At 38.5% G+C, this 144179-nt stretch overlaps 9 protein-coding genes across 11 annotated transcripts in view; 5 read left to right on the top strand and 4 right to left on the bottom strand.

The window, feature by feature from the left end:
- camk2g2 (calcium/calmodulin-dependent protein kinase (CaM kinase) II gamma 2) overlaps positions 1-5994 on the bottom strand; it is a 73237-nt gene extending 67243 nt beyond the window's left edge. For all 3 annotated transcript variants that reach the window (XM_053332740.1, XM_053332738.1, XM_053332739.1), the window contains exons 1-2: positions 5840-5994; positions 4370-4464 (exon numbers count right to left, since the gene is read on the bottom strand). In XM_053332740.1, the coding sequence (XP_053188715.1) occupies positions 4370-4464; positions 5840-5904 (160 nt within the window). In that variant the 5' untranslated portion in view covers positions 5905-5994. The remainder of the gene's footprint in view (positions 1-4369; positions 4465-5839) is intronic.
- A 14238-nt stretch (positions 5995-20232) lies between these two features.
- si:dkey-174i8.1 (arylsulfatase I) lies at positions 20233-22593 on the bottom strand. Its single transcript, XM_053333039.1, has 3 exons — positions 22289-22593; positions 21417-21749; positions 20233-21319 (listed from the first exon to the last, which is right to left on the bottom strand). The coding sequence occupies exons 1-3, from the start codon at positions 22591-22593 to the stop codon at positions 20233-20235; spliced, it is 1725 nt and encodes a 574-aa protein (XP_053189014.1).
- A 12103-nt stretch (positions 22594-34696) lies between these two features.
- synpo2la (synaptopodin 2-like a) lies at positions 34697-45617 on the top strand. The gene is made up of 4 exons (XM_053332880.1): positions 34697-34971; positions 38688-38839; positions 39143-39864; positions 42085-45617. The coding sequence occupies exons 1-4, from the start codon at positions 34870-34872 to the stop codon at positions 44946-44948; spliced, it is 3840 nt and encodes a 1279-aa protein (XP_053188855.1). The 5' UTR covers positions 34697-34869; the 3' UTR covers positions 44949-45617.
- A 5551-nt stretch (positions 45618-51168) lies between these two features.
- myoz1a (myozenin 1a) lies at positions 51169-55354 on the top strand. Its single transcript, XM_053333003.1, has 6 exons — positions 51169-51244; positions 52660-52746; positions 53380-53567; positions 53682-53937; positions 54233-54398; positions 54479-55354. The coding sequence occupies exons 2-6, from the start codon at positions 52662-52664 to the stop codon at positions 54705-54707; spliced, it is 924 nt and encodes a 307-aa protein (XP_053188978.1). The 5' UTR covers positions 51169-51244; positions 52660-52661; the 3' UTR covers positions 54708-55354.
- A 1605-nt stretch (positions 55355-56959) lies between these two features.
- hhat (hedgehog acyltransferase) lies at positions 56960-70148 on the top strand. The gene is made up of 11 exons (XM_053333042.1): positions 56960-57083; positions 57182-57246; positions 57445-57558; positions 57652-57846; positions 58910-59122; positions 59547-59724; positions 60452-60602; positions 62370-62405; positions 65057-65258; positions 65738-65882; positions 70063-70148. Exons 1-11 carry the CDS (start codon positions 56963-56965, stop codon positions 70146-70148), a joined length of 1506 nt encoding a protein of 501 aa, XP_053189017.1. The 5' UTR covers positions 56960-56962.
- A 13365-nt stretch (positions 70149-83513) lies between these two features.
- kcnh1a (potassium voltage-gated channel, subfamily H (eag-related), member 1a) lies at positions 83514-123457 on the bottom strand. The gene is made up of 12 exons (XM_053332577.1): positions 123385-123457; positions 116168-116291; positions 112584-112690; positions 112087-112215; positions 110687-110805; positions 109940-110332; positions 101931-102088; positions 99821-100092; positions 94535-94734; positions 92749-93001; positions 88563-88759; positions 83514-84383 (listed from the first exon to the last, which is right to left on the bottom strand). Exons 1-12 carry the CDS (start codon positions 123455-123457, stop codon positions 83514-83516), a joined length of 2895 nt encoding a protein of 964 aa, XP_053188552.1.
- Positions 123458-126473: 3016 nt separating this feature from the next.
- Positions 126474-133744, bottom strand: mrpl57 (mitochondrial ribosomal protein L57). The gene is made up of 2 exons (XM_053332962.1): positions 133601-133744; positions 126474-126974 (listed from the first exon to the last, which is right to left on the bottom strand). The coding sequence occupies exon 2, from the start codon at positions 126957-126959 to the stop codon at positions 126648-126650; it is 312 nt and encodes a 103-aa protein (XP_053188937.1). The 5' UTR covers positions 126960-126974; positions 133601-133744; the 3' UTR covers positions 126474-126647.
- On the top strand, positions 129254-134468 carry LOC128373332 (E3 SUMO-protein ligase ZBED1-like). Its single transcript, XM_053333622.1, has 5 exons — positions 129254-130144; positions 130227-130715; positions 130908-130992; positions 131275-131514; positions 134377-134468. Exons 1-5 carry the CDS (start codon positions 129254-129256, stop codon positions 134466-134468), a joined length of 1797 nt encoding a protein of 598 aa, XP_053189597.1.
- A 431-nt stretch (positions 134469-134899) lies between these two features.
- LOC128373364 (cytochrome P450 3A56-like) lies at positions 134900-143746 on the top strand. The gene is made up of 13 exons (XM_053333663.1): positions 134900-135025; positions 135163-135256; positions 136253-136305; positions 137284-137383; positions 138536-138652; positions 138760-138845; positions 138963-139105; positions 139215-139339; positions 139873-139957; positions 141887-142047; positions 142627-142853; positions 143095-143257; positions 143351-143746. Exons 1-13 carry the CDS (start codon positions 134955-134957, stop codon positions 143438-143440), a joined length of 1515 nt encoding a protein of 504 aa, XP_053189638.1. The 5' UTR covers positions 134900-134954; the 3' UTR covers positions 143441-143746.
- The last annotated feature ends 433 nt before the right edge of the window (positions 143747-144179 follow it).

Here is a 144179-nt window from a genome sequence, read left to right as displayed (position 1 = left end):
ACAGTAACAAGCACCACGGAGGCAGAGATCAGACTAAACATGTACCATACATGTGGATTTGTTAACTCACTCACATGCTGTGTAATAGCTGTACAAAGTGACAGCGAGGGTCCGGACCTCCTGCTGCTGCAGTGCTGCAAGTGGCAGGTTTTTCCCCCATTCGGTCGTCATTTCAGCTTTTTCTTCTTCTAACTCTAACCCTAACCACTCGGGCCATTCCTAAATAATGTAAAGATCCTATGTGTTTATATGACCACCATTTTCAATTATTTCTTTGTTTCTGAAAGATCACGTTATGTCTGTGATGTTGGCATGGCGAATGGCTAAAAGTACTGCAATACCCATGAGCCTTGATCACTGTTGCTATGGAAAAAAAGCCAGACCCCGAAATTAGAACTGAACTGATTTATTCTGTAGATCAGTAAATAAATCTCAACAGTGTAATCTTTAGATTCAGCTCACCGTTCATGTTGCACGTGACCAATTTTATGCTCAGTAATTGGCTGTTTCATACGGAAATGCACCTTGGGGAGTTGACCCTGACATTTTTATATACGGTCTTGTACCTTCGACTTTTTAAATCAAAGAACCAGATACATCATACATCATTATGACTGAACTAAGAGAGTTTGCATGTCAATCCAAGATGTAGAAGAGTAATGTAATGTTGTCTATGGGAAAAATTAAAGGGATCTCTACAGAAACAGGGGCACCAGCTAAATCACTCATCGCTGCACTGCTGGTCAGACAGTGGGCTGACGTTAATACTTCTATGGTATGCTTCACCCTGTGACACAAATGTAATGAAAGCAAATACTGCAGACTAAGAAAAACTGTCAACACAATTTCATTCATTTACAAGGTCAAAGAAAATCTGTGTGCAGAATTTTCATATATTGTTCAACCCTGTGTGAACTCTGGCAAGCTTTTTACATCATTGACCAACCACCTTGACAGTATGTGAGAGAGCAATCGATACTGATGTCTCTTGAATAAACCGTCTTAACTTATTGTGCACATGGCAACTGAGATAACGAGCAGTCAGCAGGTAGTCACCAAGCTTCCAGCTGTCACATCAAGAAGCATAAATGAATTAGCCATGATGGTGCATTACCAGGCCTTGGCAGTTTACATAGCAAGTACAGAACGATTGTAACCAGTATAAATGATGGCCATAAAATAATTAAAATAAGACCTAAGCCATAAGACACTGGATTTATCCTTCAACACAAGGGTGTCTTAGTCGCTTTTCTCTCTGCCTTTTAGCTTTGTGGGCATGGTGTGTGTGTGTGTGTATGTTGAGGGAGGGAGGGAGAACATGCTTCTCGGTTTGTGAGGAACACATTGGCAGTGCCAGCACATTTCAGCTCTAGTTGTGGGCACTGCGCACTAGAGGAGAGACGAATGTGTGTGTGTGTGTGTGTGTGTGTGTGTGTGTGTGTGTGTGTGTGTGTGTGTGTGTACTTGAATCTCACAATGTGAAACTGTAAACAGACAATTTTGTCTTGTCTTGTACGTATGTAGTTAAGTGTGAGAACCGTTGAGTAGGTGAGAGAAAAATGTGTGCAAATGTGTTTGTGCTACAAGTGAGAAAAGAGCATTCGTGTGTGTGTGTGTGTGTGTGTGTGTGTGTGTGTGTGTGTGTGTGTGTGTGTATATGCGTGTGATAAATGTGACCACAACCCAGAGACACGCACGTCTCTCTGTCAGACAGCCTATTGGAAGAAGAGTTTCACCCCTGCTGTTGCCGGGTTACTGGCTCCGGACCACTGGCAGCAAAGCCCTTCACACAATACACACACACACACACACACACACGTGTATATATGTATATATGTGTGTGTGTGTATATATATATATATATATATATATATAAATATATATATACACACACACACACACACACACACACACACACACACACATATATATGTGTATACACACAAACACACAAGAAATCAAATCGCCTTGTGGGAACGTTTTTTAAGATTTTTCCTCAAATCAATCTTTTGTTTAGAGAGAAAGGGAGGGAGGGGACAGGAGAAGGGAGAAAACAACATTAAAAAAGGAAGAGAAAATGAAATGGGTGGGTGTGTTTGAGAGGGGGAGAGGCAGACAGAGCAATTCAGCCAGCATCTCCTGGGAGAAGAGCAGCCCAATCAGTCCAGAACTGGCCCTGATCTGCAGATCACATCATCAGTCAACCTTCGGTGGCCCGGTCTGACGCTTACTCACACAAACATGCAAGCACACACAGATTTAACACACCAACACGCTCACACACCAAGACAGGAAGGCTTACAGCAATGGATCGATGGGATACGTTTGCAAATATGAACACATGTGACAAACAAAACCATCAACAGACCAAAACACGCTCAGATTGGGCGATATAATGCCATGACACACACACAGTATAACAGGCTGACGAGCTACAACGACAACAAATCTGCCACAAATATGGAAGCATTTCAACAAGTGTGACAATAATGAGGACAAACACATTCAGGCTGACAATAACTGGCAACTTCATGAATCTGAATAGACCATGCCGACTTAAAGGGGAAAACCCTTGTTTTAGTGGCAACGTCTGAAGCCCAACATCTGGCTGAAAATGAATTCTGAGCAGAACATCGGACTAGTCAAAGTCAAATTAACTACCACTTTTGGACATAAAATGCATGCTAAATGATATGCTGACATTAAGCAGGTATGATATGTATAGGGACCAACAGATATATCACTGAATAATCTTATTAATCCTTGTTTAGATATATAAATGCTTATTTTTCACAATGATCCTTAAAACACCTGTGACACAAACGTTAAGCTCATTGTGGCACTAGAGGAGTCATTAGGATTAATCATCTGGGGACCATGAAAAAACAAAACATTTATGGCAAATCTTCCAATAGATGTTGATCAATGTCAATCTGGTGGAACGATCAGCGGGTCAACAAAAAGAAAAAAATAGATGCCTCGCTCCGTGACTGGAATGTAATGATACACCATCCATACACACAACTACGGCAGGTCTGGTACGAGGAAGTCGATCTGTAAACTGTGATGGACATTTACAACATACAGCTCAGGTAATGATTTTACTGTTGACCTTTGTTTGCTCTAGCCTGGCAGTTTGTTGTTTGTTTTGTCTGATAGATTGCTTGTGATTTTTTCAGCGATATTGAAACATTCCTAGATCTCAGTAATCACTATGTTATCATGACCAAAAGAAATAATAGATCAAAGTTGTTGTAAAGCCAGAATTCTTTTCAGTCTCACAGAGTTAAGAGTTGAAGATATTTTCGGTAAAGGGTCAAGCTGGTGCACATATGGCATTTAACAGAGTCCCACAGTAACCATAACAAACCAAAAATGGTCGCAGACAACATCCAAAGCTCGCTGAACCTCACTGTGCAACTTAAACCGCAGCGGTGTAGCCGTGCCAAGTCCAGCTTTTCAGGAATCTCCACTGACAAGGAGAGGACAGAGCGCTCTGCTCACTGATCTTAAGGAAATAAACTAACAAGCCTGTAGCTGAAAGGACTTCTCACAGCAGCTACTGTCAGCTTTCAGTTTGCATAAATTCATGATGCTCCTTGACTGTAACGCTGAGCCACTCAATCAATATCCACTGGGGGGGGGGGGCAAGAATTTCAATTCTTATCTACTGTGATTCTGAATTGATTCACGAATATCAAAAATTGATTTTCTAAATATCAGTTAATATTGTGACAGAACGAAAAAGGCAGAACTCAACTGCGAGTGCAGTGCAGTGCCGGGAATGTCTACAGTGCACACACTAAAGTTCACAAAAGGCAGTTCATGTTTTGATTTAATGACTTTGTGAGATGAACATGAGGTATATTGTGAATGTTAGCAGAGCGGAGCAGTAACAAACGAGACCGACTTACCAACACACAATGCAGCATTAAACCACTTGAATCAACTCTGGGGTGAAGTAAATAACTCGGTGCTCAGTCTGTCTCACCTCAGAAATCCTGCACCTGCTCAGCATGTTATACAATGATGTCTTTCCTCAGAGCTAACAGTGCAGCAGAGAGGCCGCTTTGCACTACTGGAGACATGACGTTAATAACACAGCAGAGCACACTGCCTCCCCCTCACTTTGTTGTTCTCATACAGTCAGGAGACTGTAAAATGCTTTCAAATTAAATAATTAAAGCTACCTAGCCAGTTATGTTTCTTTTTTTTTGTCAGATATGATTTGGCAAACAGTACACTGGAGGCAAAAGACAGAAAATAGTGCCTGCTTTTCTATTCATTCAATCAATAACCAAAAACCAAGAATCTGAATCAACTCGTGACATTCCCGAAGATTCATAGCTTTAATATCCGCTGCACTTACCTCTTGCTGAGAGCTTTTTTGTGTTGATGATTTTAGCAGCATATTCCTGGCCGGTGGACTTCTTGACGCATCGCCGAACGATGGAGAAGGCACCCCTAGATCAGAAAAAAGAAAAGTCTGTGAAACTCCCCAAACAAAACTCACCATTAAATATGTGTGTCACAGCTAGAGATGCAATGATTAATCAATAAGTCGAACGACAAAAAATTAATTGGCGATAAATTGAGATATTTGAGATATCTTTGGTTCCAGCTTCTTAAATGTGATTATCTTCTGGTTTCTTTATTCTTCTACAGTATGATAGTAAACTGAACATCTCTGGATTGTTGTTTGTTTGTTTGTTTGTTTGTTCAGTTGATGACTGTCAGTCAGGACAAAACAAGACATTTAGGTTGCATTATGGGGACACTTTGTGAGACTGTAATTGACATTTTTCAACTAATCAACAGAGAGGGGGAAAGTGCATAGCTGCTTGCTGAACCCTTCACATGCTCAGGGCATGTAAGAATCACATACACCTAAAGAAAGAACAGAAAGGAAGTCACATGCATAATTGAAACTGTCTGATATTCTTGTGTGTGAGATGTGAGAAGAGGTCCTGGCTACTAGTGCGTGACAGGGGAGGAAGAGGGCTTGCTCCATTGTGAAAGGACCCAGTCATTAGCGTACAGGAAGAAATGTGAGGAGAGCTACAGGGGGGAAACGAAGCCACTGAGGAGGTAGAATTAATTTCTTTCTTTTTTTTTCTTTTTTTTTTGCACAGACGCCTCCTTTAAACTCTCTGGAAGGTGGAGCAGCTCTATTAGAGCACGCAGCGCAGAGATTAGATATTACACAGTGGCTTTGTAGCCAGGATATTCACTGCAAAACCGAGGTGTCCTTTCATGTTTAAACCCTGTATGCAGCAGCATGTGTGAAAATGTGCAACCGCCACAGTGTTGTTTGCAGCAGCCCTCTTCTCTCCCTCTCTCTCTCTCTCTCTCTCTCTCCCTCTGTCTTGGTTTGACATATAAGGTACAGTAGCCCTGCAGTCTGCTTACAAATGCACACAACAAAAAACAGACACACAGCTGGATGTTTGATGCCACCTGCAGATAAATTGACAAACAAGTTGCCCCTCTACACGGATGTTTCACACCTTATGGGTTACAATGTGGTCACGGTGCGATACACCTTTAAATACGCGCGAAGAGGATTAAATACAAGCCGTAGCGCTAACATGAACCTGCCCACAGCTTACTGTTGCTTAGGGAGCCTGTCTACCCTTCCCTGTTTTTTGACAGCCCCTCTCTCTCCCTCTCTCCTGCCTTGTCAACACTGGAAGTAAACGCGCACAATGGCAACAACAGCAGCAGCAGAGGAGAGAAAAGCGTGCAAACACTCACACATAAACGCGCGCGCACGCACATATACACACACACACACTGAATGCAACAAGACAACAGCAGTGGTGCTCTGGCGGTCGCTTACTTTCCGAGTTCCTCGTACAGCTGATACTCGTCTGTGAATCTGGTCGAGGTTACAACTGTAGCCATGTTGACTGAAGTGACCGGGGAGAGAGAGAAAGAGGGGGGAATATGCCTCGCGCAGGTTTTTGGGAGGAGAACTAGTGAAGGCAGAGAGAGAGGGAGAGAGAGAGAGATACAGGGGGAAGACAGGCTGAGAGGCTCAGAGAGAGGAGCAGAGAGTGGGAGGGGAGAGGGGAGCGAGCTGTAGTAGCGAAGATCCTCTATTATGAAGATGAGCCACTCTGTGTTTTTTTGTTTGTTTTTTTTTCAATTGAAAGGAAAATTAAAACTGGTTTGCAAAATGTGGGCGTTAACCATCCTTTATATTCAGGAAGGCTTTTTCATCAAACCTCTTATTTTCTCTATGTTGTGTGTTTTGTGTATTTAATACTGTATACTTTTCTCAAATCCTAAATCTTTCTTTTTTTCTTTTTCTTTTTTTTTAATACACAGTACCAGTCAAAAGAGAAAGTGTGTCCAAACTTTTGACTAATACTGTATGTTGAAGTCACTTTTTCGGTACAGTGACTTTAACCAGCTCCTGACTGAATCTGAGCGAGTTTATATCAATTTAAGAGTGCCTTACTTATTATTTTATTTATATGTGCATTCTTTCCGGAAAAATAGTTAATAAGGACCAATATAAATTACTACTAATGTTTGCAGTAGTCATACAATGCAGTAAAATTGAATGCTTCATTTGCAAAGTTACAGGTACTTCCTCTTTGTGATGGCGTCAGATTATTTGAGCACATCCACAAACAGCTGTCAGTTGTCTAGCCTTTGTTGATAAGGAGCGTTCACATTGTCCACACACGAGAAAAATAAGTGAAACCCAACTATTGCCTGTTCACGTAGCCTCTGGAACCACAGGAAGTCTTAAAGAGACAGGAACTAAAGTGGCCAGTTTCAGACAGAGGCTGAACCAAGCAGCAACTATACTTAAGCTTGAGGCTGGAGTCATTGAACATATGTCTGTTTAACGTTATGTTTTAGTTGTACAAATGTACATATGGACACATTTTCAACCAATGATAAAGAACAGCATACAGCTGCAACTTGGTCATTGTGTCAATTTTTTATTTTTTAGATTTCTACCACAAACTCAACAGCATATTTTGTTAGACTGTGCCTGGTTAATATCCACCTCTTTAAGATTCAACACTTCCAAGTTTTCAATGTGACATTGCTGTAGGATCATCAACCTCTACACATCTTAAGGGTTGCAGCTGGTTGTTATCTTCCCCCTCCTGGGGGACAGAAATAATATAGGAGTGAGACCTCTGTCATCTATTTCCTCTTTGGCAATAGTGGTAGAGGTGGGTTGTTAGCAACGCGAGATCTTTTCTGGTATATTTGAAGCTACAGATCCAGGTTCAGTTTCAGCATCTCTCCTTTTCCATTTCTGATTCATGTGCACAAAAGTAGAGCTGACTCCAGAACAGCTGACGAAGGCAGCATCCTCTGAAGTCATGAAGTGAGATGTGATGCCGCAATATTTTAATATTGGCACGAAGCAATGAGCTGCATGGCCACTATATTATGATTTTGAGTCACAATACAAGGCTGATAAAAAGAAGGAATGGGGGATGGGGTGGGGGCTCAGCTCAGACGCCCCCTCAAAATGTAGCACTGGGAGACAGTAATAATCCACTGTTAAGATTTAGTTTCAGCTCTCTGCTGTTTCTACACCATTTTAGACATCATATGCAACAATTAAAATGAATACTTAACAAACACATGACTCAACAGATTCCCTCTTTTAAGTATCAAGCTTTTGCAATCATTGATGTTAACTTTGCCTCACAGCTTTCTCTTGACAATGACATTGTGTCCCAAATACAGAACATTTAAAGATATATTCACTGAATTGTCACATTATTCTAGTTTAAATGGCCTGCTGCTGTCCTCATTTATTTCTTTACTATATACCTATAATGTCCAGTCACTGTAACGTCACACTGTGTTAGCGTTACCCTTAAGCCTGTTCCCCTGTGACAGTGTGTTTGCATAAAGGCTATCACCTTCACAGCCAAATGCACATGCTGTCTTTCTCTGTCTTGTAATGTTGCTTTTACCTATCTATGTTTTTATTTTTTAAATTTTTTTATTATTTACTCTTCCCACAATCATAATTGTCACCCTAATTTTATCATGGTCATCACAACACCCCCGCAGTTATTTAACAAAACGCAATTTCACCAAGGATTTTGTTTAAAAAATGCCTAAAATAAATACAAATAGAGACAAAATGTGCTCAGGGAGCTGAGGCTTCGATGCAGATCGTGCACAGTTTTGGGGATTTTTAACAGTAAGCTGGAGCCTCATTGTATAAGAGACAGGGAATTATACTGTATGTGTTATGTAATGGCCTGCTGCACTGTAAAGGTTTATCTGCGCTTTCATGAATATCTCATGAGGGGTATTAATATATTCTCTTGGCACTGTGTTTAAGTATGTATGTGTGTGTGTGTGTGTGTGTGTGTGTGTGTGTGTGTCATTACAGCAGCACACACACTTCAGTAGGGTAAGGTAAAGTATTAATGATCATATAAAATTCATTTTTGATTAAGACGATGCATTGATTAATCCACATATGGTTTTATATTACTATCTCAAAGATGGTTCTCTAGTATCATATGATGCATAAAAGCCCTCATCCACCCAGAAATGTGTTTTGATTGTTACATTATTGTCACATGAATGAGCAGAGTTTAAACACTAGAAGGCTGTTTTCATGTTCATGAGCTGTTTCTCTGTGCTCACATTAAAGATGAGATTAAGATGTGTACTTATAAGCAGGCTTTTATGACAACTAGTTTGGAGCCAGCTCCGGTTTAATATGCAGTTTGCACAACTGTGATGTGGAAACTTGAAGCATCCAGTGCATCTACAGTGAATCATTTTTTATTTTTTATTAGGTCATTTAAGTTTTTTGTGGACAAATTATATCAAATGAAAATTATTCGGAGCCACTCAAGTTAGCCGTAGCGAGTAACGCACTTCCGGTCATTTTCACAAAATAAAACACCCGTTGCATTTTATTATTAAGAAAACCATAACGATAGAGTTGGTGCTTTTATTTTGAAAACAGGAAGCGAACATACCCTCGCTGTAACTGACTTGAAACCACCGAGGTACATTACATTGTAACACGCCAGTGGGAGTAGCCAAAGTCCTTATGTCTCTGGAGTAGCAGCAATGTCTCTGCATGTACTGCCTAATCCTAAACACCGATTGGCTTGTGTGTGGTGTCGTCAGAAGCAGAAGAGGCTCACGGTCGTAAACATCTAGTCACGTGTAGTCTGAGATGGACGCGCAGGTCAGAAAATGACGTAAACGGACCGTATATGGTTTGTTATTTGTGTTATTACATTACGTGTTGGACTAAATACATGGACATATTGAGGAAAATATTCCGGTTTTATGAAAACGGATTTCATATTTCACAAGAATGGATACTTGGCGAGCTGTACAGAAAGTCCTGAGTCATAAGATGATCGTTGTGGATAAAGGGAAGACTTTGAAGGTATGTAGGCATTATAGCTTTTCTCACTTAGCTGAGTGGCTAGCCAAGCTAATCGCTAATACTATTACGGCTGTGAGCAACCATATAAGTCGTGAGTGGTCTTGAATGAATCAGAACAATCTAAGCTTTCCAACAATGTACGGCATGAGTATATATGTTTAAGGGTTGGTGTTTAAAACATTCAGAAGACCGTGTCGCTACCTCCTAACATCCGTCCCGTGAACGGAACAGCGTGCGTTAAGAGGTTAATGATCAAATATCAAAATCCGAATAGCGCCAGAAAGTCAACCCACTCTCCACATTTCCATTGCTACCGTTTTGATACTTCATGGTACACAAACAAATAGCATCTCATATGAAAGCTAAGACCCTGGCGAGTTCAACAGTACCACTATTATTGCGCTAAAAACTCAGTGAACCAGCAGCATACAAAGGTAAACAACCACTTATTTACAGTGACTAACAGATATTCTGTCTTACCTTCGAAGTTTTGTGATGAAAAGTTGTACTTGAGAGCAAAAAACGCTGGTTTTAGTAAGTCCAACACGGCCGTGTTTGTTTACAACTCCATTTCACCCAGTGCCAGCCTACAGAACAACAGACAACCCTGGCAACCCGCAATTCCGGCCGTTAATTGGCTGGTACAATGTACACAGAACGTGTCAGAACGTCATTGTCGAACCCGTCAAAAAATTTTAAAAATATTAATTCAGACTAAATTTTTTTTTTTTATGGAAAAGCAAATACTTTCATTCTGTACCCCTCAAAACGCCCCGTGGCTGTATTATTTTAAAAAATATATAGCTTTTAATAAATATTCTACATATTCAACCTTTAATAGGACACTATAAATATTTGTTCTGGGCAAATTGGTCTGGAAGGAGGATGTGTGAACGTCTTTACAATTCAATATCATCTCATCATAGTGCTGCAACTAACCATTATTTTCATTATTGATTAATTAATCAGCTTCCCAGAGACAAAGATGACATCTGTAAATGTGTTGTTTTGCCTGAAGAACAGTCTAAAACTTAAACATATTCAGTTTATAATGATATAAAGGAGAAAAGCAGCAAACCCTCACATTTTTGGTGATTTATGCATGAACAATCACTAAAACTATTAATTGATTACTGCCTGATCCATTAATGGACTTACAGTTTGATCTCTCCATTTATACTGAAGATCAGAACCGTTAATTAGCACAATACTGAACCAGTAGACCATCATGTTGACTCAGGACTCTGTCATTCCTCACCTGTCCACTAGTCGCTCCTGATTTGTTTTTCCCAGCATTGCCAGTCACCTGATGATAAGCCACCTCCCTGCTCAGCTGTTCTCACTTCAGTCATTAGCTCCCGTCCATTAATAGACGGCTATTCACCCCTTTTGTTTGCCAAATCATTAATGTTGCTATGTGATGATTGTGCTCCATTCATCTCTCTGTGCTTGTCTGTTCAAGCACGTAACCTTGCCACCCTCTCTCAATAAACTGCCCATAAAGCTTTCCTCCTCTGCCTTTTAGTCCTGCCTCGAAGGACATGGACAATAGCACTAAAAGACCAACAAGCAGTTTCTTATTATAGTGTGCTTTGATACACACTTCAGAATGTTATTTAATCCCAGCATTATGTTTCTAACCTTGTGTTAATAAAAAAGAATTTAATGCATTTCACATTTTCATTATGATTAAATGCATCTTTCTGCCTGTGAACTGTGAGTGTATATCTGGAAGTGTGTTTAGGGAACACTGTTGGCGATTAAATAGTGCTTGAAATGAGCAGAGGAGCAGTGCGACCAGTTTCTGCCATAATTACAGGGAGCCACACTGATTTGAAAGCCTAATTAACGAGGGTGCAGAGGTACCGGCGTATTAATTGTTGAATTGCTGTATTTCTCTGCGATGAGCCTGTCAGATGAGACTTGGACAGGCTGTGCGGTGGCAGGTTGAAGGGTGGGCGGTAACAGTGGTACACAGCAGCAAACCAACCTTTCAAGCTTGTTACTCTTTAAGATGAAGCAGTTTCTACTTGCAAACCGTTCCCAAGTTGCATGTTCCTATGAGTTCCTAGCAAAGGGAAACTATTCAGTGTTACATCAGAAATATTATCTTTCAAAGTCTCCTTATTATCTTGTAACACCTTGGTAGTTGTGGTGGAATCTGAGGATGAGCAAATAGGTTAGGGAGAGACAGATAAGTGATGTCCTCTCTATTTTCTCCATGAACTTGGGGATTTTGGCAACATTAGTGTATGTGTTTTTATTACAGTGAGAACAATGTGGGGCTTATTTCCAGTAGTTTTAGACTAAATTTGACTACTCTAAGTACAGGTATGAGTTTGTGGATTGAGTCTTATTTTAACTGAATTCAATGTATGTGTACAAAAGATTATGAAACATTTAGACATTGCTGTTGTTGTGAAATGGGAACACATGATGTAAGATTCTTTAGTTTTATTAAGACATTTCTAAGATAGTGTCTGGGGAAAAGTGTTCTGTGGAAGTTTAATTAGCTATGATGAGTTACAAGTTGAATTCCTGTGAAAACACGCGGAAAATTCATCTGAACAGCGAACCGAATGAATCAAACATGAAACATCCAAATGATAAAAACATGTAGTCACAAGGGTGTCAGCGGGACTTATGACCTTAGTATTTCAAAACTGAGGCTGGGAGAGAGAGAGAAGGAAAGTCAGCAAAGAGTAAGACTACTGATAAGATTTTGTATCTTCCTCTTCTGTAACTAAATAACACACACTGGTCTTAAATTAGGAATAATACACAGTCTTGTCTTTTTGTTTGGATACCTCCCACCTCATCATATGGCATTGCATTTTTTACCCTCATTTACTCCTTCAGCGTCCCCTGGTTGTCCCGCTCTCCCTTCTTGTTGTAATGACGATGTGTTTACAAAAAATTGAGGTCTCCAAATGTTCTTTTTGGGAATCTGTCTGGACCTTTCCGTGACAAAAACTGTGAGATTGTCATACTTTGAGCTGTCTTCTTCGAATGTGAGGCAGGCATTCAGTGGTATTTAGTTTACAGCCCTCGACCTTTACAGACAAAGACACAGGCAGTTATTAAGACTGAAAAGACATTTTTATTTTTGACTTCAAAGACCTTATGCTCTGTGTCTGAATCACCTCAACTGTTTCTGATACTTTCACAAGAAACTTTGGTATGAGGTTTCTGGTAAAACCTTATTTATAGATAGTCACTGTGGTTCAAGAGCCACAGACATTTTATTTTTTACTTCAGAATAGAAGTCGAATGAAACATTAACACCCAACAATCATGAGGACAGAATATGGTATTTAAAGTAGTAGTATTTAAAGTATATATTCTGAAAGCAGTGGTGGAAAGTAACTAAGTTAATTTACTCAAGTATTGTACTGAAGTACAATTTTTAAGTACTTGAGATACTTAACCTGAGTATTACCCTTTTAATGCTACTTTATATTTCTTCTCCTCTACATTTGAGAGGAAAATATTGTACTTTCTACTCCACTACATTTATTTAACAGCTTTAGTTACTTTTCAGATTAAGATTTGACACAATGAATAATACAACAAGCTTTTAAAATACAACACATTGTAGTTTCCAACCTTTTTGGCTTTTAGTCACTTATAAAAAGCAGTGTGTAGTCAGAGTCACATTTCATGTCTATGAGATATTAACAGCTCCATTAAATACTGATTTTTCTCTTTAAACTTCTTACATGGTTTCATTTCAGCATTGAAATAATCCAATATTAGAATTAAAATTAGCTATGAGGAAAAAAGGCCAAAGGCTGAAAACAGATTTGTGTATCACAACTTTGTTTTTTTTCCTTCTTTTCTCTCCCATTAATCATCTCACAATAAAATAACTGTCACAGGGACAAAATGAGTACTTCACTTCAATACTTTAAATCAGTGTTGTTGCTAATTCTACTAAAGCTAATGTACTTAAGTCAGAATTTTTACATTTAATGACTTTTACTTGTGATGGAGTATTTTTACATTGCTTTACTGAACTCAAGGATCTAAATACTTCTTCCAACACTTCCACCACCAAAAGCTACACTTCCTTGCATTGATGGTAACAGCAGTGTTGTGGAGTCTTTGAGGCCAAAGGGGAGTGACTCATTCAGCAAGAATGTTTTCAGCTTGGCTCACGGCTGCTCTGCGTATCTTTGGAGAGCCTCTCCTCCCTTACGCTGACCGGTGACATCACACGACTTTTATGGTTTTGAGGTGTGTACGTGCGTGTGTGCTCGAGGGAGTGACCACTGTCATCCACAAGTCAAACCTTTCCATTTGCTCCTGAACTAAACTGCACTTTTTCTTCTTATACTTCCACTGCAGCTCAACAGGGAAACACAGTCAGAGGAAACACAAAGAGAGAATTTGATGCTAAAAGAACTGTAAATCTTGATATGATTAACTTAGACTGTTGATGCCTCATATAAGCTTCAGATTAACTTTAAAATGCATTTTTTCCCACAAAACAACTGTGTGGACACACTGTGGATTTTGGCCTCCATCACTTATATTTGAAGAGGATCTTTTAACAGTCTATATGAACAGGAGGAAGGAAAACAGCGATTTGAAAAACTGTGAACCTGTCCTTTAATTATAAAACCTGAATATGCTATTGATTCAAGATGACTTCTGACCATGAATCTTTTGCACAGAGTCAGGCTGGATCATCAAGTACATATTTCTACACAGATGTGGACAACAAGTACACTCTTGTACAGTGTTTTGACTTGGACACTAGGAATCGATAAAGTCTGATCAATACTGTTGGCTTCTCTGGCTTCACACACACCAGCTGCCTTTCAGTGGTAAAGATTAAAGCTTCACAAAAAACTATCAAAAAGCTTTAGGCTTTGACTGCCAAGTGTTAGCAAGCCTATTTTGAAGTCCTATCTGAGCACCCACTTCTGTTTCTTGTTACTTATTGTTTGCCTGTTTATTTTTTAAATTTAATTTTTTTTAATTATTTGCTCTGTGTTTAATCGCTTTAATCGACTATATGCTTTCCGTCACTGTGTAAGCCTTTCACAGCTACTGCCCAGTGCTGCATCCATCAAAGAAGTCAGGCACCACAGCCAATTGATTCCCTAATCGAATATCATTATTACCAGCGATTAGCTTGCACTATGACTTTAGTTATAATGGGTACTTCACAAATGTTAACATGTCAGATATGTCTCTGTGGCAAGTGATCTCCAGCCGTCTCTGGTCAGGGCGATCTTTTTTCCACTTTTTCTGATATTGTCTAGTGGTATCATAGCATTTCACAATTCAGTCGGTGTAGTTGTGCAGGTAGGAACATTGCAGATAAACGGTGTCAATTAATGGCCTCTTGGCAGCCAGCTGGTAAGTGTCGTGATGAGGAGGAGGCAGGAGGCAGGAGGCAAAAGTAATTCTTGCCTGCTTTAGCTGCATTTCCTTGGACTCCAGTTCGCATAGTTGTCCAGAGCGTAGTGTTATCAGGTTTTCCCCTCAGACTGCTCATTGTCAAGTGATATTTTAGTCATAACTTGCATATTCTGCAGATAACTATGTTTTCATTTATTATTTTTCTGTTTGTTGTTGGAAATCCAAAACACTTCCACACAGATGATCTCATTGTATGTAGGCATATAGATTAATTAATCATTTCTGTAATTCAACATGCATTTATTCATAATCATGAACATGTAAAATTCTGTAAGATATTACTTCACATTTCAAGTAAAATTAGAAATTATTATTATACAAATATAATAAATTGCCTTTTAAAAATCTTAAATTATGGTTAATTACCTGTAATTTTAAGGGGTAAATTACTGCAAATATCTGTAAATTCACATGCATGTCATTGTATTATGGAAAAAATGGAAAAGTCTGTCAAATAATGCATAACATTTCCTGTAAAATTACCATTTCTTTTATATAGTGGAAATAAGTATTTAATCGTACATCAGTGCTACAGTACTTCATTGCTTAATGGGCTTCAATTTATGGTGCAAGGGATAGTGAATGTGTCCCAATCGAGTCATTGATTTCACTTTGGCTCACTGAATGAGTGTGTAGAGATTGCTCCATTTATTTTCAAAGTTGGAAATGTGGAACAAATGGCAACATCTAGAACATCATGTCCATCAGAAGGACAGAAAATGTTGTATTTAAAACAACATCATGAGCTTGTTGTGTTTAACAAACCAAAGAATCTTAAGATCGTAAGTCAGCCTTACTTTTACCTGATTATCCAACAATGGGTATGACAGCTCCCTCCCACGAATAGCACTGTGCTCTTGTGTGTGTGTGTGTACGTGTGTGTTTGTGTGACACCTCCTCTGTGATTTATATCATTTGACGGCACCTTATTTCTGCAGGCCATCACAGTATACTGGGATGTGTGGGCATCTAACGATTGTACGTGCCTCTGAAGAACTCTGAGCAACGTTCATACTGTTAACCCAAAGCAGTCTCATCAGATTTCATCACTGGAGCCCAGTTGTGATGGTGTTAGATTTTCTGTGTGTGTTTGTCACATGCACTTATACAGGAGGTTACCAAAGTGTCTACAGCTTCAGTGCTGCTTGGAGTGATGTTATACAAGTCATGAACTGTGTTTCGAAGGATATTCTTTGAGAGGAAGTCTCCAGTAGTTTGATTTCCAATAGTTTCTCATGCAAACAGATGACACAGAAATTGTCTCTGTAGCACTTATGCACATTTTATGGTCAACATTTTTATTTCAGGGCTCCACTGGTATATCTTTGCATGATTTTACCCCCAAAGAACGGTAGTTGTCTTTTTCTTGTTCTTTAACCGAAATGTCAACTTCTCAATAACGTCCATTCGTGTTCATACCCAAATCCAATCCCAAATTTGAAAATCAACAACACAAACAACAACAACAATCTCAGCAACCAAGGCTGTGAAATGGATGGCTGTTTGTGGGCATGCACGACAAGCTGACATCAGCTTGGTGGCAAAGTAGAAAAAAATTGTTGCAAACGCAGCATTCAGGGCAGGCTAAAGCCCTGGCTGTTATGTTCACCACAAGTTTTGTTTTTTTCATCATCCCGAAGAATAAATCAACATTTGAGCCAAATTCCCTGCTAGCTGTTGAGACATGTTACTAAACAAAAAATGTCAACCTCATGGTGGCACTGCAGCAAAAGTCAGCCAGGGGCCAAAGTCATGAGGATTCATTGTATAGGAACCATGAATGATTTTACCAAATTTTGTGCCATTGCATCCATATTTCTCAGTTGGTGTTGCTAAAAGAAAAGAAAAGTGAGTATTGTTCATCCTATTGGGATCATAAATTGTTTGTTCAAAAATGAAAGGAAATAGGTGTTAAGATAATTAATTCGGGATCAAACTGGTGGTCTGACCAACAGATTAACCAAATAAAGTACAAGTTACCAGCCCACGTGGACTCTAAGACACCAAAAACACCCTTGCAATGATGAAATGTATTTCAGAAGTTATAATCATTGTGTGGTTTAGATGCCATTAGTGTCATTGGTATACCACATATCACACTACCGATCATACTACATTTAGTGTTATTGTGGTGGAAGCAGAAATATGAAATGTCTACAAATACATGTACAATGTAAGAAAAGCTTTCCTTAAAGGCATACTATGCAGGATTTGTCAGTTGCTATTTGTAAACAAAACATTTAAAGTTGGCTCCCCTCTCTCCAGCACAACAACATCAGAGCAAGCTGAGAGCAGGAGAGAGAGAGAGAGAGCAGGAGAGAGAGGGAGCAGCATGGTGGAGTGAACTAGAGATTGAATGAAGAAAGGGAGCGACAGTAGCAAGAACAAAGCAGAGAATCAGATAAATAAAACATTAATTTATGATTGTTTCATAGTGGTTACGTTCTAAAGCACAAATGAACACGCCCACAGTTCCGCACTACCCTGTGGGAAGGTGCTGCATTGCCGGATGAAGCACATACTGCATCCTATCCACTCTGGCCTCTTTGCTCTGTATGTGTGTGTGTGTGTGTGTGTGTGTGTGTGTGTGTGTGTGCGTGCTATATAACATGGTCGCTGGGGCCTACACACCCACCCAACACACCCACACTCAACAAAGCACAATAATAAGAAAATACAGGCATGATGGTTGATGCCCATTACTTTTGAACGAGTCAAAACGTTGTTTTTAGGACAATCCTGTATAGTATTGCTTTTATATATGATGTATCTACATGGTAAATTAATACAAATGTATTTTCTCACTTTCATTATGTTGTTATTGTACATTTGTGTGTGATATAAATGCAGTGTGGGTTTTCAATCTGATCTACAAGCACTGCAGACATGACAGCCCCTTGCAGCCCCTGGGGAACCCTCTTCCCTCCTCCACTCTTTTTATTTAACAGTATGCCACAGAGCTCTGAGCAAAACACTGCTAATACTTCTGACTCGATGTTCCAAATGAGCATGAACAAGTGAGTAGGATGAGGAGCAAAATGAGAAAGAAAGACAAGGGGGTGGTTAGCTGAGGGAATGAGCAAAAACAGCTGAGGGATAAAATGAAGGGAGGTATGGTGAGGGTGAAGCGAGGAGGAGGGAAGGGTGAGAGTTGACCAGAGGGGGAAGAAATGGCGAAGGACAGTTGAATATTCATTATCAGGCCACTGGGGATACATCTACAGCCCTGTTGCTACTGTGTGTGGGATTGCTACTGACACTAACACTCAGAAACATTTCCACTGTACATTCAACACACACACACACACACACACACACACAGATTCAGATACACACCTAAGGGCCAGGCTCAAGGGATAAGCTGTGCACACAGTTCCTAAGAAAGTTGTTCCCGATGTCTCTAGGAATTACGTCATATTCGATGATGACAGAGTTCAAACCTCAGTTTGGACTTTGTACTACATTGTACATTTAACAAATATCTTTTATACAAAGTCAAGAGGTACAAAAGCTAAAAAGCTGGGTAACTAGTACTGCATTCTTATGTAGTGGTGTCTGCTGTAAATGAAATGACTCAAACCAAAAATGTGATTGCGGTTATTAGACTTTGAAGGTGTTTCTAAACAAACTATTATGACTGTAATCTTCATTGCAAAGTCACACATGGTGCAATGGTGTGACTCATTAACATGTTTTTATTCGTTTTTTTCAGGAGAAAGATATATCAGGCTTTGTATACTCACACAATACTTGTCGGTGAGATCAAGTCATTTGTAATTTGATTCTGCACCCAAGTCAATCTTAATTAATATTTCACTTATTATGGGAAATATTATTCCCCATATATGTTGAATATTGTATGCTTGACTGTAGATTCATTTCTCATTTTTGTGAGTTCAAGTCTGTGTTTTGCACAGATCAAAATACTCTCACTGAAGGTTACACTAGCCATTCATGTGATTTTATTATGTGAAAGGGTACCAATTTAACTGCTTTCCCTGCAATTAGTTCTAAATTAAATAAACTTCTTTGACATTTTTAGGAGATAATAATAAAAATTACATACCACTACAATAAAAAGGGTACACATTCAAAGGTCACACAAGGATTTCCTAATGATACTGTGACTACTGTGTTTATAGACACACTTGATTACTTGGAGTGCAATAATTGTCCTTTGGGAGGTGCACAATTAGGGGTACAAAAATTGACTTTCAATAAAGTGCAATGTAATGTACTTGTCTAATGTACAACCCCAGCAACAAAGCTTTAGTGATCTAATTCTATTCGAACCAGCGGTTCTAGTTCATAGCTTTCTGCAAAGATCATTTGTAGTCATGACATGATAAGAATGATTTTTGGCATTCATGATTTTATTCAGATAATTTCAAACTGTTTCCCAACAATTTATAACACAGTAGATGAATTTAGAAACATTTAAAAATCCACAAATAACTGATAATATCAGCTACTGAGCCTTTGTTAGTTAGCCATTGCAACAGGGATTTGACATTGAGTGGTGGTCAGAGGTCTTTCAAAGGCAGATGAGTTCAGTATGAACAGAAGTGAATCTGTATAACCCCTAAGAACAAAAGAACAAGGTGACATTTGACAAAAACAGTCCCTATGGGTCCCTTCGTGTCATACTTAAAAGGTCTGTTTGGATGATTAGGAGATGAGACATCGAGAGGTCACCCTCCGTGCCTTTCCTCTTCTCCTCCCATCTCTTCAGGCTTCACTTCAACATGCATGCACTCTATCTCTCTGTATTAATCAGAACATGCTCGTGAATACAGGCATACACGCACAGTGACACACACATTGCTCCCTACACAGTCCAACGACAGACCAAAGTCACCCTGCTGCAGTTTGGCCGCAGGACAGTGAGTGAGTCAGCTTGCTCAGCCAGCCACACAGCCCTGTCTGCTTTGTCTATCAGGCTGCCTGTTTATCTGCCGAGCTCCAGTATTTGATTGTGGGTCTATCTCGTCTATCTCGACCCGCCTGCTTGTCTGCCAGATTGTATTTGGGTTCATTTATCTCCATATCTACTTCCCTCACAATTCCTCCTGCTAAAGGAATCAGTATGCTTTGAATGAAATGTTTGTCATTGAACATCGTCTGAAACCCCCCTCCCTCCCCCTCCCTCCCCCTCCCTCCCTCAAGAAATTTCTGCGGGACTTTTGTACCTTTCCAAAATCAATAACACTGGGGCACCCCAGAGTCCTCCAGCAAGCCAACTACTTTATGCAGCAGTTGGCCAGGTACACTGAGTAAAGCAAACACCATGAACACCTTTGAAGAGAGAGTATATAAACACTTTTGCCTTCATATGATCTAGTTCATTTGAAGCACACTGAAGCCTTTTGTCCGATTATTGTGGCTTGATGAGACATTTAGATGAACAAGGTGTTCCTATGCAGGTGTGACCCAACCTTCTTAAAGAGGGCTTTTAATTTACATACTTTGCAGTGCTTAATCTTTGTCATCCTTTCTTTCCTGCTATCCTCTTCTCCGCTATCCCCTTCTTGCCCCTCCAGGCCCAACCAGGGGCTCCATACCCCACCATGAAGCTCAGGGTCAGCCATAGGATCATCTGGTGGATTTCTAGCCATCACAGCTGTCTGGTTGTACTCTGCCAGCCTGATCAGCAGATGTTTCACTACCTCTGGACGTGCGTCTGCGAGGTCGAACCTTTCATAGGGGTCAGAGATGACATTAAATAGCCAAACTGACTTCCCCAGCTTATTGCGTCGCTTTTCGAGACGCTTCCAACGTTCTGGACCACTTGGATAGGCTTGTGGTGGTATCCAGTCTCCGTCACCCACATTTCCTGTCAACAGCTTCCAGTCGCCAGCCCTTATCGCTGCCCTTACTGCTGTGTCCCAGATCCCAAAGCCATTGAGCTCCAATGCATAGTAATATGGCTCCCCAGGCCTCCTGGACACTGGGTCTATGTTGAAAAGGATTTCAGTGCGAGGGCAGGGTAGATCCTCACTGATGGTCCCCCATACATTGTGACCATCAAGGCCATGCTGGGACTGCAGATTTCCAGCCAGCCCTAGTAATGTAGGATACCAGTCAGAAACATGGATCAGTGCCTTGCTGACTACACCCTTCCTCTTCAGGAGGGGACTGTGGACAAAGCCCACAGCCCGGATGCCCCCTTCCCAATAGGTTCCTTTGCCACCTCTCAGTGGCCAGTTGCTCCCACCAGAGAGAGGCTGCCCACCGTTATCAGATGAATAGATCAACACTGAGTTTTGATAGAGCCCACTAGTCTTCAGTTCCTGAACCATTTGTCCGATCCCGTTATCCAGGCAGCTTAGCATGGCTGCGTAGTGGCGCCTGAGACGATTGCCCTGAGAATCATAAGGGTGCAGAAAACGGTCAGGTACCTGTAAAGGTGTATGGGCGGCCTGAAGGGACAGATAGAGGAAGAGTGGTGTATGGTGGTCGTGGTTCCTCAGGATCTGCTTCACTCTGGTTGAACATAGGAAATATTGGAAGATTTTTAAATATATTTGCCTGTCTGTATGCGTGAATGTATTTTTAATGTAATGTATACTTTGATGCCCACCTGTCTATGTAGAGCAGAGTGGAATAGTTGCCAGTCATCTCCCATGCAGGTCTGTCTCCGTCATGCAGGTCAAATCCACAAGCTTCAGCCCCATCACAGCTCTGATAGGAGAAGTGATCCCCACTGCCGGTAAGTGTGCCCAGGAAACTCTGAAAGCCGCGTCCTGTGGGTAAACAGCTTGGTCTGCAGAAGCCCAGGTGCCATTTACCCACCATGTGCGTGGCGTATCCAGCTTCAACCAGGCGCTCCGGTAGGGTGGGAATGTCTGGGGGCAGACAGAGGGGTTGACGTGGCCGGATGATTGAATGCTGAAGGCCAGTGTGAATTTGGTAGCTGGTTCCCAAAATCATAGTGTGAGAGAAGAAAACAAAGTGTCTAGTTGAGATGACTGCAGTAATATAATAATGGGAAACTTTAAAGATGGTTAAAAGAAATATTGCACTCTTGGATACCCTTGCACTGCTTTGTATCATCAAGCCAGTGCTTTTAAGGAATAATTATGTGATTAGAACCTATAATTTTACTTTTTTGTTGCAGTATTTCTGCCAAAAAGCTGCTTTTAATCTGCACTGAAAATATGTCTAGGTTAGGCTGCTTTATCTACATTTGGCCAGTCATCCACTGAGATCATAAAGATTCAGGATCAAACAATAGATCAAATCCAGAAATGCAGGGTGGTTTGCCAGTAGCAAATTAAACACTACAGGTGGTGCTATAATTGTATTCCTTTTCTGGCCTGAATAGACTGTTAAATATATTAGGAAAAGACAAAAAGCCTATAAAGCCTTTGCATAATTACATCATATGAGAACAGATGCAGTAACTCAATTATCCCATCATAATAATAATGCAGTGATAAGGAAATTACTCACTGGCCTGTCATGAGTTGACTGCGAGAAGGCGAGCAGATTGGCTGGACATAATAATTTTCAAGTTTGACCCCCTCTGCTGCCAGCTGGTCTAGCACAGGAGTGTGGATATCAGAGCCATGGTAGCCAATATCTCCATAACCCTGGTCATCTACCATGATAAAGATAAGGTGTGGGGGCCTGGGCTGTTGCTCCTTCCCTGTCCTGACATTGTCATCTGTAGACTCGGGTTCACCCAGGCAGCTGAGGCCACTGAGGAAGATCACTCCAGTCACCAGGAAAAGCACAGAGCGGATGCCTCCTTTCATCTCTGTAGCTAATATCTGCTAGAGTCTGATTCTGGATATTTTCTGTTCTGCTTAGTCTGCAGTCGATAAATCAAAAGCCGGATCGCTTCTACAGAAAAATTGGGAGATCTGTGTGTCCGAGGAGATAGTCCAAAAGCCTTATCTGTCTATTAAGAATGAGCCTTGGTCTTTTTCTAAGGCTTAGGCTCAGCCCGTGCCAGCTGCTATGGTGGGAAGAGGATAACTGCTGTCTCTGTGATGGGCAGCAAAAAATTGGTAGATGTGTGTGTTTGTGCATGAGACAGACAGAAAAAGACTCACCTTTTGCAGCACCTTGCTACATTCCTTGGTACTTTCAGGCGCCTCATAAGGCCTGGTCAGCTGAAATACACACACGCGCACACACACACACACACACACACACACATATATACACACACACACACACACACACACACAGAAATATATAGTGTCTATACTCACAATACAGACAGACACTACGTACTAAACTCCCCCATCCCACCCTTCTGTAAATCTTGAACACCTCAGCACCAAAAAACCAAGCCAAAAACTGTCAACAGTTGGTCATGAGGAGTAAAAAATAAACTCAATACATACTGTTGTTTGTCTTCATTGTCTACACCACTAATATCTGTCCATTAAATAGTTTTAAGATAATAAAAAAAACCTCTAAAGTTCCTGAATAATTGTTTTTTTAATTGGTACATTCCCCAGAAAACCTTTCTTTTTTGCATGAATACTGAGTCTGACAATAAGATTTCAGGTCCTGTAAAAGGGTGGGTCAACCAAAGTAAGAAAAACATATTTTGTTACTTACCCTTAGGGTTGTATAGCTGTGCAGTAGCATCGCACATGACCAGAGGCAAATAGTAGAGTGACATTTTGACTTGTCAAACACAGATGTAACTAATACCTGCTGTACTGCATTACAGCAACAATCATTCATGTGAACATTTCCTTTTCTTGCTCCTTAAAGTCAAAAAGCTTTGAAATAGGTCCATGAACATGTTTGTTATCGGGAGATGAGGCCTAGATCATCCACAGGCTCCACTGTAACTTTTTTCATAGGGACTACTGTATTGGGGTGTTTATTGGCAAAGGAAAATCTCTCAAAACAAGGACAAATTGAATAGACTTTTTAAACTTAGAGGAACTAATCATTTATAGCTGGTTCACGATAAAGTATTCTGTATAACTAATGTTACTGCTACTACCACTGTTACCAGAATTACTGTCATGACTGACATTCCCATTAAATCCCCATTATAAATTCTACAACCAATACTTCTACTGTGACTTCCCGTACAGCATATTTCAAACTATACTGTAAATCCCTAATGAAATTCAAATAATCCCTGTCATTTTTCTTTTGTTGACTGATATTGCTCAATTAATAGAGTCACTGAGTGAGAATTACTGCCTGTGCTGGGGTACTGAAACCAATCCGACTACGGAGGAACATCCGGTGGTGATGAGAATGTGTATCGACCGCGTGGCTCTTAGCCTTCACCTCACTGCCATCTCCTTCCCATAATGCTGAGAGGAAATCAATGCCTCAGATACAAGTCAATTTCCTACAGAGCGTTTTAGAAGCAAACTCATGTTGCTTCACCCTTTGGGAAATTTGACAGGCTTTTTTGCCCACAGTGAGAATAAGGCGGATGCAAGATAGATTGAGATCTATGGCAGAAGAGGGAAGGATGACAACAAGGTAAAAGTGAGGCTGACAGAGCGGGGGAGGTGTGGGGGGTGGGGGGTGGTAAATAGAAGAAGCTTGGATGAAGTGGGAACATATAGAAAGAAATATATATATAACATAAAATAGAAAATATGAGCAATAAGCAAAGGAAACCAGAGGGATGTTGAGGGGGAAAAAAGAGGGATAACTGACAGAAAGCAATAATGTGCATGCGATAATAAAAGAAAGCTTCACTGTCTAAGATGAGAGTACAACATAAACAAATTGGCATAAAAGGAGCAGTCACTTTGCCTTGCTGTGTATGTACGTCTGCGTCTCTGGGTGTAGCCATCAGTTTGCCTTAGGGAAATGCAGGAAGACATGAACTCCGTTTTACTGCTAAGAGGGGGAGGAGGAGGATGGGGGGGGGGGGGGGGGTTGTAAAAATGGAAAGTGACAAATGTCTTCTTGAGGAGAGGGCAAGGGATTGTGTTCTTTCCTTTTCTTTGGTGTACTATATTTTCAGAGTTTGCAGACAGATACTTTAAAGGCACACCATAATAAAAACTTGGTTTTGAAAGAGGGAGAAAAAAGGAAGATTTTAATTATGTTACTACTACCACCACCACTACTACTAATACTACTACTACTAATAACCATAAGATATATAATGGGACCCATTTTAAAGTTTTAATTAAGAATTTCTTGCAACACTTACAATAAATGCTGTATACCATGTTTGTGTGTGTGTACTGTATATAGTTTACAGTGTGTTTACGAGTGTGTGTGTGTGTGCATGCGGGTGTGTTTTGTAAAAGGAAGTGGTGCAGAGTAGAAGAAAGTAGCAGTGGGTGTGATTTATTCATGACGATGAATAAGTGACTCACTCGTTCTGGAGCCACTCTGTTGAACTAAAGTGGAGGAGTTTGTGTGTCAAACTGCGACTTTCATTTTCATCAACCAACCAACATAAAAAGGAAGCCCTATTTTTATATTAAAAAAAAGTCCCCATCTGAGATTTGTTTATGGTATTTCAAATATGCTCTGATATATTCATGGAACAGTAGATGGGGGTCAACAATGACTCATGGGAAATGATCTCAATGATACAGTACTTATGAATTCCAGCATAACTCAAACTGCAGGGCTGGCTTCCTAATATAATGCTAAAAATATGCTGAAAAAATACATTGAAACCTGGCAGCTTTGCATGATGATGGCTCTGAATGACACCTTGTGATGTTTTTTTGAAAAAGTTAAATTAAAAAATGTGAAGTAGCATAATGGAGGGAACCAAAGTACCATCACCTATTATGCTAGTTGAAAAAGGGCCACAACTTCGTAACACTATGGAAGAAGTGCTGTACTATACTACTTTAAGATGTATGAGTCACTTAAGACACTCTGAAGTCACGGACTGGTCATTATAAGAGCATTTACTGTAGGTGATAAAAAAATCGGAGTTAGGGGTGACCAAAACAGAGTTAAAAGGGAAGTAAATAAAGGTGGCCAGAAAAAATGCTAATGTTTATTTGTAACTGCTGGTTGTACAAAGAGACAACCGTCTATTGCTAAAACAGTTATATCAACAAAAAATTAATTTTGTGTTCACAGTTTTTTTCTGTTGTCCCCTAAGTGGCTAAATATCAGATAATGCTGGTTTAGCTGTAACTTAGCTAGCAAACTCTCTCTATACAGTAGTACTACATGCACTATGTTTTCTATGTAAATGTGCAGCTCCTTAGTTAATATTAGTTGAGAATTTTGAAATAATAAACATTAAAAACAACTGTCATTAAAATATAAACAGGCCATTGCTCATATTGATTGCCCACCACAATTGTCTTGTAACATGATGTAACATCTGTTGCATGAGTGATGAGGCAACTGCCTACAGTAGCAGTGATGGATAATATCATCAAAATCAATATCATGATGATGATGACCTCCACTTGTAACTTGTTTTTGTTTCCTCCAGATGCTTGCTTTATATCCAGCCTGTATCTGAATATATTGATATTCACTGTAGAGTAATACACCGTATCTCTTAATATAAATAATTCATCTTTTCAATGACTTTTAATGACATTTAATGATGTTCAAAAAAGTGAAAGACTAACAGATGTTGAAAAGATGACTATACTTGTTGTTATTTTATTTTTTAACAGAAGCTCAAAGTAAGAAAATTGAAGACACTAACCAGCACAGGTATCACAGGAGACACCAGCCCATCCACATTGGTGGTGTTGAGGTCAAAAGGGTGAAGTATCAAGTTCCTCGGTGTGCACTGTGAACCTCTCCTGGTCACACGGACACCACTGTCATGACAGCTCACCAGCGTCTCTATTTCCTGAAGAGACTGAGGAAGTTTGGCCTGAACTTCAGCATCCCCACAAACTTCTAAAGGTGCAGTACGGTCTGGTATGGGAACTGCTCTGCCCACAGCCTCAAATCACTGCAGAGAGTTGTGGAGGTGGCACAGCACATAGCAACTGACTCCTGGCCATTCAGGATATCTCCCACCAGCGGTGCCTGTGGACGACACACAGCATTATCAAGCCACAGCCAAACTGGTCGCGTTGTTACCATCTGGCATACAGAAGCATGGCTGCATGTACCACCAAAATTAAGAACAGTTTTTACCACAAGGCCTCTCACTTCAATCATCTAAATATTCCACACCACATATTTGCTTGTACCTGCTTGTACCTAATGTGCAATATTGTTTTTATATAGGCTACTCATCACTTTTACTTTTATACATAAATCCTCATTTTCATATATGTATATAGTGTTATATTTTATTCATATCTCATTCCATCTTTTTTAAATTTTTTATCTTATATTCTATATTTTATGACTAGTGCTCTTATTGCTGAGCTGACCTGTTTTTCCATCCAACACATTTCATTGTACCATTGACCTCGTGTAAACCTAGAGATGACTAATAAAAAACAAACTGAAAAAACAACAACAGATTAATGTCTATCTAAGATTTATTAACCATATTACTCACATGGCAAAACATAGCAATTTGCCTGTTGACGCATACAATCTCAGTGTAATTGAATTACTGTAATAATACCTAAAAACATACAAATATAGTACAATAACTTGTGAAATGCTGCACATTTATTTACAACCTAGGTGATGTCACCAAAGTGATGAAAAGGGCATGTATTCAAAGCACAGTTACAATCCAGCCTTATACATTTTGAAGGCTAAGTTTGACAGTCTTCATTACTGTGATGACCATACAGCAGCACAGTGTAGACAGACGGTGTAATCTGAGGCTGAATGGTCCAAAGTTACATTTGTCTCTCTTCAGTGGTCTTGGCAGACGTCGTCACTCCCACCAACCATAAAGGTGACACTGACAGAGACTTTGACTCCTGCTGCTCCTGAAATACTCGAGGATCATCTTCCAGCCAGCAGAAACTTAATCCACTCTCTATTCTTCTCACCTCAGTCAGTGATGGATTGACAAGGCTGAAGAGGGGGTGGGGTGGGGGATCCATTCAGTCTCATCACATCAAACAAACCACCCACACCAGGATGCTGGTGGCCTCGTGTCAAATTCACAAACTTTAGGTAAACTTTCCCTCCTCCCTCCTCCTCTGTCTGCGTCCTTACAGCATCCCCTTGGTCGAGCCGTTCCATCTTATCAGACATTTCCCCTGAGGAGGGTGAGTGCTGGGTTCGACTCATCAAAAATGAAAGGGATTACACAAGCTCAGTGTGTGCATGTGTGCATGTGTGCATGTTTGCATGTTTGCGTGTCTGGTGTGTGTGTGTCCAGTGGTCATACAGTCAGTGGAGAGTGCCACCCTGAGGACTAAAGGAATAATGCATGTATACTGATGGCAAATATAATAAAGGGGGGATAATAAAGGGGCCCTGATTCTCAAAAATATGGCATGGGGATCCATAAGCATGTCAGGTATTTTTCTGTTAATCCATACACATCAGATAATTCTACTTTTAAGTGCAATAACTCAGAGAAGTGTGTGTGAACTGTCGCCTCTGTGTCTAGATTGGCAGATAGATGCATATAGTTTATCACGTGTGTTCACAGAAGGCTCCATTTCAAAGGAAAAAACACTAAATAACTAAAAATATGTATATAATACAATAACATAATCATTATTTAACAGAATCACAAACTAAGTATGCTCTTTTCGGTATTATAAGCAAAAAAGTTGTGTAGTGCGCACATCCAACCTCAGCTGGGTAAAGGCCAAAAGCGACATATAATGAAAAAAGAGAAGCAGACAGTCTACAAACATTTTTTACATCCATTGGTTGTTACAGGAAGCTAGCTTTGAAGATGTTGATAGGCTCTATTTTCTTGTCAGTAATCTAGTCTTATTATTTATTCTCAAATTTTAGTAAATGTAGTAGCCTGGATAAGAAGTAGAAGGGTGATTGTAATTATTAATATGCCCATAAATATAACAAAGAAAGACTGATGTTTTTATTAAATTTCCAGATTATACCATCAGAAATGAGAAGAGTCCAACTGCAGATCTCAGATGTGGGGACCCTAGATCCTAGATAGAGATAGAGCCTTTTCTGCCACTAAAGTATATCAGCAAATACTTTCATGTTAATTTAACTAAATGTTTGCTTTGAATGAGAAGGTAACAGTATATTCAATAAAAAAACATGCTATGTAAAACAAAAATTCAAGAAGGGTTAGGGTTCCAACTTTATGCTAACATTAAACGTTACTGCAGTGTTTCTTTCAACACCCAACAAAAATAAATATTTAGCTATTTTTTATTTGATCAAATATTACATTAACTCTCTTTAGCAGATGTACAGTATGTCAAACTTTTTTTTAAAGGCTGCTAACAGGTAACGTGCCTTATGTTTAGGTACCCTAATTTCTTCCCAGTGGCTCACAGATCCGAGGCCCCCTGGCTTAAGGTCCATAGTTGGATCCTCTTGCCTGAAATCCAATCTTCCAGAACTACAGTAACTACTTGAATATTAATTGTAGCTACGAGAAAAGCAGGAAAGATCATGCACGACATCTCATGACGCACAAACACACAAACAAAAAACAGCTTAACAACAAATGAGGTATAAATATCAGCCTGGTTTTGTCTTAGACCAATCAGAGCTTGGTTACAGTTACCTGTTGTATAACACATTTTTTGGACAGATGGTTTACCCAAAGTCTGTGAGTGTGTGTGTGTGTGTGTGTGTGTGTGTGTGTGTGTGTGTGTGTGTGTGTGTGTGTGTGTGTGTGTGTGTGTGTGTGTGTGTGCGTGCGTGCGTGTGCATGTGCGTGTGTGTGTGTGACTCATTGGTGACACACTGAGGTTATGAGGGGCCACCTGGCATGATGCCACCTCTGTGTCATGAAGCAAAAGACACAAGACGCATTTCTCCCGGGACAGTGGGAGTCCTGGGAGAGATGCAGCACAGTCTGTCACAGACTGAGGTCAGAAGTTCAGCGAATGAGGGGAAACAGGCGGGAGGCAAGAGGTAAAGAAAGACAGAGGCAGACAGACAGTATAAGATATCAACCAGAGCACAGTTTGTTGTTCAGCCTGTAAGTTAGTGTGAATGAAAAGTCCAGTAGCTGCATATAGGGCAGTGACTTTTTAACACACATCTCATACAGAAAAGAAAAAGACATGATATTAAGACTAAGAAATCTCCTCTAAGAGGAAGATCATATCACAGCTCCACATACATTATTAATGAATGAGTTACGATCACATTGTACATACAGTCTGAAAACACTGACATCTTAAAAAAATCGTTATATAGTTTCATCCAAAACTTAAAAAACAGACACACGTGTGTGTAATTCTTCTTCATACAATCCAACTAATCTAACCAGACTTAAAAGAAATGAAATGACACAGAGAAGGCAACTTAAAAAATATAAATACTGTTCATATTCTGACTTATAATTAGTCTCTACACCAATTCACGTTCATAAATTCGTTAGTTGGAAAAAAAGACATTCACAATCACTATTTTATGATCCAGGTGAACATTTTATAGAATATGATAAATACAACATGTTTTAATTTAATTAATTTAATAAAAACAGGCCAAACGAGTACATTTGCATATATGAAAATGTGTATCAGCTGCACAAAAAAATTTAAAGGTCTGGCTAAAAGACATATTTTATGGTGTTTTTACAGCTCTCAAATGTAAAACGGGGTAAAATTGAACTGTATGAGACTGTCATGTATGTATGTAAAAACAACCATAATGCAGTGATAAATACTGTCATAATTTATGACAATTTGCAAAAATGTGACATTGCTCTCACTTTCCTGGGGCTTTATTATTCATGTTGTCAAAGGTTATAGCGGTGGTGTAAAACCACAGTAAGCACTGTTTTTAAACAATTAACTGTACCACAGGGCACAAAGGGTACAGTGAGATGTAAAGTATAATATGTTCTTCCAAGCTTTGTCTGAGGGGAGGCCCACAGTCTCAGACTTACTGAACTTGAACTAATAAGTTAAACAGATGTTTTGAAGTCAATATCCTTTCTTTCTGTTTCCTTACTGTTATCAAACATAATACATTATTCTAAAAGCTCAGCTTGAATCATGTTGTTTATTAGTATGGCAGTCTCATTGTCACCTCATCCGAGCCCAGGGGCAACGCTGGCAGTGGCTGGTTGGCAGTGTCTGCCTTGCTGGCACTGATGCCTCAGTTAAAGGGCACTGGGCCTGTGCCTGCTGCTACTTGACAAATCTGTCTGTCAAAGTCTTCCTGGGAAGGCAAGTTGGCCAACAGAGAAGTCATAAAATAGAAAAGTTAGAGAGAGAGAAAAAGCAAAATGTGTAAAGCTGTCTAAAGAAAGGGGGGGGGGAAAGAAGACACAACATGAAACAGTGGAAGAGAAAATCTTGAAAGGGTAGATAGGCAGACACAAACTAATTAACAGGGGGAACATGAGAGGGACAAAACTGTCGCTTCACTTAACAGTTCTCCCATGTCCACGGGAAAAACACTCTGCTTCCTCTATTTCCTGAGTTAAAGTAACAATCAGCAAGTCCTTGCCACACCCTTATGCACCACTTTAAATTATTTTGTTGCCACAGCACAATATGAAGCATATGGAATAAAAAAAACATATGGAGCCACAGGGGAGAGTAAAATACTTTATACATGCTGCTGCATATGGATTTTGACCTTTTTACCTTCTTTGAAAGACAGCCAACTTCTGTCCTGGGCAGAGTCACTTAGCAGACCTCTCCCTGACTTGTTCAGGCCATGCTTACCTACCACTTTTTTTTCTTTTGTAATATTGTCAGTGAGCAAGCAGTGGTGTGACCTTCTTAAGTGCCTATGGTCACAGTGTTTTTCAAGTGTCATCTAACAGTGCTGCATTTGTGTTTAGTTATTGCATTATTGATATCAGTGGTAGCACAACTCAATGGTCTTGGAAAAAACATTTCTATAAAGCCCCATTAAGTCCAGTTACTTTTAAATTGTTTAGAAATTGCAAACATATTCTATCAGCTACATCTGATTTCTCACTATTACTGAGACGCTGCTGCAGATTGGTTGCTTCATATCCTTAAATATCTTAGGCCAGTATCTATACATGTAATGACATGCAGGTTAAATGAGGTACATCCTAAAAATGAGTTGTAATAATGTCTCATAAAACTTGATGCAAAGTTGAAGCAGATGCAATGTAACTATCTTCTACCATAAAAGAGATGGACAATAATCAATAAGATAATTAAAAGCTTCAGGAGGCCCACAACAACTTTGAACCACTAAAGTACATGGTTGGCACAGTTGATCTACAATACTGCGCATACTTGTTTAGATAGCTGTCTTATCTCTCACTTTCCCCCGTGTAACTGCAGATGTGATGTAATCTGGATCAGTAATATATGTGTAGGGAAACACTTGCTTTAACTTGTTAGATCTGATATTATCTCCAGGAAGAGAGGGTAACATTTTTTCAGAGTATCTGACCCAGGACTGATCTTGGTTACTATCCTGAGGTCTGGAGACAGCTGCAGAGCAAAGCTGCCAAAGACAGCAGCTATCATTGGTAACCTCCTGCAGCATTGATAATAGCAACGTTGCCTCTCTAGCCAGCCTCTATCAACAGGTTTATAAGCCTGTCAATGCCCCAAAGGAAAATACAACATAGTTAAAGCACGTTTTCATGCACCAGTGTTGCCTGGGAGACTCTGTGTGCTGTGGAGATTGTATTGTTCGTTTTATGTTTGCCAGATTTTTTTACAAAGCATCTTCTCTGGCGATTAATTACAGTTAGATCAGTAAGTTTATATTGACTTGTGAAACAGAAAGATAAAAACCTGGGGGGAGCAAGAGAAGAGAAAAATGGAAACAATGTGAAAGAGTCACACTGGGTCATTTTTTGATTCATAAATCACATGTTTCTCAGATATGGCTTTTAATCGAATTTGTCAGTTTCTTTCATGAACATGGATATCATTTGATTTAGTTCCAACTAAACTAAATCAAATGATCATACTAGGATGGATTTTGGAATTTGGATTTTTGTTGTTTCACCATTGTATGATTAAAATTGGTGAAACTAGAATGAGCTACTGTAGTATCAAAATCAACTAATCTCAAGAGGAAAAATGCAGGAAAAAGTAACAACTAAAGAATATGGATTTAAGTTTGTCTGGCACAAAGACTGTAAAAAATGGATGCAACCACCATGACGTCACCCAATGGTTTGCTTTTTGACCATTGTCAAGCCAGAAGTGACCACATTTGGACGAGAGGGTGGAGCTGATTCTAACGCTAGCTGCTAGCTTGGTTTGCATGAATACATTAGCATTTACAGTCTATGATTAAGTGTGATAATGCTAATGCTAAGTTTAGCTAGCGAAAAAATAAGCTTAAAACCACTAAAACAAAATTTACTTACCAGAAAAAACTGAACATGTGACTCTTTGGTCCTTGAGTATAGTGGAAAGCACTGTACTAATCACAGTTAGAGTGATCAACCACTTAAATGAGAATTATTCCTATACAAATATTGTTTAAATAATTCACTTACAGTAATCAAGTAGTTTGCTGAAGTATTCATTTTCAGATTTTACTATACTCAGCGTCTGTGGCACCATTATTGCCTTGCAGTAACTCATATGCTTCCAACTGGTTACCTGAGGCTGGTGTCAATGAGCAAAAGAAATTCATTTTCTCTCAATTAAAAATCTTGTGAAGCACATTGTAACATGGGGATCCATGGTGATTGATTTGCTTTTTGAGTCAGCCTCAAATGGCCATTCAGCAAACTGCAGTTTTTGGCACTTGTCAGCCCCAGAGGTTGCTACTCATTCCCATCAGCCTCATCTATCCTCTGTGTTTGATGCTAAATGACATGCTAAACTGAGATGGTGAATGTGGTAAACATTACACCTGATAAACATTAGCATTTTAGCACTGTCTTTGCCAATGATGTTAAAATGCCAATGTTAGAATTTAGATCAAAGTGCCACTGTGCATTTGTTTTGCTGCTCCCAGAGCGGCATGGCTATAGACTCTTAGTTTTGAATGTCTTTGTTCAGACTGTCTCTTCATAGCTACCACCACATCCAGCAGATTGGTGTAAGAATTTGGAGTCCGATTGAGACAGATACCTAAGTGTGAAAGTAAAAGACTGGTAGCATTGAGCCATATCTACCTATCTACAAACAGAGTTATTATCTGTCTCTGTCATGGATCCCTTCTGTCTTCCAAAGTATTTATCATTCAGTAACCACTGAGGTATTCTAACTTAGGACATGTTTCAAAGTAGCTATGCAGGCTGCTCAACCAGTATTTATCCTAAAGGCACTATGATGACAGCCCAGAATGTCTGCAGATCCTGAAGAGCTGGCGGGACACTGCAGCAGCCCCAAGAGTTAAATACTAACACAATAAACTAATATCAAATTCAATCCAGGTATACATTGAAAGCTGTTTGAATATGATTGATCAAGAGTGGTTTGTCCTTTCATGGCAAGTCTCAGCCCTGAGATTGGTGAGTCTAGCTGTGGCCCAGCTAAAGGTTACTGATGACCTCAATGTTGTAAAGCCAGATATGAAACAGTGCCATTTGGATGTTCTGAATGTTAACGTTCCCTTGCTCTGCAGAGGAGCAGGCAGAGCAGCAGAGGTGGTGGTAGTGTCCTATTTTTGGAGGGGCTATCAGCAACCCAGTGGCATAGGTCTGAGTGACAGGACAAGTGTTGCGTTGAACCCTCCCCTCACTCATTTCAGGCAGGAATTTCTCAGTGTAAGCAGACACAGACCCCCCTCCCATCATATTTCTCCCTCTTGCTCTCCCTTGGCTATGATGGTTGGCTCACGCTCGGTATGGGTGGGCGCACAGAAGTGTGTGTGCATGTGTATGTGTTCAGGTGTGAACGTCGGCCCTGGAGCTTGACTCAGAGAGAAGTCAGAGCCCGGACAGTGTGGCAGGCAAAGTGTAGTTCAGAGCTCTCTGAGGGGGCCCTGACGGCTGACCATGGGGCCTAAGCACTGAGGGCCCCCCAGACAAAACTAAAATACAAAGAAGAGCGGAAAATAACCAAAAAAAAGAAGAAATATTTAAAAGAGACATAGAAAGAAGCACAATGGTTGCGGAGGAAGTGATAATTACATTGTCCGGTGGAGCGCCATGGGGCTTTCGTCTCCAGGGAGGTGTGGAACATCAGAAACCACTCCAGGTGGCTAAGGTAAGGCACGTCTCTCAGTGGGTTGGACAGAGGAAAATGTTCAGCTGAAGCAGTTATTTCATGGTTTGCTGAGTGGAAAGTGGAAATTTGTGTTAGATTCAACAATCTCCCCAAAGAGAGGTGAAACATCAGCCGAGATATATTAATTTCAGATTTAAGGAGCCGTGAAAAGTTGAAATGGAATATTGGATGCCACACAGGTTGGTTTTGGGCCTGGATATGAGTCATCATCTTGTTTGAGAGCAGTCTTCCTGCAGTGCACTGATGATTGATTGGGTAACCTTTAAACTACAAGTTCAGCTAGGAATGTGGGGCAACCTGGTTGCATATCTTCTACTAAGTGTGGCTTCGCCAATTAAACAGCATAAAGCTCGAAGTTGTGGTAAAATTACAGTGATTCTGATCAAAAGTGGATGCATATCTGAACTTGTCTGCATTCGGTTTCTTGGTTTGCTTTTGATAAATAACTTGACATTGAAATGGTTACTCTGTAGTGCTTTGAGCAGTAATACCTATACATTGTAGCAAAGACCTTTCGGTACATTGAGGCATTTTATAGACTGTTACTTTGTCTTTACTGTGAAGAGCTTATGGACATAACACAGCATTCACACACATTCATGACCTAATTTACACTATTGAACTATGATGTTTCCACTACGTCATCACTTCAGAAAGAAACTCAAATCACTCCAGTCATGCTTAGTCATGTTTAAGTTGGCATGTCACCTGATATTTTTTTGGAAACCCAGTTTTAATAGAGGTGGGAAGTCTGGATTCAGTTCAAACTTGAGCCACTGTGATATAAAGTACTAAAATTGCTACAGACTAGTTTTATGTCTACATCTGCTTGTATGAACAAGTTCACTGAAAGGAAATATTAACTGAGTGAAGGAAACATTTAACTATATAGGTTTCACACTGAGCCTCTCAGCTCATTTTACTCCCCTAGAGCAAATTCTTCCTGGCCAAGAATTTGGTACGCACATTTGGCATCACCAAAGCAGTCCAGATTTGAATCTTGATTTTCAAGAGAGCAAAGATTGACTCAGTGGAATTAAACATGGTTGAAAGCATTGATTAGGCTAAAAAGCAGAGAAAGTCCCAAAGATGACAGTATCATCTCTGACAGATAAATGATGATATCAGGTGATATATAACAGGTGATATCATATATGTGGAATGTACTAAATATAATTGCATTTTCTGACTTCATATTGATCTTCACTGATCATTTTCAGTGTTATCAATGTTATCATTGTGTGTGACATGAGGTTTAAAAATAATTGATCCACAGATATTACTCCTCTCTGTGACAACCAAATTTGTCATTCCTGCTCAAACAAACCTATCTATGAAATGCTTGTAGATCTAATTTCTCGGTACCATTAAGATTTTATGCACCCATAAAACACACAAACAAACATCTCCACATGCACTGTTAATAATTGTTGACTGAGCAGAAGTACTTTTCCAGGCTATTTTTGGTTGAGAAGCAGCAGGTCGTGAGGTTAGCCAAGGTGTGTGTTTCAGCTTGGTACTCAAAAATTACCCTCATACACTATTTTTGTACATGCTCGCCTCGGTATCTAGCTGCTCAAACAGGAGCATATGACTCTTTCTTGTAGGTGTACACGCAAAGGAAATCCTGATTGTTGCACTCATGCTCTACTATACATTGCTCCTGTTCTGACACCACAAGAACTGTGGATAAATGCATAAATAAGTACTTCTTTCTACTGAGAAGACATATAACATATACTATCTATGTGTTACAAGAGATCATTGAAGGATTATGGTGCTAATGTTGATTAAAATGTTTTTTCTGGCTACATTCTGACTACATCATACATAGATGTCCTGTTCATCATTTTATTCACATTCCTCCCACATTTTGACACTTTTAGTATCTTTTTAAAATGTTGTTTTCTTTATAATGAGTACCTTACCTCATATGCCTCTGAGTCAATCATTACATTTCCTATTATAACAATTTCTATCATCCACAATGATCAAATATAGGTAATAACACTGGTACAAAAGTCCTTACTGGGTAAAGAAAATATTTCCATTTGCAGGCCTCTCTACTCACCTTACCTTGAAAAATGTGTTTACGGAGGAACTTCTCATGAAAATTCTAGTTTCACTAAGTTTCACTATCTAAGAGGCTAATTCTGGTTTGTTACCAGAACAGGAAGTGATATACATCCTACACTTCGACATTATACTTTTGAGAGACCATATTAATACACTAACCACTTCTTATGGACAGTATTTGACATATTTGTTTGTTTGCTAAAATGTTAATCCTACATGTAGTTGACTTATGCAGAAGGTGATAGTATGCACACAGAGCCACAGGACACCAAATCACCTTTACGGCAGTGGACAGCTGTTTCTGTCTTACCATCTAAAGCAGCATGCTCCTTCACCCCTGACAGCAGGAAGGCGTAGTCATGTCAGGTCTCATACTATCCCGTCCCTAACAGGTGGAGCAGTTTGGGGCTTCAGTGAAAGAGCCTGTGTGTCAGTGCTGGGTTTGTGTGTTTATTTATATTAGTTTACGTGTATTTTTGTAGCAGCCCATGTGGTGTATGTGTGAAAGCATGTAAGTGTATTATAACTGTTATACTTTGCAACCATAAGGTGACTGACTGAATGATTAACTGTACATCCATACCGCAAGCAGGCACAGGCCACTTTGAAAGGCTTAGCTAAATGGGGACGTGGGATTTCATTACAGGCAAACCAGAATAGCTGAAAAGAAAACTAATTAGGTCAACCAAAGCAACTCTTTATCTCTGAAATAAAGACAGTATGTCTTTATTTAACACATTATAGTGCCTTCATAGAATACAATCCACACTGCGGTCATTGTCTTTGTAAAAATTCAACATCTGCTTTGAATTTATTATGGGACGTGTTGACATGGTTTGAATAGACCTGAGGCAATTTAGGGTGGGCATAATGCCATGGTCCTGATGAGACCTTGGGCACAAATAGCAAAGCACCAAATGAAGATGGCTGCTGGCTGGCATTTCCCTGTTAAAGTGTGCATGAGTGCCCCACTCGAGCTGCAATATGTGGCATATGTCTGCAGCAAGATCGAGCTGTCGGGACTAAATCTGCTCTCTGTCAGTCAGTATCGTAAGCCAAGACAAGACAGCAACATAGCTATACCAGGTTTTCATTTTATCTCCCTGCAATAAAATATCAGGTGAAATAAAGGGTTAGAAAGAGAAAAAGAGGGCTGATGATTGTGTAAATTGTTATAATATCCCTTTGATCACAGCCCTTTGTATCAGAGCAATAGACTTGGCCTTAAGTCAAAAGTAAAGACTTCTGTCATCTGATATGATAAAATCTTGGAGCAACAGAATATAAATATGACAGCATCAGACACATTTTGCATAGAAACACACCTTGAATACTTAATTGTTAGCCCTATGCATTAGCTTTATGGAAAATGATACTACATGTTGTCATGAAAATGGTCAACATTCAGACTGGAGAGACTTGGACTTTCCCCCCAAATCTTTTAAAACTTGACTTGAGACGTACCCTTTAGACATATGTAAAATAGACTTGACACAAAGTCTTAATAACAGATCTAGTAAAAATATTCTTTATATGAACAATTGAAATCAACATTTGAGTCACTTTTTTCATTTGTGTAACTATGTGTGTTTTTATTTTTTCTCCCTTTGTTCCTGCAGGTACGTAAACGCAGCAAGGCATGTAGGGCTGGACTGCGGGAGGCTGATGAGTTGGTGTCCATCAACGAACAGCCATGTGAAACGCTATCCCACGCCCAGGCGATGAACCTCATTGATAGCTCCCCAGGGATACTACACATTCGAGTCAAAAGGTCAGAAGAACAAAGGAATACTTATCATCAACTCACTGTAATGTACCAAATCAGAATCATATCCTGCACAAGTCACAGGCTAACTTTGGACTCTTAGAAAGATACCATTTAGGAGGCACACACATTTGATACTTTTAATGTATATAATCGTCCCAACATATATTAAAAATCATTAAGACAAATAATTGTTTCTGCTGCTTGTGTTAAGATCTTACTCACTTTAAGAACATATTCAATCTACATTTAGGATGCAATGGCCTCCATTTAGCCCCATCAATATGTAAAACCCTCTACTTCTTGCAGGGCGCCAGCTGGTTTTCAGTCCGTGGTGCTTGTGACCCGTGCCCCATCTCCCCGTATAGACAAAGAGTACCGTGCTGCCCTGCGTGCCAGCGTGTCACCTACCCACCCCCAACATGCACCTGTCCGTGAAGTCCACCGTAGCCGTTCCTCCATAACCAGTGGTTTGACATCTCCACCTGGTAGTGAGGCTTACTATGGCGAGACTGACAGTGATGCGGATGTGGCAGGCTACGAGAGGCAGCGGCGGCAGAAACGCCGCAGCCCGAGCAACTCCATTCCGGGGAAACCAACAGGAAGAACCTCCCCTGAAGGTGGGGAGACGTCAGAAATGAGTGGTTATGACAGTGCTCCAGATGCACACCTTTACCCAAGTCTGTTGGATGGACGTGGTGAAGGTGGAGATGGAGGTGTGGGGCTGCCAGGGGTGGCACGGCGGGAGGTGATTTACCAGCCTCGTACTCCGGGAATGTGGTCTTCTCAGACATCCACAGAGACTTCTTCCATCATCTCTTCAGCAGATGACCAGGGTCCACGGGATGGAGTACAGGAGGTAGACAGTGGTTTACTAGAGCCAGCCAACGTGCCACTGGTATCTCCTGAAAGGGCCAAGGAAGCACTGATGCTGGGCTCGCGCAGTCAGCTTGTGCCCATGGTGGGTCCTGTGAATAAACCCATTGATGACGAACTTACAACAACCTACATGGAAAAGGCCAAGCAAGCCAGTAAGTACAGCTGCTGAAGAACAATTATAGACCTGAGCCCAACATTGGTTCTCTTAACTTGCATCCATATTTATGTGTGTCATTGGTTGGTTCAAGAGTTAATAAACTTTTTCAAACTCTACAAACAGATATATATGTAATTATGCTATCATTATAATGTCTCCTCATAGCAAATACAATTTCTCATGTTGCTTCTTTCAAAAGGGTGCTCTTTGCTGTATCTATGCTCATTTAATTATGTTGTTATTTATATTATTTTCTATGTATTATTTCTATATGCCATCTGCTTTGCAGCACAGAATTAACATCAGTGAAGGGAAGATAAGCTGATCTCCTCTGTTGCCACACAAAGAAAGATAATTTGTCATATGCTAGAGTGATGTTTGCCTTTGTAGGCTGTAATTATGGTATATGGTACTTACCTTTGTTTTATGATCAAGACAAAAATGCCCCTGAAGTTCTGAGGAAAAAAAAGAAACACAACATATTTGCAGAAAGTTCAATTCTCGTGACTCCCAGAACAACTTTCACACTAAACAGTCAATACCACCACCTCTGAGTGAGTCATCTAGAGCATCAGTGCCTCATCTATTTTTTCTACATGACATGAGAAGCAACAAAACACCTGTTACTGTAGTTTAAATGTCCATATATGTACAATATGTGATAGACATAAAAAATCTAAAATACTTCCATTTCTGTATTTGTGTAAACTAAATGCAAATGAAATGTATAATGACATGATATGAAATATTGTATTATTGATGGACATTATGAAAGTCAAACTCAATGTAGAAAGATAGGACTGGCAGCAGCAGCTGTCTGTGTTTATGGACACTGCACGCATGTGAGCTGCAGAAGTTCCTCAACACACACCTGCTGCTCAGGTTGATGTAGGCTGTGTGATTAACCCTAACCCTTAATCAAGAAAACCACTGTTTCCCAGTCATGTGATCTGACAATCAACCATAACAAACCAAACAACCATACCTTTTCTTAAAGATCAGTAATCCAGTGTGAGTGGGTGGCAAAAATCAGTCAGTTTAACAGAGAACACCCAGTACAGTTTAACACCAGTTCTGCGTGTAAAAACCCCAGAAGGGATGTTCTCTTTTCAACTGCCCCTCTCTTTCTTTCTTTCTCTGTTTCTTTTGCTGTCCTTTTTTTAGCTAGTTTATAAACTCAAAAAGCCTAAGTGTAATATGCTTTACACTCAGTATGATATGGGTATGATCTCACCACAATGCAGTTGAAAATTGTTTTTTTATCTAACATGCCATGGCACAGTAACATGATGTTTCACAATGTTCCCATACAGAATAATGTAAGAACATTATTTCTAGTTGCTGAAGTCTGAAAAATGAACCTATTAATTTGAATATAATAGTATCAACAATCTTTAAAGAGGTAAGAAATTGTGACAATTGAGTAAGGCAACAACAAATGCAGAACACTGACCCTGAGCAAACAGTCTTTCCTACAACCTGCCATCCTATCCATCATCCATATTAAGTCAAAGCATAGGGCAGCGCTAGGCTATTTCAGGTCAATGGGCTGTTTTAAGAACTTGAATAAATGCACTCTTGTAAATCCCCCTTGCCTTCATCGAGTTCACATTTAACATTCTAATGTCCTATTTAGGAACCATGTCCTAGACAAATTAAGAAATCCCTTCACCTGGCAGAGCATATTAGGGTAACAGAATGAGGTTGCCTATGATAATCTGCTTAATACCATAACAAGTTAAAGGATATGTTGTGGCTACCCTTTGAAGTTCTCCTTCCAGTCACCTACAGCATGCAACTTTCCACAGGCTTGCAAATATTTCCGAAGTTAGATGTTAGAGTACATATGCCTAATAATGTGCAAATCTATCCTTCACACTAGTTAATGTGAAAAGTCAAAGGCTTGCATGGAATTTTTCCAGTAGTGCTCCGGTAGCATGTTAAGAGACCTGTTGAAGACATGGCGGTCAAGAGGGTTTAGATGGTGATGTTGGAGTCAGTTTTTGATGTAAAGATTATATCTGTTATGAAGACTTCTTTGTGCTGCAGTACTTACTCATGATATAGTTTGGTCAAAACATCATAACAAGAATGCACCAGCTTCTTATTTAGATGACTTACATACTTGCGTTGAGGTAATAGTTCCCATCTGTTTCTGCAAAATGAATGCTATTGTGCAATTATTCCTAATAGCTATGGTTTTTACACCCTGCAGAACTGAACAGAGGAGATACACAGCAAGACAAGCAAGTAAAGGAAGCCAGAAGCAAGTGTCGAACAATTGCATCCCTACTGACAGATGCTCCCAACCCTCACTCCAAGGGGGTGCTGATGTTCAAGAAGAGGCGGCAGCGGTCAAAGAAGTACACCCTCACCAGCTTTGGCAGTGTGGATGAGGATAGGTGTCCAGACTCACAAGAAGAAGAGGATGGGGTGTTCCCTGGTAGTGAGTCAGAGTTTGATGAAGATGGGTTTTCATCAGTTCCTGACCCAACTTGGGATAGTGACTACTTGGATATGCTGGAGAAGAGGGCTACTGCAGGCACTGAAGGTCGTGGGGATGGGGCAGAGGACGCTCCGAGTCCAGGGTTGAGTGAGACTGCAGGCAAGGGTGTCCAATTGTTTGAGCAGCAGAGAAAGAGGGCTGCTGAGCATGCCAAGAAGGTGGAGGCAATACAACCCCAGGCTCCTCCACAGTTTCAAGCACAGGAGCAGGCTCAGTTACATCCAGAGATACAACCACAGATCCAACAAGGTCTTAAGCCTCAGCAGATGCTACCACCTGGTTCTTCAGTCATACAGCAAGATCTATCCCAAGTTCCCAATCAAGTTGCTGTTGCAGCTCATGGTATTAGTAATGGGGAGCTACCCCATTCTGAAATTAGCACAACAAGCATAGTGATGTCACCTCCACCTGTGGCGCCAAAACCAGCCACTGCCTCTGTGACTATTCTGACTAGCCATACATCACCAGCGGAGACACCATTACCAGACCTACCTTCCAGTAATGTTCTCAATAGAACTGCACGTCCTTTCACACCTGGCTTCATCAGCATCCGAGCTGCGACTGTCCCTGTAACATTCAGACCACCTGTTACAAAGACAAGCCAGCGACCTGCCTCAGCAGCTGTTGTGCCAGCACCATTTTTCACTGCATCTGAGCAAGCCAATAATGCTTCATCAGTAATGACACAGCTACCCCCTGGTCCTCCGTCAGTGCTCTCCTCATCATCCTCTATACCTCAAGGTCCCTTGGCCCTGACACCAGAAGCTTTGGTTACCTATCACCCTCCGGCCATCTTTACCTCTGTAGAGACAATGCAGGCAGCACAACCAATAACTACTGCTAATCAGGTTTCATTTGCAACTGTGCCCCCAGCATCAATGCCTTCAATTCACCCAGCTCCACAAGAACCAATGGCTCCAGCCCCTCTCCCTTCTGTATCCCAAATTCCCAGTTCAGCTCACCCAGTTGCATCAAGGCCTCCAGTTCAAATACCAGTTTCTCAGCCACCTCCACCTCAGTTTTCCATGTCACCTGTAGCTCCAGTGTCAGTAGTCTCCCAGCCAGAAGCTATAACTCCAGTTGCATCAAGGCCTCCAGTTCAAGCGCCAGTTGTTCAGCCACTTCCACCTCAATTTTCCATGTCACCTGTAGCTCCAGTGTCAGTAGTCTCCCAGCCAGAAGCTATAACTCCAGTTGCATCAAGGCCTCCAGTTCAAGCGCCAGTTGTTCAGCCACTTCCACCTCAATTTTCCATGTCACCTGTAGCTCCAGTGTCAGTAGTCTCCCAGCCAGAAGCTGTAGCTCCAACCCCTGATCCTGGTTCAGCATTTCGTACAGGAATCTTATTAGAGGCTCGACGCCGTGGTGGTAAACCCAAACCTATGTTCAATGTGCCAGATGTCAAGAAGAACTCCCCCAATCCTGATCTGTTGAACATGGTGCAGAAACTTGATGACAGGTACACCCGCTACAAGGGCCCACCACAATCTGCTGAGGCTACTTATGATGGTGCAGTGGAAGAGAGCAGTGGTGAGGCTAGTATTGGGAGAATGCCTCCTCCAGTGGCACCCAAGCCTCGGGTTATCCACGAGGCCCCACAGATGCTTCAAGCAGGAGGTAAGGGGGCCCAGCTGTTTGCCCGCAGACAGAGCCGCATGGGTATGTATGTAGTCGACACACCACCTGAGACCCCTTACCAGCAGGAAATGGCCTCAGACAGTGCAGCCCAACCCTTTGACTCTTCCCCCAGCTCTTTTCCTTCTCAGTGGAAATACTCCCCAAATGTCCGAGCCCCTCCACCCATTGGGTACAACCCACTCCTGGGACCCTCTATTCCTATGGGGCCTCAGAGGGATACAGGAAAGCCAGACAGCAGGGGTAGAGGGGGCTCCCAAAGAGAAGGCATCAAAGCTCTGGATTTCATGAGAAGGCAACCTTACCAGCTCAACTCTGCCATGTTCAACTATGGAGGCAGTGCTGCTAATCTATCAGTCATGCCTTCTTACCAGGCTCAGAGACAGCAGCAAGGTGACTACACAACAATGGTGGGCAGCTCATTAACGTCGCCTAGACAGATCCCCTTGAGAACAGCCCGTGTCTACGAGATCAAGCGATTCTCCACACCCACTCCCATGTCAGCTCCCACTCTGGCTCCCAAAGTCATTGCACCCCGCTCAGCCACTACCCTTGGAGAACGTCTGTCTCATTCTTACATGACCTCCCCACCACCTGCTCCTTTCACTCAAACCCTGGCCCCTCCCCTGACACCAGCACTAGTCAGTGCTCCAACTCCAGCGTCACCTCCCTTCCAACCAGCTGGACTGCCTTGCCTCCCAAAATTCTCTGCCAACCCTATTCCAAACCCTGTCACAGCTGCAGTCCCTACACCTTACACTCCAGTCGCATACACCACTGGGCTCCAGGCAGCCAAGCAGTTCCAAAGTGCACCTGAGCTCAGTATTCTTGCCTCTTTGCCCCCACTCAAACCCAATCCAGTCCAGGCACCGAAACCAAATTTTATAGCCACCCGGGGAGGCGTCCAGGCCCGTGTCTGGAGGCCAGGGGCAATATAAGAAGCAGCAAATCAGCCACTTCCACACTTGGACATATTCATGTACTATTCATTTAGTGCTGTAGTTGTTTAAGTCAAGCACAAAAGCCAAATATCCATTGGTTCCAGTTTCTAAAATGTCACAATTGTCTGCTTTTTGTTATGTTTTTGTTGGGATTTGCATGGTTGGTCAGACAAAGGAAGCATTTTGAAGATATCACCTTAAGCCTTGGAAAATTATAATGGGCAATCCCAGTATTACCTGATATTTTACAGACAATTAATCAATCATGTGATAATGGTAATAGATTATAACATCTACTTGCTGCTCAAAATGCTGCTTATCATATTTATTTTGCTACCAACACATCTACTCACACCTGTATCTGAGTGACAATAATAATAGGGAATAGTAGCACATATTGTATGCTGTATAGTCCACCATATGCCTGTCCTGGGGGAGGTTTGTGTAAGGCTTCTGGAGATCTCTTTCTTCTAATTTAGCAGAAATACCATCTAAACAGAGCCTGTACTGAATTATTCTTTGAAACTTGAAATGTCTGACAGATGTTTAAAATGAACAAGTTATGGTTCTGACAAATAGAATTACATCTCTGAAGGTTTGTGTTGTAGTATGGTGACAGGCGGAGGATCATAAGGCAAACAAGAGGGCTTTTATTTTTGAACATGTAATTTTTGAACACAAGTACTACTAACTAAAATGCAAAAAATATTTTTTTACCCTCTGTAGCATTATTGAGAAGGAACCCACGATGACCTGTCTTCTCATCGAGAGGTTTAATGATGCATGACCAGTTTAAAACTGTAAAATGTATTCAGCACCAACACCTCAGCACACTGTGAAACTATGTGAGGACAAGGTTCGCTCTTCCAAAGTGTTCGTGGCTTGTGATAAATTCATCTGCTCACTATAGCCAGAGAGAAATGCAATCTTTTGAATGGGTCAGATTCAGCAAGTGCCTGGCTGTCACTCATTGTACACTTGTCACTGGATATCATGGCTTCCACTTGCCACTTAGAGCCTTTTTAGTATCAGTGTGGTCTTTGCAGATATATGTAACTTTTATTAAATAAATAACACAGATGAAGGAATGTGTATTTTGTTTTGTTTAATTGTGATTCAGTCTAAAGTGGTGCAAGGAAAATATAACTGATGCACCAGCATTTGTATAAAGGGTTCAAGGTATGAGGGTGGCTGTGGAGAAGGGATAAATGCAGTGCAAAGATGGGCCAAATAACTCAATGGGGTCATAGCCCAACATTTCAAATAAAGGGTCATGATCAGTTATAGTTCTTTGGCAGAAAATTGAGACTTGTAGGTGAATTGCACAGTGTAATGAAATCCCACAGCCTGTAGAGGTTCAAGGATGATGACAAGAAGGTATGGGACCTGAGATTAATTGATAAAGCTGAAGAATCTGAAGGAAAGAAGCACAAAAGTTTAGCTGGTACCTTTTCATTAACAATGGTTGCTAGAAAAAATAAGGATTACATGTATTTGATGGCTATAGTATATCTGGAGAGGCTGATGATATTAATTGTAACAAGTAAAAAACAAATCAATACATTATATTCAGTTGTGGTATTCTTAGGTAGAGACTTTATATTTTTTACCACTTAAGTGATTATATCTCTGAAAGTTCTTTCTTGTATTAATAATACTGCCTGCCAAAAATCTAGTTTGTGGATATAGTTATAATGAGGTGTAAAATATGATAAATACATGTTTCTGGATGTAGTTGGATTAAAGAATAAGTGTGAAAATGTTTGTTATTAATGCTGAGTAGAGAAATTTATACTGATAAGGAGACATTTTTAGAGGAATAAAATTAGATTTGAAAGTGCTCCAGTTGTCTGACATGTCTGATTTTACACTGCCCCCTGTTGTTGATTGTGTGGTCCTGCTAATTTATTTTAATGAACAGTACATACATGCATGTGATGATAATGTCAAGTTGAGCAGTGTTTTTCATAAAAAAAAATGTTGTTATATATCAACATTCAATGGGGAAAGATACAAGTCTGCTAGAAGAGAAACACACACACACTCAAGTCCATCTGCACATGAATAATGAATACACGCACATCACTTTGTACATTACTTTAGCAGATACATAAGATCAATTACAATATTATTGAAAACTTCCAGGACATATCCTGAATTTATCAGTTCTGAGGGTTGTTTCATAAAGCAAGATTGCTATTCCCAGTTAAACTGAATTTACCTCAGCTGACTGTCCCAGCTCCACAAAGTAACTTTAGAAACACGTGACCTAATAAAAAATAAAAAAAATTCTTCCATACTAACCTGCTCAGCCTAGTGGTCATGCTTGGTTTGCGTACTTTATTCAACACAAGACAATTTATTTAACTGACACAAAATACAGAGACTGGGGAATAATTAACAGTATTTCATCACATGAAGGCTACAATGTTTGATAGCAAATCACAGAATTCCACATATTTAAATTATAATTGTAATAAGCTGATTTAACTTTATCAAGCATCTCTCTGTGAAAAGTAGATACAACAGTAGGGAAACCCATATGAAAACGCATGTCTATGATTTGCCACTAGAGGGTGCTATGTTCAAATGTGTAGAGAACTAGAGAGAGGAGAGAGAGAGAGAGAAAGAGAGAGAGAGAGAGAGAGAATTTAGAAAAGATTCTTAACTCATTGCATATAAGTGGGTTTGATGTAATCTAGCAGATTGCGCTATTGCCACTAACTCTGGTTCATTTTAAAATCGTTGCATTTAATATCAATACATTTTATATTTCAGTCTTGATCATTTAAAGCTTGAAAATCTGAGTAACGGAAATGTCAACTCAATGTGTGAAGAATAACATGTCCGTTATCTCACATAGGTATGCATTTGAAACAACCTTGTTTTTCTGCTGGGAAATTAATAATCTCTCTCTCTTTTTTTTTTTTTCAAATTAATATTTGCCACTGAGTGGTGCTGGAGTCCGTTGGACTCCTCTCTGACTGAGCGTGCAGTCAGAAGGGAGATTTGTTGCCAACCTCCACACACATGGGGTGCCTATATATAGAGCTGCTAATATCCAAACAGAAGACTATTTATAGTGAAACCAGCTTTTTGCCAGGTCAATACTGTAATTAAGGATTTGTTCTTAATTTAACTACTTCAAAAAGATAAAATAAATCTTGCTTCTCATCTTCTACAAAGTTTCTGTTCCAAGATCTATTGAAACCCACACCACATACAGTAGTTTCCCTGGTGGCTTTCCCTCATATAATAATTATTACTAGTAGTGACAGAAAAATAATTACGGTAAAATAATTTGGGACTCTTCACTTTTCTAGATTTCATGTCAATCCTTAATGTCTGCCTGTTTCTCTTCATGGTCTGCACTTTATTTGCCGTGTTAAATCATGAGATCAGATTGAAACAATCACTTGACTTCGTTCGTTAATTACGTTTAACGTTTCTAGAGATTGCAGAGATCTTCTAAAGTGGGGACACACATATTTACAGGTCTTATGGATGGCAAGGAGGCTTTTGGAGGTGTGTCAAAGATGTGAAGAACACGAAGGAATTATAACCAATACAACAGTGTCAATTTTTGAAGATAATTGTAATTATAATAATGATAATTACTTAAAGGTACAAATTAGTTCACAAAAATATCACAGTGAAACCATACTAACATTGGAAGATTAAAACTGATTAAAAAAGATAGCAAAGAAGTTATTTGAAGGACTTTAACAGTGTAATTTCCAACAGGGACCGAGACAGGAAGCAACACACTGTTTTTATTCTTCACATAGAAGCCAAATAGAAAATGATTTACTTACTTATCTGACTGTAACAGCAGATGATACAAAACTTACTTTTGACTTTGGATAAAAAAGGAGTTTGAAGACAGGTCTAAAACTGACTGAGGGGTCAAGCCCTGATATTTTAAGAGGAGGTTGGATTAGAACACGCTTAAAAAAGATAGAACTGAGCCAAACATGTACCACTTTCCTATTTACAAAAATAAATAAAGAGTTATACAGATCCACAGAAATATTATGGATCAGCAAATTTGGTTTTTCATTTAGATACATTTAACTTGGTCAGGAAAACACCAAAACCTGCAAAGTCACATTAAGAAAAACTCTTCGCTTGTTCTTGGGAGTTAAAGTTTCTCTTTTTATTGTCTGGATACAAGACAAGCAAGGTCCGGACCAACCTTCAGAGAAAGCTCTTGTTATGTTGAGCTTCCGGAGTTCTAAATTTAAGCCAAGCACTCAAAAAAAACCCCAAAGCTTACTGAAGACCCCCAGGATTATGTTGCATGCCTGTTTAACTGACAACCATGCTCTCGTGAATATGAGAATACGATATCATCCACACACTATATGCAGTTCACAAAACTGCAATGAAATCTTACCCTACTATGAAGTGCCACAAAATACTTACAACAGCTTTAAAATGTAAGTCATTGCAGTGGATAGATGGCCAGTCTCTGATAACACTGTGATCATAATATGTTGTGTTTATAAATGTTTCTAAATCCCAAAGTCGTTAATAAATAAAAACTTGAACAGGTTTTTTTTCCTGAAAATTAAGATGTGATCAGTTTACACCAACATAGGGTAAGAACAAAAAGCAGAATTACCTCAATTGTGAATGATGCTACAGTATGAGATTTGAACAGTATAAGATAAATGACAACACTATTAAGCCCTAACAAAATAAGGGGTACACATACTTTTCTGGTCATTATTTACTTTTTAGACTTCAAATATACTGAATTTTGCATTAGCTTGTTAACTTAACTTGTATAAAATGTATCTAACTATGAGAGTACCAGGGACATGTCCTTTTTATTGTCTCTTAGATATCTAATGAGGACTTAAATTACAGATTCTGAAATTCAACAGTTTTTGAGGCAAAATAAATAAAACAGAAGGGATTTAGTATTTTAGTATATCCTGACAATTTGGAGAAGGCTTTGAAACAGCATTTGGACCATTGTTTAGGGAGATATATTAAATGTGAAAATTTGATTATGCTGATGTTTTTGGTGGCTAGTTAAAAGTTTGTGCTGACTTCTAAGTCACAAGTCCAAGTATTGATCAAGTATTGGCTATAACCCTGGATCTCAGACTTTTTATTTTATTAAAAAAGATTAAACTTAAAGACTGTTTTCTTCTTCTTTGAATGTTTTCAATGATCTAAATATTTTTTATTAGGGTCTTAAACATTTAAATATTGTACATTGTACAATATATCCCACCCACCCCACCATACTTTTAAACTGGCCAACACACCAACAGTGAAAAAAGAAGGTAATAATAATAATAACAATGAAATATTTGAGATTTTTTTTCAAATGTGCTAAAAATGAAATATTTAAATGCAATAGAGATTTTACAGCAATACTACAACGTTATTGTTAACAGTTATATAACCAGGAATGGTTGTTGAATTTCTGTCTTTGAATGCTCTCAAAATGAACAAAATTTACAAATGATACAAAAGGACCAAAACATGCATTGACTTTACTAACTGCTGGCCTTTAGATGCTCTCTAGTACTCTCTCTAGTTGCAGGTGCAGCTTTTACCAAGCTAACACTTGCTGCAGTTTCTAACAGCTCTGTCTCTGCATGTCCATTACGTGTAGTCACATCATGCGTCAAAGAAACTGAAAATGTGACAATCTAGTGTCAGGTTAGAGTAACGTAAGGAGCTAACTGACAAACAGACATGGCCTTAATATACACACATATGTTTAACCTCAGACCTGCCCTGTGCACTCACACATACTCTACTCTACTCTCCCTCCCTCCCTCTCCCTCTCACTGTGTACCCTAAACACAGCCCATAGCTCTTTGAGGTTATCTTATAACTGAGTTCTGTTCCCCACGTTCTTTGCAACTAAATATAGACTTCTGAACCATCTGTGAGAATGATTTTGTTCCTTTAATATCCCCATCAGCACTTTCAGCTGGCCAACAGAGACTTCTCCCTCCGCCTTAGTTGCCCCCCCCCCCCACCCCCTTTCCTATTCATACTCCTAACCCCAACCTCCTCCTCCACCACCTCCCCCCATCTTGACACCAACACTGCTGCTGCCCACACCCTCAACCCTCTGGAAGATCTGCCATCTGAGTGAAGGGTAGGTTTTGCACTTCCCAGGACCTCGGTCCAGCCATACTTAGGGTCAGAGGCACTTAGGGATTTGTAACTTGCGATCGAGATCACCAACATTGAGCCAGGGGTCTCTTCTTCTCTGTTTGGTATTTATAGGTCTGTCTCTCCTCCCAGGATTACAATAAAACTCGGTGAGTGAATCTGCATCCTATTGGTGTGCTTTGTGCTACTAATCAACCAAAAGCTTTGATTTAATTCTGGTTATTGCAAATCATGCAGAGGGAATTAAGATGTGCATCATACTTCTACTCATCATTTCTGGGACTAAAAATTGTGCAGTGGGAAGAAAAAATGGAGAAATACTTCAACAATTCAATAAACCAGATTATTCATTTGTTTTTGATAAGAATGCTTGTGATTTTAATCAACTCTTGCAGTAAAATGGCTCAGGGAATCACTTTGCTGATTTTAGATTTTGTGGCTATGTCTTAAAATGACCAAAGGAATGGGTGAATGTGCTGATCATCCTTCTCTGTGGGCGTTGCAGATATTTTATATGCTGTCACCAAACCCTGATAAGGGGGTGGTAGATCTGAGTGTGAGGGGCCCTAAGCTTGTAATTATTATAAGGGAATTAAAAATGTCCAAACCCACGCCCCCAAAAATCTTTGAGGTTCAAACATACTCTGAGAATTATTTATTGGAGGTGTGTATTGTGTTGTTAAGGGTTGTGTTAAGCCCATTTGATAGTTGAATGACGCCATTACTCGTCGCGAAAATGTCTTGGCTGGAAATGTCTTTTAAAAATAGACCCAGTGGGTTGAGTTACAGCCAGTAGATGGGATGTGATGTTTTGCTACTTGAGGGGCCTGAAAGAAACTGCTGAGAGCTAAAGGTGTTGATATGCATTTAGGAAAATGAAAAACGGTACGGCATTGTCAAAGAAGATGATGCAGGAAAAAGATAACTATAGGGAGGCACCGCAGGTTGTAATAGATGTGGTTGTTAATGTTAATGTGGTGCAACAGAGAGTGACATCTCAGTTGAAGCTGCCGCGACAGATGAGACAGAGGAAAGTATTAGTCCCACTTTCCACGCCCTCATGTTCCCATGCAGGCTGCAGATTTGGAAATATGATCAGATGATATGAATAATGCCAAATGCTATTTTATGATCTCGAGGCCTTCACTTGTACTGCAACAGAATTGCACCTGAATGAATTGATCACTGATTCCCGCCTGAACCATGGCGTGCTTCTGTTTACGTTGAGTGTCAGTGTGTATACAGATCTTGTATCCCTAAACAAAACTGAAATGCACATTGAGCTATATATTTCCTTCAGAGCAGACATCTGTTTGACGGTGGAATGTGGAGAATCTGGGGGCACTGACATCCCCCTTGAACTTGAAAAATGAGTAGGGTCCATGCTGTCTCTTTTCCTGATACACTAAGGTCCTGTGGATTCACTTTCAGGGGTTGTTGATGGCTGTAGGTGTTGAAGGTGAAGAGTGATCTTAAGATTTTGGTGCAATGGTTGAGATAATTGCAAAGCAGCATCTTTCACTTACAATTACTGCTAATGGCATATTCTTTCCTAACCCTCCAGTCATGCCTGTGGGAACACCTGTCCCCGTAAACAAGCGGAAAAAGCCCTCCAAGATCATAACTGACCTATCCCATGTCACTCAGGATGGTAAGGCTGACATGAAATGACGTGAACATGAACCCACATTTTCTATATGGTCACTATACCTTCTTGAGCAATTGCAACTCTTTCATATAAACACAGCACACATAAATAGATTGATGATAGGTGACAGGTAGTTGGGGTACTTATCTTACTGGATACCTTTTTTTTTTTTTTACTATCAACAGCCACTAAATGTCATGACAGGTGAACTTCAGTTGCATGATTTCAAGAGAAACCAACGCATATGCCGTAAATGCATGAATCAGATAGAGAAGATGAGGAAATATGTGGGTGTCTTGAGATATGCATATGATTAAACATGTGTTATCTTAGAGGTTGTAATTGCAGTTATATCAGTAACAACCAACCATCAAACAAGACCTCAGTAATTATTGTTTTGTGGATTTATTCAGTTTTAGTTCTTATTGCCATGTTAGTACAGGGAATCCCAATCCTAAGGTTAGGACAAGCAAAGCATCTTTGTTCATGAAGACAAACATATCAGTGAATGGTCATCGCCCTGGTCAATTTAACATCATAAAAGTTAACATTCATCAAAATTGAAAGATTTTTTACTTTGTTTCCACATTAAGATTTTACTAAATGTTTGTTTTTGTCTGGGTGTTCCTTACCTAGAGTATGAGTCAGAACCAGAGGCATCTGAGTTTGACCTGGGAACAAAGATCAGGACTCCCAAGGACATCATGCTGGAGGAGCTTTCCTTAATGAACAACCGAGGCTCTAAGATGTTCAGGATGAGGCAGCAGAGGGTCGAGAAGTTCATCCATGAGAACGACCCTGACATCTTCAGCAGTGAGTCGATGGTGAGAACCTAGTCCATGGAGAAAACAAAATCCAATTAAACGTAGTTAATCAGAAAATACGAATGAATGTGATGTATGGCATATGGTTGGTTATGTTGATTATATTTCTTTCAGGAAAACCTGCAGAAGTTTGTTGGAGGTGAGGTGGGAGGTCACATGATAAATGTCGGTGGGCATTTTGTCAGCAAAGAAGCTAGTCATGTGCATCATGTAGGAGTACATGTCGGAGGAGGGCCTCCCATTCCTCCTCCAAAGCCTGGAAGCAAAGGTGCAGGAGCAGGTGGGGCAGGTGGGGCAGGTGGAGCAGGAGGTGAAGGAACAGGTGGGGGTGACCATGGAAAAGGAGAAGGAGAGTGGACTCCACTAAAAGGTTGGTATCATTTTTAGAACAAAAAGTAAGTAATGTAATGTACATACATGAAGATAGAATTGTTTTTTTAAATTCTTTGAACAGGGTCAGGCCACTTGTTTCCTTGTTTCTTTGTGTTGTTCCAAGCTAACCTGCTCCTAGTCTTTTTTAAGTGTTCCTTTAACAACAACATTTTAAATGATCCACAAATATTAGTCAGTCCAGGCACTGTTGAATACAATTTTACATCTTAAATTGTGCTCTATTAACTCCTGTAGAGTGCCATATACTCTAGCTGTGGACATTATCTTCACAGGGGGTGGATCAGACGATGTGACTACGAGGCCTGTTTATGTAAAGACGTACATCTCACCATGGGAGAAGGCCATGAAGGGTGATGAGATTCTGATAGCCACTCTGAAAACTGGAATGCCTGGTCCACATGAGCACAAGGATTTTCCCAAGTACAAAAGCTTCAACAGGTACTTCCGTCAAGGTCTGACTTTATAGGTGCTTTGTGATAAGCAGGGGCTTTAATAATCATCTGACCTTGTTTTGCCAGGAGTGCCATCCCCTTCGGCGGCTTTGAAAAGGCCAACCTGTTATTGAAATTCCAGCTGCCAGCTGAGACACCCAAACAGGAGGCCGAACCAGCAGTGGTGTACAATCAGGACGTCGGTGGTCGACCTACCTTCAACCGCACTCCTATTGGCTGGGTGGGTAGCAGTGAGCCCAGTAGCATTCATTTGGAGATGGATGTGCCCTTTGATGGAGAGACCGATGAGCTGTAAAAAAATGAATAAATAAATACACATACTTTCATTACACTCACTGTGCACAGACACATACACAAATACAAGCATAAATGCATGTATACATGTTAGCATTCACACAAATGATAGAAGAGCTTACACTTAACTGTTATATTGATTGATTTGAATCTCTCAGTGTGAATAACTGATGGCATACATGACATTTGGTAATGTTGTTGCTCTTTGTTTGACTGTTAGGCAAAGAAATTAAATGTGTTTGTTAAATTCATAAACTGAGCCAGCGTACTCCTTTAATTTGTCAGAAAGAATGTTGCCAGTGAAATAATGCTGATTTTGTCAATAAGTAAAGAATGAAAGCTTTTTGAAGGATAGATTTATGCTGATGTTACTGTTGTGCATGTTGTCTGGATGTCAACTTATTATCAGATATGTTATTTCCCAGTGCCTTTTTTGTGGTTAAGATCCTCTGAACTTTTTTTGAGCTATGGACAACAAGAAATAATTCTGGATGCATGCATAGATTCAGTTGTTGATGCCATAATAACTTTACCCTCAACAGTGTCTCCACAAACTTTTTAAACTGTAACAATAATCTTGAAGAATGATTAAAATGTCAAGGGAAGTCCTTTTGTGTGTGCGGTAATCTGTATTGATTTTCATGGTTTGGTGGTTTTTAGTGATTTTATTTTATATTATATTTTATTATTAGTATCTAATTATTATTTCATATTAAATATAAAAGTTTATAAAAGTTTAAATATTAAAGATGTAAGCTAAAACCTGTGGGGGAAGAAGTAAGATATTTCCCTTTAATAGTAAAGAACACTACCACAGTATATATTACTTAATAAAAATACTCCACTTCAAGTATGTCCTGAATTATTTTTTTTGTAGGTAGATGTTCAAAAGCATTAGCAACAAAATGTACTTAGAGTATCAAAAGTAAAATAATTTAGGCTAATTGTTAATAGTGTTATATTTCAATATTTTTACATTTTAATTCTGGTTATATAATGTTTGTAGTGTCTTTTTTGTATCACATCTTAGAGGATGGTCATTTGTTTTATTTTTATCTTGACTTTCAAAGTAACTATAGCTGTCAAATAAACCCAGTAATACAATCAATGCAGTACTAGAGTAAACTGTACTTACCACCTGGCATGAAATGACTAGTCCCTCCCAAACAGCTGGGGGCGGTCAAGCCGTAAATAGTTGTTCGCCAGTCCTGAATGACAGAATGAAAGAGAAGAAGATTATTGTACCTTTGAGGTAAAATACCCGGCGTGTATTAACTTTGCTACCCTACGGTTCAAGCACTGTTGGACGGGACCGACTACAGCTTACACCGACGCAATGGACAACAGCGCAGCATTACTCGGTAAGGGCGGCGTTAGCTAATTGCCATTCAAATAGGACAACGTTAGCTTACGAGTTTTCAGGTAATCAAACTATATGGAAATAAAATGGCCCAGGCAGCACGAAAACTTGTCCACAAACTTGTCGAAATGTTTTTAATTGTCTCTCAATAATCTATAATGCAGAGACAGTGGCCAGTAATTTAGCTCACACTGGTCCGCTTGAGCCGGAGCTACTCTGTCGGTTGGCAACACTGGGCGCAGTGTTGCCTAGCAACGGCAGTGATTGCTGTTTGCCAACAGTTTGACGTTAAACGAAGTTAGAGTTTAACATTACTTTGGTCTTCACGATAGATAAGAAGTTGGCAGTTTCTTTTTACTATGTGTTACTTCTGTCAAATGCAGTGTGCCTTTTTAATAATTTATAGAGTGTAAAGTGAACTCTGAATAGGCCTATTTGGGAAATATCTTCAGATTAATACATTTACCGTTAATAAATCCTCTGAAAATTACCATATAACGTGGCCATAGTTACGCTTACACTAGTGATCGATGTTTTCCCAGTGTGCTATGGTCCTTCCTATAAATCAGATTGTAATACCAACAAATTTAGTGTAATGTAAGATTATTTTTTTAAATGGAAATGAGCATCCAAATTAACAGACTTTTATTTTACAAGTTATATGCTGGTGCTACAATGATTTCCTTGTTTATTTCATAAGGATATCCTTGATGTTCTTGTGTTGATGAGTCAATTACATTATCTGTCAGTTTCAAATATATTGTAAAGCTAAGTTGTTGATATTTAATTGTAGAGTTTATAAAAATCAGTAACTCAGAGTTAGTACCAATTGCTTTTGTGAGTGGGTATCTCTCTCATTGTGTTTTAGGTGCACTATAGCACAGTGATTTTGCCTGATGTCATCTACATTAAAGGCCCCGTTGGCACCCCTGCCATGGACAGAGATCCTTGTGTATTGGGTGCTGTCCTTCGGCTCTCATCTGTACTCTTTTTACGAACTTCACAGATTCTCCAAAGGTAAGGTCGATGGAGAAGTATCAGTAGGCCTATGGCGGTTAGGGTTATATGAAAAACTATAGAAAAAGGAAGCTGATATTTACGGTTTTGTTCCTCAGAACATGAAGCAGGATTAGAGAGAGGATTCCTGTTGGAAAAAGGCCTGCTCCAGGGTTTTAAAAGGGTAAGTTCAGTGTTGGAATTGCTGATTAAAACCTCAACTCTAAAACGACTTTATGACACACTTCATTTAAAACACAGATAATCCAAGTTCAAGCAAGTTAGTTAGAAGCACAAATGTATTTGGTTGATGCACATAAAAACATTTTTAGCATTTGTGCCTCAAGGTTTAGGTGATGATAAGGTTTACTTACTTTTTCAGGATCCTTCGGACTTTGAGTGGAGTTTCTGGACTGAATGGGCTAAGAAGTCTTTGCTCTGGACTCTGATTGGACATGGTGCAATATCCAGATTGAGCAGCATCTTTTACCCAAAGGTAGAAAACAGTAGCTATTGTTCTGTTAAGTGTGCAATTTCTATTAAGTGAGAGGTGTTTTAATCCGCCATATTTTTGATATTGTTCCAACAGTTTAGGATACCAGCCCTCACAGTATACGGTGTCATAGCAGCCAGCATTGCGTTGGGGATTAAAGGTGTAGGTGTGCTGTTGCTACATCTGGGCTTGTCCTTCTCAGTGGCCCAACTGAGAAAGCCTGCTGTGTCCTGGACCTGTAACCTGCTGCTCCTCTGCACCCTGCACATCCAACCACTTCAAGAGATCCAGGTGGGTTGTATCGCCTGGATTATGCTTGCCGCTGATTTTGGAGGGGCATCTTTATCATCCATTAAATAGATGAATTAGACAGAGAGATTAGATAGATTCATTGACAGTAATCAAACTTACTAAATGGGATCCTGGATTCTGGGTCAAATGTTTCTAAATGCTAATTGGTGTCTGGAAGTATGTGATGTTGTATTTCTGCAACAGAGCCATCCACTTAAAACCAATGAGAAGAGCAAAGACAAAAAACACAGATATAAACCAACTGTAATAACCAAAACTGTTTGATTTTGGACCTCTTTGCTCATTAGTAAATTGAATGAGAAAATAGGTTTTTGGGACCTTTTTTAAAAGACCACAAGAGGGCGCAAGAACCTAAGGGCACTTACAGCTACTCAGCGCCATCATTCTGTGTCCACACCACAGAGTAAAACTTGAATGAATTTATTGATAGCATACACATCAAGCATGCAATTTCTGGTCCCCTCCAAAGATTATTTTTCTACTACTCTCTCTCTCTCTCTCTCTCTCTCTCTCTCTCTCTCTCTCTCTCTCTCTCTCTCTCTCTCTCTCTCTCTCTCTCTCTCTCTCTCTCTCTCTCTCTCTCTCTCTCTCTCTCTCTCTCTCTCTCTCTCTCTCTCTCTCTCTATCAATGAAAGACAGCCTTTTTTTTGTAGTACCACAAAATGGAAAACAGAAAATGGCACTGCACAGTGGTTGAGGTTTCAGTCTTGGTTACAGCTGAGCAGCCATACAGTATATCCAGCTCTAATGCTTAGAAATGTGAAACTACTGTAAGTGCAATACAAGATACAGACCTGTGCATGCCTCTAAAAATCTGCCTCTTTCTGTCTTCTGCTCTTTCCCACCCACATGCAGTCATACAGTTGCATACAGTTGAGTCCAGTGTTCAAACAGTAGACCTGGAAAGCAGCAATATTCACAATGTTTGTTAAACAGACCTCATTAAAAGCTTTCTTAAGTCATTTTGGCAAAACCATCACTATTAATATAATGTTTCTATGTGTGCGTGATGTATGATTGGCTTTCCCACTGATTTACACAGAGAGGCTGGTATGAGACCGAAGAGGAGTACTACCTGCTACTCTTCAGTGTTGCAGTCTGTGGTCTCCGTTTCATCAGCTTCAGCCTGGAGCATTGCTGGTGCCCTTTCGGCCGTAGTGGCGTTGTGCAGCTCTATTGGCTGTTTTCATACACTTTCTATCATCCCTTTTTCTACAATGGACCCATTATCACATACAAAGACTACATTGAGCAGGTAAGAGTAAAGCCTACTCCTGACGTAAAATTTATTTAGTCTATAATAGTCTCTTTTGGTTTTCTCTGGAGGAGGCTGATTCTGATTGTTGCTCTCATAAAATAAGGTGATCTCAGGTCAACTTCTTATAAATGTAAAACATAGTAAATCAGTGGCAGGATATTAACAATAAGATCTTGGTTGGACTGTAACTTGAATTTTCAGATTTGTAGAGAAATAAACACCTTTGTTTTTGGTCAAATGTCTGTCAATCATTTCTGTAATATTTATGTTTCCTTTTTTAATACCTATCTCTGGAATAGATGGGAACATTAATAACGTATGTGTTCAATTTTCTTTTTTCAATTAAATCAGCTGTAGTTGTTTTGGTTGTGAATATTTAACCAGCAACCCTTAACAACATGCTCACTATCTACACTTACAGATGCAGAGGCCTGCTGAGGAGAGTGACAGGGACAAATCTGCTTTTATTTACTTTGTGCTCCGATCAGGACGGATCATACTGTGGTGGTGCATTGCAGAATACATGATCCATGTAATGTACATGCACTCCATCCAGTCTAATGAAACTTACCTCGAAATTCTCCCTCCTTGGGCTTTGGGTAAGTATTTGTATGCACTTTTTGGCTTCCATGTACACTATTAAGTGTTCTGCTTTAATGTTTTCCTGCCACTTCAGACACACACTGAACATGTTTATAAGATGCAGAATTTAAAAACACATTACCCCCACTGGATTTCATTAGTTCTGATATTCGTCAGATATGCTGATTACTGTGTTACTCACTGGCCTCGATTCGTAATCCTGTTGTTATGATCTGTGGTGTGATTATATTTGTATGTATTTGTTTTAATATTTCCACAAAATGACAGAAATATAAAGGTGTAATTAGTCAGGCTACATCACCTTTTTGTTTACAAACTCTTTGTGTTTTTGAGTCAAAACCTTCAGACTCAGACATTTTGTGAGGTAAATGATAATAATAACTTTATTTTGTATAGCGCCTTTCATGAAACCCAAGGTCGCTTCACAATAACAACATACTTTTCATGTGCAGTAATAAATCCACTAATCAATTCAGTCATTTACTTGCTGTTGTCCTGCTCCCTAGTGGCCATAAGCATGCATAGAAATGTTTATAAACAAACCAAATCATGATAATTCACTGTAATGCAGTTCTGTTTGACTGTTGGCATCTTTAAGACTTTGTGTCCCTTTTTAATACCAGCTGTGAATGACATTGCCAGGTTATAACATTGGAGAATGGTATTTGGAAATTATAGAAGTTTAGACATTTTATTTGAATACCTCCTCTTTCTGTGTCACAGGTGGTCTGGCCCTGGCCCTCGTCCAGTTCTTCTATGTGAAGTATCTGGTACTGTTTGGCTTGCCGTCCATGCTGGCCACTCTGGATAAGCTTGTTCCCCCAAACCTACCTCGTTGTGTCAGCATCATGTACAGTTTCACAGGGATGTGGAGGTAAGGTCATACGGAGGAACCAATTCCAGTTAATGACACTGACCTAACAGTACAGTACCCCACAGTTTTATGTTGGTGTTGCAGCATTCCTAAACACTTCAGTGTCTGCAGTAAAGCTAGAGTCCCTGGTATGCTTGAAGAAAACCTACATTTAATGTCAAGTGCTTAAGTGTTCACTGTGCTTTGGCAATCAGACTGGGCACAGTGAATTGTATCATCTTCTGTCATTACTTGCAATCAGAACAACAGGTCATCTCCACACGAGGAACATTACATCTGTCTTCCTGACTCAAGCTGAAATGGTTTGTTCTCTGGGACGGATCTTACATTTGCAGGTCAAATCTTTTTTGTTTTTTGTCAAAGATCCCCTCCAGACATGCAAAATACAATAACATACAGTGATGTGTGTCTTATATGGTCCAGCTGATGCCTAAAGAGGGCACAGCATTTGTGCTCAGGGGCCCGAGGCTCTGAAATGATGTGCTGAAGAAAAAGTTTTGTTAATGGAGTGGGACTTTAACTTTTAAGACTTCAAGTAAAACAGATCGGTAGAAACATTGGAAAGAGAACAGTAAATCATAAAACACAATATAATCTGAATTCATGTTAAAATCAGCAAATATAGTACAAATTAGAGGTGTGTGCCTGTTTTTAAAAGGGATTTGACAAATATCAGAATGTATGTATGTAACACACTCCATCATAAACAAGAATTAGTTGTAGTTGTTTATAATCACACATGCACACCTCATTGACTCCCATCAATTATTTCTGTCACACCCACCTCAGCAGAGAGATAAAAATAATGTTAATAATAATTGCTACTTTTATTAAGCTCATAAAAACGTCTGTTACTGTACAAAGCAAAAGAGGAGGCTATGCCAGGTTTATACTGAAGGGGTCACAATTGCGTAAGTGAATGAATACACACATTGCAGTGCTTGTTATACAGGGATGTAGCACCATCATTAGACTTTCAAATATAAAAAGGCTAAAGTCAGCAAAGTTTCCACTGCTTAGATGAATATCCAGGTGCATTCTGCAGTGAAAATGTGTGTCACAGTGTCATTTGTTTTCGTCATCCAGGATGCTCACCACTTTTGGAAAATTAAAAAGACTTTTAGCTGATTTTCTGGAAAATATAAGTAAATGTGGCTGATCCTACACCATGTTAACATATTTGAACCTCACAATATACAAAAAAACCCCAAACATGTTGCAGTATCTGGAGAAAAAACCCATGTCTTTTACATCATAGTAGCAAAGAAGTAGTGAAACAATTATAGTAAAGTATCTGTTTTTAAATGTGATTAATAACAAAGCTATTTTCTTAATTTAGAGCACATAAAGTTGAAAGGTGGAAAGCTGTGCGTTTGGTTTTGCAGTAAAAATTTGTCGACTGCAGACTGGATTGACCAATGTGCTGACACCAATGCACTCCAATCCCAGCCTGTGTGTGCTGAGCTGGCCGATGTCGACAACATTGATGGAATGCATAAAGCTGTCCACTGACATCATTGACGAAACAGTCTCAGTTTATAGGCAGTGCTGGGAACAAAACAACAGCAACTAAAAAAACAAAATAGAAATGCTTTTTCTAATCTTCTTGATGACAAAGATTGGGCACACAAACACACATGCATCATGTTTCCTTTTCATGCCTCAGTTTATATGTGAAACCTGGTGCTCAGGTGTTTCTTACACTGTGCTATATTATTATGCAAATCTGTGACTCAAATATCCCTTTTTTTCCCCCTTCACTCTTAGGCATTTTGATGAGGGCCTGTATCGATGGCTCATCAGGTAAGAGGCACTTCATGAGCTGTGGACAGACTAATTCAGATGTTAATGCTTTACTGAAGATGTTAAATTTAATCAAAATCAAAAGCTCTATCAGAATATCTATTAATCTGTCTACATATATTTATGTAGCTAATTATGATTTAATTTCCTTATATGTGTTTTATTTATACTATCTGTCATTTATTTCACACTTAAAGAGCTAATTTCCGGCAGGGCATTGAACTCGTCAGTTGAATAACCTTAAAAACAGGTGCCATTCTACAGCTGCTTGCATGCATGTTTCATCATAATAGGCAAGGATGCTGCATTTGCATGTAGGCTTTCTCATGATTATGAGGATGCATGTTGTTGGTGAATAGTTCTTCTGTTGTATTACTGCTCCTGCACCCTGGAGAAATGCCTCCTCGCTTTATATGTGCATGTAAAAGGAGCATTATGTGTTTGCTCACTTGTACTTTGGACAACGCGCATTAGTTCGTCTGTTTTTAATGATGCACACTCGAGCGAATGCAGCCTATTGGGAGTTTATGGTCCAGTTGGTAGACGCGGGTTGCTACATTAAGGCAACATTGCAGTTCCACGGTTGTCAGAGTTGAACACACTGTTATGTTATGTGGAAATGTTCCCTTGTCTCGGTTATTGTTTGCTAATTAATGTTTGTGTTGACTGGGGTTTTATTTCTATCATTTTGACATGTTTGGTAGTGTACATGTACATCTGCTTTTCAGGTGTTGAAAGATGAGTTTCGAATGAAATATGGCACATCAGACTGTTAAAGTGTCCCTAATTAATTTGCTAAAGATCCCAGAATTTGAATTGCAAATTAAAGTTTCCATTTTAATCTGTGTCCATTGGAAATTGTTTTCTCCTGCTTAATGGCATCACACGCAATTATCCTGCTACAGATGCAAAATGATACCCGTGACACAATGCCCCGACGTTCCTTCTTATGAAAGTGCTTTTAAAGAGGTTTTAATGCAGTTCTGAAATTCTGTTGAAATTGTCTGAAGAGCGCTAGATGAGTGCGTAGGTGTTTAAATGATGTGCTCTACATGGCTCACTGACACCCCGTCTCCCCGGGCAGCTAAGTGGCTCATCCCTCACCATTCCATTACGCTTCTCCTGCCTGTATGCTGTTGTATCTCAGGTTCTCTGTTTCACTCTCATATAGTTATCGGGCTAACAAAAGAGCTCTTACTGGTTGTTTGATTGAGTTATTGCAGCTACAGTACAGATCACATGAGACAGTGTTTGATTCCAAATCCTGGGAAATATTAATTGTAAATAAATAAGTGGGGGGCATAGGTTGGGTTGAGTGAGGGGGGCAGCATTTAAACTTCAGCTCTATTTACTTAAAGTAAGTGAGAAAAGTAAAATATGTCTTCATAAGAGCTCAGGGTCCAATAATAATAGCTGCCAGATAAGAACTAATTCGTACTGTCAGCCTATAAAGCTGATATGCATGTTGTATGCACCATCTGCCTGCAGTGGTCAGATGTTATATAACAAATTGATTATTCAGGTATTAATGTCTATCTCTGAATTATCATATTTTGATTAACATCTGTTTAGAATACATCTACATTTAAATAGAGGATCAGACTTTCAGTATATTTAGGTATTCAGTGTGCTCTTGCTCTAACACTCTGGTGTCTCTCCATCTGCTTTTGCACCTACTTTCATCCTTCAATATGGTCAAGCAGGCCACTCTATTTAAGGCTCAGAAAATGCTGGCTCATCTTTCAGGAACATTGATTAGCCACAGGACGGCTGAGATAATTAGTTCCCAGCTCAGCAACACTAGACGGGATGTGATGTTTGTTTCTGTTGTAGTGATGTGGCATGTTGGAACACTGAGTACTTCTGGGACAGATGAGCTTCTCACAATATCTGAAACCATTTTTCTTCACACCCAACACCACATTCTTTACTAATTGGTCAGATATTATTCACCTCAAGTGGGCTATCACGTGGATATAGTGTTGCTATTTTTGTACTGCACGTAGTTTAATCTCATTTAAACCTTTTGCAAAATTACATGCGTGAGCTATGTGGTGGGTATTTTCTGTTTCTGTTTCTTTGTGAACCACAATGTTGAAATCAGACCTCGTCTTCCCACAACAAGAAGACAGTGCCAGCTGAAGTGATGGAAATGCCCACATGTGAAGCCAATTTGACACAGGAGATGGGTTAAACGTGTGTTGAGGGTTTGGTGTGAATCACAGGAATAAACCACAAAAACCCCACTTTGAAATCATTAACCCATTCGTGGCTCTATTAACAACTTGGCAGCACTGATACTCCCTGCAGTGCCTCTATTTTTGCACTGGACGTCAGAGCTTTGCTAATTAAAAATCAATGAACAGGACATGATAATTTCTGTGACAGGTGCTTGGTGCATTGTGGTGCCATTTTTAACCCCACTTTGTTTTACATCCACACTACTCACTGGCTGCAGTAGTAAAGAAAAATAATGAAATTGTCTGTCTATAAACACATAAGCACATCTTTTTTTTTTTTTACCATTAATTTTAGCACATGATTTATTGGAAAGGTTATGATCTTCTTTCACCAGTTATAACACTATATTCATTCTAATGACATTCAAAAGAAATATATTTTTAAAATAATCATCATTACTTATGTTTCAGATACATCTATGTGCCGTTGGGAGGTTCACGGCATGGTCTTCTATGCAAAATGTTGTCCACTGGCCTGGCGTTCGGATTTGTCTGCCTATGGCATGGTGGCCATGACTACTTACAATACTGGGCCCTCATGAATTGGGTTGGAGTTCTGGTGGAAAATGGACTGAACTCTTTCTTTGCCATATCTTTTATTCACTCCATTCTTGTAAGTTTGAAATCCATATATATCTCCTAACAGTGTATAGATATACTTCCCTGGTTATTCTGTCAATTAAAATGTGTAGACATGATCTAATCTTTCCTGTAGCTAGAAATAAATGGGTCATATAATCTGATTTAATAAGAGATAATGCCAGGAGCTGGTTCAGTATAGTAAGTTCAGATGGGAGACAAACTGGTTTGATCCTGTCAGATCTAATTGGCATGTTACGCCCAACTTAATGTGAGTAAAAATTGATTTCCTAAACATTAGCAATGGACACTTTCAGGCTATTCTTGCTTCTTTGGCTTCTAGCTTTGAGAGAAGTTCAAGTTCTCAAAATAGTAATGAGGTCTGATGGTCCACTGAGTAATCTTCCTTGTTTATTAGTGCCAGGTACTTTGCTGTTCTTTGTGTCTTAGATTTACAATGAAAATCTCTTGTGGTCCGTCTGCAATTTACTTATTTATTTACTAATTTCCCAGGAGCAGAATTTCTCTGCGGCAATGAAAAGGCGTTGCGTTGCCCTTCTGTCTGCCTTCTCCACTGCCATGCTCATCCTCTCTAATCTGGTGTTCCTTGGGGGGATACATGTTGGCAGAATCTTCTGGAAGCGCGTCTTCATTCAAGGTAAATTGCCTTTCACAATACTCGCTCAATAGGATTTGTGAGTGCTTTTATTTGCATGATTGTTTTAGCTTTCATTTCCAAATTCATTTTCAATGTAGAGTATCATCATCAGTCATTTGGTGTTTTAATTTGACAGCTGAGTTGTATGGTTACTGTAGGACATTACACATTCTCCAATGTAATAAAATGATTTAAAATGCTGCTGTTCAATAGGGGTGTATATTTAGCAGTATTTGCAGTGGATGTTCAGGCTGTGGACATACTGAGGCATTTTATGCATCTGCATGTCTCCCAAATAGAGAGACATCTGCTCCGTGGTTGTGCCAGTCCCTGTACTGCTTCCTGTGTCTTTATTTGGCTCATTTGGTACCTAAAGCAAAATGGCAGTACCTCCTGGCGCCTGTCTACACATGATAAGCAGTCAGAGCTGCACTCACCACTGGGCTGGGCACAGATTACTTGCAGAGAGCTCAGTGCAATACTGACACGTCATCATAGAGTATTTTAATAAAATAATAGTTAAATGAATGCTGAATAAAATACACACTTTTTTGCCACACAGGGGCAGTAAAACAGGCTGTAAATGCAACATATTACCTCATAAAGTTGGCACATGGGTTATGTAGTGGTAAACAGTTGCCTATTTACTCATCCAGCAGACACAGCAAGAGTTTATTTCTATTCATTCAAAGAATATATTTACTCTCCTTGTAGCTCTTTCTTTTGTCTCCACCCTAACATTAGGAAACTCTTCAGCTGCTGAATACTCCACTATGTTCACTATCTTGTCACCAACTGTGTCTGTCTGCTGTTTGGTGCTGAGCAAGTATAGCCTGATGCAGCAGAACCATCTGAGAAGTTGCCCATGGAAACTGTTTGGAAAAGGACAGGCATTTTTAAAACATACTTGGCAGGTGTCGCAATGAACCATTGTTGGTTCAGACACAAACTCATAATTTGAAGCCTGACAAGATGGATTCTTGCGTGACCTCCTTATTTCATGATCTTACAAATCCAGCTGCCTCATAAGGTACGAGAAAGTAGAGTACAGTCTGTGGATTAGAGGTTTTTTGCTGGAAACAAGGTTCATCAAGATAGTGAACAGTTACGGAATAGAAAACCAAAATAACAATTAAATATAGTAAAATGCTCTGTTGACCAGAGAGGGGATACGTTCTCAGTCAGGTGATCATTCTTGAGTGACCCCTTTCACATTACATGTAGTCATTTGATCCATAGTTCATATTTGTGCAGCTTTTAGTTAGATTAATATCTGTGGGCTTCTTAAAATCAAGTCTAAACAGACTGAGGTCATGTTCTAGTCACTAGCTAAGCTTTATTGTGTGTAAAATTTTTTAAAAAATAAATAAATGTAGAAGCCTGGCAGACTCACAGCAAATGGTGCGTAACATTCCATCTCTAGCACTCCTGACCTCCTTTCGCACATATACAGTAATGTAAGACTTGGTGTAAATAAGTTAGGAGAAACCTAAAAATAAGAACTGGGTGTTTGGAAATACCATTTCTGCTGTGAATTATTCACAGAAAGAAGTAGAAACTGAACTGAGAATCTCAGTTTGCTTTGGCGACTCACTCAGGCCATTAAAATACTAAAAATAAAGACAGCATGGCACTGCCTGATGCTTACTTCAAAGAAATTAAATAGACCATTGAACAAACCACTTAATCATTTTGTTTCAGTGAGTATTTGTGTTTTTGTGCTTGAAATTGAAGTATAATGGATCCACTGGAAATGCCTAATGCCGTTTCTTCTGTCTGCATCTGTCTGCATAATAAACCACCCAGGACGGCGGGGGTAGCAGTTTGCTTCATTAACATGAGATCAATGCTTTTAAATCAGCCTGTCTGGGAGTTTTACTGGTGCAGGCAGCAGCGTAATTGCTCTCTGACCTCTCTGGTGAAATGTCCAAGAAACAAACTCCTAATCAGTGTGTGTACAGTCCTATACTTTGATACAAGATGTCCGAAGTGTCTCGTTGAACTGCACACTGCCACCGCATGTGTGTTGAGTTACCCTCAAGTAAGATTACACTTGAGTGATTTAAAGAACTGTTAAAAAATGTAAGCAGCAGACACAATGTATATTATTAATGCAGAACTATCAATCACCACTTTAAATTACATGGCTGTAAAGAATACTTCTTTATCTTAATATCTTATTTAGAGCTGCAACAGTGAGTCCGCTAATAGATTAGTTTGCTATTCAATCAACCAACTGTCTTGATCATTGATTAATAGTTTTTAGGCAGTTTTTTTTTTTTTTTTTTTTACAAAACTTCCAAATTCTCTGATTCCGGCTTCTTAAATGTAAACATATTTTAATTTATTTAGTCTTCTATAATAATAAACCAGATACTGGTTAATATTGTTGTATTGTATTTTAATATTGGTCAGGACAAAATAAATTTGAAGATGTCATCGTGGTGACATTTTATAGCCCACCAACTAATCGATTAATCAAGAAAACAATCGACAGATTAATAGAGAATGACAATAATTGTTAAATGCAGCCTGAATCTCATTTCAGTGATTATGTTTTACAAATTATCAGTCACCTTCTTTTATGTCAGTTATGTACTTCACTGCAGCTGAAATCACATATTGGTAATTGTTCGCCGCAACATTCCAACAACTGCAGGACTTTTAGTGGATGAATCACAGAACAGTATTCTTGCTTTACTTGTTGCACTAGTGTTGGTAATTTCCACTTAAAGTAATAGTCCATAATTTTAAGAGATTTACTTTCCTGCTGAGTTAGATGAGAAAATCAGTACGTGTCCATATGTTTAACCATGACTTCAATCTAATCTAATCCAAAAATGCTTTTAAAATGGTGCTTTTCCATTTAAGCATAATTAAAACTGTATTTTCTTTACCTGAGTAGGACATTTTATTAGCTCCACTGCAGGCTGCTGGTATCATCACTTACACTTAGTTATTACATTATTTGCTGATACTCACACATTATCTGTGTAATGATCGTGTATGCATCCAGATAGAAAAGGAAGCAGTCCATTTACTGAGAAGTACAGTCTAATCAACTTTGTATTTAGTTTTGAGTCGCCTCACTGCAAGCAGCCTTTCTACCTCCATTTGAACTCAGTAGCACTGAAGTGTTAATCAAGTGGCAAAAGAAACGTGCGGTGTAATTACAGCACTGCTTAATTAGAACCATAGAAACATAGGAAATGGGTTACTCATACATTCATACTGTATCATCTTTCTGTCAACATTTCTATGCCAGGCTGCAGTAATTAGTAGTTTTGGTTAGAACAGCAGAGCCGCCTGAAAACAACTCGATTTTATGTTCCAAAATTGCGAGTAGGTACCCCGGTTTGAGTCCCGGCGGGGGGACCTTTCTGCATGTCACACTACCCTCTCTCCTGTAATTTCCTGTCTCTCTACTTTCAAATAAAAGCATCTATGCCAGAGAAAATCTTACAAAAAAAAAAAGCACTACAATTTGGCTTGTGGCTTCATAAAAATATGTACTTGTCACTCTGTTAATTTGAAGCGAAGCAAAGGTGAGATGATTGGTTGGATAATATATTTCACACTGAGGGCGTTAATGGCATTTACATACCTGCAAAGACAAAAACATGACGGCATGGCTTCCTCATGGTTCATGCAGATCCTTAGCTAAAAGGCTTTCAGTGATTCATTTACATGTCAGAAATACATAATATTTTAAAGGTGGTATTTAACTTAGTAAAATATGGTTTTCTAGGCTTTGCCCATGTCACTTTTCTCCCCTGCAGACAGGAAACTGGCAGTACAGCTGTGCGAGAAGCAGCCTGTGTCTATGTGAATGAGATTTTGCCATGAATAGGAAAGAATAGACTATTGAAAAGCATTGTGGGTGCAGGTGCAGGTAACCAATATAATCTGGAGGCAAGCCAGTAGGGGAGGAGATGCAGACAGCTGTCCTTACCTGTTCAAGAAGCAGCTATAAATAGAAAAACAGAAAGAACATTAAACAGCAGAGAGTTTAACACACTGATGCTGCAGCGGAAGCATTGATTATTTTTTTTAGTTTAAAATTAATTCATCAGTTTTTATGTAGCACACTTTGCCCAGTTTCAGAGTAGGAACTGTGTTTAGGACTTTGAATTTTTTATTGTCAGTTCTGTTACTGATTAAACATTCTTTTTTATTTCAGGATGGTCTACCATTGCTCCACCTATGCTGGCTTTCCTCTACTGCTTTGCTCAGATTGGACTCGAGTGGACTTCTCACCCACCATGAGTCACCTTGACTTTGCAACAGAGTGAGAATCCCAGCTGCCGTAAAAACCAGAACAACCTGCTGGGTCCAGTGACTCGTCCTCACCAGCCAAAGTTTCTGTTGTGAATTTGGCTCATGGCCATTCAACCTGTCCAAACCTGGCTCAAGTGTAGCTTAGCAGCCACTTTTAACAACCTGCAGCACCCAGCAAAAATCTGTCCGTAAGCTACGACATAAAGGAGCCGCGTTTTTCCTTTGAAAAGTGAAAGATTTCTGTACTGTGTTGACAATTGACGTGCATGCAAATTGTAACAGAATCATTGTTTAAAGCTGTAAAATGTATCTAATAGAAGTCAGTGTTGAGGCATGTTTTCCTCCCAGTAAGCTACACTGAATGATTGTGATTGTGATGATTGTGATTCTCAGAAACTGTAAAACAAAATGTGTATCCCAAGTCTGTCTTGGTTATATGACTGATAAGGTATTGCTCAGTGATGCGGGAAGCTGGAGAAAAGCTAATTTCATATTTACAGTCCTCCTTTGGCTTGCCACAATAGCTGTTGTGTATTCAGAGGTAGACAATAGGCACAGCAGGCTGAATAGATCAGCAGGAACCTAATAATGTCATTATTTTTCCCCACAGACATAATTCGGGTAAAGTAGAATGACACTAATATCTGTAGATGCATTACTGAAACGCTTTAGAGGGACTGCGCACTAGCTTTTAATTCAACACCATTACAGTGGTAGATTATGTTTATCCAGTGGAATTTTTGAGCAGAGAGTACAGAGAGGACTGCAGGCTGGGTCCTTTTCACTAATGTGTGCTGCATACTGCTGTTGTTGCGTCAAAGCCTCATGTCACCAAAATGTCAGCTTTTCAATCCTTCAGCCTGATGCCACTAACCAAATTTAGCAAAAACCCAATGATGTATAAATATCACTTTTTGGTGATGCATCCATCCATGTTATAATGGATAACTGATACAATGAGACATTCACAATTTTTCTATGTAGTCAAAACTGATGGTTCAGCTGCTCCCCTATATGTTAAGATTCTTCAACTTCAAGCCTTAATTTAACTCATAACTGTTTCAGAACTCATTGTCAATTTCATGTCAATTTTTCAGAAAATAAAAACAGAGATATGTTTAAGCTTGATGACAGGATGTTTTAAGTAGCGCTTAATAAGCATTTGTAAGAGAGGTAGAAGATGTTACTCAAACTATTGGAAAGCATGTTATCTTCAACATATCAAAAACATGATAAACATTATGAGAGATTCACTCGACATCTGAAAATGTTGTTAACTTCTGAAATGGGTTGGGCAATATGAATAAAGTTGTCCATCACTTAAATATTCTGCTTATTTTGGCAGCAAATATCCAACAAATAGAACTTCATTATATTGTTGCTAATATATGTATAAATAAGAATATTAAAGGACAATTTTTCAAGTCTTAAAGGTAGAATATGTAGAATGAGCAGAACAACGCCATCTAATGTCTCGAGATCGTAGTCGCAACAACCAAAAAGTAATTCCAGCAGTCGGGTTGCCAGGTCCGGTGCCGGATTTTATTTTAGCTCTAACTCTGTAAATATACCACTTTATCCACATGTCTAACCTTTTTAGGCGAGAAAGTAGCCCTGTAGATCCACAATGTGACGCTAATTTGTCCAAATAACATCTGCTTAAAGTTTTGTTCCTGCGAATTCGAAGCCACTCAAGTTAGCCGTAGCGAGTAACGCACTTCCGGTCATTTTCACAAAATAAAACACCCGTTGCCTTTTATTATTAAGAAAACCATAACGATAGAGTTGGTGCTTTTATTTTGAAAACAGGAAGCGAACATACCCTCGCTGTAACTGACTTGAAACCACCGAGGTACATTACATCATAACACGCCAGTGGGAGTAGCAGCAATGTCTCTGCATGTACTGCCTAATCCTAAACACCGATTGGCTTGTGTGTGGTGTCGTCAGAAGCAGAAGAGGCTCACGGTCGTAAACATCTAGTCACGTGTACTCTGAGATGGACGCGCAGGTCAGGAAATGACGTAAACGGACCGTATATGGTTTGTTATTTGTGTTATTACATTACGTGTTGGACTAAATACATGGACATATTGAGGAAAATATTCCGGTTTTATGGAAACGGATTTCATATTTCACAAGAATGGATACTTGGCGAGCTGTACATAAAGTCCTGTGTCATAAGATGATCGTTGTGGATAAAGGGAAGACTTTGAAGGTATGTAGGCATTATAGCTTTTCTCACTTAGCTGAGTGGCTAGCCAAGCTAATCGCTAATACTATTACGGCTGTAAGCAACCATATAAGTCGTGAGTGGTCTTGAATGAATCAGAACAATCTAAGCTTTCCAACAATGTACGGCATGAGTATATATGTTTAAGGGTTGGTGTTTAAAACATTCAGAAGACCGTGTGGCTACCTCCTAACATCCGTCCCGTCCCGTGAACGGAACAGCGTGCGTTAAGAGGTTAATGATCAAATATCAAAATCCGAATAGCGTCAGAAAGTCAACCCACTCTCCACATTTCCATTGCTACCGTTTTGATACTTCATGGTACACAAACAAATAGCATCTCATATGAAAGCTAAGACCCTGGCGAGTTCAACAGTACCACTATTATTGCGCTAAAAACTCAGTGAACCAGCAGCATACAAAGGTAAACAACCACTTATTTACAGTGACTAACAGATATTCTGTCTTACCTTCGAAGTTTTGTGATGAAAAGTTGTACTTGAGAGCAAAAAACGCTGGTTTTAGTAAGTCCAACACGGCCGTGTTTGTTTACAACTCCATTTCACCCAGTGCCAGCCTACAGTAGCTGCACCGGAACAACAGACAACCCTGGCAACCCGCAATTCCGGCCGCTAATTGGCTGGTACAGTGTACACAGAACGTGTCAGAACGTCATTGTCGAACCGTCAAAAAAATTTAAAAATATTAATTCAGACTAAATTTTTTTTTTTATGGAAAAGCAATACTTTCATTCTGTACCCCTCAAAACGCCCCGTGGCTGTATTATTTTTAAAAAATATATAGCTTTTAATAAATATTCTACATATTCAACCTTTAATACAACAGCCAGGTGCCTATATAAATAGTTTTTTGTACTGTAAATTACAGTCTGTAATCATTCTGACTGTTAAAAGATCCCCTTCAAATGTGCTTTCAGTGTAACATGAGGGACAAAATCCACAATGTGTCTACACGGTTATGCACGAGTTGATCTGAAGCCTAAACGAGGCTACAGCAGTCTGAGTTAGTCATATCAAGTGGATTTCTGCCACATTTACAGTCTTTTTAGCATCAAATTCCCTCTTTGTGTCTCAGTGGACAGTATTTTCCTCTTCAGCTGCAGTGGAATAATAGTAAGATAAAGAGAGACTTTGGCACTAAAAAGATTAATTATGAAAACTATCTACTCTACTCGGACAGCTGAAGCTTCATATTAGCTCCAGAAAAACTTGAATACATTTTTGCAAGTGCATTATGAATGGATCTTTTAATGATATGAAGAGGAGGAATGATTACAGCAAGAAAAACATGTTTCATTGATCATTTGGGCACCTGACTGTTGTTGTAAGACAGACTTGAAAAACTGAACCTGTCCTTTATCATTAAACAGTCCTGCTCATTGATTTACAGTTTTGCCCACAATGGCCTAAAGGGATACTTACTGCGGTATAAAGTGCATGGTTAATTCTCTGAAGGTATATAATAATCATCATTCTAATTTTAACCAGTGTGCTGGACTACTGTATAACTAAAGCCAGGACATGCGTTATAGTTGTTGAGACTCATGTAATTTGGGCATGATGACTGATCAGAACAAGTAGATCTGAGTCTGTCCCAGTCTGGGTCAGTCTGGCTGATGTTGACAGTCAGGATACAAAATCAAAAGTCTGTGGTGTTAAAGGATTCAAATTTAATCTTAATTGATGTTAGCTTCACATAAGAGGTTCGGTATCAAGGCTCTCTGGTGATATTTTACCCATCTTGAAAGTGTTTGCATCTTCTCTTCATGTTTCAGATCACAGTAAATAATTTACTCTTTAATCCAGGAGGGGATGACTAGTTTGTCATGAGCTTTCAAGGCAAACTCCATGCTGCAGGAATTAATAGGAAGCTGCTGTAAACAGATCATTTATGCTTTTTTGTGTCTTTTGAGCTAAGAAAGCATGATGAGGCAAAAACTATCTGATCCTCCTCTTACTGTGAAAACAGTAAACAATAAGCAAAGCAAACAGCTGCAAGGTTTAGCTTTCAAAAAGCTTCATTTTGGAATTTTAAGACAAAAGTGCCGTCGCTGAGATTCATTATTAATATAAACCTGTCAAGTTGCCTCTGGTTGTTCATTGTCATGCTGACTGCTCTCAAGGTTTGTATTTAAGTTTTTCAATCAGTAAAACAGTCAATGTACTTGTCTGTATTTTTTACAATTTGATCAATGGCAAATAAATGATCATATAATACAAGCTGTTGTCTGTAAAATAACTTTGTAATCTTAAGTCTGTTTTGCTTGTGAGCCTCCAGAGTTCCATTAGTTGATTTCTGTTCTCGGGATTATCACAACTGTGACACTAAGTAGGATCAGTGTGAGCGGGGGTCAGCGAGGAATCCTCTTAAATGAGCACAAAACTGTGAGGTTTATCTGACGTAAGAAGATCAGCAGAAGAATACACCTGCTGAGTTACACTTTCTTAGAAAGATACCCCGATCAGTGACAGGGGAGCTAAAAAAACACACACAGGTCAGAGTGAATTTTTCACGGTGCCATGCATTCCACAAAGAGAAAAACCAGAGCACAGTATGTATAAAATATTTATTATGAATAGTATGAATAGTACAGTATGTCGCAGTTCATAACAAAGAGTCCTCATTGTGCTTGAAATAATTACATTTCTCATCACATTACATGTGTGAACATAGAGGCATGATGTGCATATTACATTAACTATATCTAATCTTTTCTCTGTCATTGCAATATCATTTGTGCATATATATTTATATACTGTAGGGTTTTAAGACTATAGGCAGCTTTCTGGAGCTGACCACAAAAATAGTTCTGTGTTCAAATTGTTTCAATGGAGTGACAATAATTTAGATATTTACTACAGCTTTTCTCAAGCACAAGGAGTATGGGCCAGTATGAAGGCACAGTGCTGCATGCTTCTCTGTAGCAGTCAAAGGTAATGAATGTTGTTAACACCATTTTACAGCTCCTTTCATTTAATATTAATATCCTAGTGTTTGCAGGTATTTAGCAGTTAATTTGCAAAATATGGTGGTGCCATTTGGTACAAAGAAGAGAAAAAAAGAGTAGGTTTAAGTTGGTTTAGTTGGTGTGCCGACTCAGTATATTTGGGTTTATATGTAGTTGTTAATTCACAAAAAATTCTAATAAATTTGATTCTTAACATTTTGGCTTCATACACCACTGAGCAACCTCTGACGCTGTATCCAGTTCTCTTTATACATCAATGGTTCTTACCCTCTAGCCACCCACCCAACTTCATCGCCTCCTCCTAATAAGCCAAAAACACCTTATGTTGAATGCATCATTTCCTGTGTACTCAAATATAACTACAGGTAATTTTTGGTGACTGAATTGATGGTGATACCAGGCTGTGTTAGCATATCAGATTCATTCTCAAACACTTTAAACATGAACAAACCTCCCATATAGTAACACATTGACCCTTAAAAAGAAATGTCCTAAGAATTAAACAAAAAATATTACAAACATAAGAGATCTGTAAAATAATGTTACCAACACTGTTGATAGTAGTGATCTTCAGAAACCACCTCATATGCTAATATGTAGCTACACACAACTATGCACTGTTTTCTGTCTGTTAAGAATTGATAATAATCTTAAATTGTTGGTTTTTTAAAATTAACAGCTACATATGAACCCAAATATAACGAGTAGTATCAACTTAACCCCTTTCCACCCATTTTTCTTATAATGTGTATCAAATTGCCCCAAATTTAAATGGCTACGAATTACTTGGAAATCTTGAAAGGATCTGTACAATAAAGTGTTACCTGAATGACTAATAATAATAATTCAGTAAATGTAATGAAGTGCAGTACTGTAAGTGTTTTTCACTTGGTATCTTAAGGTTTTCCATATTTACTGTCTTGGATCTTTGTTTATAAATGTTATAGCACAAAACTACATATTGCTTCAAGGATCCTGTCTCAGAAGTTTAGAGTGCACCTTCATCCCATTTTAGTGCTGTATATTTATAATGTTTGTGAAATATTTAGCCTCTTGAGAAAGTACACTTAAAGGTGCCATCTGTGTTTCAGAATACCAAATTTGATCTTTTCATTAATTTATTAAGAAAGATCACTCTGATGTCATCATGTATCCAGAGAAACTATAAAAAGACAAACTAAAAGATGGTTTAAAATGTGAACTTACAGTGTAAATATCACACAAATAAGAGCAGTTACAGGATTCAGAGGTCGTGTCATTCAAAATGAAAGTTTAAACTTTACTATGTGACAGATTATGTCATTCATCTGTGTCATTGGTTACATGAAACTGCAGTTTTTTATGGCTAAAATAGAAACATTTTACTGTAAGTAACATTGAGGAAAATGTAAAATGTCCCACAAAAAAATACAATCTTTTGAAGAAAAATAATTAAAATGATGTCAAAGTAAAAGTTCTTAGTTATTTCAACCAGCTGGAGTTGAATTGTGTAAAATTTGAAGATTTACACCTTTACCCTCCACATAATGTGTCACACATTAATTCAAATTTTAGCAGGTTACAAATCATTGACTAACTTTCTTCACATTCTTACGGTAGAATATCTGCATTTACTGGCCTTACAGAGTCAAACTTCAACTTGTTCTACAAATCAGAACTTTTCAAGCAGTTTATTGGCTGCACAACCCAAACTTTCCCCTGTAAATCCAGCTTAGATAAAGAAGCTGATCATACTTACACTGTGCCCACATAAATGTAAATCTGCATCATTCGTAGATAACTTTTTTCATTAGTGTGTGACTAGTGTTGCCCTGGACTATACCAATTAATTCACAGGCTTTGATTGTGCAAACAGACTAATGTTTCAACAGTACCGTGTCTTCATCAGAGTTAAAGTGGAAAAAGACATCAGGCAAACAACATAGTCAACCTAGACCAGGTGGACTATTATCATTGGGTAATTGCTTGAACAGGGTTTCAAATCTGTTGGATAATGAATTGAAGGTTGAGGATTGCGATAGTGAGTGTTGTGCCACACCTCTAACACCAGAAACAGAAGAGCATAGACCTGTTTTAAAGGTACAAAGATAAAAGTACAAAAATTATAAACATCTGTCAAGTGTGACAAATCAGATGAAATATGATAAATCCAGTTCTTCATTCATGCCAAGGGGCTTACACTATGTAAGAAGCAAAGGAACGAAAAAGATAGAACAAAAACCTCTTCTAAAATTACCAAGATAAAAGTACAAAAAGTCCAGGTACTAACATCCGTCAAGTGTGACAAATTGGAGGAACCGTGACAAATTCAGTTCTTAATTTATGCCAAAAGGCTTCAGTGTGTTCAGAGTGTGAGTCCGATATGAGCCGTAGTTAGCCTGTGCATAATGTTGAGCAAAGCATCCATGTTTAGTGTACGTATTGCAGTCTCACGTCCAGATATGCAGATCTTTAAAGGTCTTTTTTTTTGTCTGACACAAACTAGACCACAAGGACATTTCAGCATATAGATAACATGTTTGTTTTTTTCACCAGTATGTGGACATGTAAAGTACGTGGACATGTAAGGTACTTGACATTTAATGAGTTGGAACATGTGCACAGTGACCACAACAGAAAAAAACCTGCAGGTTGATTAGACAGCCGAGAGACAGTATTAGATGGTTTCGCAGTATCAGAATGAACCAGTCTGTCTCTGATATTATTTAGTGGTGGTTGCCCTAGTTGTGTTAATTCACAGGGATTCCCTTTCTGTAAGGTCAGAGATATACAGTATGATGTAGTGTATGATGGAAAATGCTCATTTCAACAGCTTTAGACTGCAAAACTGTGACAATACTGCAGTTTCAATCTCAAGAACTGACCAATAGCAATGTTGTGACTGAGTTGTTTTGGAGGGTTACTCTCAGATTTTAGAAGTGTGTTTCTGCTTCCTGAATGAGAGTAGTTTCATTTAAATGAGGCCTAGTTACCATAACTTCAAAATATATGTGTAAAACCTGAAATTAGATGACCTTAAGCTTTACCATCAGTCAAACCAAACTGGGTCAATTTTGATCTGGGAGGACAACAGCTGCATGGCTGACGGGGAGACAACAGGAGGGTTAAAGGTTTATGATAGATTGTATTCTCAATAATACTCTTGCTTCCCTTGTAATGTGTTAGGTCTAGAAAGTGGACAAATGTTTCACGCTGTTCCATAATGAAAAAAAAAGATATTTAGTAGTACAATTTCTGTATTTCATCAAATCAGACAGCTCTCCTCTATTATCTCTCCATCGTGATATCATCAGTGCATCTTTTCCACAAAGCAATCTTGGATAAAAATGTGTTTTGGAGTGGGTTGTAAATTCATTTCTCTTCCCATAAACCCAAAACAAGACAAGCATAGGATGTGGCACAAGCACTGCCTGAAGCTGTACCACTAGATTGCAAAGTAATAACACTCCAAATGCTTAAAGTTCATGGTGAGAATCATTTCTAACAGTGTAAGTAAGAATTCATTAGGAGGCAAAATCCCCTCTGGATGTTTGTTGAGGTATTGGATAAGAACATCAAAATCTATCTCATAAGGTATGCACGTATACAGGCTCTGCACATCAAAAGTTACCAAGATATCAGCTTTGTTTATGTTTGAATTCTTTAACCCTCACATACTGTTCAGGGTTGACCAATTTTTACATTTGAAAGCAGTAAATAGACTCCAAATACTTCTTACTTTTAGCCTTTAACTTTTTAAAACATTTGAGTGCAACTGATACATATTATTTATAAGTATAAGAGTTTTTGACCCATAAAAAATACTGTTGCATTCTTCACATTTTATATTATTCATGTTTTTTCTCCTGAAGTGTAATAAACTGAACAATAAACTCTCTCAGCTCTCTGAAAGCTTCATTAAGGATTAATCTGGTTTATTATCTGTGACTGATGACGTTTATTATAATTGAGATTAATTATGAGGGGATACTGTGAAGAGTCTGAATATGAACAGTATGTGAAAGTTAATAATATTAAGTATATATTGCCAAAGAAGGAAGGGAGGCTTGAAACTAATGTCTCAGTGAAGAAGTCAAGAAATAGTGACAGAGGCTCAGCGACGCAACCAATACTTATCACTATCAGGCAGAAAGGGGGTCTGATAGTGGATTTATGTACTTTGGGCAGGCCGTAAAAGATACTTTCAACATGCAGGAAGTCTTACTCTTTTTTGTTGTCCAACCTATTTTAAAAGAAGAGTCAATAATAAATTTGATTCTTAAAGTAAGGTTTGACTCAAGGGTTATACAGCACCTCAAATAGTTGACTTCTCATGCTAGAAAAACCCATAACCACAACTGACCTGCCTTTATCAGCTGGCTACATGATAATCTCCAGATTGCTCAGAGCTTTTAATACAGATTCATTCAGATTCCTTCAAACAGCATGTGAAATCTACATTTCAGCTGAATCTTTTCCCACTAATTTGCTTTTTAAGTGAGGATGGTGGGATTCAGATTGAATGAGGGCAAGAACAAAGATTTGCTTTTAAAAGGAGCTGCTTCTCTATTGATGTTAACAGAGTTGCTTGATAGGACACTAGACCTGGCAGTGTTTGAAATGCAGCTGTCTAACAAATTTAAACTCATCAACTTTTAGTTTAAATGGGTCAATATTTTTAATTGTGGAAAAGCTAAGACCCTTACTCAGCACAGATATTTCATCTTGACAGAGACTCTTTTCCTGTTGCTCTGAGAGCAGTACATCATGGTGGGACCTATGCTGTCATCTTGTACTCTGCTGCATCGTATTTGGTTTTTTCTGGGCAGAGATGGTTTGGTCTATTCCTCCGCATCGCTCCCCTCTAATGACTCTCTCAGGCTGGTAGTGGTCAATCTTGGGTGTTTTGCTTTAGAGAAAGCAGGTGGTCATCTATTGGAGAACTTCTTTGTACTGTAGCTCCATGCCAGTTGTAGACTTTGCCCTCTGCATATTGTAGTCTATTGTTTCACACTCACATTTTGTTATTTTGTTGGCTTGGAGGTCTCTTTGGAATGAGGTTCAAAATCTATTGCTGTTTCTGGAGGTCCTCTGAGCCAAAGGAAGATGTTTTGTTTCCCTATTCAGTATTCTCGAAAGAATCCCAGAAGAATCTCATTTCTTTCTATCTGAGGTTGTCAGGACAGAGTAGATTGATCCGATGGCTGAAAAATGTCATTAAAAATTGAGCATGGGACTATAATGTTTGCTCCTTCTTCTTCAGTGTGTTAGAGTCTCTGATCTTGCATCATTTTCCTCTGGAAGTTTGCCGTCCTTGAGGTGATTGGCACCTGATTCAGCATCTTTTGCTGGAAGCTGTGCAGAGAGCCCTGTTTTAACTTAAATTTTGCCCTGTTTTAATTTTCTGACCTCTTCACTTGTGTGTGAGTGACAGCTTCATGGATTTTCTGAGTTAATAGTGTTCTTAGCAAGTAGACGTTAGTGATTTTTCTTCTAGATCAAACTACTTTATGAAAATAGACCCATTAAAACCCACAAACACTGGCTCTCACCCAAATAATTTCTCACTTCTGTGATGACAGGCCCATTTATTTTTAGTAAGCTGAATTTTTGATGGAGATAGGGGATATAGAGTATGTGGGAGGAAAAAAAGCCCCAGCATCTTCAGTGTTCCTCTCAGCTTGTCTCTGGTCTTGATAAGAGAGAAGGCATGCAAGGGACATAAATTATCCATATGAATAATGAATAATATAGAATAATGGTTATTTTTTGCCATGAACAAGAACACTTTTACTCTATACCCAAGATTCTTTCAAGTGGACCAGACCTGCTTTTATCAGTAAGTCGCCTCAAAACCACTTTTGCGTTCTTGTCCACAGTTAAACAATGATTTTCTCTAGAAATACAACCTGGACTAATGTTAATATCGCAGTATTTTACAGTATTACCGTATTTTATCTGCATTAACGTACCAGCATAAACGGTTTGTTCAAAGAAAGATATCATATTTCCTGAATATTGTTAGACTTTATTTCATTATTCATAGTTTTAAGGAGCATCAACAGATGTTTTTAGCATTACATTCCACCATAATAATGAAATATGCCTCATTATTGCTTAATATTAGAACTCATGTCTTTGCTTTACTTGATGTTTGATGTCGGCTCATCAGGTTCTTTAATGAATGAATAAAAATGAATTTCAATCACGTCAAAAAAAGCACATTTCCCTCCCTCAGTTTTCTCACTCCGCCCCCGTTCCTCCTGTCACACATGCTGACATCTGTTTTGTTTCTAATACAGTACAAAGATTCATTTTCACACATTTCACTTATTTTATCAAAATAATTTAGGATGTAAACGTGTATGTAAAATTGATGATGATTCTTTCAATCAGCTCAGTCTAATTTAGCCATGGGTCAAAAAGGACATATATAGTTTCAATATTTATTTAAATTTATTTAACTGTTGGTATCAGAAACTATTTTTAGCTAGTTGAGTTGAGTTGAGTTGTTGCTCTGCGAATGATGTTTCCCCAAAAAAAAAGAAAGAGAAATTTTCTATTTGTTTCTAAACACATTTTTATTTATTTTGACTGGATCACTTTGCCTGGATCTGATGTCATTCAGTTTATTAGAGGGAAGGTTTTGTTTAAAAGGAATAACAAATAAATAAATAATCATGCCAGTTTGGGAAATTGATAAAATGATTAAAAAAAGAAAAGATACAAAATTGAACAAAAGACATTTTTTGTGTAAAAAATTTTAAATTTATTTTCCCTTTATTTTCCCAATTTTTAGAGTATTGGATATCTACTATATATTGACTTTATACTGTATCTACTAGTAGTATACAGTGGTGCCCAGGTGGTGACAGATGTCTTCCAGGCCAAAGGCATCTTTAAGTACATGTGTTTAATTTGTGGAAGCTGGAAGTTGAAATTAAGTCCTGACAGAGATTGCATTGTATACATTGAAAACTTATTAAAAGTTTCACATATTTGGTCTTCACTCCTTATTAATAGTCAATTTGTATCTCATTTCGTCATGATGATGATGGTGATATTTTAAATGAACGTGAAGACAGACACATTAAATCATGCATACAAAGTGGTGTAACAAATGTAAAACTGTTCCTCTGTAGTCATTAAAATGTTGATGTCTCCGTCCTCTTTTACGTGAAGACACTGTTTATGTGAAGACACTGTTTACGTGAAGACACTTTTGTAACAGCCTGCGAACTCTAAACATTGGATACTACCTTACTGTGTTCATGGGTTTTTAAAATAACTTAATTATACATGGCTTTCATGCAGTGTATGCATTATGTACTGTATGTGGCTGTAGTGTTTGTAGTAGTAGTGTAATACTAGATAGCAGGAAAGATGAATAACTTTCATTTTTCATCAAGCACATCTATCCATGACTTATGGAAATTATGGACGTCTGCAGAAAGATGTCTTTGATAATCAGATTGTTTGGCTGGAGTTATCTGTTGTATAATTCATAATGATCCTGGCAATTGATATAACAAGAGCAGTTCATCAACTGCTTGAGGAAATTACTCTGAGACTGTTCCAACAGCTGTAAAGACCGTCCTTTTTCACTGTCACTGAGAAACAATGCAGAATGTCTGGGTATGTGGCCTCAATTAATCAAATATGCACCATTTGCAAATTCGAGGCACGTGTCTATTTTATGTGACATGCAAAGACTCTATAAATTATTCAATAACAAACCAGTGGGTCATGCTGTTTCAAATGAAGCTTTCCAACAGAGGTACGACTGTGTTCTTCTGTTGAGGCTCTGAAACTCTCGTAGGAGTTTGACACTCAAGCTATTTTTCCATTATAGTGCACTGGAAAAATAAGTCAAACATATATACAAACATACGGCTGTCAGGTAACCTCCAAGCGTTCAATGTTGCAACTGTTTGACACCAAAATCTGGGCTACAACCTCGGCTTCTCTGCGTGACGTTCCCTTGTTAACCAATAGGAACACCTGGGATTAAGGCCGGTGAGTCCTGAAGACCACCACTGTTGCCTAATCTAAAGGGTGCGCCCAGTGCAGCCCCAGCTATCCAAGTAATCTGAATATTACTGGATTCCAGCTGAATTCACAGTAAACTGTTGCTTGATGAGTCCTCCATGTTTCAAGAGAAGATGTCTTCTTTGTCGAGTTCAGGTGAAGCAGGTCTAGAAATGTCAAAGAGATGCTGCGGAGATCCAGCAGCTGATTTCCTCGCTTTGAGGAGTTGAAGTGCTTCAGTGAGTTGCGCCTCCAGCCCAGACATTCGAACATTTAGGTTCTTGAGGTCGTCCTTCAGCTCCAGCTTGAGCTCTTGAAGTGAAGCTTGAAGTGTTTGCTCTGGGATGGGGTAGAAGGTGTGTCGGGTCTCCGGGGGCTGCACTGGACTGCGGTCCTGCGGGGTCAAGCGGAAGTCACCAACTTTGTCAAGGCGCAGGTCACTTTTGGTGATACCGCTGTCACATGAGTCCGTCTTCTTTAGAGACATCTGTGATTCGTGCCCCTTGGTCCGTTCAGGCAAAGTCTCCATAGACTCCGCTTTAGACACTTTGTTCCAGTTGTCAGCTTTGGCCATTGACTCTTTGAAGCGACCCCAGCCTTTCACTTTGACTGGCTCAGCAACCCGACCTCCCACAAGGGAAACTGGGGGCGGCACCTGCAGCTTCGCCTTGTCTTTAGGAGTACAGTTGGGGGGTGTTGAAGATGAAGGCGTGGAAGATGAGGGTGTTGCTGGGCTTTCTGTTACTGTGACAATGCTGGTAGTGGTAATGGCTGTTTTAGCTATAGGGATGTCCACGAACACCTGGCCCTTCTCAATATCGTGTTCATCTAATTCTGGCTTGTCTGTCACCAGGCGGGCTTCTTTCTGCTGTCTAAAGCGCTGGAAGAGTTTTCTTACTGGATGATCTGGTGGCAAGTTCAGAGGGGCTTCATTTTTACGTCTCTGTCGCTCCTCCTCCTCTCGTTTCACATCACTGATCTTTCGGAAGACGATCTACAAGAGAATTTAAAGTTCTTATGATTCATAATAACAATCAGTGTGTGTTTGACGGCACACAAACACATGATATTGTATTGCCTTTGCTTTGAGTCACTTGAGTATAATCAAGTGAACAAATAATAGCATAAAACCAGGGTCAGGTGTGTCTAGTTTATTGATTGTAGAGTTTATGTGAGGAGGATGTGTTCCAAATTGTGTGTGCTTTGTAAATGCCATCTCAAAGAGGCTATTCCCATGACACAGAGGGAAAGTTCATATCACGCCTCTGGCTTCAGTGTGTGACAACACATTGTTAGCTTGTCATGCAGCTGCTAATGGACAACTGTTTTAAGCATTTGTGTCACCAATTTCTGCTTTACAGTTTTCCTTCTGCATTATGGATTGATGTTGTTTTCATGCAATGATGATGTCTGTAACTTCGTCTTTTCACTTCCCAGTTAGGCTGTAGTTAAAAAAAGATAAATTCACAATTTTTCAGGTGCCAAAATGAACTCACTGACACATTTTAATTGCTGTAATCATTCCTCCTGTTCGTACTGGCCCAGTTAGCATGACCCATACAGCCACAAAGAACACACTTATGGGCAATAAATCATGTTCAAAAAAAATTCCCTTTTAAGAAATCTCTTCATAATGTATGTTCAATTTAAGTGATGGGGGAAAAAAGTCCACAGCCCTCTTAATGTAACAAAGAGTTTAAAAGTTTATTTGAAGCTAAAACGAGGATTCAGCCATCTAAATTTGTCAAATCAAGGCAATGTCCTTGTTACTCTCTCTATACTGCCAAATTCTCTCTTGTTAAGACCCTTCCACTTCCTTAGCAGGAAAACCCTCTATGTCGAGGCACAAAGAGGCTTTTTTTTACTAAGATGACTAACTGTGGAAGATATCTACTTTATTTGACGAACACAGAGGGCTGAAGCCTCTTATTATCTTCACATGCTCAAAATGAGGACTGTGGATTTTGTGCTACATCACTTACACTGAAAGTACATTATGAAGGGATCTTCGAAAGAGAACCTGTTCCATTGTTCATTTGGGCATCTGTCTGAGACAGACTTGAGAAACTGTGAGCCTGTCTTTTAAAGGCTAAATACACTTTTTAAAAAATGTTATCTTGTTAGTATTTAACAACTACAACTACAAGCCATGAGTTAGATGTTAATTATGATAGTATAGCACATGGTCTTCAAGGCTGTCTTTCTGACCATCTGATACCTAAAAGTGCTAAATCAGAATACAGTAACTACTACACCTGGCATGCCAATTATCCATGTCCAAGACAATGAAGACATGTGTGATACAGTCGAAAGCTCTGGGAAAAAACACTGGTAAGTGGACCATGAGTTGGGTTTGTTTCGCCTATAGCAATCTTTGTTTTTAGCATTTGTTCAAACTTTAACATCCAGAACCACATTAGATATACTGGTGACATTAAAGCATGAAAGAAAACACAATCTGCATACCAGCACCTGTAAAGCTCACTAATTAACAGGTTACATCTTGTTTATGTCTTACATTCAAACAAAATGGTATTTATGCCAAGCTAAGCTAACTGGCTGCTGGTTGTAGCTTCATATGTAGTGTGCAGACATGAGAGTGGGATCAATTTTTTCATTTAACTCTTGGAAAAAGCGAATGAGCGAATTCCCCAAAATGTTTATTTCTTTAACCAAAATAACAGAAAAGCATCATGTTTCATATTTTCCCTCTATGAGAAAATACCTGCCTGGTTACATGAACAAAAAATGCCTGGAAGGAAAAGTGGGGTTATTTTTTCAGTGTTCTGGAGAAGAGTCGGGTAGTTAAAGGACAAGCAGCTGTCGTAAACAATTTAGAAAGTGGACATTTTATGATAGCTCCAAGTTTGGGCACTATGACTTGCGCTGGCACTTTAAAGAAAAGAAAAAAAAGTCCAAGCCCACATAGAGAACACATTTTTATCATCTACTATTTTGCCTTTACTTAGCACAGGGCTGGATTACAATAAGCACAAAATCACTCATTATTTCTGAAAACATCAATTTCTCAGTCCCTGAGCAATTGTGTTCTAACAATTTAAGCCACTTGAAAGCCGAACGTGTCGCATGCTGGATTTCCCAAGTTGGAAACACAACCTCACAAGCTCCATTTGAAGGCAGCTTTTGGCTCTTGGTTCAATCCATCTCAGGATTTCCCTGCTGTATACACTCAAAAAGTATAGGACCCTGGTGAATAGTAAATTCAATGCAGCAGATGAGATTGCCTCTTCACATGCAGGGAAATTAATCTCAGTTGCAGTCTCTTGGACAGACTAACCTTATTATGAATGAAGTAATGATTGGTAGCTACAATTGTATTGTTGATCACAGTTCTTCATTTCTGAATGGAGGATGTGAAAGGGGCTTTAATATATGGTGACAATTTAATGGAAGTGTGTTTTTTGTATGTGCTGTAGTTTGTGTTGTTTAGATGTTTAATATGTTTGACGTCTGACTGTAAGGAGATTGTAAATCCACAATCTTTCCCTAAATGTAGCAAGGAGATATTTTCTAAAGGAATTATGTGCTCAATATTACAGCAATATGTAATGATAAAGAGGAAAGGGAAAGTTCATGGGCTCATGTTATGATTTTTATGATTCTTTATTACTTATCTACTGTCACTATATTGGATGTTGATTTTAAACAGTTTCAAAGCTCCAAAACCTGATGTGAACGTATGTAAAAATGCTCGCTGAAAGTCAAAAGTTAAGGCTTCATCCTGCTCTGAATGCTGCGGTTGGGTTAGGGTCATTTTTTGCATACTCCTAAAAATGGCTGTTCAATGGGTTGTCCATCTTGTTCACTCACTTATTGTGGATCTTTAAACTTGTACTGATGTAGAAAAATAAATTAAATCCTAGCACTGCAGTATGTAACGTTATGTAGCTTTCAGGACCAGTGGAGGTCTATCGAACAGTGTCTTTCAAGAGCTGGCCAATCAGACCAGAGTGGGCTCATCAGGTCTTAAAGAAAGAGGAATTAAAACAGCCTGTTTTCAGACAGAAACTGAACTGAGGGGCTGCATAAAGAGTTTTTTTTAACTGTAAAATCATGCAAAGATATTCCAGTAGAGCTCCAGCTTTAGAGGTCTTTGTTACCTCCAGATAAAGCCTGGCTAGCTGCTTCCCTTCGTTTCCATTCTCCTGTCTAGCTCCACATTTAACTGACAAACATGAGAGTAGTACAGTATTAATCTTTGCATCTAACTCTCAGAAACAATTCAATTTAGCAGCCTATTTCCCAAAATCAAACTATTCCTTTAACATGAGCAGCATTGTGTGGCAGTTAAAGAGAACAAAAAACTGTACCTGTAGAAAGAATAGCAGTACTTGCTTGCTCTTATTACTACGTGATCTCTGTGAACCACATTGCAAAAACATGACAGCAATTATACTGTCACCATAATATATAAAGTATAAGATGTCCACATTAAGTACAAGCACTTATTAAAAAATAATGGCCTAGCCAGAGGAAGAGTAAAAGATCAGAGGGAGCTGAAAATCCAATTAATCATATTTCATGAAGCAGATAAACAATGGGGAAAAGTTTAAAATTCTTGTTTTATTGTGACATTTTACTGTATATTAAAGGGCTATTGCTTAAAATGATTAAATTAAGATATGATTTTGTGTTAGGTACAGTTAGAGCTATAATTATATCAGTTTAATACAGCCCTGCAATAAATAAAACCTCGGTTGAGGTGTTGATTAAACTTCACGGTCACTTTGGAAGCTGTAGATGATTCATTGTTTTAAGGTAGACTAAGAAGTGTTTCTAATATTTTATCTGAGGTCAACAACATATAACATTATGTAAACATCATCAGTATGACAAACAGCCTTTAAAGTCAATTATACCAAATAACCTGGAACTAAGTATTCTAGTAATGTTGATACTGTCCATTTTTTACTTCCTTTTCCTTTCTTTTTGGCCATGTTTGTTTAAATATATATATATATTAAATATTGTGTAAACTTGAACGACAGAATTCATGTAGTTTATTATATTCAAACAAGCTTTACGTATGCAGCTGTTGTGGAAATGAGGGAGCTGAAATCTTAAGTATGTGTTGTGTAAAGGCTGTAAAACCAAATCTGACTTGGTGTATATTTGAGTTCACTGTAACTTTAAAAAAAGAGGAGCCACTCACCCTCTTACGCAAGTTGTAAGTGAGCAGCAGATTTCTTGAGAAGTGGTTGGAGAAGGCCGTGTAAAACTCCAGCACCTTCTGCAGGGCATCGCGTTTGATGACGTGGAGGTCACAGTAGGTCAGGGCTCGGACGTTGGCGCAGGCTTGAGCCAGAGTCACTTCTTTCCAGAAAACATCTCCAAATACATCTCCCTTACCTGCGGAAGGAGGGCAGAAAGTCTGTGTTTACTTCTGAGATGTTATTCTAAAAGTTTGCCTGGCATGGTAAAAGAAAGTTAATCCGGTAACAATCTCTAAGTAAGTAGTTAGTTGTAATTAACAGCTTTATTAATCAATAAATCATTTACTGCTTCCATAATCAGTCAAATGTCTTTTCCAGATCAAATGTAGTGAGTTGGTTTGCAGGTGTTAATCCTTTCTAATTGGTGATAATGCAATTTTAAATAATGCTAATCTATTAAATGTAATTTGTGATGCTATGCGGTCTCTCAATATAAACCATAACAAAAGACATTTGATTTCATTTGATTGTCTTGAAGTAGCATGGGATCATGGGAGGTGTTGTCTTCAATGTTAAACAACCATCATTGCCATCACTGTAGTCATTGTAGCTTCTCCTTGTTAGGATTCCTTCAGTGTTGATTACTCAGGAGGCTTCTATTAACTGAATTATCTGCAGAGGTTTCCTTCTTACCAGATCCGGTGATTAAATCCGGTAAAAACACTGAATGAAGCATCCGACACTGTTCAGTGGACAAGGACATCCAGGAGAGTTTGCTCAGCTTGTTTCTCTGATAATTTAAGACCTAGACATGCGATGACTAAAATCTTTTGTCTGGTTAGAAGATATACTTAAAAATGACCATGGTCTAAAGAGTGTTTCATATAAATGTTGCTTAAAACTAAACTGGATAAAAGATACATTTATTACAGCTTCTGGCAGACAATCACGATGCAGACTCATGCACAAAGGGGATATGACGCCGTTGAAACAGACTAATACCTTGATTCAAATTATGGATTACGTTGGGTTTGAACATTGTTGGAAATATTTAGGATAATGTGGTTTGACACCCCAACAAAATATCATACAACCTATGCCTTGTCATTTTAATACATTTTAAGGTGAAAAGTTACATATTATAGCTTTAATAGATATTCAGGGCTTTCTCACTGTCTAATAAGCCCTCATGTCTGTGGTTAAGTGATTTATTAAAGCATATGTCCACATTTTTCAAGTCTTTGTTAAAGTCACATGCCCCTATGTAAATTGAAAGAGATATTGGTTCCTCCTGTCCATGTTGGAAAACCCATTTCAATGTCAGTGATGGGGAACAACATCCACAATCCTCTTTCTGTCTAAAAATGCACTCAGACATTCAGTCAAAGCCAAAACATTTTATGTTATACTAGAAGTTTTCTAGTAAAAGGCTGTATCTTTAGAAGATTCCCACTTTAGCTCTGCAGCTTCATATTAACTTCAGCTGAACTCTTGAAGTTATTTTTAACTGTAGATTTTGTACCCCATCAATCTGAGAGGAGATCTCTTCACTGCCAGTATGGACAAGAGTAACAAAAAAATGGTCTGGAAAACCTTGAAAATCCTTTTACCACTAATAGAACCAGTAGTTACACTGTATAAACACTTTTGCAAAAGATGTGCTATTAAACGATGATCCTAATTCTATATCAGCCATATAATTACTTGATTTTGCCCCACATACCGTCAAGTAATAATACATTCTGAGGTGTTCAATATATAATTAATGAGACACTAAACATATTTATCTGTCCAAATCCTTCATTTTCTGTATCAGGGCACCGCAGAGTGAAATATCAGAGTTAAAAGATAACAGCTAAATATAGGTTGCACATTGAATGGTGTTTAACCTGTTGACCGGGACAATATTTGCACTGTTTTTATAGACACTTGACACGTGGTATAAAAAAGTCTGTAGCACATTAGATAATTTAAGTATTTGTAAGCCCTCAACATACTGTCACTTGTACAGCACAGTAAGAGCTAACCACACCAGTGAGTCATGGAGGGTGCTACTTGAAGTCTGAAAGACTCAACATGGCCATAAAACAACATAAAACCACTAAGTATATTATGATCCAACACAATTAACATCTAAATCAACAGCTCCTCATACACGATGACTGCAGAACAAATTCAAGAATCTGATTTAATGTGTCTGAAATGTGACTGATTACTTCTATGAACCGCTTGATCACAACCTGAATAAAATGCAGCCCACGACAGAAAAAAATTAAGCATTCAAGTTGCAAAAAGAATTAATAACCCTTTGGCTGACACATAGATGAGTTACAGTGATAAATAAGATTTAGAGCTGATGCTTTACGTTTTATTTTACAGGTTGTTTCTTTTCCACCGTGCCATTAGGATGTTTACGAGTGATGTTAATGTGATTCATAACAGTAACTTGTTTCTCACTTGGGGCTCCTTTACAGTCTTCGTTTTGGTCAATGGTATCAGCTTGACAGTATATTGCTTTTTGGATGAGGGAAGTTATTGATGAAAAACAGCCAAGATGGTTTCTCTGGGGTTGCCAGAGTATCCATTATACAATCAATTATTTGGCAAAATAATGGATGAAGTTTTAAAAAGCAAATACTCTTCTGGGATTTAAGTGAATTAGCATTTACGATAAAGCTCCTCTCTTTTGTATCTTGATAAAGTAGATAGAGATAAGTACGGTAGGCTAATTTCTTCAACAACATTAAGGTGTGATGGAAGAGCGAACGGGCAAATTAGTGACACTTTTTCCACAAATAGATGAGATGCCAGGTATGGCCAGATCACCCACATTCATATGTTAAATAGCTTTTGTCTTTATTTATCACAATTATTGATCCTGACCTTTTGCACACTAAGCTTGTTACTGTCTGTGCACCACTTGCTTGACATTCTCCTCAAATGGAAAAACACTTCATTTAAGTCACACAAATGTTGAGAACACCACTCAAGGCTCATCCAGAGAGTTTTATAATAAGACTTTTTAATATAATCGGGGAGCTTATTGTAATGTGTGTGTGCTATTTTGTGTGTATTTTAAAAAATGTAATTGTTTATTTGTGTTTAAAAAAACTCAAACAATATAAAAATGTAGTAATTTTGTACGTGCAGGATTGTGTTTGCTTAATACTGATGTATGAGGGGTTTACTTAGAGACCACAGTTAAAAAATATGTGAGCCGTCCTGAAGAGGATTTGCAGTTTTCTTAAGATCGAAACTAAGATCAAGTTGGCCGGAGCGTATTGAAAATCTTTCTGAGAGGATCGTGTGTCTGTGTTCAAATCCCGAGTTCATGACTCAGCAGACAGCGATCCCCAAAGGGCTCAGCTTTCACTGCAGTCAGAAACATTTTAGAAAGTGCTGCTGAACAGACATGAAAAAAGGGGGATTTAAAATAAGTCCTCTAACAAACAAAATGTTGTACTATGATGCAAAAATATTTTCTTACAACAGTGCCCGCAGCAAGTTTCTCTGAAGAGCCTGTCTGCTGTCGTCAATGCCCGGTCTTTTGGTGTTGATGTGACTCTCAGATGATAAATTCAGTTAGGGGCAAAATAGCAGCAAATCTGCATCCTGTATTTTTGGTTCCAGTTGTATTTTAAAAGAGACCAACTATATATATATATATATACAAACAAACCATAAATTTATATTCTGAAAAAATAGGGCAGATCTGGGTCAGGTCCTTTGGCAGTCAGTAGATGAGAAGCCTTGACTGCCTCTTTCATCAAATACGGTGATTAATTCCATTATGTATTATATCAATCTTCTGATTAGATATGATATGAAACAATTAGTTCATTAGCCAATGCTAATAGCTGATCAACAGAAAAGTAATCGTCAGTTATTCTAATAATAGAAATAATCATTTCAGTTATTTTTCAAGCAAAAATTGTGAACAAAATTGTCTATTTTCACCTTGTCAAATACAAACATTTGTTGATTTTCTTCGTCTGCATGATTGGAAACAGAATATCTTTGGGTATGTAACCAGTATGGCAAAACACTTTTATGTGTCAGGAATATTTACAAAGATTAAGTCCTTAAAGTGAAACACATTAAATCAAAAGCACATAGTGACTTTTACTCTAAACTCTTAACATGTTTAGAGAGAAAAACAACACCACATGAAAGTGCTCAACTCACCTAAAATTGCCACCACCTCGTCATCCTGAATAACCTCCAGCGATCCAGACACCACAAAACAGAGGCTGTCCACACTTTCACCAGCGTGGTAGATGAGATCGCCAGGTGCACAGTGGATGGTCTGAAACTCCATGGCCAACGCTCTGAGACACCCGTCGCTCGCCAGCCGGAAAGCTGGATGCTCTTTAAAAACCTTCCGGTTGAGATGAACGCAAATATCTGCTCTCATGTCCTTTGGACAAATCTGCAACACCTGGGAAAGATAAAAAGTCTGACTGATACTGAAGGACATGTTCTCTGTATTCTTGGATTTTGGGTTTTAAGGACAGGGAGAGGATTTATACTCATAATTTTACTCATCATATTACTAATAACTGACACATGGTGAGTTTTTTAAAATTATGTCTGATAATCAATATTATTAAATCTGACAAATGTAATAAATAACAAAAAATATAGGGATTTTGGTTTTCCTCCATCAAAAATGTGTTCCTTACAATGTGGTTCTGGCTTTGAAATACTTGTGGGAAAAGATCAAATCAAATTTGTTGAATAAATAAATAAAAGGTGAAACATTTTGAATCATGTCCTCAATATTTCTAAGATCTGGGTTTTAGTCCTGTGCTGGTGGACGGTCTTCAATACATGTGAACCTTATTCATCACATTCAAAGCTCGGTCAAGTGTGAACAAACAAAGAACACTCAGGGGAAAAAAGGGCAAGAAAAGTTATTATGTGGACCTTGAGCTGCGATTGTTTTGTGAAAGAACAGGAGGAGGAAACTTAATGAAAATGCAAGAGTGGTAGACCTTTATCTGTAGTCATATTTTCAGTAAAAAATATTAGGACCCGAAATGTTTGAGTGCTACTTTACATTTGGTAATCCTATTATTGTAAATCCAGGATATATATATATATAGGTGCTTGTTGTACTGTGTATGATTCTATTTTTCAGACTGGATTAAATACAGTATGTCCACTGTGATCTATGTTTCATGTTGGAGTTTCACATGAAGGTCACATGGAAGCTGCGACCGCTTCAGAGTCCAGCTGCCTCTCTGCTGAGTGTCACTGAGTAGCAGCATGTTGTTCAAGTACACCTAATCAACAGGATGCCAGGCCGTCGCATGGGTCTGCCTTTAAAACAAATCTCTTTGAAGATGAATGTCAAGCAGAGAGGGATTATGTGCCATTTTTAGACCCTTTAGTGTGGCCTTAAGCCAAACAAATAAATGATATACAGTAATTGATTATTATAAGATTACCACCTGGAGAGAACACAATAAGTAGCACAGTTTGATCACTTAATGGAGAAATACTTGCCTAGTTAGACATTATATTTCTAATTGAAGGTGATAAAATAAAACTATTTCCATGATTGGATTTTGGAAAGGTAGATTCAAACCCACTAGTGATACAATGTGGCTTTAAAATCAGCCAGACCATCAGTTGAATGTATCTGCTTTCATGCATGATTTCCACTTCCACTGCAATCAATTTAGCATCATTTGAATTCAGTAGCTGCCATCACTGTATGCTTTTCAAAACAATCACCACATTACTTTTACAAAACAAGTTGACAATGAAAACACTGAGCTGGAAACAAATGAAGCAGTTTTACAGTGGCACATTAGAGGAATCGTTTAGGAAAAAATATGCTTGTTTGCCGAGAAGATAGATAAAAAAAAAAGTATAAAAAGTCAAAGTGAAGATAAACATTAATACTGTAGAAACATTTTAAAGCATTTACTAACTTTTGGACAATGCAGCCTACAGATTTGCGTACCTTTTCAGTGTCTATACCCCGTGACATGGACCAGGTTGATGCAATGTAGTCCATGACCCTTTCGCTCAAGCCCTTGGGCACCTGGTAGAGCTTGAGGAAGTCCCGGACGCTGTTCAGCATCTCATGATAACGGTTCGTGTTGGCGTACATCTGCTGGAAGATCGTCGTTACGTTACCAAAGATGGTGGCATAAAGAAGGGCTGTGGAAAGATGGAGAAGAGGAAAAGCTGTTGGTCTTGAAGATAAATTACCACTACATGTACTGTATAATTACAAAATATTTTAAAAGTTTTATTTGGTGGTTGGGTGTGTTGACATCATATAGAAAGACATTTAAAGGGACCGAAAGATGCAAATAATGTGTGACTTTGAAATCCTGATCTGTATTCACTTCTCAGCTCATCACGTGGATCAGTAGGTTTTGAAATATTTATTAAAGGCGTATTAAAGCAAGAGCACAATGTTGTAGGAGGATTTAACATGAACATAAATTGTACTTATAAGGACATGAAGAAAAATTCAGGAGAAAAAAAAAGAGCACAAAATGATGACTTGACAGGACAATTGACAATTTTTATGAGGACACACATTTTCCCAAGGCTGGGTCTTAAAAAAAATCCATAATTTCAGTTTGAAAGGACATTAATCTCCAAAGCAAGGCCACATAATTCTCTGTTAGAGTTTCGAATTAACTGTGAAAAACTGTCTTTAGAAGCACATGGAAATATTTTGGAATTTTGAGACACAAAACTCTCTAGAAATGGACTCTCAAGGACATAAGGATCTATAATACGAACGGGTTTAAATAGACAAGCAAATATCAGAATCTGTGTTTGAAAGTACATACAGTACCAATCATAATTTTGGAAACACCTTCCCATTCACTCGAATGAGAAAGCGTGTCCGAGCTTTTGACTAGTACAGTACATCTGTATTAACAGAGACATAAGAATCATCTCTAAGACTTGGTTTATTAGGACATAAAAATATCCAAGACCAGAATTTAAAAGGAAACACATTTTTTTAAGCTGAATTTACATGAACACTAAAATCTCCACATGAGGGTTTACAAGGACATAAGACCATAAAACAACATCACATGATTTAATATATTATAACTTAATACTGTTTAATGGAGTGAGCACTGATCAACCACGTGGGAAATTAACAATCACTACTCCTCATTCCCTCCAAATGTAATCAGCAAAACCTTAAGCAAAAGGGAAAAAAGCCAAATAACTACAAGTACAGCTCCGTAGTGAGTATGAGTGTGTCTAATCATCCATCCACATGTAGTTTCAACCATATTATGATAGAGGAATTATATAGAAAATAAAAAGACAGCATATAGCAGTGCATCTCGGAGGTGGATGGTTTGTTGAACTGGTGTAACAGCTGGCGTGTGTGTGGATCAAAGCTATAAGATGCCTGCTCAGTGTGTGTAGTGTTCTCCTGGCAATCGAGCCCTAATTAGCCCTGGGACAAGGGACGGAGAGGAAACATGCCAGCCACATATTTCAATTATCCTCAGATGATGACAGTAACCTGTGCATGTGTTTGTGTATCATGTTTGTTTGGGGATTTTTTTTATGATGCACAATCAAAGTGTTGGGATATTGCACGGGGAATAATACTAATTAAAAAAAAAGGGCGAGGATAACTGCAACTTTCATCTTTTCATCACTAACGCTTAATGGTACTGCAGTGTTATTAAGCGTTACAGTGTACGGCTGTTATTTTTATCACCTAATGTGTTTTTATTTGTAACATATTCTCAGCACTGCACATTTTGTAGGCATCAAAGAAAGATCAGAAAGCTGACGGGTCAAGAAAGGGTTTTTTTTTTTTTTTTTAAAAAGGTCTGAGCCGACTGAATCTAAGATGTTTTGACAGTCGTCTCTTTTCGATGGCTACCTCGAGCTTGAGCACAGATGGCAACTCTCAATTCTCTGATAAGCAAAAAAATGCTGTAACAAAGGAAACTCAATCAGTCCCTGTGGAAAACGGAGCTTCATCTAGTCCCCGACATCACTCTTTACTTGCTGACGTACACAACTTTGTCGCAGCGTTGCTCAGCATACAACAGCTGGTTTGTTTGAAGGTAGTTAAAAGACAGTTGTCAGAAACTCGAGCCCCAGGCCAACAGTTGCTATAGAAACAAGACATATGCATGGTACCACCCCCCCCCAACAACTCCCTTCCCCATGCCACCCCCCCCCCCCCCACACACACTCCCAGTCCCTCGTCACACTGTGATCTTCTACTGCCAGCACCGATCCAGTGATGATGGTAAAAATAGAACAGTATCAGGGCATCCATATTTCATAGAGAACAGCCACGAACTACAGTAGATTGCATCTACAACTGAATCCTCCCGAGACTGTCTGGCTTTTAAAATGATTTGTATCTCACAACAAAAAAATGTAAAACAGAGACAAGTGTGCAGATGAGTTTTTTCCGATTCTCCTGAGGTTGTATTCATAAAACTGAACAGCCAAAAGGTAGAGAGAGAGAGAGAGAGAGTGAGGGGATAATCATACTCTCGTCTCAGGGTTCAGACTGTGGCTGCTGAAAAAAGTACAACAGAGGTGAGGAGTGATTGCAGAGGGAGAGAGGGATCGGAGGGGGTGCTATGGTAAATTGATGCGGCGGTGTCAGTTATTGCTCCGAGGTGTTGCTCTTCATGTGCAGTCACACATAATGACACCGCGTGGCATACTGTATTATGAGCCACACAACAAGCAGATATATAAATAAAATATAAATGTTTCAAACTGAGATGTGAAAAGAAGGACATGCTGTGAAAATGTGCTTCCTTCTTAGCAGATTATTGTTAGTTAGTTAGTGAGCTTTCTTAACAAAATAACAAATCCAGTCAATGTTAATTAGGTCGACAGTTCTGTGTGTTGGTAAACCAGAAGAGGTGACATAAATAGATATTATTCATACTATTAAAGCGAAACTTCACAGCTGTGAATATGATGATTTCTTGAAACTAGGGCACCTATGTAGAAGAAACATGCTGGGTTTTTTTTAAAAATTTGCGTTTCATGACCAGAGAAAACTGAGAAAAAGGCTGTAGATTTCTCATACCACTCTTAAATCCTACAATATGTGTTTCACATATCCAATCCACTACTGTAACAAGTACATTTCCAGCAGCCGGTTAGCAGAGGTAAAGTTAGTGAGCAGTTTTATATCTCTTTATTGAGGCTTACTTTGATGATGTTTTTTCTGAGTTTATCGTACCAGTGTGTGAGAATCATAAAACTAATGGTGCACAGCAGTCAGGTTTGTGGATCATTGCAAACTTACTGACACATAAGCCAGAATGCTAGCAGAGCTGCTGGTGGACAGTCAATAAACCTCCCAGAGTGCCGTCTCCATCTCAGCTTAGTTTGGGAAACAATTGATCAGATGAAAGTGTGAAAAACTGCAACCAAACAGTGTTTTTTTTTTGATCATTTTGGACAAAAAGGAACTGGACACTGGATCGTGCTCAAAGCTGGATGTAGCCATAAGTTACAGGTTACAAGTTCAAGTCTGAAAACAGTTAAACAAGTCAGATTTACCAAAGCATCGCTAGCTTGTCTGATTCCACAGCACTATATGCAGCCTCATAATTCATAATAGTAGTGCCACATCTCTGCTCTGACATTATTTTATAAAGCTTATTGTTGTGTTGGAGTCGGCTTTTCTGCCCACAATATTCAGCCAAATATCATGAAGCTAACATGGTAGGCGGAGTGTTTTTGGAGACCCACATTTAACCCTGAAGGCCTGTAATTCCTCTGTGCCTCCAATTATGCCGCTTTGCACATTTTAATGACATTACATTTAAATTATATTTTCCTTTTTAATTTTTTTCAGATGTTGACATATTTGATTGCCATTTTGTTTAGATTCATCACTACACATTACCCACTTAAAACTGTCAGTAAGCCCAAACTCTTGTTAGAAATGCTCCACTAAACTCTCTGTGTGATCTCTGAGGAGTATCCTTCTTATTCGTTGTTTCAGCTGTGTTTTGTTTTCATGAGGCATTTCAGAAATACTGAGAACTTCAGTGTGATGCATCACGCTCCAGTAAATCTTAATAATTCAGCACAATATCACACAGCAGACTGAGGTAATGAGTCCAATGAAGGCAAGAACAGCAGCTCCTTCTGTACCGCATGACACTGTATTAAAGTAGACTGTCTGCCGTTAACAGGGGTGAAAAAGAAACTGACAGACTGACAAATGTTACAGAGACGTTTTTTAAAAAGCAATTTTAAAAACTTACTTTTTGACATTGTATGAATGTGCTATACATTCACACAGCATACTGTATCAATGTTAGTTTATTTCAGTTTTACTAGCCGTGATTCTTTGAAAGGATTGAAAACATCATCTTCCTTCACCAGAGCCAGAAAAACTGTGACAGAAAAATCATCAAATCGCTGCAAGTCGATGTAGACAAAAATAAATCAGCATATTTCCTCAATTAATATGATGAAAGTTACGTTGACCTCTACCTTTAACAACCGCTACTGCTAAGTGCTCCTGTGTGAGACGAATTAATGAAGTGAAAACAAAAATATTCAGTCTGATTATCAGGCTGGATGCAGCTTTGTGAGAGACATTTCATGCTGGAAAATTGATGTTTCCTTTTTATTTTCATTTCAAAAGTTGAAAAAATATTGAACATTTTGAAATTTACAAAAAAGTAAAGGCTGTCAGATGATAAATTAACTCTGAAACATTAATTACACATTCTCTCATCAATCTCATAATTAAAATCAAATAACCTCACATAACCTCATCTCATCTAATCTCATCTATCAATTATATTTACATATCATATATCCTGGCATGAGAATGTGAATAAATGTATGTAAATATTATTGTATTCTAAAATTTTCCCAAGTGTTCCCAGAAATACACACTCAGACCCCACTCTGCTTTGAAGCTGAGTGGGGTTTCTCACATGTGATTTTATGTTAAAGGAATCTACAGAAGAGTTGGTAGAAAGCTGTGAATATGCTTAGTTTAAATAAAAGTGCAGTCAGCGATTGTGACATTAGAAATTATTCAACCAGAGCAGCATATTCAAAATTACAAGGGAGGTGGAATATATTGCTCAGCTAATCATCTGTAGAGGTCTATTTTCTGAACAGCGATGGCTCTATCTATAATTCATTTATCCACCTACCTCAGTGGATTGTGGCTTTAAAGAGCGTATTCACACTTCTCATGTATCATGTATCTGCTACATTAGAGAGAAGATAAAACGCCTCCACTCACATCCAATCATCATCATGGCCACGGCAAAGATTTTCTCTCCGTCTGTGGTCGGGGCAATGTTTCCAAAGCCGATACTCGTCAGGCTGGTCATGGTGAAGTACAAGGAAGTGATGTAGACAGAGTCCTTGTTAGGGCCGCCCTCCCACTTCCCTGAGCCACTGGCATTGAAGCGGTACGGCGTGCCCACCGTCTCAGCCAGGATGTAGAGCCAGCTGTCCATGCGCACGATGTTGGTTTCTTCATCGATAACCTCGTAATCACCGATGCTGTACCTGGAATGTGAAAAGGCAGCAATAGAGAGGAATGTATTAAACACTCGATTGGCTATTTACATTTCAAACCCTTGAATTAGCTTTTCTTGGATGAAATCTGAGAGATGAGAAAGAAAAGCCCTGAGAATAAACAGGGGAATCCAACGAAGGGACATCTATCATAGTTTGTGGCTGAAACAAATGTGGAAGTACCTTAAAGTGCAGTGCCAGCAAAGACTGCTAGATGCTGGCTTCAATAAATCCCTGGCTCCAATTGACTCCCATTCAAAAAGTATTAATTTCTCTTTGGAAATACTAGGTTAATCATTCTTTTAAAAGAATCATTGAGGTCTCAATCACAAAATTCAGACCATCTATTAAGTGTGCTGGTGGTTATTTTGGAAGATATCTCTCCGTTAAGAAGATCTGAAGATTTCCAGTAGCTTTGATGTCTGCTGTGTGGGTGCTGAATGGCAGCTGTGATGGACAGTTGGCTCACCCGCTGCTCTGCCAGCGGCTCCAGGACTCACACTAACTTGGACTACTGTGGCAATTTTCAGTAATTTTGATGTTACTTCAATATGATACCTGCCCTGTTAGCACAATTTAACTAAAGTAGCTAACTTTAGCTAAAGTGTGCACAGTAAGATAGCAGCTCCAAACATTCATATACAGTCTATGAGTCTGACAATGCAGCAAACAGTGTTTACAGTCTGTCTATTTTTGGGATTTCAAACAACATTTCAAAAGAAATACTTTTACATCTTTTGTGCATTTCCTTTTCAATGTTCAGCATATGGTGCATTTCTCTCTCCCCCTCTTTTTAGACTTGTTTCATTCCTTTTCAGAGGTAAACCTAGACAGGATTTGACAACAGAAAGGCTGCTGTTGTTGTGAACGGACATGGCCATTAGTTGCTGTCATCTGAGTTGATGCTGGTTTAACTTTCTTTTCTTTTTTTTCCAACTTGCTGCCACAGCTTGTCATGTAACCATGGCAACCACAGAAACCACACAGAGGGGAAATCATACAGGAGCTATTTTTACTGGGACCTGAGTTGGCTGGGTTTGGAGCAAAATCAGCTTCAAAGTTTAATCATAGTTATTATCATTATCAAACTGTGTGTTATTTGAAATCTTATAGACGAAAATCATGTTATGTTTGATGATGAATATGTTATGCACGATGATGTGTAAAAGCTGTTAGTTTGTGCAGCTGGAGATGAATAATAATAAATAATTTAACCAAAAAGGAGATCTGCAAAGGACAAATCGGAATATTGGTGTAAACACATTTTCCCTATGTATGCAGGACATTAGCCTACTGTAAGTTTTCATGTTGGCATGCTGTCTGTCTGATCCATCTGTGTGTGAGTGTTGATGTTCTCATAAACATAGAAAAAAATCACATGATGGAAACTTAATGCTTCCACCACACTTTGCCCCTGTAGAGTAGATGATCTGATTAGACTTTGGAGGCCCGTGCTCCATAAATTTGCATTTTAATGAGGAAAAACAAATTCTCTTGGCACCACTCTGACTCTTTCCAGCTTTAAGGTAGAAAAAAACATATTGTTTTAATGTGTGAAAACAAGTATGTTGACAAGAAAATAACAGTTAATGAATGCATTAATTAGCTTTAATCAATCACCTCATTAATAATTGGCTGGACTCATAATGTGTGTGTAATATACAGTATATGTGCTAGTATGGTAACTCCAGCTTTAAATTTCTCTGTTTTTATTCACTTTTCGACAATTTTGTGAATGAAATCCTGATCCTGAAATATGTGTACTGTATGTAATAAGTTACACTGTAAGATGTATGACAGATGTGTGACAGTCATGACTGTGAACATACCAAATGCAGGCCAGCCAGTGAGCAGCCAGTCCAAAAACACACACCAGCAGGACTAGCACAGCCGCTCCGTACTCGATGTAGTGATCCAGTTTACGGGCAACCCGACCCAAACGGAGGAGGCGAACAACCTTGAGTGAACTGAAGAGACTGCTGATCCCCTAAAAGACGAATGAAAGAGGAGAGAGAGAAAAAGAAACAAAATCAGGCAAAAACAATCATTCATATCATGTTTTTAATGGTTAAAATACTTGAAGTTTTACTGTCAGTTTGTAATTAAAAGACTAAGTTATCCAACATTGAATTTTATCATCAATACCAAAATGGAACTGCTCTTTATCATCATTGATATTTATCTTATAGTCCTTGTTTTTAATTTTAAATTTTAATTCAGTTCATAGCTAATATTCTGTTTTCCTTTCTTCCTCTTGCACTACACATCTGTCTATTAATCTGTCTATCTTGTACAATACTGTCTTGACCCATGAAGGAACACAAACAACACAGCCTCTTTTAAGTGGTTAAATTAAGTTGTCATAAAAGGGTTGAAATAGCTTGTTATGTAAAGGATTAAATAAAAAAGACATCTGTTAACTATTAACTCTTTTGTAATGAATCTAATCTTCAGCAGCAGACCTCGCCTTAATGACACAGTGTGAACATAAAGTTTGATGAAGTGATGTACTCCTGGGTTTGCTCAAGGTCTGACTTCAGATATGTAAAGTATATATTTCAACTCAAAAATATGTTTTTTTTTTCGTCTTGTTCCCCCAGTTGGATGTTTGAGCTTCGCTGTGCAGAATAGGTGCAGAGTTTGACATTTGAAGCCTGTTTTGAAAGCAGGGAAGTTTCTCTGAGCTATTTGAATATCAGAGTTTAAGTTGTCTACAATCTTGATTTGAACTGAACTGAACAGAGTTTAAAGTTAAGTATCTTGATTTGGAGATTCTGAAGTGAAAAATATTTGCACATTCATAGAGTTTCTATTTTTAATTAGTCCTTTTTCAGTGGAAAAATATTTGTTTAATATTTCTTAAGACATTTCTGGAGGGGCTCTTTAAAGCATTTTTTAAAGAATTGGTATGAATGTGTATAAAGTAATGCCATGTGATGAACTCTTACAACATCTAACGGTTACATAACCAGCAGCTAAATGTCTACTCAGCTTAACGGTATATTGAAAAACCCACCCAGTGATTCAAACAGATATATACAATGCCATCAGTCTTCTTTGTGACAGTCCGTGCTGGTGGTACTCTCTCTCTCTCTCTCTGTGTGTGTGTGTGTGTGTGTTTGTTGGGTGGGATATTGATTTTACTAATGTGCTGTGGTCTGCAATGCGAGTACAACTGCAGCGCTCGCTGTTACTTGATCTGATCTGATCCACCTCAGCTCCTCTACAATCACTTTACAGAACCGAGCCCCCCAACAAAATTCAATTATCATTTCAATCATATTTTTGAGTTGTGCAGCAAACTCTGCAAAACAAAATAAAGTGAACTAAAGGAATAGTTTGATATTTTGGCCATATTTGTTGTTTTGATTTTGAGTTAGATAAGAATATCGACATCCCTCTGATGTCAGTGTCCTACTGTAAATATGGAGCTAGAGCAAGTTATTGGCGTAGTTTGAAAGACTGGAAACAGTCCGGCTAGCTAAAGTTAAAAAATACACCTACTGTACTAACAGCTTTAAAGGTCACAAATTCAAACTGGGCTTGAAAAAAACAATAATTTGTGATATTGCAGGGAGTTTTATACTAGCTATTTCTCTCTGCTAACAGTGCTTATGTTGGACTAATGGGACAAATGCAAATTTCAACTTCTGACACCCCAAATTAGCTATCCAAATGCTCAAAATCAAGAAAATATGCTTTCAAATGTGGCTAAAGAAGTGATTTATATGTTATCAGATTAAAGAATAAGGTATCAAGTAATATTCTATTTTTATTATAATGATTATTATTATTTTTAACAAATCCCATGAAAAGACCAAAACCAACAACATATTTCCCCGTCAATAGTTTTCTACTTCCCCAGCCTGTCTTAGACATTGAGCCCCTACTGAAGACATTTCCTACTGTGGACAAAGAAGAAAAAATAGACAAATATATAAATCTATACAAGTTATTTCCTCAAACAGCTGGCACAGAGGAGTAAGATATAAGACTTTAGATACACAGACAAGTATCATCAGACTTATCCTCTTGAGAGCCAGTAAATGTTTTATTGATTAACTTGTGCTGTGAACATCCATAAGAGGAGGCTGGTGTATTCAAATATGAATTTCATGAACTGCAATATCATAAAACACAGATGTAGTAATATAGAGAAGAATACGTTATAATTGTCGACAAATACTGTGCATTAATAAATGCTTTTATTGAACAATAAAGACATTATAGTGTCATATAAAACACTAAACATTAAACATTAAATGTTTAAATATTGCTTATAAATGCTAAAGGGGGACTGAAGTGTTAACCCTTTCAGTGTCTTGCTCCTGCAGACAATGTTTTTTGCTGACATCAGGACTGAATCAGCACTCATGCAGCTTTAATGAAGCTGTTCCTTTTACAAATTGTAGAACCCAATCAGATAGTTGTTATCTCCTGGCAATGAAATGTTTTAGCAAGGATAGAAAAAAAAAAAAAAAACAAGCTGCATAATCCTCAATACTCATTTCCTCTGACATTTATTTCATGCATTGATGCCTCTGCTGCTGCACTCTCATCGAGCACTACAGCTGAAACGTCGGTGCAAGAATAAATGCAAATGTGATGAGTGTGCGACTACTGTTGTCAAAGCCTGATTGAGGGCTCATGTACAATGTGTGTGCACGTGTCTATGAGCAAAATAAAAACACAAAACTGTTCATTATCATATTCTAAGCAAACTGAAGCCTACTTGAGTGACAGCTCGGTGGTTCCAATTCTTCCCATCACGTCCCATGCATGAATACAGGCAGAAGAGGAGGAAGGGGGGGCGGGGTGGGGGGGGGTGGGGCATGCAAACAGAACGGAGGGATGAAAAAGAAGAAAAACAAAAACGAGGCACAAGTAAGAGAGAAAACACTTGATCAGTAGTAAGCGATGAATAAAACACATGAGAAAATCAATATTCAATAAAGGTTCTAAATGAAAAGAAACACAACAAAACACAAATCTTATCAGTGTCCATAAAGCGTGTGCAGGATGACTGAAGCATGCATTGAAAGCTCTGTCACTTTGTGTCTGGAAGAGCTTTTTTGCTAAAACACTTGGTAGGCAACATGAAGCGGATCATTTTGTTGTCGTTTTGAGTTCTCAGTTATTAGAAAGTGAAATGACTCAATGACTGTGAGGCTCAGTGAGGCTCGAGGTGATGTACAGCTCTTTAAGATTGTCTAGAATAACTCTGACAGCCGCTTCTCATTAATGATCTTCCTTTCCCTATTTGGGAACCTGTTGGGGAAAGCAGCCATCAAAGTTATTCATGTCAGTCGTTAAGCTCTGTAGCAGTGGCAAGATGTTTCGGTGCCGCTTTAATAACACGGGCAATTGTTTATTCGCTCTCATTTACCCTTGCCATGGATTGCCTCAAAGCAATCTGGAGCAAATTGGAGTCACTGAGTTGTTGCAGAAACACACTGAGCAATGATCCTGGTAGTGGACGGTCATAGCTTTGTTGCTGGCTTACAGCCATATCCCTAACATGCACAGCTGAGTGTAAAGCCCTGTATACTGTTCAGGTCAGGACTGAAACAAGCAATTATTTTCATGAACTGCTTGAATAGTCATTAAGTCTCTAAAATGTCAGATATTGTTACAGGAAAATGCTGATCACATATTTCTAGAACTCAAGATGATATCCTCATATTCCCTTTAAGCAGATATTCAGCATATAATGATATAAAAGAGAGAAAGTTCTCACATTTGAGAAGTTTTAACCAGAAATGTCTGACTTGCTTGGTAATTGATTAATCGATTATCTATTTTTTATTTCATTTCTACATATCATCTCCTTACTTATTTAACAATACTACTTAAGTGCACAAACCCTAAGCCTGACTGCATAATGACTAAAAACTCTTAAAGCTGGTGTTGATTTATCCTTTTATTACTTCCATTCAATTCCCTAAAAGACAAAAAAGCAACAATTCATTCTGCTACAAGTTTTATCTGTGTAGACAAAGGCTGAAATATTTCAACTGTTGTTAAAAAAACTACTAAAGAGACATAAAAGAGCCACACCAATGCATTTGGTTATAGAGTATATCACATAATTACAGTGAATATATCCAGTATACTGATTTTTCAGGTTCAGACAGACACTGAGCATGCTCAATGTCATCATTTCCTGTTGCCATGACAATCACTCACTAATCCACCATCATGTAGCTATTTGCACAACCGAAGTGAAACCAGAACTTTTGAGTTCTGCCCCAAAAGTAAAAAAAATATCTTTCAAAATCACATTTATCCAGGTTTGGACCAGAGTCTCTCTCAGCAGTATGTTGTGTGATTCATGAATTTTCAGATGTTTTGTACCTTTCTTCCAAAGTGCAGAAAGACAGGGAACGTGGGGATAGGCAGTTTTTCAAAACACTGATCTTCATTTGTGGAAATAAATGCATTGGAGTTATAAATGAGAGGCGTTTCCATTTTTTTTTTTGCAGAGAGGAAAATGGCTTGCAACAATGGTCCCAATATTTCCCATAAGCCTTAGACATCCTGGGTTTAAACGTCAGCCCTGAACAAATGAGGCGAGTCCATCAATGACAACTGCTGCAGTGAATACCGATTTGTCTCAGAATATAAAAAGTGAACTCGAAGAACTCGCTTCATTTTTCCAGAAAGACAAATGGAAAAAGTTACAGTGATGTGACGTCATGACTCCAGCTCTCTATAAAAGATCATGCTGCGGGATGTCCAGTTATTATTTATAGGAATTAAAGTCATTTATAGTTATTAAGTTGTAGTCATCACATATACCTTTTTTTGTTTGCACAATGCATGATGGTAGTTTTCTCTCAGGTTAGTGAACAATGGAAGTTCACAATTAATACACTCATTATCTTCTCGAATAATCAACAATTAATTAATCAACAATATTCAAATTGGTTGTTTGGTCTGACTCATAGACCAAAACTAAAATAGTCAGTTTCCAATTTTCGATGACCAAGGAAACCAGCATTTATTCAAGATTTAAGAAGCTGGAACCACAGATGTTTTTGACTTCATTTTATTTCTAAATTGTTGCAGTTTAATCAACTAATCATTCAAGGAGTAATCATTTTTAGTAGACAGCACAACAAAACTGCAAACCTACTATACAGTGGCCTATACAGTGAATGCTTGCATCAGTGTGGCTCTTTAATGTGTATTTGGACAACAGTCTTCTATGGAAAGAAGCAACAAATGATATCAGGCTGAACAGACAATACTTAATTCATTGTTGTTTTTAAAGTTCGAATAGCACCAGCCAGCATTATCCTTTAAATCTTTGTTTTTTTCTTTCTGCTGACCCTTTTGCTCCAGACGCTTGAACTTGTCAGCGTTCAGGATGCTGAAGTGTTGAAAGAGCAGAAAGGGTCAAAAATGCTGGATCTGCAAATACAACTCAGTGCTCGCTGGCCACAAACAAGCCTTTTTTTTAAGCATTACCACAGTGTTTCATATTACCCTGTGGTGTGTGTGCAACCAGACAGCCCCCGAGAGCCCACCAACACTGTGCTGTTAAATGCTATCACAGCATTTTACGCACACACACACACATCATGAGCTGTGACACATTTAAGCACACACAGGCGCGCACACAATGATGCATTGATATAATGAAAAGTGCAGGTTCCATTTAATAACTGTGTGTGTATGAGTGTAAGAAAACAAACAGGGATATCCACGAACATTTGTGTCTGGTTGGACCATAAAACTGATTGAACTGATTTCCAGTACATAAAAATCACCAAAACATACAAAATATGATATGCCTACAATATTTGAACATGTAGCCATCCTGTGACATGGTTTTCTTTCCTCACTGAAATAAATGTAGCTACAAGCAATGTTATATCACAGAGCTGAGCAACACATAAATATGTTTTTCTTACTTTGTGCTCAAGATCAACGAAAAAGAGTTCACTATAAACCTTCTAACACAGTCATACAGCAACATTTACTCACCTTTATAAGCTGTAGTTTCCAGTTAAAGTGAAGTTGCTGACTCAAAATGCTTGTTTGGCAAAAATAATATACCTTAGTTTGATTTTACAGCACATTTTTATCCCATGATTCAGTCTTTTTGTCAGCTGCTTTAAGGTGTTAATGGTTTTAGGGCATCAGTGACACAGCAGTGCACCGAAGAGAGCGTCGGTTTAATAACTTAATGCTCCCTCCACAATTAAAATGTGCCAATTATCTCAAGATCCTGTGATAGCTCTTCATCAAACACCCCTTATTATGGCTACATAACATTTATCAATTCACAAACAAACATTATACATCAACATAAACACATATTATTACTATGCTGTGCTTCAAACTCACTTCTTCACTGCCACTGTACAGAACAACTGGCAGTGAGCATGATGTGATGTACAGCTCAGAAGTTAATAATAGACATTATATAAATTAAACACTGCGTCAATTAACTTATCAATTATGCTTTGTTAGCATAAGGACCAATCTGTTTTTTACTTTTAAATATCAGTCGATGTCCAATATTGAGTTTCTGAAACTGACACTGAAATCCTTGTATGTGAGTTTCCCGTATTTTTTGGTTCCCTAAAAATATGTTCTTGTTAAAGAAGTGTGAACATGATATGAAAAAGTATTGGAAAAAAGTGTAAAAATAAACTTGTCAGTGCAGTCTGAGGGATGAAATATTTAATGGATTTCTGTCTCATCAGGCAACATATGACCCGAAACGTTATATCTGCACCCAATTTTTCAGACTAGATCTACTATTTACTACCTATTTTCAATGTATCACAGTTGTTTCTTAATATAAGAATTATGTTATTTTGAGGGAGAATATGAACCTCTGAGTTTCTGAATAAGACTTTTCTCCAACATATAGTGTATGTTTGGTTAGCACACACACACACGTTAAATACCTAAGTGTCCTACAGTAAGTGCTTCTGTGTTAACTGTTGTCACTGCCTTTTTGAGGGTTAATTCCCCATTAACATTGAAATTATTACCATTTCTATAACTATTATTACTAAAGTCAAGGGACCAGTATCATTATTCTGTATGAAATGCCTCCAACTAAAGACATTTTTTCTCATTACAATTAATTAAAGATTAAAGATTTTTTGAGATTTAGTTTTCACCCCTAATGTACCCCTGACTAAATCCTGCCATAGTTAATTTTTGCTATGATATCTAAGTCTCACAGTCTATTAAATGTCCTGGAACTTGCAAACTACTTAAACAGGGTGAAGCATAATTTTTATACTACTAATTTTCCACCTAAATCTTTATTAAGAGACTGATTCAGACAGACTTTTGACAGTTTAGGAGACGTTTGAGGTTTTCCAGAGCAGCTGCTGCGGTTTTTCATGTCAGACTAATGATAATAGAAACCAATAACAGCCCAGTAAATGGTGCATTCATCCATTCAGGTGTAGGAAAGACCAGATTACATCAAGAAAAGCAAGACTGTGAGCTTTTGGTGTATGACAGACAAATGCTAAAAGGACCGCAAGTAATGTTATTTTCATTATCAATTATTTGTTTTCAATGTATTGATTAACCATTTAGTCTATACTTTAACTATACTATACTATACTATACCATAGTATATACTATACAGGTAGTGAAATCACAAGCTTCCATAGCCCAACGTCTTTAATTCCTGGTTATGTCTGACCAATTTTCAATTACATAAAATAAATATATAATCCTTCTTTTTGTATGTAATACAATTAATTAATTTTCTTTTGACAAACTAATTGATTAATAGACATAATTTCAGCTTTATGCAACACAACCTCAAATCTCATACCACAAACACAATCACCACACTCACCTCATCTACATTCTCGAAGGCGTTGATGACATCATAGGGCAGGCAAGACAGCAGGTCGATAACAAACCAGGTCTTCAGGTAGTTCATTCGAATCAGCTTGGGGTCAGAGATGACCTCGCCAGCTGGGCCCACAAACGTGGTGTGAAAGTTTAAAACGATGTCCACTAAGAATATGACGTCCACGATGCTGTCCACCACCAGCCACGTCACGTTGTTCTGCTTCGTCTTGAAGGAGACGTTGTAGGGCACCATGATGGCGGTGTAGAAGGTGAGGATGAGGATGACCCAGTCCCACGTGGTCTTGAAGAGGCAGTAGTGCAAGATGATGTGAGGAGGGGTTTTAGGGGTCTCCTGTTTGTACTGAGGTAGGATGTCTGAGCCGAGCTGCAGGACCTGCCGAAAAACTGAGCGTCAGGAAAACTCTGAAACGCAGACGTATGTATAAATATACACGGTAGCCTGGGGCTTAAACTGTGCCTTCCTGGTGGTGACTGAAGCTCCCCTTCTCATAAGAACAGCTGTGTAAGTCTCTCACCCTAACTGACCTGATCTAAATGACTCCTCTGTTCACAGTTTCTCAGTTTGTCAAAGTTTGTTCTCTATTATACAGTGTTTGTGTTTCCTATTAATATTTCAGCCACAAATAAATCTGAAGAAAAACAAACCCTCACAGCAAAGTGACAATATCCAGAATGTGACATTGTGACATTTTTTAACCCACTCTTACATCACATATATTCTCTGTACCTCAGCTAAGCGGGAGTGTTTGTGGACATTTTCTCCTTTGTGGACTGTGGGCTGCAGCTGTTGTAGGACTCCTCTGCTGCTTGTAAGAGCTCGAGTCAGTCTGGCAAACTTTCCCCAACCTGAGGACAATAAAAACACAGCGTATGCACAATTCTGACTCACAATGAACAGTAAACAATAAAAAGTACAATCATTGTAAATGTACAATAGGTGTTGCTACAAACATATGCAAGGGTTGGGAAGGTTATTTTGTAAATATAATGGGTTAAAGATGACTAGTAGCTCTATTTAAAATGTAATAAGTGATGTAACTATTTCAATTACTTAATCAAAGCAACGCAACTTATTACATTTGATTACTTTTTTGATTTTCTATCCAATGTTTTCAGCTGTTGTTAGGGTAAGTGTACCCAGTAAGCACCAAAATCTAAGTTCAGGTGTTTTTCATGCATATTGACATGATTTATAAGGGAGATCATTTGAAAATGTATTCATTAGTTCATGTAGGTTTTGGAATATAAAATAAACATATTTTCTGAAAAAAGTAAAAAGTCTGGCATGGGCTTAATGGGTGATGTGACACCATTTAAGCCCATGTCATGATTTATTTATTTAAAAACAGCAATATATGTATTCAGCAACATGTTATTCAAAAATGAGGTAAAAGCCCTCCTGAGCAAAAAAGCCCTGAATTCAGATATAATTTCATTTATAATCAATTTTCATAAGTAACTAATTTAATGACTAATATGAGTTACTCCCCAACACTGCAGATGCAATTTAATTTAGACGGCAGAGCTATGGAGGGACAATGTCACATCATAGCACTTCCACCTTTACCACTAACAGAAAGCTTTTAAGTACACATAATCAGGTGCCATTTCCTTTCTGGTTTTAACAAATACCGTAGACCAGTCCTCCCGGTGACTCAGTTGAGGACAGTCTAAACTATTATGAGCTCATGGGTGCTACTGTGCACCAGTTTTTTTGTTGGTCCGAGCCAAAGCACTTAGCTCAGACCAACAGGTCACCAGAACGCAAACAGTAGTTCTGTTTTGGCTGTCGTCAAACGGTCATACAGATCATTTTAAGTGTTTGTTTGCCGATAACAATCAGGATGGGGGGGCGTATTTGACTCAATGGGTACTCGCCAGAGCACATGCACAATGCACAGGGTCGAATGGTGATCGCTGGCAGACTACTGTTATCTGTGCCTCTCTCATTTGATAATCTTTGTTTAAACAGTTTTTATCACTCATGTTTGACACAATCAGAAAGAGATGTGTGTTTTACTATTTTAAACCCTCTGCAGTAGAAATAACTTTCATTGGCTGCTTCAAAAAGACATGATTCCTAACAAAAGATATACAATTAAAGAGGTATAAATTGTTGACTCCAACCTTTGGAAGAATCGTCTTCAATAGGCTGTTTAAAGGCCGTGATGTCGCTGAATGTGCACAAAAACAGGACCACTTTTTCTTGTTCATTTCGAATGGGAGCAATCTTCACAAAAAACCAAACAGGCGTCCCTGAAAAGTATAAAAAGAACAAATTTAGCTGCATCATCAGCTTATTTTTGGAGGCGATGACACAGGGCATAAATTCATGTATATATACTGTATGTCAAATGTTGTAGACTTTAAAAAGTTTTCCTGTAACACCTGCAAACAGAGGAAGGTAACACCAGCGAGTGGAAACAGACACCAGCATCACATTTTTCTGGGGAACGTTTCTCTGGTCTGGCTCTCAACCAATTAGTAGATTTTTACAGAGGTAGAAATGATCTGGGCTGCCTTTGAACTCGACTGTATGTTACACAGGCTCTGAATACATTTGCATGACAAGAGAGCGGAACTTCACATTTTTCTCTTTCCACACAGATGGCGTCGCTACTCACTGTTCTTTTTATACATCAGTATTTCAAACGAATTCATCTCATAATTCTCGAACGTTAGCCGCACTTTTTCCGTCGTGTCCTTGTCCGTGAGCTCCCCATACATGAAGCTGGAAAACACAAAGGGGAATAAGAATTTGAATATTTCATATTTAGTGGCGCACTGGACAAGCATGCTCGTTTTTGCACCACAGACTGCTGACGAAGGCTTGAATATGTGGATATCTTTATGTGTTTTGTTGTATTTCCTCATTAGATTGTGATATGTTCTCATCTTCTTCTTGCTTTGACACCATCTTTTTGTGTCACCATATTGAACTTCAATATGATCTCTTATCTATATCTATGGTTTTCCCCTAATTATAACATATATTCCTTAAAAAACAAAGTGACATTATTTATTAAGACTTATACCTAGCTGAGCAGATGACCGCTAGTACTTAGACATCTCCATAGAGATACACTGCAGAAATAGGCAGCATCAAATATAGAGTGAAAGTAGATTAAAACTCACTGAAATGTATCCTGAGAGCATAAAAAAGATAAATGCTGCGTAACGTCTAATTGGCCAAATGCAAAGTGCCTCCTGAAGATGGGTCAAGCAAGCATGAACACATTTAACCACGCTGCAGACATTCATCTCACTTTGCTTGTTACTGCCACCCTCAGCAGCAGCCTGTTCCAGCATGATCTAAATATAACTCAGAGTTTGTTATGAAATACAAAAGGAAGGCTAAATTTAATGAGACTACATTCTGACGCTGCAGAGACTTTTCAGACCAGTGCTTGATGTAATATCACTGATGAATGTCCTCTCTCTCTCTGAGCCGGGAGGAATGTGACTTTCTTCAAAGAAAATTCTTTAATGACTTTCTTGTCATGCATAAAAATTCCCACAGGTTTGTCTTTGTATGTTTACAGGAGCCAGTATAGAAAAAAAAAACATATACATAATTGAAAAGACACAGAACACACCAAGAGCAGTTCAGATGTAAATCTTTGATCAACACATCAGCAACAAAAGAGAGATAGATATTCGACTTAAACACTCTGGGGAAATGAGTATACACTTTACGTTTGAGTTGTCTTCTAAAACATCAAACAGCTGCCCTCTGTGAATATTTTATGGCCTCATAATCGGGGCAAGTGGCTGATCCAGCATACAATTAATCAAATACTGTTGGAAAACAAAACAGTGTTGGAATAATGTAAAAAAGTGACCAGATGATTAACTGATTGGAAAATGTACTATATGAAGAATAATCAGAGGGGGTAATATTACTGTTAATACTAAAACTATTTCACAAAAGGGTTTCCTGATAGCTGATTTAAGCACATACCACATAACCACAACATACAGGGTTCAAATTTAACTGTAGATCTTTGCTGCATGTCTGTTGACCTCTGTGTTGTCCTATCTAATAAAAATGCCAACAATAAAATAAAAAAAACTGTCCAGCATCAAATTAAAGTCTATAACAATTTAGAGATAAAATAAAGTAATTTGGTCATAAACTGAAGTATTGTATATTTCAATTTTGACCAGTTCAAAATAACTAAAGAATAAATCAATGAAATAAAGTATATAAAGGATGTCAGTATATAACTAGGTAGAGAGAGAGTTAATGTAAAAAATATTAAGCATTTTAATCAATAAATCAATTTGCTTCTTAAGGTTAGATAAATATCTCAAATTAATAATTGTGGCATAAATCATGAATGTTGGTCAAAATACAACATATTAAGACTTAGCTTGTTGTTTCAGTTTAACTGATGTTGTTACATCATTAGTCAGAGCTGTGACCAGGCAGGCTACTGTAAATATTGACAAGCGTATTTTATTAGTTCCCCAAAATCTTGTTGCTTCTTTGTTGTTTTTACTTTTTCTCTTGAGGACGCTACGTGATTATTTACTATATTAATTACAATGTTATGCTTCCTCTGAGAATTTAATGTTGACCTTATACTAATGACATGCTGTTTTTTTCTGGCATAAAGATAAGCAGCTTAAACTTAAAGCAGCTGCGATGGAGACAGTCGATTGACTTAGTATAGGCTGGTTTTCCATAGTCTTGCTAGCTTGTCTAGTTGTGTTGTAACATAAGGTAAATTATTGTCATTGTGTCAAAATTACACTGAAATTACACTGAAATGTATAGTATCATCTGCACGTAAAACTAGCATCATAACAACTATTTATATGTAAATAAAAAGATGGTCTCTCAAATGCAGACAGAACACTTTAGGCCTGTCTTCCCTCCTCTTATAACAACACAGGACTTCGCTCCTTCTAGCAAACTAAAAATAAACCTGAAACCAATTGCCTGTTCAATATTTGTATTGGCAAGTGTTCTGAAGCTTATGTTTGGGGACCCGAGGGTGTAAATCAGTAATAGCCACAGTGCTGGCTGCGACAAACACCATCTCCCACAGCAGATGAAATCTCCCACGGCTTTCAAATCTGGCAGCACCAACTGTTTCAGTGTGATCCTATTAATGTAGCGGTTACTGACAGGCACAATCGACACCACACAAGGCTAGAAGTGGTTTACTCAGATAGGAATACTACTCAATTTAAGGATTATTTTTATTCCTTTTATAGTATGTGAACAGACTTGGAGAGAGCACCCTGGGGACACTGTGGTCTCACTGTTGCAGTCAGTGTTGTGTGATGTGAAACCAGTTTCAGCTCTTACAAACTGATTACATCACAGATTTGTGTCTTACTCTTCTGGCTTTGTAAGAGAAACAAAAACTACTTGACTGTCCTAAATTATGGGGGTATCTTATTATATGAATCCTTCACCTCAACATAGCAGAAAATACAATGATTGTAACTTATTGTGCAGAGATGCTGGTGCTGAGAGGAACTGTAGTCAATCATAGGACTCTAGGGTCCCCTCACAGTTAAGTCCAGTACATATAAAAGCAAGCCCCTGAGGACTAGACAACCAGCAACCTTGGGGAGAAACCTCAGTTTGTTTGGCCCCTTGTATCTACACTTTTATCACTTAGGCCATTGCTCACAGCTCATTACTGTATTTGAGGTTTGAAATAAAAATCTATAAATCGAAAGCGTGCAGCTCGGCTGTTCCTTAACCACAACAGGCTGATTCATTGACCACATTACTGCAGCTGGAGAAATGAATCTCATCATTTGACTGAAAATGAATACCTAACATGTTTTTTTATTGCACTGATAATGCAATAACACCTCTTATAATCCTGCTAATTAATAAAGAATTGTGCAAATGAATCAAAAGTCAAGACAATGCTCATGGGCAACGGTGGCATGTAAATACTACTGTACACTTTGAGATTAGAAATGGCAACCAAAAACATGGGCACAAACACCAGCAAGGAGATGGAATCTATCTATCCATCTATCTATCTATCCATCTATCCATCTATACATCTATCTATCTATCTATCTATCTATCTATCTATCCATCTATCCATCTATCTATCTATCTATCTATCTATCTATCTATCCAATACACCTATGTCAGAGACTTTAGCCAAAATAATAATCATACATTGTTCATCAGTACAAATGTGTTTCTTACGACACAGATACACTCGCCTACCTGCAGGTGCTGCTTTTCTGCATCACCTCGGCTCTGTGGTACCCCGATAACTTGCAGAAACCGTCATTGCTGTAGACGATGGGCCAGTCCACAATCTGAGCGTTTCCCAGGACAAAGTTTGTATCTGTTTGAAATCACACGGGAAAGAAAAAGAAAAAAAGGGGGGCAATACTTGAGGGGTTACAGTATTTTTCTAAGAAGGACACATTATAGAAACACAAACTATGGTTTGGGTAGAGAAAAGGTTGAAGCAAACTGCATTTCATCTAAATCAAAGTCAAGGATTTAGGGGACTTGCAAAGGAAAAATCTTGCAAAAGGTAACATTTATTTAAAATATGATAGGACACAATGTTACGCCATAAATGTTTCAATTTTGAATCAATGTAAGGTACTGTATGAAAGAGTTTTTTGAAACTTAACTCTTAATTATCTGGAGTTTTTTTACATTTTTTATTGTTAAGCGAGTATTGATGCTGAGAGAAACTGAAAAATGGCTCCATTAATATTAGTGTTAATGGACAAGAAGAGCGCATATGCTGATACTTCATCTATTTTCTACACAAATTTGTTAAGGAAAGGGAAAACATATTTAGGATTAAAGGAGTCATTTTAAATGTAAGGTTGCAATGAATTATGACTTATTTAGTGATGGAGGTTTTTCCCTCACCACAGCTTTTTATGACTTTATGTTTGATTTAAGTATTTTTGAAACACATTTCTTGCTTAAAAACATATCTTTGTCTCATAATGTTTCTCCAGCCATTAAAAAGATTGACTAACTGTTAATACACTTAAATGTGTTTCATTAGTGTACATGATGGTCCATTACACACTACACACAGGGTACATCTTCACTAAAACAAATGTTAGTCAGGGACAAACTTTTTTTTCCTACAGTTCAGTCTTAAATTATCCACTACTAATCCAAACACTAATACATATACATTAAAATACATTAATTTTGGCACAGTATATTGTTTCACAACAATGGCTTGTGTTGCGGTTTGTGTGTGTTGCTTATGTGGAGAATGCAGTAAAAAGCCAATGTTGTTTCCCAGGTGCTCTAACCTACATTATTGTGTGAAATGATCCTTGTTTGTAAATGCAGTCTACAAATATTAATAACTGTTGTCATCGATTTTTAAATGTCACGGAAAACAGTGAGTAAATAAATTCTCATATTTTGCATATTCAAATGTTAGTGAGGCCTCCGAGCTAAACTCATTCATAGTTAAAATGTTAATAAACCCAAATATTCATAGTTGCATGTGCATGTTTAATGGCCTATTTTGCTTACGTCCTAATTTTTTTAACCTGTCAGCGATTTTATAATTAGCATAGTGTTGCATTACTTTAACTGTAAATGGTCCTTGAGTCTTGTGACAAGAAATTAAATGATAACTGGCGTTTTACATTTTGCCTACTGGTTTTCCGAAGTATAAAACACGTAATTTACATTAAACTTACATTAAACTTACATTAAAATGACTACATTATTTAAGTTTGTTTCAAATATTTGACAACATCATTTAAAAGGCAGAGGCATAAGTTCAGATTGATGAACCATCAATTGTTGCCTTGTAAGATATAACAAAAGTGTATCATTTAATCGTTACTTAATTATAATTATGCAAGACTACATTGAACATTAGGCATGATTATTAATGTGCACATCTGGATGTTGCAGTTTATTATTCTATATCACGCATTCATTAAAATGGTTGGTTTACCAGGTGTCAACGGCAATGGCAAAAAAGAAAAATAAGAATAATTGAAGTTTTGCTCTGTAGCTTGGATCAATAACTAAGATATTACAAACATGGTGATGTTTATGATGATTCTTTTTGACAGAGTAAAACAATGTGATATGCAGCCACATAATTTAAGCAAAAGGCAAAACAAAAAAGGAAAAGATGTAATAGTTTTCATTGGGAGAAGAGAAGAAAGGATGATTGGGGGATAAAATCTCACAAAGTACAGAATCATAAAGCAAAATACCCTGAGAGGCAAACAGACTACAACAATGTGACGACACAGGGGTGAAGGAGCAGGAGAGGGAATCGAACACTTGGCATAAAACACATACAGTCATTTTTACATTACACACACACAAACACACACGCACTAATTTAAAAAAAACAACTGCATTCCTTTGATCAAATCAAAATCAAACACATTGAAATGACATCTAAAAGCATGAGGACACTAACAGAATATGAGGCTCGAGACGTTCCATGCCAACGTGTTATTTTACAATGATCACATGAATGTTCATCTTGTGAGTAAAGGAGCGTAAGTCCAAAGCTCTGTATTTGTTATTAGCCCTGGATTTGTTAATTTATTGCTGTGTTGCGACAAATTTTCACCAACATTTGAAAAAATATTAAACATGTCTAGTGCATAAGTGCTTTGTAAATTAACAACATTTGGTATAGAACATTTAGTGGTACATTACAAAGAGAGGGAAACTGTAAAGAAAACATGAGCAGCACGCCAAACTAAACCTTATTGTACCTGTCTGTCTATGTGACAGTGTCCAAACTGAAAATATTGAAAAGAAAACAAGTGTTAACAGATTACAGTGAGAAACATCTTTTCAATGTCAGACAAAACAAAAAGAAAAGAAAAGATGGAGCATGCCAACAAAAAGAGAAACACACTGCTGTGAACTCAGCAGCACTCTATGATGCTGTGGCCTGAATGGACGCTACATGCTAAAAACATGATAATTAGTTTAAAGAAATCTGTAAAGCAACTAAAGTTTGATTTATCAAGACCTCTGGCTGAAGACTGAGCCCATATTTAAAGCTGCTATGCTTAAAGTTCACAATATTTTTTATATTAACAATCCGTCAAATAACATTGTCAGAGAATTAACAGCAACCCTGCAGCTCCCATTTAGCATTTAGCAGCTCAAGGGAAGTTGATGGAGACCAAAAACACAGCTAAAGGAGAGTTAATATCGAACTTAAATTCAGGTGGACAGAAACATGACTCCAAATAAATGATATCATTGTTCCGTAACTGCTGGAAGTGTAAGGAAACAACTGTTTGCTAAGAAGTTCAACATATAAACGATGGTGACATGTCAGTGTTGTGTTCACAGCTTGTTCCTGCTGTCCCCAAATGGACAAAAAATCAGTGAGTGCAAGTTTCAGTATTACAGAAACAGTAATTTTACAGTAGCTGTATGCTTATGCTTTAATTAAAGCTGCATTAATGAATTTCTGGCCACTGGGTAGCAGATAAACTCTTAAAAGAGACAGCTCTTCATCACTGAAGTTCCTAGCTATCCAGTTGGTTACACTTACACATCCAGTAGACTAGAAGCAACATTATCTTTCATTTGAAGTTGAGTTTCTGTCCACCTGAGGACTGAACGCCCACTATTCACTCTACTTTTAGATGTTTTTGGTCTCCATCAACTCCTGAGGGAGCTATCTGGCTATTTAGCTGTTAAATTCTCTAGCTAGTTGCTAATTGTGTCTGTATCTGCTACTGATTGGGTAGCATACAGTACGTTTTATCAGAGTGTGTTTGCTCAAAGCAGCTGCATACTGTACTGCTGCTAGAAATTGTGTTGATGAGAGCAAAGACAGTAACTGTGTTGTGAAACTGAAATAATGAGCTAAATTAAGGTAAACAGTTCCAAAGAGCTGCAAACTTCAAAGTACAGACAAGCTAATTTAGTAATTTGATTGAATATGAAAACTACTGATTAATGTGGCTTTAACAGACTGCTTCAATTAAGATGACAACTGCCTATAAACATTTTGCATAGCATAAATTTTGTCCCGTTACAGAAAAGCACAGGTGTGATTAAAAACATTAATGATGGCTTTATTCAGTGTATGAAATGCTCGGTGACAATCATGCAGGTGGAGTTTTTTTTCTCCCCCAGGTTTATGTACCCTCAAAACATAGTAGGCCTCTGTCACCCACTGAATCCGAGTAGTAGTCATAACAACACCACACAAATAATCAATAATAATCTTCTTTAAGCAGATAAAAAAGAGAAGTGTCACTGAAAATCATTTCCTTGCTAACAGTGAGTCTAAGCGCACTTGTGTGTTTTTTAAATTGGTTTTTGATTAGAAGTGATATAAGAACTGCATGTTTTGGGTATTTTCCTTACAGGTAAGTGTTCATTTACTGCCTTTTTTTGAAAATAAGCTACATTTCATGTCTTATTGTGCATTCTTGCTTACTGGTGTTGTGTCTGGAAATCACTCCTTATTTAGTACATAGTGCACTATATTTACTGTCTGCTATTTTGAGTGCTCAAATGAAAACCATGTCCTCTACATATTTCCCTGAGAGCAACAAAACAACAAAACGCCTATATGTGCACAACTTTCTGCTAACAATGATGCACACCATGCTTCAGTTATCTGATTGTATAACCGACATTTCAACCTCACTTTCTCAGAGCAGGTTTTATGGATGCAAACATTACAGTCGTGTCACGCTGCACCTGTCAGTGATGACGCAAAACGATGATGACCAGAGAGTGCCCGAAAATGTCAATTTACAGCTCACTGTACTTCTGAGTTTCTGGATGAGTGAGGGAGGGAGTGATTTCAGACACTCAAATGTCACAGCTCCATCATTAATATATATTACTTACACCTGTGCATTTCCTGCTTTAATGAGTGCTGAGAAAAAGATCTTGAACATTGTCATCATAATGTTGCACAGAGATTCATACTAAATACAATGAATGATTGAGAGACCCAAGTTACATGAAAGGAAAAGCTCACTGTTTGTGAACCTCCGCCCACCACTGAGTCTCTCACATGTCACTCCACTGTTTCCACAGCGGCACCCTGCAGATTAGAGTCTCGGCTCTTTTGTTTTCTAGCTTAGGAGAGATTTAGTGCTCATTAATCCACAGACCGCCCAAGGTCATAAGAAAAACATATGTATGTGCTTCTTTTTTTTAAAGGGTGGATTTCTTTTGAAAAAAAATCATTATATACCTTAAAGCGATGGAAGCTGTAATATTTGTATCCTTAAAGCGATGGTTCAGCGTAATTTTGACCTAGCGTCATATGCACCATGGCGTCTATCTAAACACCACCTCACCCCTTTTTTGAATTTGGTTGGCTTGGTACAGGCGCTAATGGAACCAACAGTGTATCTCATAAATTACCCCACTAATGATGCCTGGAGTTTTATCAAACTGTGTACAGTAGGTCTCTTCTGGCAATAGATGTGCTCTGTGCAGGATCTCGTGTGACCACACGTTATTTCAGTGATCGCGCGAGATTTCGACAATGTTTACATCTTTAGCAGTAGCAGCAGAGTAAAAGCCATCAGGTAAGTGTTATTTTAATAAACTCCTGGTGTACTTACAAACTTTCCAATGCATCAATTTATGAGTAAAGACCCTATTTGTACTACTGTAGAAGTTTGATAACTATCCAGGCATTATTAGTGGGGTAATTTACGAGATACACTGGTGGTTCCATTAGCGCCTGTACTAAGCCATTCGGCTGATAGCTCTAACTCCACTAATTTGCGACCAAATTTTAAAAAAGGGGCGAGGGGGTGTTTAGATAGATGTCATGGTGCATATGACGCTAGGTCAAAATTACACCGAACCATGGCTTTAAGGATACAAATATTACAGCTTTTATCTGATGCTTTGACCTTTTCTGAACAAGTTGTTCCCTTGTGTCATAACACATGTTAAAGTAGATATGTGCAACAAGGGCAAACTGACATGAAACATACGCAGCCCCTATTTAAACAAAAGATGATGATAGCTCAAGCTGAATTCAACTTCAACTACACCAAACTAATTATGTCTCCAATTATCTGGTGTATAGTCCAATATTTGCCTGCAAATGTGGCTCGAGACAGACACACACATCTCTGTTGGTTTTGTTTCACAGCTAGCTGTCCAGTGACATAACTCTCCAGTCTGTCCTGTCACTTCCTATTGGATCTAATAATACAGAAAGAACCAAAGGACTGGTGACACCCAAGTCCAAAAATACTGCAGCACTGCCATCAGAGTTTAGAAGTTTTAGCTTTGGAGTGCGATTGTCTTCACATCTGGACCACATACTGTGCATGAACTAGCAAAAGAAAAAAAAATTAAACCCAGTTGTCTCAGTAAGAGAACAAGATTGTATTTTTGTGACAAATGAACAGATATGAAGAGAAGAGAAATCATTTGTTTGAGGAGTTCATCAGCTGATTTTGCCTAGTAAGATATTTTAAATGTTTTGGAAACAGGGGTCTGGCACATGTGCTGCCAGCTTTAAAACTAAAAAAAAAAACAACTAATGCTACAAGAAAGCTGAAAAGGACTCAATCATTTAAACCTATTTCACCATAATACATCTAAACCCTCTCTGCTGGTATGCTCATTTGGTTGGTATTCCTGAATCAGAGTACTGAGCAAAGTTTTCACTGCTGTTATTTTGCACAAAAACCAAAAATGCATTGCAGCAGTCTTAATTGAATGTAGCTTGAGGCTTGGTTGGACAAGTACAATCTCCCATTCAATGCAGACTCAGATCCCTTTTGGTTCATATTAGACATTAAATGCTCTTCAAAGGCTAATTGCCTCACTCCACCGAAAGCCTAACAGTTTAATTTCAAACCAGTCAGTCACTTAAAGGGCAAGTGTGGTGAATAATAACAATGTGAGAGCATCACTACTGATCCCTAAAATAAATATGCATCTTTAGTTAGTATATTTGCACTGTAGTTGCAATCACATGATATAAAATCCCAAACATCCATACCAGACAAGACATTTTTGCTCATATGACATGTCATTTTCCAATAACGACTTCCTTATGTAATCAGAAGTAAATTTAATGATTTTAATATACTATGCTGTCATGTTCTTTATCCATACTCTCCTACAGTTAAACAGCAGCTTTGGCAGATTATGCAACCATTGTTACACTAATTAAAATAATTGAATTGAACGTTGATCGTCACATTTTTTAACACTGCAGTAGTTTTTTTTCCTCTTCTTGCTACGCAGCTCAATGCAAACATTAACTTTTAAACTCAACAGTAATAAAGTGACGATTCATCAATCAACCTCCTTCATTTTCTGCATTTCATCTGTTCCAATTAGTTGATTGGCTCTGCTAGACATTAAAACAATTAATCAGTCTTAATTGTTTCTTAGCTAATTTACATGTTTTACATCTTTAAAGCTCAATGCGCTGAATTAATCTTCATCCTTACCGTTTGACCGTCTGACAATATTCTCCAAAAAAGTATTCTGAGGGGCCACAAGTCCCCTGCGACCTCCCGCCATCCTGCTTCTTCACTCAGTCGTCTGCAGGTGAATCTTTACTCCTCAGTCTGCCGTTTCCCTTCATGGTCTCTGCGGCTCTGAGACGCTGCAGGGTCTCTAAGAAAGGAGCTGTCTGTCTGGGGTGGTCAGTAGCTTCACCTCCTCAGCCCGGTGCGGTGCGTTGGTGCCTCTTTACGCACCTCATCATCCAGGAGGAGAAAACGACGGCTGGAAGAGGAGCAGGAGGGGCTGACTCTGGTCCTTCAATCAGAAGCAGGACCTGGAGCGCCATCTGCTGCACAAAACTATGTGTGCTTCTTTCTCCTCAGCAAAGTCCAGAGGTGGAAAAGTATCTGAGTACATTTATTCAAGTGATATACTGAAGTGAAATTTATTTTTCTACTACTCCACTACGTTTTAGAAGGAAATATTATACTTTTTTATACTTTATTTCATGTGTGTCTTAATGGAAAAAACTGTTTCAGGTGAGTTTTTAAAGTCTCACAAGAGAGAGATTTCCAGACATTAAATTGATGATAGGCATTCATTTCACTTAAATCCATCTTTTTATTTTATTTTGGGGTATCCTATCTGAAAACATACAAGGTAATAATTCAATTATTTAATAGGAAAGTCGCACTCTTCAAATATCATGAAGAGGATCAAAGCAGAGCCTCAGCTATAAAAACATCTGGAAAGTTGGGCACCACTTTAAAAGACTAGATCTACACATCGAGGAGTATTTTATTATTTATTTCTACTTTTCTCTGTTATTTCCTCGGCCAATGCAATACAAATAATAATTTTTAAACAGTGAATAATGAATACGTTTAACAGCTAATTTTAGTTGGGCGTGAGTAACCAAAGTGAAAAATACAGTTAGAAAAGCTTCCTGCGGTCGGCCCAGGAGGATTTGGGTAAGTTTAATTTCATGGATTACTTTGGGTTTAGAGTCAGATTGTTAAAAAGGGTTTCCCAAAGGAGCACCAGCCTAATACAGAGCCATGTGATCTCCCACTCTTTGATTCCTGCAGTAGAATTGTCTCTTTCAAAAGCAGCCTTTCCCCAATCGTTGCATCAATACAGTCCAATTATTTTGGACCCTGTGGTGCCCAAGCTACACCAGAGCTCTGATACTGCTTTTGGTGACAACATTTCCATCAAAATTAAACAAATAGATGGTACAAAAATTGTCCGGACAAACGTCACGAGACATTTGCTCACACCTGTGGTTTCTCTGAAGCCCAGAGTACTGCTGGTTTTCTAGTCTTTCCATTTGTTCATTGTGTTCACCTGATGCTGCAGGTGTAAATCAGACTGAACAGCTACTATAGAAACCAGCACCGAATGTAGTTTAATGTTAGCCAGTTAAAAATGAGACATGGAACTAAGGTTTTCCACCTGTACAGCACACATAACATCAGTTTCCTCAAACAGATTCAGTCACCAAATGAACATTGAAACAGATTTTTCTTGCTGCATAATTCCTCCTGTTTTTTAACGAGCATTAGAAGATCTCCTCTAGTTGTGCTTACAATATAAGTGATGGGGACAAAATTCACCGTTCTTTTAGAGCAAAATGAATTTAAAGGTTTATCTGAAGACATGAGACTATGAGACAGCTGTTTGAGTCAGTCAGATATAAGTAGAAATCTTCTACACTTACACTCTTTAGTTAATAATGTCCCTCTTTGTGTCCCTATGGACAGTAATGAGATAAAGAGTTTAGAGGGAATTAAGCACTTATGAGACTTTTAAAGATCACTGAAGCTTCATATCAGCTTCATACAAACTTTTAAATACATTGTTTGAATTGAAAGTGCATTATTTAGATTTCTTCTAATGATTACAGCAAGAAAAACATGTAGTGGTTGATGATAGCTGACTCAGTGTTTGCTTTGAGTTTTATGGCATGCAAATCTCTCATTTGTTTATCTTTAATAACTTCCCAGATCCTTAAAAGGTTGTGAGACTCAGGTGTGGGAGATTATGATGACGACCATCCACTTCTACACACATAAACCGGCCTCTCCCGTATCGTTGTATGACTGTTGTAAACATAAAGAGTACGTAATGGTAAGGTCTGTTATGAATGAAGTCACTCATACTTTATCTTTCATGTGACCAGATTACGGACATAAACTGAGGTTTCATAAAGAGTCAAGTGTCTGTAACTAAGAGAGGTAATTATGATAAGGTATAACATTAGCACAGCTTATTTTTCCTAACAAACATCGAGCAGATTTATCTCATATCTCCCCACTATGCAAAAACTTAAACTCTGTCACAATCCCTAATGAGATATGAGCTCTTCCATGAACCTAGAAAACGTACTTCTTCCTGCCCCCCCCCCCCTCCCCCCACCCTCCTTCCTTCCTTCCTAACTTCAAAGGTTGATGAGGATTAAACAATCCAGTTTCAGCGACAATTGTTCTTTCTGACAGTCACCACCCTTTAATACATGAAGTGTGAAACAGTATTCTGGTAGTGAAATGAACCACTTTGTGAAGTTATGTAATGTTCCTCCTCCCCTCCATCTTCCCCAGACAATGTATCCAATTCCTCCAATATTTTCCATGTGGAATATACTTCTCACATCATTATTATAAAGAATGTATAACCAGCTGGAAGCCTGATTTTCTCAACTTGAAAGTGTTTTTTGTTAACAAGCAGTAAAATAAGGACTCACAGATCAGGTACAGGATGCTATGCAGGTTTTATCTGAGGAAGCTGGAAGAAATGTGAAGTGCTCACAGTCCTGTTTGAGTACAGACAGTTTTTTGTGATACAACTGAAAGGTGCAAATAATATATAAATTATATTCTCAATTAATTGCTTTGTCGTTTGATATATAAAATGTCCGAAAAGAGTTGAAAAAAAATGGCTCTCACTGTTTCCCAAAGTAAAAGATATAACCTAAAATCTTTAGTTTAGTCTCGAGCAACACTCAACAACTCAAATATACTCAGTTGATGAAAATAGTCTGATTTCCTGTAATTCCACTAATCGATTACCAGATACAACACCACAAATGAACTGCTTCCAGATGTGTTTTTATAAAGACAGATGCAGTTAAAACAGTCTGTTGTGATCGTGGTTGACAACGTTCACACATACAGAGCTTTCCTCCACACGCAAACATGTTTCATGGATAAATAGCATTATAGAGTCTTTACATGTTGGACAGAAGTGAGATATTTTACTGCTCGCATTAACTTGACCACGTCTTGGTGATTCTGAGATGTTTCAGGTGATCTGTGATGGTCTTGTGTTCAGGAAAATTGGCGAATTTGGTCTCCTTGATCTTGAGCCAGTTCTGGGCTCTGCGCTCGGCGGCGTGTCCGCACTCCTGCTCCGCGGTCATGTACGGCCGGCTGATCCAGTACTCGTTCTCGGCCTCGCGCTCCAGGTGATTCAGCATGTTGCGTTTCATCTGCCACGTGATTTGTCGTGGACGCCGATACTTTCCGATCCACTGCTTCCCAGGGATGCCTTTCCGCAGCAGGGCCAGGGTGAGGAACATGGTGGGGATTTATATCTGACAAAACACAGGTACAAAAGATTACTGACCACTGCGGTAACTGTAGTGCTGTTTGTGCCAGAGACTAAACTGTAGGGATTCAAAACAGGTAAATAGACATTTTGGAGGTATTCAGTACTAATCGGACACTTAATTGTAAAGGCTGATACAACATCTGCTCAGGTTGATTTCATAAAACTGTGTGTATGAGCAGGAATGATAAATATGCAACAGCAGAATAGAGCTCATTTTTTTAAGCAAAAATGCCCAAAATTTGCTGTTTTTAGCTTCTCAGATGTGATGATTAGAGGCTTTTCTGAGTATCTTTGCAGTTTGGACAATTAATTGGACAAAATGTGATCTGAGATATTATATTAATGGACATTTTACAGACAATGTGAGATTAATCAAGAAAATACAAGTACAATCAAGTATAGTCTGAACACCTACACAGCTCTGAGAAGAGGTCTTAGCAGTCACCATGAGTGAAAACACCTGTGTGGGTGCATCTCAAAATCAGTGTCATAGAAAAAAAGGCAGCAAAATGACATACAGCCATCTAAAGACAATTAAATAGAAAAAACCTACAATAATTTAACTTAATTTATATGGCGTTGGGAACTGTCATTTTAAAAAAGAAAATCTGACATTTACCACTGTAAAATTATGTCATGCAACCTTGACATTCACTCCCACATGCTGTCTGGCTTCCATACAACCAGAGGGAAACTGGCAAGTCACATCAGATAAAATGATAAAAACCTCATGAGAATCAACTGAAAATAAAGAGAAAAAAAACCTGGAAACTGCTTATCTCAGATCAAACTCCACTTCATTATGTTGTCGGGATTTCAGGCACTGATTAGGTTACTCATTAGTAAACTTTGGCACACTTAAGAGTCATGACTTGTGGGATTTTTACAGAAGTGCGTGACAATGACATCACATTACAACTAGGTTAGGTAGGGGTTAGGTAGGTTAATGTGTAAGAAGTCAGAAATGTGACATCAAAGGCTGTTTAACGGATGTAACATCTGGATTCACAAGTGACCCCAACACATGAATGTTACATGGAGGAAACAGCTGCTGCTTTAGGGTGGCTTTGTAACATCTGTCCAGAGACAATAGATTAATATGCTGTACATATAACTCAAAGCTCAATGTTTATTAATGTACACTGATAGTCAGAGAAATAAAAAATAAAGTAATTCTGTGTGTACATTAGAATTAAGTAGGTTCCTGATCAAACACTGACTCATTTTTCTTTTACAGCCAACACTTTGACTCGTAACAGCAGGAGAAGCATAGGTGAAGCTGATAACATTAACGATGGCTCAGTTCCATGAAAGCACTCCAGTAAAACTCACCAGTTTAACCATTATGTGACCACAATATGCATCATGGAACTGGACCATCTTAATTTGTTGCAGCCTTTATTAAATGTATTAGTTACTTACTATGCTTTACCTGTTATGAGCCAAAATCTCTGCTGTTAAGAAAAAAGAAAAAAAAAAGTCCATTTGATTTCTGGTCACAGTTTCTTTTCATCTTATAACCACTGGTACTGTTTCTGTGTTTGACATTTGACACACAGCTCTTTATTAGGTACACATGTGCAATCTAATACAACCATTCTGTCATAAATTCTGCTTTTATGAAGTTTATACATTTACAGTTTTTGTTGATAGTGCCAGAAAGGGTGACAAGTCAACTTTATGTTTATTATTGAGGTCACGAGTGTGTGGTGTAGTGATGTGTCGGGCTCTATGATGCCAGCTCCCATCTGAGAGCTGTTTTTAAAATGGTAACAATTCACTTTGCTTAAAATCGAAGGAGAAAGACACACACGCAAAATTTAACAGTAGGCTATGGGGTGGATCTGACTCAGACTGGAATGGCATTTGTTTGGGATTTTTTTTTCCTATCTAATTTATAACATACAGTAGAAGGGCAGATAACAGAAAAAAGAGACTCATACATACATATGGTGCTGTGTGTCAGTAACCTAGCAACATTAGGGGGGTCTGGCCTAGGGATGTAAAAAAAATCGATTTTGCATCGATGTATCGATCCAACAGCCGACGATACGATGTATCGACACGTCCGCAAGAGTATCGATTCATATTTAAAAAAAAATAAAAAAAATATCCGGTCTATTTTATCCATTTGCTCCTGGACGTAATTCAGACTCCCGTGCTGCGGGTGGCGCTAAACCTATTTTGTCCTCCTACCTCGCTTCCTTTAGGCTACCCTCTTTCCGCATGCACACACACACGCAAACAGTAGGCAAAACAGTCATGGCTGACATAGCAGAGGAAAAAGAAGAGGTAGGCAAAACAGACGTGGCGAAGGAAAAAGATGACATACACACCCCTCACGGTTCCAAGTCGTTTGTGTGGAAGTATTTCGGGTTCCGTAAAGATGGAAGAAAACTGATTAAGGATATGGCTATATGCAGAAAATGTCGTTGGGAAGCGCGCTACTGTGGCAACACATCCAATCTGTCTGCTCACCTGAAAAGACGCCATAGAGATATCCTCGGCGAAGAAAAAGCACAACCCTCTACAACATTGACGACACTTTTTCCTCAGAAGTTTTCGAACAGCTCTAAGAGGGCGAAGAATATATCCAAGGCAATCGCGTTCTTCATATGTAGAGACATACGCCCCTATTGCGTGGTGGAGAACGAAGGCTTCCGTTACCTGCTCGACACTCTGGAGCCGAGGTATTGCATTCCCTCGCGACAGCACTTCAGCGAATCAGTGATTCCAAAGTTGTATGCCAAAGTTCGTGATGGTGTCATTCAAGAGTTGCAGAAGGCACAGCGCGTAGCTGTAACATGTGACGGATGGACCTCCTGCACTACAGAGTCATTCATCACAGTAACATGCCACTTCATTGACCACGAATGGGAGATGCACAATTACGTGTTACAGACGCGTGTGCTGGCGGAGACACATTCAGGAGTTAACCTCGGACACGTCCTGCGAGCTGCGTGTGAAGAGTGGGGTCTGAGTGACAAAGCGCCAGCCCTCATCACAGATAATGCATCCAATATGAAGAGGGCTGGGGAAGAGGCCGGGATGTCACCCCACATCATGTGCTTCGCGCACACACTCAATCTGTCCACTCAAGATGGCCTCAAAATTGCAGCCACGGACAGGCTGTTGGGTCGAGTTAGGAGAATTGTGAGTTTTTTTCCATCGCAGCGCAGTTGCCACAGCAGTGTACAAGGAAAAACAAAAACTGCTTGACCTCCCGTGCCACAAGCTTAAATCCGACGTGAAGACAAGGTGGAACAGTTCATTCGAGATGTTAGAGCGATTCCTGGAACAACAGCATGCAGTGACGGCAACACTCCTGGACAAGAAGCTGAGGAAAGGCGCAAGCGACATTCACACTCTCACGGAAAGTGACCTAACCGCAGCAGAGCAAATGGTTAGCTTGTTGGCCCCACTGAAAGCTGCCACCACGCTCATGTGCGAAGAAAAGCAACCCACAGTATCAATCATCGCACCCCTCAGAACGAAATTGCTGACGCATTTCGAATGTGCACCGGACGACACTCCCTTGATCAGAGACATGAAACGAGCCATGGCCGAGGATCTCCAAGAACGGTACGAAGACGAGGAACCATTCTTACACCGTGCAGCTGCGTTGGACCCGAGGTTTAAAAAGCTCCCGTTCCTGACTGATGAAAAAAGAAACCAAACCTTTGAATGCATTGCGGAGGAAGCAGTACAACTGAAGGAACAGAGGGTAGGTTGTTTCTCATCATATACTTTAAAAAATATAAAGCATAGCGTTTGTTTATTTATTTATTTATCTATCATTAGTTGGTGTTATTAGTTGTAGTCGTTAGTGCTGTTATGGTAGGCCTAATACTTTGACCGGTTGGGTGATGTAACTTAGTAGTAAGTTGGTGTTCATGAGTGTATGTGTCTGTGACAGTTACAGAATGAAGCAGAGGCCCAGGCCCAGAAAACACCTCCTCGTGCCCAGACGTGTGATGATGAATGGGAAACTGAGACTGAAGGTAGCCTACTGTTCATACATTCTACACTTAAGCTTATTCAGATACATCATAAAGATCCTACTTTAACCTACTCATATTACATATACACATAAATATTATACAGATATTACATTATACATGTACATTTTATATATTTTACACTACACAAACAAACACATACACACACACTTATGTATGTAGGCCTATATTATATACTAAAACTACTATGACTAGAGCCTACTGCCATATTATACTTTGACTATAACTATACTCCTTCTGTTGTCTTATTTTTGTTGAATTTAGAAGCACCCCCAGCTTCCAAGAAAACAAAAGTATTGGATGACTTGTTTGGTGACTCCTTCAGCACTGAGGACCTAAGTGTCAGGAAGAAAACATCCAAGGAGCTTGTCAATGATGAAATTAGGAAGTACAGAGACATTGCATCTCTGAGCCTGGGTGGTAAGGTGCTAGAATGGTGGAAAGCTCACCAGGCTGAGTTTCCTCTCTTGGCCGACCTGGCCAAGACCTACTTGTGCATACCTGGTACAAGTGTACCATCAGAACGTGTCTTTAGTACAGCAGGGGACATTGTGCGTTCAGAACGTAGTCTTTTATCCTCTGAGCATGTGGACCAGCTGATTTTTCTAAAGAAAAATCTGTCCATAAGCACAATTGAAAGTATTGAACTGTAACAATGCTGTAGTTTAATGGTTCAGTTTTACTGTTCTCTTTTCCACACCCCTTCTGTATAGAACAGAGGCATTATTGTGAATTAAGTAAATGCCTACTTTTTTGTTGCTAGTGCACATTTTGACTGATTTTGCTGGCCCTGTGGAGTATGGCCTATGTTTTTGTTTCTTTTTGTTGCTAGTGCACTTTGAATATTGTCATTTTATATTGAATGGAGTACAGGCCTATTTTTTGTTACCATTTGCTACTACTGCACATTTTGCACTCATTGCACTTATTTTATGGAGTATTGTCAATTTATATTGAATGGCGTACAGGCCTATTTTTTGTTACCATTTGCTGCTAGTGCACTTTTGCACTCATTGCACTGATTCTGTTGAGTATTATTTTATACTGAATGTTGTATAGGCCTGTTTTTGTTACTTAACACGTTGTACTTTGTACAGTACTTTTTGATGCAAGGCCTTTCAGAAACTAAAACAGACATTATTATTTTTCAGTGAATGAGGTTGTCATAGCATAGGCCTAGGTGAAGTACAACTTTGCTGTTTCTCAAATAAAATGTATAACGGTATTACAGCTTTCATTGATTTATTTCAAATTTGAAACATTGTCTAGCCTGTAAGATAAAAAAAAAAAAATCGAAATCGAATCGAATCGAATCGTATCGTGGTGTATTCTTGAGAATCGAAAAAAAATCGAATCGTTGGGTCAGGAAATCGATATTGAATCGAATCGCCATGATGGGTGTGATTTACACCCCTAGTCTGGCCCAGAAGAAAAATTTGAAAAATAATAGGGCTACAACCATAGACTGTATGGCTGCAACTAACAATTATTTTGATAAACGATTGATCAGTCGATTATTTGATGAATCAGATTAAAATATATATATATATATATATATATATATATATATATATATATATATATTTCCACCCCTTCATTCAAAAACAAAAGCATTTCAAATTGACAATGCAAAAAAGTGCTCAAACAACATGTTGCTTCTTGCACGTCCCTGAGTTGTTAAAGTAATATTAAATTATAAATAATAATTTAAACAAAACAACTACATGTTAATGTCTGATAGCTTTAACAAAATAACATACACATGTGCTACACAAAAATAGGTATTTTCTGTAAATAAAAGATAAATAATGGTTTATTTTTGTAGTAACCAGTTTTACTTTTTCCATCATTAGGCTACCATACAAAGTATGTGCGCTAGATGCCCCTGCTGCTCTCCTCCTCGCCTACTGCTGACTGTGTGATCTGAGCAGGTAGAAGCTGGTAGTTCACTAACTATAACCAGGGAGCAAACTGCAACAAGGTTAATGATCCACACAGTGACTTTACATCATTGATATGACGCGCAAAAGTGATAAAAAACCGGTCGTTTTTTGTGCACGCGCGCAGTCACTCTCTAGTGCGCGTTGTTGCTTACTCGCTCCAGATTCCGGGAGATTGTGTCTCATTTGCTGGTGTCAAGGAGCCGCTAACAATATGCAGGAGACTCACAGAACGTTTTGTCCTCCCCCTACTTCAGTAGCTTATGAAGGGAGGGGGCAGTTGTGTTATGAAGCCTGACCTACACCGAAGCCAAAAGCGAAGTTATATGGTTAACTAGCTGCTAGCAACTTCTAATGAAATCGAGCAAGTGATCAACATCGTTAACGTCACGTTACTTCAAGCACAGTCATTTTTGCAGCGGCGCTATGTACACAGGGGAAACTCTGAGACAGATAGATATTCACCTCTAATTCGCCTCGCATGTGTTCCCATGAGGTGTGAAAGACAGTGGAGGATAATAAAAATATGACTCCTATATTACACAGACAGTGGTGCAGGGTGATGTTAGCTTAGCTTAGCATAACATTAGAGACCAGGAGCAACTTCAAATGTCACATTCATTACCGACAGAAACACATTTGGTCCTTACCTCACTCCTTCAATATGACAACTCTAGTTCACTTTCCGACGACTAGGAGATAAGACGCACAGAATCGCGCAGTTTAATAAAAAAAAAAACAGAAGAAGAAGGTGAAAATGTGAGAAGAGAAGCGAGGGTGTCGTGTTTTGAATAGTAACCCTAGATTTGATTAGTCTCGCGAGATTTGTTGGCTTTTCATTGTTTATCACTGTTTAAACTAATTATGATTTAGGCTATTATGATTATGTGGCACAGCTGTGTTTAAAGTTTGATTAGCTTCAGGTACAAAAATTAACACATTGTCAAGGTTAGGGAAAGACCACGGTTAAGGTGGTTAAAATGTATTAAATATCGCGAGAGCTTTCACAGATTTAAGGTTACCCGTGGTGTCATTGAACGAGTGTCCGGGTTGTTCTACGGTGCGGCGGAAGGCTCAAATTCACAACAAGCGATATCAGAGCCAGTCTATGGAGCCAGCATACAAATAACATACAGGCATAAGGAAATAATAATTTTAACAATGACGTAAAAATATTAGTAGTACTAAAGTGAAACTTTAAGTTTACACTAGTTTAACCCTTAAACAGGCAGGAGTGGAAAATTAGAGGTTAATTATTATTTTTATTTACTTTATATTTACAATGTTACTAATTATCTCATTTGCACCCAAGTAAACATTTCCAAAAATAATTTTAAAAATATTTTATATTGTATATTTTGAATAGATTCACTTGTGAAAGTAGTTTTCCAGCTGTTGATATGTTTGATGACTTGTTTTATTGTAGGTTTGACTGAACACGAGATCCTTTCCCAGGCCTTCATGTTCATCTTTGGCGGCTACGAGACCACCAGCGCCACTCTGTTTCCTACTTTATAACCTGGCAACCAATCCTGATGCGTTGCAGACCTTACATGAAGAAATTGATGCCAACCTACCGAGAGATGTACAGTATTTCTTCATGTCTTGTTGCCATGTGTATGTTTTTCTGTCATTGAGCAGTTTTTGTGGAAATGATCTGAAAACACTAAACACAAAAATGAAATAATACACAAAACACTACTGGGTTGAAGATGAAATAATTATTATTGTATAATAAGGAGACAGCATACACACAGTTTGAGTCAGACAGTGAATAAGATAACAGATAGTATTTCTTATTTAATAATTTTCCAACAGACGAGACATGTATAATGATATATTTACGACAATATAAACATAGCACAAAGCACTTGTCATGACTCCCTGCCTCCAGCCTCTGGACTCCTCCCACCACAGGCCAGTTAAAGGGACTTGTATTTCAAGTAATTTCCTCATTTCACACGCAGTTCGTCCTCAACTTATCTCTTTCCGTTACAAGTCAAAATGTTTGTCTTTGCAATATTTTCAGCCACCACCTGGACTTTGCTGGCTCTCTGTTTCGCCTTGTTATTACTGTGAGTAATTTCCGCACCTTTTTCTTTTCTGCAACTTGTAGGCGTTTTTGTGGCCGATCTACAATCTTACCATGGGGGTCATTAGTTGATCTGTTGTTACGTAATGATCCTGTAACAAGTCTTTCTTTGTTATTTAGGTATGGCATTTGGCCATATGGGTTTTTTAAAAAGCTGGGAATCTCCGGACCAAGACCTCTGCCTTTTGTTGGAACAATGATGTACACAAGAAAGGTGACACACACACACACACACACACACACACACACACATACACAAACAAACACACGCAAACACATTCACTGACCTTAGTTGACAGATTTGGCAAGTGACATTTAGAGTTGAGGTTTTCATACTGTTCTCATCCTGTGTAAATTTGATTACATTGATTACAATAAAAGCTTTTTTATTTTTATTTTAACTCTTTTAGACTATATTCAGTGGTAGAAGTGCTCATTATTTACACAAGTAAAATAACTAATAAAGCAATATAAAACTATAAAAACATCCACTACAATCAAAGGTACTGCATCCTACTTAAGTAACAGCACATAAGTATTATAAGCTTGATGTAGTTAAAGTATTAAAGTCAAAGTAGTAGTAGTAGTAGTTGTAGTATTAATACTGGAGCATCAGTGTTAGAGCAGCATGTTACTGTTGTAGCTGCTGGAGGTGGAGCTAGTTTACACTACTTTATATACAGTTAGCTAGTTTAGTCCAGTGGTTCCCAAACTTTGCTGTCAGGCTCCTCCAAAGGGTCAGCAGATAAATGTGAGGAGTCTTGAGATGATTAATGGGAAAGCAAAGAAGAAAAAACTGTTCTGATACACAAATCTGTTTTAAGTTTTTGGACTTTTTCTCTAACTTTCATTTTTGCTGAAATATTGGATCATTTGAACATATATTGAAATTAAACTGTGAGAAATTTAGAAGGAAAAATCATATTTAGTGGAGCTGTTAATAAATCATAGACATCTGAAATGTAACCCCGACTACACACTGCTTTTTATAAAATGTCAAAGGACAAAAAGGTTGGAAACCACTGGTTTCATCTTTTACAATGTGTATTATTTTAAAAGTTTGTTATATTATTACTTGTGTCGAATCTTCATTTTAAAAGTAACTAAAGCTGTCAGATAAATATAGTGGAGTAGAAAGTAGCAGAAAAATAATTATTGGAGCCTCTGTGGCATTTAACCTGTAAATTCATGTACCTGAAATCCTTTTTAGGGAATTGTTAATTTCGACCGTGAGTGCCAAGCCAAGTATGGAGATGTCTGGGGGTAAGTTGACAGATACTGACGAGATTCATAAAACAAGCTCAAAGTTTATTTTTGTTATCTGTTTGTTGTCTAACGTTGAACTACATCTGGCACCTTATCAATAAATATCAGTTATGCAAGACTTTTCATATAGCTCCATCATCAGCTCAAAGTTTCAAGTCGTCCAGGACTTTGATTTATGAATAAATGACTGCAACGCTGTACTCTGTGTTTGGTACTAATTAGCAAACATGTTGCACTAAGACGATGAACATGGTAAACATTATTATAGCTGCTGGCATGGCTGTACACTTTATGTTTATAGTTTATGTTTATACACACAGATACACACAAGCTGGAGATTTCAACCATATAGATAATTTTTCATTTGGTTGCTAACTAGTTTTCACACACTCTCAATCGCTCTGTGCAGTGTTACATATGGGGTTAAAATAAAAAATATTGTGTTGCCCCTAATTGTCATTTTATGTGTCTTTATTTTCCTCCTGAATACAAATATGCAGATCTTCCACTGAATTATAAGTACTCCTTGGGGTACCCTGGTTAGGAATCATTGAACTAGAGCAAGCATAAATAAGCTTGTGTGTCACTATCTTCATATACATTATTATGGGAATGCAATAATGTAAATAATTACAATGATTAATCATAATAATGCATTTTATTTTAAGGCGCCTTTCAAAGCAGTCAAGTTCACCATACAAGACACACATGAAACAACAATAGTACATCAGACAATATAAATCAGCTAACATTGATGTGGAAGTTCATATAATTTTTGCAAAGATAAATAAATAAATACATTTTTCTTGTGAAAGGATATCCTGCCTCAGGTAGATAAAGACATTTCTTTCTGTGTAGGAAGTTGCTAACATTTAGATCAGTACATATGTAGCCATGTATTTACACTTGTATGGATGTTTTATAATGTTTTAAACAGCCCATATCATATACTGTGACATTTTTCTCTTTGTGCAGGTTGTATGATGGACGATTACCACTATTAATGGTGTCAGACCCTGAGATGTTAAAAACTGTGATGCTGAAGGAGTGCTACACTGTCTTTACCAACCGCAGGGTAAGTTAAGACTTTTGGTCAAGAAATACTGCATGTGTTCTCACTTTCACATGTTATCCCTTTGGTTTAGTGTGTTCTGTCAATAAATATTCAAATCAAATAAATAAAAGCTGTGTTAAAACTGAAGAGTACGGTTTAGAACCTGCTCTATGTGTAAAGTGCCTTGAGATGACTTTGTTGTGATTTGGCGCTATACATTGCTTTTACCAACCACAGGGTAAGAGAGTTCTGTTTAGTTTTGTCTTTGGGATTGATGTTTATCAGGTTAAAAAACTCTGGAAAGCCCCATGCAGGACTTAGCAAGGAAGGTGGAGAACATAAGTTCCTTTTTTACATTTACAAAAGTGGAGAGACACTTTGGTTAAGCAAAACAATTGTTTACAATTTACTTTTTCAAAACGACTATGATTTTAGACTGATGTGGTTATGTAAGTCTTGTTGTGTCCACCTTATCCGGACAATGGCTGTTCCATCATTTTAAAGATTATATCTCACTCTGGCTGAGCCATAAAGGAAGAAAGGCAATTAGTCTTGTCTCAGCGTGCATTTGCTGTCATATCCCGAAGTTCACAGAGTCTCATGGTCAAGGATTACACCAGGCTCAGAAAAACAAGAAACACTCTTCATTGTTTTGTAATCAACATAGGGTAATGAAACATGCTGAATTTGCAAAGTAAGATTCTTATATGTGGCTTTAGTAAAATGCACAAACAAGACTACTTTTTGTGTCATCAAACTTGCAGGAACAAACTTCAAACAAATTGAATGCTTCTCTTCTAACTAGTATTGGTAAAGATGAATTTTGTGAGTGAAAGGCATTAATGATGTGGGTATTCATTTATTTATGTAAGAAATACTGCATGTGTTCTCACTTTTACATTTTATCACTTTGGTTTAGTGTGTTCTATCAATAAATATCCAAATCAAATAAATAAAAAACGTGTTACCCAAATGAAGTTCAGTTGCATTGTAAGATGATTCAGCTCTGAGCCAAGAAACCCTCTAATTATCAGTTAATCATGTGATTATTAGTGGTTACAAGTTGCAATATTTGAGCAGACAAAAGTAGTTGTGTGATCTGATTTGAAGAACTGTTGAAGGAAGCTAATTGAAGAAGAATCAAGTTTCTTCTAACTGTGCTCATGTCCACAGGATGTCTTTAACGATTCAGGACCTATGGCTGATGCAATTACAGTAGTTAAAGATGAAAGATGGAAAAGAATTCGGAGCACTGTATCACCGTGCTTCACCAGTGGAAGACTGAAACAGGTTGGTTGCATATCTGAACGCACTAATCACCACATAGAGCGACTGAGAGAAGTAAATATGTAAGCTACAGTACATTATCAACATAACACAACTCTTCTTTTTTGAAGGCGTTTCCCATTGTGTCTCGCTATGCGGACAAACTCATTGAAAGTCTTGGAAAAAGAAATCTGGACGAACCTATCGATGTCAAACAGTATGTTGTTATTGTTTTTATATGCCAGTACAAGATGAAAAAAATAAATGATTGTGGTATTATGTACAACCTATTCATTAAAAAAAAATAAAACGTCTCTGTTTTTGTCTGCCGTAGATTCTTGGCACCTTACAGTTTGGACGCTATCACCAGTGTGTCCTTCAGTGTTGAAGCCGATTCCGTCAACAATCCAGATGACCCCCTTATTGTTCATATCAAGAAGATTCTTAACTTCAATTTCTTCGCTTTATTTATATTACGTATGTATTCCTGTTACCTCTGTTATAGGTCAAGAACATGTAAACATATGAGCACCTTACTATCACAAGTATGCACATTTTGGTTGACAACACTTTGATCTCTTTTCAGTTGTATTTCCCTTTGGTCCCCGTCTGTTAAAGCTCCTGAAAATTGAACTGATGCCGAGTAAGAGCGTGGATTTTTTCTACGACATCATTAAGAGATTTAAAGGCCAGCATCAAGCAGATGAATCTGTAAGCATTGCATTTGTACCAAGTGAAAAAACAAGGTTGTAGAGAATCAAAGGAATAGCTTGAAATGGTTTTGGAAATAATCATATAAGCTTTAAATGTGCAGTGTGTTGAATTCAGAGGCAATTAGTGGAATGGACTTGACAGAAATGGTACATAATATTAATTAATATGTTTAAATTAGTGTATAAATTAATGTATAATAATATTTTATATCTACATAGGGAGTGGGTCCTCTTCCACAGAGCCTCCATGTTGCACCACCATGTTAGTACAGTAGCCCATAACAGACAAAAAAAAACCTTTTGCATTTTTTACAAACACCAGCTCAGAAAAACTTCTCGTAAACCACTTTCTGTGTTTAAACTTTGGTTTTTGAGATGGATTACATTACATGTTACATGTTAATTAATGATATATAGGGTTGCAAGTGGGCAGATTTTTTTTCAAAGTTTACCACATTTTAAATGAAAATGTTTCATAGCAATTTCTTTTCCATTTGTCTCCAATATTGAATGTTCTCTGTGCTGTGGCAGAGTCGAGGAGACTTCCTAAATGTGATGCTTCAGAGCGAGATACCAGAGTCGGAGATCAAGAACGAACACGAACAACCAAGTAAAGGTACAGTTTCATCGCAGTTAATTATTATTCATAAAAGTCTTTGAGACACAAACAGTGAACTGTTCTCCCTCATCATCTTTTTTTTTCACCTTACATTCAGTTTCTTCATTTTTATTAAGTCAAATCAATTCCTTGTAACCCCACCAGTCTAACCCTGAGGCTGCCTTTGTTTTTGTTTATCATTATCTTTGATAATTATAAATTATAGCTAATAACCAAACATGCTCCGACCAGGTAATCAACATTTCTGCCCCGTATGAGGCTCCACACGAATCAGCCTTATTATCATAATTGCCACAATAATTCATAATGAATCATTTTTAAATTTTTTTTGAAAATGTTTTGACTTCTCTCTAGCTCTGCCAAGAGTGTATTCAAGTGTAATTTTGGACACAGTATGCAGTAGTAGTTTTAGCAGAAAGTTAATGTATAACAGGCCGTTGTTAGAGCTCTTCAACAGGTGAGTGAGTACCTAGGTAGGTAGGTAGTCGCTGACCTCAGTCACCTCTCCGCAGAGGAAGAGGAGATCATCAGCTATTACAATTTAATTAGTGACTGTGATAGCATGATAGAGAAACTACTTGAGTACACATGTGGCCAGGAAGCCTGAGTGCTCTCTTTAGAACCCGTTGGGCAGGATCGTCCTCCTCATACTGTGCAAAGCCCAGCTGCAAGCTGCAGAGCGACAAGCGCAAATCACTTAAGTGCAGAATAGTTACCAGCCTGTACTAGAGGAACATCTCTGTCTACAACAAGAACTCCTAACTACAAAGCCTGAGTTGACTCCGGTGAAGTGGGTTAAAACCTTTCAAGTGCAACGCCCATCCCATTTCCCATCTCAGACAAGCACTGCTACCGGCACAGCAACCAGGGGAACCAAGCAACTCCTGAACCTGAACAGACCGATCAGACAAGTACCGCTACCAACAGAGCCAGCCAGGAAGCAAGCAATGTTCCGGACCCTCAAGAGGTTCTCCTGCTCGGCACAGTCAGCCAGAACCTGCTCCAGTAAGCCCTCCAAGTAAAGGAGCAGATGAACCAAGTCCACCAGGACACACATGCTAGCAGCCTAGCTACTCCTGGTGGCAAAGTCTCCACCCTTGTCAATCCAGAGAAGCAAGAAGTACCTCCACCACCACACCTGATAGATGTTGGCAGCATGGATCCAAACGTAGATCCAAGGCAAAAGATGACGCAATGTCACGTCCGCCATCTTAGATCTCATGTGACAAGGTCTCACCAGATCACATCTGCCATCTTGCCTGCCCCACTGTCTCTCTCTCATACACTTATAGCTGTATCGCTTTAAAATTGCTGTCTTTATTGTTCATATTTATTGTGATTTGTGGCTGAGTGAGGGAGTCAGTGCTCAGATTCAACCCTTCACCGTTCATTTGTGGGTGTTGACATCCCAGATGTTAGCAGCTTTAAGTGAAAAGTGTATGAGACTACATTTTTGTTTGGTTATTGGTGCCGGTTTCGGGGTGGTGCCCCATATTATTAATTCATTTAAATATTTTCTCTTTTAATAAAGGAAGCTAATAACCAAGAGTTCTCCTACCAGATCCCCAACAAAAGTTAAACATGATAAATGGTATGGGTTAGTAACTTTCCCACTGTTCATTAAAGGTACAGTTCACCCCAAAGGCTAAAACATTGTGTTCCTCTTACCTGTTGTGACATTTATCCATTTAGATCATTTTGGTGTTTGTTGCTGAGTTTTAGAGATATCGGCCGTAGACATCTTTGCCTTCTCCTGAATACAATAGAAATGGATGGCAGTCAGCCTGTGGTGCACAACGTGCCAATAAAATATATATTTGAAAACCTCAACAGCAGTGTCTCTTTCCAGAAATCATGACTTGGTTTCTTCACTTGTGAAAGTAGTTTTCCAGCTGTTGATATGTTTGGTGACTTGTTTTATCGTAGGTTTGACTGAACACGAGATCCTTTCCCAGGCCTTCATTTTCATCTTTGGCGGCTACGAGACCACCAGCGCCACTCTCAATTTCCTACTTTATAACCTGGCAACTAATCCTGATGCGTTGCAGACCTTACATGAAGAAATTGATGCCAACCTACCGAGAGATGTACAGTATTTCTTCATGTCATGTTGTCATGTGTATGTTTTTCTGTCATTGTGAAGTTGTCGTGGAAATTGTCTGAGAACACTAAACACAAATATGAAATAATACACAAAACACTGATTGGTTGAATAATAAACAGTTATTATTGTACACTAAGGAGACAGCATACAGTGACATCAGCTCATCTTGCATTATAGTTTCTAAAGAAACAAAGAAATCATGTGTGATGTGAACATATATTTGAATATACATGTATCATACATGGTTATGCACCCCTAAAGTCAGGGCCTGAAGTCATACATGATTTCCTTCCACCTTACTATGGTCCCCACACCTAAAACTCAGAGTGTCTACCTTATTTGGATATAAGCCAAGGCAAAGGAAGAGGAAGGGGCCTCCTAATGATAACAAGACACACAGCTGATGAAAGGTGAAAGCAGTGATCTTCTCATACCCAACCTTGAATTAAAATGATCAAACCAATCATCTGATCCTTTGTCACTTTTACACAGTGAAATAGAGAAAATGTAATAGTGTCTGTTTCAGTTTATGTTTGTGACCTCTCTTATCTTTTGCCTGTAGGCTCCTGTTTCATATGAGGATCTAGCCGGTCTACAGTACCTGGATCAGGTTCTTAATGAGTCACAGCGTGTGCTTCCCACTGCTCCTCGGGTTGACAGGGTGTGCAAGAAAACTGTCCAGATCCACGGCATCACCATCCCTGAAGGAACCGGGATTGGGATTCCTGTGGGCGTGTTACACAAGGACCCACGCTTTTGGAGTTCACCTGAGCTTTTCAGACCTGAGAGGTAAAAGCACTCAGCATGTAGATTTTCGTTCTTTACAATAATGACTAAAGAATTATATGTTCTTGAATGTTATATCAGAAAATATAACAACTTAAGTTTGGCTCATTTAAATTATGATCTGAAGGTTAAATGAGGTTTTCATAATACTGTGTAGGCTGATGATGGCTTTTACTGACACATTAAGCTCTACTCTCCTGACTACTCTCCTGACTGTGACTCCATGGTTTGTCTATTTATGCAGGTTCAGCAAGGACAGCGGGGAGGAAGTGAACCCATACGTGTTCATGCCGTTTGGGGTTGGTCCTCGTAACTGCGTTGGGATGCGCTACGCTCTCATCGTCATGAAGATGGTCATAGTCCGTCTGCTGCAGCGTTACACTTTGGAAACATGCAAAGACACTATGGTAAGACTTACACTTGACCCACAGTAACACACATTTATCTGCATTCAGACTGTCAAACTTCTCTGATGTCTGTACTTTCATTTCTTCTTTTAGATTCCTATGGAGCTTAACTGGAAGTATCAGCCCATTAAACCAATCAAACTGAAGTTTGTTCCCAGAGAGCAGGAAAGGAAAGATCTCTGAATATAGTCTGCTTATGGATTCCTATCATTTGCATCTGTTATTTTTAACATGATGAACAGCATGACATGTAAAGTTCATACACTGAAAAGCATTTTCAGCATCTAAGTTTTCTCACAGTGTTGATTAATTGGATGTATTTTATTCACCTTTCTGCTTTCTTCAATGTTGAATTTATTTTTAATGTTCATAAAAACAAATGCACTAATCAAAGATTGATCAGAGTTTTTGTATTGACTCGCAGTGAGAATCTGTTATACTAAAGTGATATAATGATATGTTGACTATAATAAACTGATCCAAACACTCCATCTTATTGTCTCCTTTTGCATTATTTTGCTTTTCTTGCATCATACCAGTCATTTTTTACAGTGTTGTGGATTTTGTCATTTCATATATTTAACTGTACAAACTTCATGATCTAATATTATTTTATCCAGATGAGCAAAGACTGTTTCAGAAATATGACAACTATGAGTTTGAAAACCTGCATGTTTCATGTTATCTTCCCATTTTATAATGATGGTCATGATTTGAACATTAAACTGATGTCTGTATCATTGATGAATATTTGTTTTCTCCCAGTGCATTACATGATGCACTTGTATTTTCTACACAAGTACTCTCCAGTAAAATGTCATAAACATTTCTTTAGTTTAACTTCAAGTTTGAAAACTGTCCACCTCTAATTTCAAATTTTAAGGATAGCAATATCAAAAGAAAAAGTCATATGGAAACAAGA

The sequence above is a fragment of the Scomber japonicus genome, chromosome 14, assembly GCF_027409825.1.
Source record: "Scomber japonicus isolate fScoJap1 chromosome 14, fScoJap1.pri, whole genome shotgun sequence".
NCBI lineage: Eukaryota > Metazoa > Chordata > Actinopteri > Scombriformes > Scombridae > Scomber > Scomber japonicus.
The sequence above is the reverse complement of the archived record's forward strand: the minus strand, read 5'-3'. Positions and strand labels throughout refer to the sequence as shown.

What these genes read in the sequence shown, in the direction of transcription:
- si:dkey-174i8.1 (XM_053333039.1), bottom strand. Translation starts at nt 22,593, where the DNA reads ATGAAAGGAGGCATCCGCTCTGTGCTTTTCCTGGTGACTGGAGTGATC. An exon ending in AGTCAACTCATGACAGGCCA is followed by an intron (nt 21,750 to 22,288) that starts GTGAGTAATTTC and finishes TTTGGGAACCAG; the next exon opens with CTACCAAATTCACACTGGCC. An exon ending in ACTCTGCTCTACATAGACAG is followed by an intron (nt 21,320 to 21,416) that starts GTGGGCATCAAA and finishes ATGTTCAACCAG; the next exon opens with AGTGAAGCAGATCCTGAGGA.
- synpo2la (XM_053332880.1), top strand. Translation starts at nt 34,870, where the DNA reads ATGGTTGCGGAGGAAGTGATAATTACATTGTCCGGTGGAGCGCCATGG. An exon ending in AACCACTCCAGGTGGCTAAG is followed by an intron (nt 34,972 to 38,687) that starts GTAAGGCACGTC and finishes TTGTTCCTGCAG; the next exon opens with GTACGTAAACGCAGCAAGGC. An exon ending in CTACACATTCGAGTCAAAAG is followed by an intron (nt 38,840 to 39,142) that starts GTCAGAAGAACA and finishes TACTTCTTGCAG; the next exon opens with GGCGCCAGCTGGTTTTCAGT.
- myoz1a (XM_053333003.1), top strand. Translation starts at nt 52,662, where the DNA reads ATGCCTGTGGGAACACCTGTCCCCGTAAACAAGCGGAAAAAGCCCTCC. An exon ending in TCTTCAGCAGTGAGTCGATG is followed by an intron (nt 53,568 to 53,681) that starts GTGAGAACCTAG and finishes TATTTCTTTCAG; the next exon opens with GAAAACCTGCAGAAGTTTGT. An exon ending in AGAGTGGACTCCACTAAAAG is followed by an intron (nt 53,938 to 54,232) that starts GTTGGTATCATT and finishes TTATCTTCACAG; the next exon opens with GGGGTGGATCAGACGATGTG.
- hhat (XM_053333042.1), top strand. Translation starts at nt 56,963, where the DNA reads ATGTCATCTACATTAAAGGCCCCGTTGGCACCCCTGCCATGGACAGAG. An exon ending in GCAGCATCTTTTACCCAAAG is followed by an intron (nt 57,559 to 57,651) that starts GTAGAAAACAGT and finishes TTGTTCCAACAG; the next exon opens with TTTAGGATACCAGCCCTCAC. An exon ending in CTGTATCGATGGCTCATCAG is followed by an intron (nt 62,406 to 65,056) that starts GTAAGAGGCACT and finishes CTTATGTTTCAG; the next exon opens with ATACATCTATGTGCCGTTGG.
- kcnh1a (XM_053332577.1), bottom strand. Translation starts at nt 123,457, where the DNA reads ATGGCGGGAGGTCGCAGGGGACTTGTGGCCCCTCAGAATACTTTTTTG. An exon ending in ACTGATGTATAAAAAGAACA is followed by an intron (nt 112,216 to 112,583) that starts GTGAGTAGCGAC and finishes TATACTTTTCAG; the next exon opens with GGACGCCTGTTTGGTTTTTT. An exon ending in CACTGGCTGGCCTGCATTTG is followed by an intron (nt 100,093 to 101,930) that starts GTATGTTCACAG and finishes TTCACATTCCAG; the next exon opens with GTACAGCATCGGTGATTACG.
- mrpl57 (XM_053332962.1), bottom strand. Translation starts at nt 126,959, where the DNA reads ATGTTCCTCACCCTGGCCCTGCTGCGGAAAGGCATCCCTGGGAAGCAG.
- LOC128373332 (XM_053333622.1), top strand. Translation starts at nt 129,254, where the DNA reads ATGGCTGACATAGCAGAGGAAAAAGAAGAGGTAGGCAAAACAGACGTG. An exon ending in TGGGTCGAGTTAGGAGAATT is followed by an intron (nt 130,145 to 130,226) that starts GTGAGTTTTTTT and finishes CCGTGCCACAAG; the next exon opens with CTTAAATCCGACGTGAAGAC. An exon ending in GACCTACTTGTGCATACCTG is followed by an intron (nt 131,515 to 134,376) that starts GTACAAGTGTAC and finishes GTTTTATTGTAG; the next exon opens with GTTTGACTGAACACGAGATC.
- LOC128373364 (XM_053333663.1), top strand. Translation starts at nt 134,955, where the DNA reads ATGTTTGTCTTTGCAATATTTTCAGCCACCACCTGGACTTTGCTGGCT. An exon ending in AAGTATGGAGATGTCTGGGG is followed by an intron (nt 136,306 to 137,283) that starts GTAAGTTGACAG and finishes CTCTTTGTGCAG; the next exon opens with GTTGTATGATGGACGATTAC. An exon ending in GAGCTTTTCAGACCTGAGAG is followed by an intron (nt 142,854 to 143,094) that starts GTAAAAGCACTC and finishes CTATTTATGCAG; the next exon opens with GTTCAGCAAGGACAGCGGGG.